The sequence below is a fragment of the Rhinatrema bivittatum genome, chromosome 4 (genome assembly GCF_901001135.1).
Source record: "Rhinatrema bivittatum chromosome 4, aRhiBiv1.1, whole genome shotgun sequence".
Classification (NCBI taxonomy): Eukaryota; Metazoa; Chordata; class Amphibia; order Gymnophiona; family Rhinatrematidae; genus Rhinatrema; species Rhinatrema bivittatum.
Window position 1 is genome coordinate 457,210,299 of NC_042618.1, and position 144,179 is coordinate 457,354,477.

The 144,179-nt window shown below is 43.8% G+C and overlaps 3 protein-coding genes across 5 annotated transcripts; 1 reads left to right on the top strand and 2 right to left on the bottom strand.

Annotated features, from left to right (window-relative positions):
* The first annotated feature begins 5,176 nt into the window (after window positions 1-5,176).
* Window positions 5,177-72,022, top strand: LOC115089126 (protein lin-7 homolog A). Of its 2 annotated transcripts, none has more exons than XM_029597113.1 (6): window positions 5,177-5,297; window positions 30,601-30,719; window positions 51,805-51,876; window positions 56,217-56,426; window positions 58,426-58,653; window positions 70,225-72,022. In XM_029597113.1, exons 1-5 carry the CDS (start codon window positions 5,261-5,263, stop codon window positions 58,651-58,653), a joined length of 666 nt encoding a protein of 221 aa, XP_029452973.1. In that variant the 5' UTR covers window positions 5,177-5,260; the 3' UTR covers window positions 70,225-72,022. The 2 variants fall into 2 exon arrangements, with proteins under 2 accessions (XP_029452973.1, XP_029452972.1); XM_029597112.1 differs by having other exon boundaries at window positions 58,426-58,649.
* A 45,159-nt stretch (window positions 72,023-117,181) lies between these two features.
* MYF5 (myogenic factor 5) lies at window positions 117,182-121,470 on the bottom strand. The gene is made up of 3 exons (XM_029597114.1): window positions 120,928-121,470; window positions 119,763-119,829; window positions 117,182-119,572 (listed from the first exon to the last, which is right to left on the bottom strand). The coding sequence occupies exons 1-3, from the start codon at window positions 121,429-121,431 to the stop codon at window positions 119,394-119,396; spliced, it is 750 nt and encodes a 249-aa protein (XP_029452974.1). The 5' UTR covers window positions 121,432-121,470; the 3' UTR covers window positions 117,182-119,393.
* A 9,269-nt stretch (window positions 121,471-130,739) lies between these two features.
* Window positions 130,740-132,666, bottom strand: MYF6 (myogenic factor 6). 2 transcript variants are annotated; one of them, XM_029597116.1, is made up of 3 exons: window positions 132,220-132,666; window positions 131,770-131,854; window positions 130,740-131,386 (listed from the first exon to the last, which is right to left on the bottom strand). In XM_029597116.1, the coding sequence occupies exons 1-3, from the start codon at window positions 132,616-132,618 to the stop codon at window positions 131,265-131,267; spliced, it is 606 nt and encodes a 201-aa protein (XP_029452976.1). In that variant the 5' UTR covers window positions 132,619-132,666; the 3' UTR covers window positions 130,740-131,264. The 2 variants fall into 2 exon arrangements, with proteins under 2 accessions (XP_029452976.1, XP_029452975.1); XM_029597115.1 differs by having other exon boundaries at window positions 132,082-132,663.
* Between the last annotated feature and the right edge of the window lie 11,513 nt (window positions 132,667-144,179).

Genomic DNA, 144,179 nt, shown 5'->3' on the forward strand with positions numbered 1-144,179 from the left:
TCTGTGACCTTTTGTAAATCACCTGAGCTCAGTTTATTCAACTGTAATTGCATGAAAGATGATTATTAGTCGTATTGATAACGTTTTGTATCTTCTGTGAAAGCTGACATACACTAGTTTAGTGAGTGCAAACACTAGACAGGTGAGTGCATTTCCTGCCTAGTTTGTAAAGAGGGTGGAATACATTTTAAGTGGCAGGAAATATAAAGCTGTTTATTATTATTATTATTATTATTATTATTATTATTATTAATCTAACAGCAGATGTTTCATGAGTGATTCTTCATTAACCTTGTGATTCTTTATTAACCCTGGAGAGCTTTCTCACAGAACACAGCATCAGATGGTTCTACATGCTGGTTCCCTACTGCAGTGGTTCTTAGCCTGGTCATCAAGTAAGGATGTGCGTTCATTTGAAATGAATTTGGAATCCAAACCAAAAATTTCGTTTTGGCTCATTTCAAATGAACCGAATCTCTACTTGATCTGAGAAAAACTGAACATTTTCAGGTTTTTCTCATTTTGGCAAGTATCATGTACTCTATTAGCCAAGAAACATTTTTTTTTAAAGCACATGCCTGCCAGCGCCTTGCCCCTTCCATAGTGGTGCTGAAAGATACAGGAGCATTCCCCAGACACTCCTGCTCTGCTGAGTTCTCTTTAAAAAGTATGCCTGCAGCTTTTTTAATGTCAAAATTGCATTATGTCCATAATATTTTATGGGGTCAATGCTATAAAAGCATGTAGAAAACGGGCGCTCACATAGGGGTACATTTTAAAAGAGAGTGCGCGCGTTATTTTATAAGATACGCACGTAGCCGCACGTATCTTATAAAATCTGGGGTTGGCGCGTGCAAGGGGGTGCACATTTGTGCAACTTGTGCGTACCGAGCCCTGCGCGCGCTGCCCGTTCCCTCCGAGGCCGCTCCGAAATCGGAAATCAGAGCGGCCTCGGAGGGATCTTTCCTTCCCCCCCCCCCCCCCCCCCCGCACCTTCCCCTCCCTTCTCCTACCTAACCCACCCTCCTGACCCTATCTAACCCTTCCCCCTACCTTTATCAGAAAAGTTACTACTGCCTCCGGGCAGTAGTAACTTACGCGCGCCGGCGCGGCAGGCCCCGACACAGGCCGTTGTGTTAGGGCACTCGGCCATGCCCCCGGACCGCCCACATGCCCCCAAAAACGCCCCCGATCGAAAACCGCACCCCTGGCCACGCCCCCGACCACCCCTTTTTGCAAGCCCCGGGACTTACACGCGTCCCGGGGCTTGCGCGCACCGCCAAGCCTATGCAAAATAGGCTCAGCGCACGCAGGGGTTTTTTTAAAAGGGTTACGCACGTAACCCTTTTAAAATCCGGCCCATAGAGCGCCCATTTTCCTAATGTGTGTCCATCTACCTTTCCTGGGCGCATGATGCAGTATGATAATGAGGGCCACACTAAAAAGGACGTGCTAGGGATCAATTGTGCATCCTTGGCATTGGATGCCCAGGAGACGTGTCAGGAAAATGGACGCTCAGTTTACAAGCTTGCTTTATCCTAAACTGCACACAGCCATGGGTTAGAAAAATGAATGCTCAATTTACGAGCATCCGTTTTGCTAACTGACCACCATCAAGACTTTTTTTTTCTCCTGATGCTGCTTTCTGTGGTTCCTCCTACTTAGCATCACAATGATATTAAGTAGGAGGAGCCACAGAAAAGCAGTTTATTTTGCTTTTTTGTGGAGGCTTGGGGAACGTTAGGCTGGCGTTAATTTTTACATGTTAAAATGTGCGCATCGGGTGCATGGCGGCTTTTTTGCATTGTGGGTAATAACTAATAGCCTCATCTACATGGTATTTACATGTGATGAGCGCTATTAACTGCGCACTGGTTTGGACGCGCTCATCCCATTATTGCATTGGAAGTTATCCTAGTGCATCTAAAATGCACATTTTAGACGCACATCCAACCGTGCATCAAGCTTGCGCGAGGCTGAGCACACTATATTGCATCGGCCACTAAGACTGCAAAATGGAATGGCACCTACTGGTACTATTTTTAAAGAGGACCTGATGGAGCAGGAGTGATTGGTATCACTCCTGCCCCTTTCAGCACCACTATCAGGTCGATACAGTAAAGTGTGCTCCGTCGGAGCGCACTGTCAGCCTGCTCTGGACGCGTGTTTTCCCTTACCCCTTATTCAGTAAGGGAGGAAAACACGCGGCCCACCCGCGGCACCTAATAGCACCCTCAACATGCAAATGCATGTTGATGGCCCTATTAGGTATGCGCGCGCGATTCAGTAAGTAAAATGTGCAGCCAAGCCGCACATTTTACTCTAAGAAATTAGCGCCGACCCAAAGGTCGGTGCTAATTTCTTCCGGCGCCAGGAAAGTGGCGATATTAAGTCGGAGGTCCCCAAAAGTAAAAAAAAGTAAAAAAAAAAAAAAAAAAAAATTTGAATTCGGCCCGCGGCTGTCAGGCCGAAAACCGGACACTCAATTTTGCCGGCGTCCGGTTTCCGAGCCCGTGGCTGTCAGCGGGCTCGAGAACCGACGCCGGCAAAATTGAGCATCGGCTGTCAAACCCGCTGACAGCCGCCGCTCCTGACAAAAAGGAGGCGTTAGGGACGCGCTAGTGTCCCTAGCGCCTCCTTTTCCCCATTTTTCCCGCGTCACCTCATTTAAATACTGAATCGCCCGCACCTGCGAGGGGCCGGTGCGCGCGCCGGGAGAGCGGGCGTTTGTCCGCTCTCCCGCGGTCTTACAGTATCGACCTGTTAGGAAGGAATAAGGAGGAGGCAGGAACTGCAGGGAAAGTGGGGATGTTTGTTTGCCTTGTTTTGTAATTTAGTGCTTTATTTCAGTTTGGCAAATGAGCTAAACTGAAATAAATATCAAGCAAACTAAATCCCAGGAAGAAAAAAAAACACCCCACTCTGAAACAAACAAACAAAACAACGGAAATGAAAATCTTACCCCTGGACATCACTATCATCAAATACTCCTAACTCTGGGGTAGCCAACTGTGATCCTTGAAGGCCACAGACCAGTTGGATTTTCAGGATCTATCCCTAACGATGAGGCATGAGGTAGATTTAAATACAAGTCTTTCCCGTACACAGTGATTTTGATTGAATATCCTGAAAACCCAATTGGACGGGGTTACTCAAGGACCAGGCTGGGAATTGCTACCCTATTGTGTTTAACATTATTATGCTCTTGTCATGAGGATATTGTTGCAGAAATGTCAAGTAAGGGTGAGCACAGACTTCTTATTTCATTTAATTTGTTTATTTGAAAAAAAATACAAGAAATGAAAAACAAAAAATTTGTCTGGTCCATGTCCCACTGAAAAAACCCCAAAAACAAACACTGCTTGGGCTCTTCCCCAATGCCCCTAGTCTCTCTTGGAGCCTCTTGTCTTGTGAAGTCTTTAAAAATCAGTCTAAATCTTCATGGCTAGCACCATTAATACTTTTATCTATACACAATGGTACCAGCCGGGCTCAGCCTGGTGCCACTTTGTATGGAACAGTGGTGCCAGCTTCAGACTGCTTATGCCATCTGAAATAGTGGCAGTGGGGGAGTAGGTGTGGCCAGAGATCATGCCTGCCCTATGAAAGATTGAAATAGATTTTAAAGACCTCATGGGGTAAGCGAGTCCTGGGAAGGGAAAACTTCAGCAGGGCAGGGGCAAGACAATTCTCTTTTAAAACAAAATGAAATTGTGTTTGCTTTTCTTTTCGTTAGTTTTAAAAATGAAACAAAAGGGCTCAGTTCTTTAAAATTTCCCTTTTTGTTTCAACAAAAGCCCATTCCCAGTTTTAAGGAGAGAAGATTTCAAGCCAGACCTGGATTGCTGACAAACCCCCATTCCCATGCATTCTGGTCCCCACAGAAGGAAGGAGGAACTACAACTCCCACAAGGCACGGGGTGGCATGTTTCTAAACAACTAGGACTGGTTCAAAATCACCATCCCTGAACTGGGTCATGTGATAACAAGGCCAGCCGACTTAAGACTCGAGCTTTATAATTATATCAATCTTGGTAGCTGGCATCTGTGTATGCTGCAGTCCCATGCCCTCAAAGATTTCCAAGGGCAATTTGATTAAAACACCCATCTAATCAATGATTCAAAAAATCTCCACTTCCCAGTTTGTTTGAAATACCTGTTGGAGAGGAACACAAACTCAAACAAAATGAAGAATTACTGCAGATAAGGATCAAGGGTGTCACTGCGTTTGCAGGGGAAGAGCTGGTCCCCTGTTGTGACCAAGGGAGACAGGTACCTTCTCAGGCAGGGATGGCCAACCTTGGTCCTCAAGAGCCAGAAACAGGATGTCCACAATGAATATGTATGAGGTAGATTTGCATGCACTGCCTCCAGCAGCCACAATGGCTTCAGGCCCTCCCTTCTATACTCAACTTCTGTATGAATTAGGGATGTGCATTCGTCCTCATTCAGCCACCCCGAAAAATGAAGTGGATTTTCCCAAAATTTCAGGAAAATGCGTTTTTTCGGGGTTAGTGCACACTAACCCCGAAATTCGAGGTGGCTGAAAAAAAATCGTCCCAAACCATGGGAAAATGAAATTTCCTGCGGTGGGCCGATAATGAAGGCCTTCCGCCGAATCACATCTCTAGTATGAATTCACTTAGGGGTGGTCAACTCCAGTCCTCAGAGCCACAAACAGGCCAGGTTTTCAGGATATCCGCAATGAATATAATAAGATAGATTTGCATACAAAAGAGACAGTGCATGCAAATGTGCCTCATGCATATGCATTGTGGATATCCTGGCTGTGTCCGTAGGACACTGCATTAAGTGATCCACTGAGGACTCCTCCCTATCCCCAAAGAATACAGGCAAAGACCCTGGCTTCAGTATGACCTTAAAATGATCCAGATTCTGTAGAGCGTTTTGTTGCAATGGTTGAGAAATTCCTGTTTGCCGCTTGTGTACCTTATTTTCTTAGCGTTTTGTGTTGGAATTCTTAATACTGTGGGGGCTTTCCAGGTTCACCCCCGGCCCCAACTTGGGTTGCCCGTCCTCTGGGGCAGCTGAACCCATGTTAAGGATCAGCAGCTTCTAATGCCCGAGAAGTGGGGCGCCCCCGACCCTTCCGCCACAGTAGCAACAAGAAAACCCACATCCACCTCCCCCCCCCCAGCAGCAGATGTGCCGCGGCTCCGGCGCGCAGCCCCTCCCCTCCCCCTCCCCGGGAAGCCGCCGAGCCCGAGCGGCCGCCGTCACTGCGCGTCCAGCCGCGGACATGGCGACGGTGCTGCAGCCGCTCACGCTGGACAGAGGTAGGAGCCGGACTCTCCCTGGGTAACCGCGGTATAGGGGGGGGGGACTCCAGCACTGTCCGTCCGTCTTGCTGGCAGTCTGTGACGGCGTCTGGGAGCAGGCTCGCCTCTCTCTCTCTCTCCCCGGGCTGCAGCTGCGGATTTTCTCTCGTGTCCCTGGGCTGGCATAGGAGGGACCGGGTCTGTCTGTCCATCCCGGGATTGAGGCTTGGGCTCTTGCCTCTGTCTGTCTGTCCGTCTTTATCCAGCCCTGATCTGGGTTGCAGGGGGTCCCTTCTCTCTCTCTCTCTCTCTCTCTCTCTCTCTCTCTCTGTCCCTGGGCTGGGGGGTGCTGACCTCCCCCTCCCGGTGGGGCAGAGCCGAGTTCTCCTTAGCTTTCCGGGGGCTCCGGTGCCTCCCTCAGGAAGCTCTCCCCGCTGCTCGTGCAGGGGGCAGATGTGGGGAGGGGGCAGCGATCCGCGGGGCACGGGGAGCCAGGCTCACCCCCCCCCCCCCCTCCTGGTGGAAGGAAGGGAGGGGCCCGAGAGGGGCAGAGTCCCCCGGGCCGGAGCCCTGGCTTCATTTCTCTGCCGGCTCTCGGTCTCCTGCCCCTTCCCTTATCGTCGCCAGCAATCCTTCCCCGCTTTTACCCCCCATCCCCATCCCTGCCTCGGGTTACAGAGGAGGAAGGGAAACCAGAATGGAGGGATGAAGCTCCAGACGAGCCCCCAATTCAACTTTTATGATGAAACATTCTTTATACAAATGGGTAACAGCCCTTCTTTCCCCCCATTGCTTTTTTTCCGTACCTAGGAAATGGTTAGCGTTGCTGACATTTGAAGAACCACATGCATTGGTGTTTTGCTTTCGGTATTTTTTTTCCGGTTTACAAGATTCAATTGCTTTCCCGTCTGGGTAAGGTGATGCCAGGTGCCCCGTGCTTTTCTGTCTTGGATGTAACCTGTGGGCACTGACCCGCGTTTGTAATTCCTCAGGATTTCATAATCCCGCTGTAGCTTGATTTCTTTTATTTTTAATTATTTTTTTAAGGATTTAAAGAGTATGAGACAGGCAGCTCACTGCAGTGTGAAATGTAAAGGCGGTCTGTGCTCTTTAACCCGGGGGGATTCCGAGCTCAGAAGGGCCCGGTTCTGTGTTAGATGGAAAGGCTGGCAGACTAAGCTCGTACCATTTCAGATTGATATTTCTCTGGCATACAGGTCAAACTGGATCCATTACCAATCAACCTAGCCATAAAAACGCGCATTAAATGTAAGTTTTATGTTAAGCAATAATAGTAATAAAAGGGAAAGGTAAAATGTAAGCCATATTTTAAATAATTAGAAAAATGCACTTAGAAATTAGGATGGGACGACGTCAAACATAAGCTTTCGAGTACTAGTATCCACCAAAAGTGTAAGCACCTGTCATATGCCAGTTCTTAAGTCTAAACCAAACTAATAATTTTATGCTATACTTTCCCAAAATGTGCAAAATCTCCCAAAAGCTTTTTTTTTTTTCGGGGGGGGGGGGGGGGTCAATTTTTTCCTAAAAGATTTTTGGTAATCCTAAACATTCTTTTTTTCCCCCTATTTTAATTGGTGCATTGATAGTTTGATTTTGATAATACGAAAACACTCCCAGATTTGAATATGTGGAATTTTTTAAATCCTTCTCAAATTAAAATGCCACCTTGAGTTGATACAATTAAAAAAGCAATGATGTTTGCTCTCCCACCCCATTCACCTAGCTTGGCAAGATGCAGGATTCAAATGAACTAGGAATACAGAGAGAGACCATGTCTGGAAAAAAGTTGTTTGTTTGTTTTTTTAATCATTATCAAGAGCTGATTGTATAATTTCACAAATTAATATATTTACTTGCCTCTCTACTTCACAAATCAGAGCAACAGGATATGTTTGTATCATGACCTTAATTTAGAAATTTAAAAAAAAATCAGCTAGAACACCAAAACATGTCTGAGATATTCTGACACTGATGAGTGTAAAAAATACAGCTTGTGGCTCAGTACAGCTTCTCAGTCTTCATTAATAAGTCCCTCCTGAGGGACAGGGGAATGAACATCGCACACCTCCCGAGGAGCAACAGCTAAAAACCGTGTTAGATTTGACTCACCAACATGCATTTTCAAGAGGTCAAAGATTTAATCTGAGACCTTGTGGTATTAAGGTTTGCGTTAGACCTCTGCTCCGGTGGCCATCCTAGGATGGAGGAAAGGTGTAGTAGTGAGTCAAGGGAGCAATGGATATCTAGCTAGAGAAAAGAAGACAGAGCAGTGGTCTTCAGGAAGATTCAGAAAACCCCGTGGCTTAATGTCTGCAGCCAGTGGCACAAACACAGTAATAGCACTCCTGCCTGCCCAGAAAAAGCAACGGCTATGTAATCATGTTAACTCATTATAGCCAAGGGAATGGAACCAGAGCATGCTTGCATGTGAAAACAATGACAGTGCTTACAGTTGCAGTAAACTGCCACTCATCTTGCCAATTGTGAGTGCATTTGCTGTTGGTGGAAAAAAGGCACACAAATGTCAGTAAAAAATGGCGTGAGAAACAGGCCTGGATGCCTCCAGTGCCATCGCATCAAGTTCTGCAAGGCTGCTATATCTTGGTGCATAAAACTTGGACTGCATCTCAGCATAGAAATTATAGCTGTGTGCAAAATGGCGATAGTGAAATGTCTCCCTAAAAAAATTAGGTTGCCAGTAAAACTCTGAAAGACTGTCAGTAAAATATTTTCATGCTTTGACAATGCTGATGGCCACTTGGCTTCTGGGACCCATTGCTAAAATCTCATGAAACTTCCATTGCATGTCTCTGAAAGTGGATGCATGGGGCTGTAGACTTTTATAATATCTAAAAATAAATAAATAAATAAGTGATGCACATGGTGATGGAGGACTGGCTAATGCCAAGCACATTATGGAAGAAGTCTGCCACCAGGAATTAAAGTGCTGTCATGACATCCATCTCTTTAGATAAGCTGCTGGGTTCTGGATGTGGCCAGAGCTGGTTTTAGGCAATGGTAAACCAGATTGTTTGGGAAAGCTGCTGATTCCAAACCAGCAAGAACTTTGAGATTGTCTCAAAGGGAACTGTTGAGGTTGCCTTCACCTAAGAACATTTTACTTGAAGGATCAAGACAATTAACTTTTCAATACTGAGCCTCTTTGGTATTGAATTCATTACCAATGGATATTCATAGAGAAAGTAACTTAACTGAATTTTGGCTCTTTGATAAAACCTTAGTTCAATATTAAGAAGTTTTTAATGAGAGAGAGAGAGAGACTGACTCTCTTTATAAGGTGCTCACATATGTCACCTATTTATACCAATGTAGGAGGGTCAACGACAACTAGTAACATGAGGTGAGATTTGTTTTGGGGGTGGGCAGTTTTACATGCACAATCAGAAGTACTAACAGCACAGTACACACATCAGTGAAGGTTTGATGTGATTTGGAGCGAGGAAAGGTACACCAAATGAGATTTGTTGATTGTACTCTCGAACAAGTTTGATGCGCTCTCTACCTAGCTGCTATCAAGCTAGGGCGAGAGTACATTGTGCAAATTTCATCTTGGTTTTCCTTTCCTCACTCTAAATCACATCAAATCTTCACGGAAGTGTACTGTGCTGTTCGTACGTCTGACTGTGCATGGAAAACTGGCCCCCAAACCCAAAACCTCACCTCAAGTTACTTGTTGACCCTCCTAAAGTGGTATAAATAGTTGACTAATATGTGTGCCACCCTAGAGGGACACTCCTACTCTACTATACACTCCCCCTTCCCTTAACCCTCTCCTGCCCAAAATGGGATTTGCAGTATTTAGCACAAATCCCAGTTCAGGCATATTACACAGCATAAACCACAAAAAAATGGTGTAGTTATTTCCAGCATTATAACATGCATTGTACTATCACACACACAACATTAAGCACCCCTCATTTTCATAAACTCCTCCCTTTTGACTAAATTTTAAAAATGTGCGTATGCATCTCATGATGCATTGTTTGTTGCATGCATTATGGTACTATCAGTCTATCACAAATGTTAGGGCCCTAACGCGATTTGATGAATGATCCCCTTAGTTTGCTGTTCTTTTATTTATGTTTTATGACTTAATGCTGCTGTTTTCTTTATACTTCTGTAATTGTAATGCTATGCATTATTTATACCATTTACACTGGTTTGAGATTTTGGTGCAAATCGGTGTACTAAAATAAAGATTAGCATTAATTACCTTGCAACTCTGAAAGGAGATGCCTGGTCAGTAGAAATATATTTAGGCTCACTCTCTGACCCCCTCAAGATCAAGGACCCTCTCTATTGCAACCACAGGACACTTGATGATACCTATATCTGGTTTCCAAGCTGATTTTGGGTCATAGAGGCCTGGGCCCTATGTTACAGTAAAGAATGCATCATTTTATGATGAACCAAGGTTTGATCATGTGCTATATAATGTACTCTTTGTACACTGGGATTAATTGGTTGGCTAATTCACTTAATGATTATTATTAATTAGGTAGCAAATTATAGTCCAAGCAGAAGTTTAAGATATGAAATTTAGGGTTACTTGCCTGATAGAACAATGAGCATAAAGTTTGAAGTGGTGCCCAAATCTTTTTAAAGTCAAAGAGATGGGAGGATGAGAATGGTGACAAAATTGTTTAACTTAAAGTAGCAGGAGCACATACTATCTGCTTCCACTCTATGTTGTCCCGGAGAATATCATGCAAGGAAAATACACACACATACAAAAAAACAAACAAACCCATTAATGTTATTGTGCGGGTATCTGACATCTGAAAACCGTCTCATCCCAATCTGAAAAGGTCCATGGGTTCATTGCTGGGCTTATAAATATTCAAAGAAAATGCAGGTCAAAGAGCTGGTTCTGCACAGAGGGATTCCTATCATCACAAGGAATTGAAGATGATGTCAAGTGAAAATAATAATTTAAAAAAAAAATCTCTAATTCACATTTATTTGCCTCCGTGAAGGAAACCAGATTTGAGATTTTCTGTCCTCCTCAGGTAATTTTAAGAACCTGAGGGTGCTTGACGCAAAGACGATTTGCTGAGATGTAGGCCTCGCCCTGGCTTGTTTCCTTATGTCAATCAAATCGGAATTGTAGGTGTTGCGTGCAGCTAACACCCTCCCGAATGCATTCTCTGGAAGCAGCAGACAAGAGTTTCTAACCCTGTCGCTCTTTCTCTCTCAAACACACATTTGTAAAGGCTCTCTAGGCTGCACCTGTAAGTTTGATGACGCAGAATGAAGACGGCTACAGAAGTCTGAGCCACCTTTATTCACGCTTGGCCTTTTTCCGTGCTCTAGGCCTTGTATTCTCCACAATCCAAATTGCATGAATCCTATTGAATCGGCTGAGACCCTGTCTTACCACAATATATATATATATATATATATATATATATATATATATCTTTTATTTTAATGAATATTCTAAGGCAGTATTGTGTGCAATATGTTCTTAGCAAAAATATTTATAGCACAACAGAAGGATGCTACTAACTTTACACTTAACCTACAAAAATGGTGCTTAACATAAGATTATGCTACAAAGAAAAAGTCTACCTTTCAATAGTAATAGATGTGAAAGGCTGAGGTTTTAATCCATATTTAAATAATAAGAAAAATACATTTAAAAATTAGTATGGAATGGCATCAAATGTAAGTTTTAGTATTAATAGCCACCAAAAGCTTAACCACCTGTCATCATATGCCAGTTCTTAAGTCCAAAACACAATTTTTATTTATCCTCAAAGCATTCAAAAGATAAGAAAACTTAATTCAGGCCCGCCGTCCTCTTAAGCCCAGACATCAGCCGACATAATCCATAACATATACAATATTAAAAAAATACTTATCTTCCTATCCGATGAAATGTATTGCGGAATACGGATGTATCATGACTCAGCGTGGCCTGAGTTAAGTTTCCTTATCACCTTTTGAACACTTTGAGAATAAACCTTTAGACTGAAATCCTAAACGCAGCACTCCATGTATGTTCAACAACTTTTTCCCTGGCTTGTGGAGTATTTGTAAAGATTGAAGAACGAAAGGTCACAAATGTAGAAGGTGTGATTACTGAAGGAATGCTTTCTCGAAGGAGTGTAAATAGTTCATACATGCATAGAAAATTAGATGTTATATCTTATAATCATTGCAGTGGTTGCTATGGTGAGTGCTTGTGTGCATTTTCTCCATCACGGGCTCGATAGTAATTCTCCACACAACCTTACTTGCAGGTAGAAATACTTCTATCTAGACAATGAAAGCGCATTCTCTGCAGGGAGTTCTGATGTTAAGCAGCTTAACATCCAAGTGCCACCTCTTATGAGTCACAGAAAATGTAACAAAGGAATTTAGGTACGGTAACAAAAAAAACAAAAGGATCTACTGTGATTTTCTACCATGCGGTTATGAACGTAAAATATCAGAGGACAAAGTTGACCAGTAGACTGGGTGGACCAGTTGCTCTTTATCTTCTGTCATCTGCTATGTTACTGTGGCACTGTGTTTAAGATATTTTTGGGACTGGCATGATATTTCCTGAAAGACTTGTCAATGAAGTTGTTTGCAAACCAGAGAGTGCATTTTGGCTCCCTTTAAAGGTCACAGTTCTGACAGAGTCTGCTTCTCATCCACTCACTTGGCATTTCTGTACATTTCTTTGGGATTCAGAGGGCAAGCAGACTTTCTGATTCATGGGAAGATTCTTGGGCTTGTGACAGATCAGCATATGAGAGGAATGGATTATTTTAGCACGTGCATTTCTCTTAGGTTAGGGTCTATATGCAACAATGCATCCTGAACATTTTATCCACATTAGTGGAAGATCTTTCTTTAAGTATGATCTAGGATAGTAGTTACTGTAGACCAGCAACCAAGCTCCCCCTCTAACACTGGCATTGCTGACTTCATAAAGGTAGTGCTCCACAAGCTAAACTCAGTACTCAGTAAGCCACAGTGCAGGCATTATACTACCACTTAGAAGAGTTCTGCCAGTTGTTAAGCTGCATATTTGGCTACAGCGGGCAAAGCTCAGTGTAACTTGACATTTCTTTCTTTCTTTCTCCCTTGGGTGGTGGGGAGACAGACTGGGAGTTTTCTCCTAATATTTTGGGCTTCCATCTCAATCAGAACCGGGATTCTGGGATCTGGCACCATGAGCCATTGCACAATGACTGGGACTCTCTCCTCCTAGGGGTTGTGAACACTGCCTCAGTGGTATCAGCAGCCCAAAATGGCCCACCTAGAAAAAGACTTGTCCTGGGAGTCCTACCTAAGTCTTCCACTGGGCCATTGGGCTGGCCCCCTTAATGTTTGTTAATAATTAAATTTTCTTCTAATAAATATTTATTGACAAATGCAGTATCCAGCAACAAATAAACTATTATACTTCCCAACTGGTATATATATGGAAAAATCTGTTATTTTGTTACTAATATCCATGTTAGGAATGTTTGGAGCAACATATTAGATTTTGGCAGCTGAAAAAGTTGGATAAAAGAGGACAGTTTATATATACGTTATTTTCTAAAAATGAATTTTGCCTAGTTCTCAGGCTCTGTGATTAAAAATAATTACGTGGAGCTCCAATACAAGCCCTGTCTTTCAGGACAAATAAGATGAACAATGAACCAACACCTGACCACACTTTTTAATACCATAGCCATCAGCAGTTAATATTTACTCATACGTTCAAGTCAAGCAGACCAGGGGACACTTTGCAATTTCTGGGCCCCCAATATAAGTGATATCTGTGGTGAGAAACTTGTCCATCCTAACTCATCAACCAGCTTAAATACCTGGTGGAAATCCTTCTGGAAATCCGTCATCTCTGGAAGGTTCTTGAATGTCAGATTCTAAAGAAGAGGAGTGTTGTATCTCTCTAAACTAGACTACAAACTGACTGGTTTTTATTGAACTATAATTAATTTTGGTTTGTGTTCAGTTGCTGTAATTCATTACATTTGTACTTCTGTGGTGCATCTGTCTTCAATCATGACAGATAGCATTGACCAATCGGAAATGGAGCTGGTTGAGATAGTGTCTGCTAAGAACTAATATGCTGAAAGTGCTATGGAAAAGACATCACATTAACATAGAGAAATAAATCTTCCCCCGCGATTGGGGTTTTTTGAAAACAAGCACTGTATTGTTGCATACTCAGCATTTCCATATTGATTTTTTTTCATGAGTAATTAGCAACATTCACTGCCTAGTAGAAAATCTTTGAATGCGGTGTATGCGTGATTCATTGCATCTCTGTCTGGCATGGCTTATCATAATTACAATTCACTAAAGAGGTGCATCTAGAGTTTCAGATTATTATGGATTTTATTTGAACCTCTTAGTTTGAAGTGTTTTCTGCAGCGACAGCATTTACATTCTATGAAAGAACTGACCAATCAGATTCAACTTTTTCCAGACATGTAAAGTTCCCTTGCTATGCAATATAGGTAGGACTTCTGATCTTAGGCGTTTATAAATTATAAATGTAGGTGGTTATTTTCCAGCTAATTAGGGATGCTTTGGTGATACCTAAAATTGGTGCAGGTATTATTGATGGGTAGCTTTTCTGGATGAATGAAATAAAAACATTTGTGCATCTGAGGAATCGTTAGTATGGAAAAAGCACAAAAACAAAGGAGAGGATCCAGGGTAGGAGGAGGGGTGAAAGAGTCCTAGAGGAAGTGGCATTTTTCCATGTTTATTAGATAAATACCTCTTTTATTTATTTTATTTTGCAGCAGGGGTGTTTTATTGGAGTTTATCAATTTAAAACCTAAAGTCAGAAGCCCTAAATATACAATAACTCTAAAGGTCTCAATGAAGCCCAATGGGACTTTATTCTCATCCTCTGGGCAAACTAGCAGGCTGTTTGGTGTAGGAATGCACGGGACAAAAAGGACTATAAAAGCAGATATTGGCCTGATATGACTTTGTTGGTGTAAGGGTGTCCCAAAAGTGTCCCTTGCTATTTCCATTAGTGCCTTCAGACACTGGGGTGATGTAGTCAGAGAGTAGGACTATAGTGGTATTCAGACATTCCCCAGGGGGACGTGGCTGACTAGGAGTGTGGTTTCTATAAAACTCTCGAGTCCACTTTGGCCCATATTGTTCTCCTCCTTCTGACTCTCTGTCTAAGGTTTTGCTGAGGCCCAAGGGTGGAGCTCTTGGGATCCCAAGGAAGGCTTTGGAGACCAAAAGGACCAGAGGAAAAGATTGGCGAAATGGGAATTAGTCTCAGTCCTTGGTTTCACTGAAGAATTCCCTTGAGTTTCCTAAGCAGTGGAGTTTCAGGCTGGAGTCAGAGGTTGGGCTGCCAGATTTAGAAACCTGGTCAAGAATCGCAGATTTCACGTTGAGTCAGCAGGGACTCATTTGAAATTGCTTAGGAGATTTTTTCAAGTTCCATCATCTGGACTACAGACATCTGTAAACGTAAAGCAGATTCCAACACAGGAAGGTCCCAGAGGGAGAGGAGAAGTATTTCTAATGAGGCCATTATAAAGGAATTTTGGAGGGAAGGATTCCCGAATGCAGTATATGTCAGTGCCGGCTGTAACTATTGACTATGTGCTGATTTTATTTTGATTTCTGTATGGATCTCACTGCGCTCAAATGTACTGCCTGCCAAATTATTCATCTGAATCCAGTATCCCAATAATGGGTTTTCTTTTAAAACAACCCCATCCTGGTCTAGAGTGTACTTGTTTTACTGGGACATGTCTGAAGATTTCCAAAAACCTAAGGGCTCTAAAAGAAGTTTTCCCCCTATCTGACCAATAAATGCAACAGGAGGAGTTACATTAGAGGGAATTTGAAGCAGGAATTCTCATTGCCAGACCTTGAGGGTCATAACCAGACCTGGTTTTTGCAGTGTCGACAATGACCATTCTAAATATGTAATTCTATACACTTTATCTAAGAACCAGTTTAAATCACATTCTTTGGTTACTTGAAAAACCAGACCTCTTTGTGGCCCTCAAGGCCTGGCCTGGTGTTTCTATACTACTACTTGTGTCCATTCTCCAATGTCCTATTTCTTCCCACTGATGAGTAGATTTCTTCACTCGTGAGTTCCCCTCAGCACTATCCTAAACTCTACAAGGACTATTTCCAGCAATGGGCAGACCAGAAAGTGTGGCATACTCTGCCTCTCACCACAATCACGATTCTCAGGTCTGGTGGTCTGTCCGCATTTCATGATGTCAGCTCTTGACCTCCCATCTTGGATACAGAGGCAATCGAAGGCCTTCTGCATAATCTTTCCTCCTCTGTCCCGGCAGGAAGCTGCTAAGATGCGCGGATACTGAAGTGCTAAGTCATTGTATGATAATGAGATGTTTTGAATTCCATGCACATACCTACTCCTTGGGGTGAATTTTCAAGAGTTACATGCATAAAAATGAGCATGTATGCACAATCTCTATTTAAAAAAAAATCAAAAGTATGTGCACACGTATGCACAAGGAAAGAGGCAAGGTAGGGGCTTTCTGGGGCGAGGACGACAGCTACAAGTGTAAATTGCTATTTTTAAAAATGATTATGCCTGCAGATTTCGCAACTTTCTAATGTAATTTTACGCCTGCTAATTATCTTGCATAATTGATATCAGGCTTCTTTATTGTGTATCATTGGCTGGGTGGGAAGTCTGGATGTATTGGGGGGAGTTCAGGCTGAATCACCAGGAGGGTCCCAATGACCTGGAGAAGGACTTGGCGAACTGGTGGAGGAATTGGTGATTCAATTCCGTGCGCACGTTTTAAAATATACCGACTTCTGCATGCAAATCGGGGTTTTACGTGAACAAATTCTCCTTTATTTTCATGCGTAAAATATGCGTGCATATATTTTCAAAATAAGTAGGAAAAGTACACTATCAGTGCATTAAAATACTCGCTCTCAGTGCATTGCATGTATTCACACATAAGCATACATGCCCACATATGTTGTGAAATAGAATTGTGCATATTATATAAAACCCTGGTATCTGATATGCGCAGGTAATAAAATACTATCGTAGATCTCTGCACTGCCATATGTGCATATAATATATGGGGCCACATATTCTCCATATGTACTCAGTTTTCTAGCTAGTTAAGTCTTAGTTGCTCTTTAGTGGAAATAAATTGTTAATCTGGAGTCCTGTGCTCACTGCTCCTTTGACGTGACTTGGAATTGTAGAGTGATGCCATGGGCAGGAATTACAGGGCCCGCTTCAGTCTGTTTTAAATGGAACTGGAAGTGGGAGGGTTAAAAAAAAAATGGTTCTGCCTGGAAAATGAGGCAGATGAGAGCGTGGCATTTTTCTTGAGTTACCTGGTTTCAGAGACTCCCAGAAACCTCTGAAGGAGCAGAGGCTAGTGCTTCACAAACCCCAGTGACTTATTTATTTATTTACAATAGTTGTTACCTGCCTATCGCCTATTCTAGGCATGTAACAAAGCAACCATTATAAAATAACTTACAAAACAAGCACAATGAATGATAATACTAACTGCACAGCAGTAAACCATCCTTTCTGGAACAGAAGCAAAAATTACAGTGATAATGCTGAAATGAGTATAACCAATAAAAGGAAAATTAAATACAGCCTAGTGTAAATTGAAAATTCCCTGGAATTTCATTCGACATAAAACCTCTGATGTTAAACTGCCCTCAATATAACAATCTCCGTAAATCCATAGTACATCCTACTATTTATTTTATTTAACGTTTTTTATATACCGACATTCGTTAGAAACACCGCATCGGTTTCCATAAAACAATAATGCAGCCAACAGGGCTTTACAGTGTAACTGATGTTAAATCTGGGGAAGGGGGGAAGGGAGTGGAGGGGGAATGGGAAAATTAGGGTATAGATAGTATTACAAATTCAAATTTATGTACAATTATTGAAGGAGGGGGAAGGGGAGTGGAGAGGGAATAGGGTATAGATAGTATTACAGAATTAAATTTATGTACAATCATTGGAGGAGCAAAACTATTATGTACAATTATTAAACGGCAATATGTACAATCAATAAGAAGACAAAAGTACAATAGAGGCAGAGATATATTAAGTGTAGTTAAACTAGGGGGCTAGTATGGGAAGGGAAACTGCAAAGGGGGTACCTTTGGAAGTAAAGTGACTAAGTGGCAGTTAAAGTTATTGCGGGATGAGAGTTGAAATGCTGAGAAAGGAGTAAGACAACTATTGAATTTGAAAAATGCCAGGGGGTAGGAGGGTGCCAGGTGTAGGCCTGAATGAACAGCCAGGTTTTAAGATTTTGTCTGAATTTTTTTGGACATGTTTCTTGGCGCAGGTTGGTGGGCATAGAGTTCCAAAGGGTAGGTCCTGCTAAGGATAGAGACCGTTCTTTGGTGGAAGTAAGAAGACTGAGTTTGGGGGAAGGGGTGTGTAAGGTTGTAAGTTGAGCGAAACTGTAAAGCGTCAGTAAACCAGAGCATATTTAGATTGTGGATGGCTTTGTGTATGAGTGTGAGTGCCTTAAAGCGAATCCTGGATGCTATAGGAAGCCAATGGAGTTGTTTGAGAATAGGAGTGATATGTTCCCTTCTGCGGGTGCCGGGCAGTATGCATGCTGTGGCATTTTGTAGCAGTTGCAAGGGGGCGATAGTGTTTTTAGGGAGATCTAGGAGTAGGGCATTTGAGTAGTCATTGAGGTGCAGGATTGGTTTTAGTTTTTTGAGAGTGTGCAGTTTAAAGTAGCATCCTTTAAGAGTGGAATTAATGAATTTTTGGAGGTTAAATTGAGTGTCTAGGGTGACACCTAGGTCTCTATGTTTTTTGAGAAGGCTGGGAGGGAAGGGAGTGTGTGTCGGATGTGGGAATGGGGTTGAGATGTTGGGGTGCAATGAGCATGAGTTCAGTTTTGTTAGTATTTAGTGCTAGGTTGAGTTGTGTGAGTAGAGTGTTGATGGAGGAGAGAGCACTTTCCCATTTTTTTAATGCATTGGATAGAGAGTCTGTGATAGTTTTGAGAATTTGCACATCGTCGGTGTATAAGAAATGAGGGAGTCCGAGATTAGCAAGGAGATGGCAGAGGGGCAAGAGGTAGATGTTAAAAAGTGTGGCGGAGAGGGAGGAGCCTTGTGGCACACCTCATGTTATGTTGATAAGGTTTGGATTTGTGATTTCCAATTTTGACTTTGAATTGTCTGTTACTGATGTATGATTTGAACCAGAGGAGTGGGATCCCAGAAATGCCAATTTCAGACAGCCTGTCAATTAAGTGTGGTGATTAATAGTGTCAAAGGCTGCGGAGATGTCTAGTAGAGCTAGGATGTACGTGTGGCCCTTGTGTGGCCCTTGTGTGGTCCATGCCTCTGAGGATGATGTCGGAAAGGGAGGTCAAGAGTGTTTTAGTGCTGAAATGCTTACGGAAGCCGTGTTGTGAAGGGAAGAGGAAGTGGTGCTGTTCTAGGTAATTTGTTAGTTGAGTGTTGATGGTTTTTTCAAGAACTTTAGCTAAAAAGGGTAAATTGGAAATGGGGCGATAATTAGTTAAATCTGATGGGTCAAGTTTTGGTTTCTTTAGTAAAGGCTTTACGATGGCTAGTTTGAGTTGGTTAGGTACATTTCCAGTGGTCATAGATTTATTAATGATGTCGGCTATGGGTTGGGCTATAGTGTTTGGAATGGATAAAAGGGCTTTGGTAGGGATAGTGTCTGAGGTGTGGGTGGAGGGTCTCATTTTCTTTAGTATTGAGATAATTTCTGTGGCGGAGGTGGTCTCAAAGGTGTTCATATTGGCGTGGGAGTTTTTTGGGAGTGTTTTGAGAGGGGCTGTGGAGTTAGGAAAGCGTTAGTGAGGTTAGTTATTTTATTGTGGAAGAATAGAGCAAGATCATCACATTTGGTTTCCGCTTCTTTGCAGTGAGTAGTCTTTAGTGAAGTTTTAGTTAGGTCTGATACGAACAAGAAAAGGGCTTTGGGGTTGAAATAAAGGTTGTGTATTCTAGTGGCATAGCAGTCTCGCTTGGTTTTGAGAGTGTTCAGTCGGTAGGCATGTAGTAGGGTTTTGTATTTTGCCAGTTGCGTTGGGGAGGGTTCTTTGCGCCAATTCTTTTCTTGAGTTCTAAGGTTGCATTTCAAGGTTTTTAGTTCTGGCGTATACCATGGTTGTTTTGTTTTTACTATGTTAAATATTTCTTTAGTTATTATTGATAAAACAGGAGGGTAGGTTGTCTAAAAAAGCCGTTTAGGCAATAATGTAGATTAGATACCACGGAATGTCCAAGTAAAATCTTTATTTGAGAGCAGATGTATATTTTGTACTTGTGCCCCACTTGTGGGCACAAGTACAAAATATACATCTGCTATACCGAAGTATACCGAAGGCAACCCGCTATACCGAAGTATAGCGGGTTGCCTTCACTCCGGTTTACAAGATAACAACTTAATACAATTTAGTTATTATTGGACATAATTTGTTGGCTGTGTCATTGGTGATGCTATTCCATGAGGAGAGGGCAGATTCAGGGTCCGTAAGGTCTAGTTTATTGAGGTTGTCAGAGAGGGCGTCTATTAGGTCATCTCTTGGACACGGTTTTCTGAATTGTATTGTTATTTTTGAGTTGGATCGCTTGATGGTGTTTTTTAAGGAGCAAATTGCTTTGATGAGGAAGTGGTCGGACCATGGTACTGGTGTATAAGTGGGGAGGTCTGGATGGAGCAGGGAATTTGTGAAGATTAGATTGAGGGAGTGGCCTGCTCTGTGGGTGGGGTTAGTTATGATCTGTTGGAGGTTAAGGACTGAGAGTTAATCAGGAGCATGGTGAGAGTTGTGATGACTAGGAGTTGTGTGAGAGGGGTGAGCATGATTGGAAGGAGTGACCTGGGTTGTGGGTGTGAAAATGGGTGGGGGAGGGTGAGTGGTGTCTGGAGTGGTTGTAGTTAATTTTGCTTATCGGGAATGTGGCCATGTTGCTAGAGTGAAGGGGGAGGGGTTCTATTTGAGGAGGTGAGTTTGTGGGAGTAGGTAGTGCAATGGAGTATTAACAAAGATGGGACGTGATTGTGAAAAGTATTGGGGTGGGTATGTCTGAAAGGAGGGGGTAGTGGAAGGTTGAGGAAAGGAATATAAAGGTGGGAAGGTTATAGGGTGTGGCAAACTGTGCCAATATTGCAGAAGTCTGGGTTGGTTTTGGATTTCTGGGGGGATGGTTACTATATCATTGGTTACTATATAACCAATGATATTCTATGACTCGTAGTCTCAAGAGCTTGAGTGAATAAAAGTGTTTTGAGATTTTCTCCTAAACAACTTCAGACATGGATCGGCTCTCAAGGGGAGTGTTAGCTCATGCCATAGAGCTGGTCCTGCAACCATCAGAGTTTGTTTTCTGGTTTCACAGAGATGAAATGTACAGAACAAAGGAGTCTTCAAATAATTATTCCCTGATAACCTTAAGGTGCATGCCGAAACCAGTGGCGTAGCCAGAATTGATTTTTCGGGTGGGCACAAGGTTAACATAGGTGGGCACAAGGCATGCAGGTCTACTAGTTGTTTTCTTTCTGATAAATAACGCCATATATACTGCACCCTAGAATGGCTTTCTAAGTAGTTTGCAACAGCCATTATGTGTCATGTATGAAACTTTAAAATAATTTACTTCAATTATTTCAAGTATAGAAAACAATCAAATCCAATCATATAATAAAACAAAAATTAATGTATTCTTTCATGAACCATCTTTGCAGAAACCCAGAAATCTTCATAAATACAATAAAATATAATTAATCATCAGAACAGGTGCAGCGCAGAGCTAGGGCAATTCACATTACAAGTAACATGAAAAAAAAAAATTCAAATTCTGGTGTAATCTCAGCAAAAAATAACCCTCCACTGCTATTTTGTGAAGTAACAAACTCTTGCAAAGAAAGAGGCATCTGGAACCTTGCCAAACAATCACAGCACTGACTCTCAGGATTCAAACAGCAACCTTATGAAAAAGCAGCAATGCAAATACTACACCAGGCCCTAGAACATTAATACATCACCTACGGGAATAACAGAACAGGCTGGACTACTACTACAGAGAAACTATATGCTAGAAATACTCATTTCTGTCACAAACAGGCAAAACTGAGACCGACCCTTACCTAATATAGAAATAAGAGACTATAAATTAGAAACAGAAACATGTAGATAAAGCCAAAATAGAAAGCCTGAGAAACTAAAATGTCTGAACAGCGGAATACTTAAGAAAGAGCAAAATTCAAAAATATAAGAATGCACATTCCCAAAGATGACATATTTAAATTGCTAACATCTCTCTCTCTCTATATATATATATATATATTTTTTTTTTTTTTACCTTTGTTGTCTGATCTTTGTATTTTTCTAATCAGTTGGTCCTGGTCCCCTCTTTCCCATTTTTTCCCTTGTCGCTCATTTCCTAATTCCTCTTCAGTGTCTTTTCTACTACTGTCTTCTTCCCTTCCACACACACACACATATATACATAAATGCTTTCTCTCACAGACTCCCTCACACACTCAGGCTCTCACTCTCATATGCTCTCCCCCCCCCCCCCCCCCCAAGCTCACATTCTCTGCAGACACACATACAAGCTCTCACTTTCTCACCCCTCCCCAGGCTTATATTCTTATGCACACACAGACGCACATCCAGGCACCCATTCTCATCCACACACACACAAACCCATTCTCCCATTCTCACCCACACATACACACATTTAAGGTCCCATTCTCACCCACACATACACACTTTCAAGCACCCATTCTTACCCACATATTCAAGCTTCCATTCTCACCCACACACACAAACCCAGGCTCCCATTCTCACCCATATATACACATTCAAGCTTCCATCCTCACCCACATATTCAAGCTTCCATTCTCACCCACATATTCAAGCTTCCATTCTCACCCACACACACAAACCCAGGCTCCCATTCTCACCCATATATACACACATTCAAGCTTCCAACCTCACCCACATATTCAAGCTTCCATCCTCACCCACACACATTCAAGACTCCATTCTCACTCCCATACACACCCAGGGTCCGATTTTCACCCACACACACACAAGGCTCCCATTCTCATCCTCACATACACATTCAAGCCTGTGCACAGTTTCCGCTTCCTCCCCCCAGAGCAGGAAGATCAGCTGGCCTCTCCTGCTGCCACTAGCCTCCTGCTATCTTCGGGCGTATGGCCGACCGATCTTCCTGTTTGGGGGGGGGGGGGCGGGGAGGAGAGCGGAAGCGCCGCGCACAGTTTCCTTCCTCCCCCCAGAGCAGGAAGATCAGCTGGCCTCTCCTGCTATCTTCAAGCCATACGGCCGACCGATCTTCCTGCTCTGGGGGGAGGAAGCGGAAACTGTGCGCGGAGCTTCCGCTCTTCTCCCCCCCCCCCCCCCCCAACAGGAAGATCGGTCGGCTGTACGCAGGAGGCCAGTGGCAGCAGGAGAGGCCAGCTGATCTTCCTGCTCTGGGGGGAGGAAGCGGAAACTGTGCGCGGCGCTTCCGCTCTCCTCCCCGCCCCCCCAAACAGGAAGATCGGTCGGCCATATGGTTGTAGGACCGCTTCCCCACGTGTGCCGTGATGGCGTGCCAAGCATGGGTTCTCCTCTTCACTGTCGCGGGGATGGGATCCCGCGACAGCCTTGCAGTTCTGGTGTCAGTTGGGTGGGCCTGGGTCTAAATTGGGTGGGCAGCTGCCCACCCAGGCCCACCCGTGGCTACGCCACTGGCCGAAACATACATTTTTAGCATCAAAGCAATACGCTATTAACTTTACATGCCAGGAGATGGGAAACCAATGTAAGAATAACCCAAGTGTAATGTGGTCATAACACCAGGCTCCTGTTAGAACTCTAGCTGCAGTGTTCTATACTGTCTGCAGTGCTGCTAAAGTGGATGCTGGAAACCCAATATATATACAGCATTATAAGAATCCAGGCCAGTAAGTATCATAGCTTGATGAACTGTGTGGAAATCATCTTGACACATAGGTTTCAATCTTCGTAGTAGTCTAAGTTTATAAAAGGAGCTGTTGGTATTGCTTTTATCTGAGGCTGGAAAGACAGAGAGGTGTCAAAAATAATATCAAGATTTCTGACTTGTTTCAAGATTGGAATAGCCCAATCACCAACACAAAACAAAGCTGGAACATCAATGTCAGAAGAACAAGACAGAATAATCATCTCTTTCTTTCCTATGTTTAACAGCAATCTAGTTCCGGTCATCCATTGCTTGACGGATGAGATACAGATCGTCACTTCGGCCAATGCATGATAAATTAAAGATGATGCAGGAATAAAAACTGAATATCATCAGTAAAAAGCTGGTACTAAACACCAAACCCTGCTAACAGTTTATAAATTTGTCTCAAATAAATAGTAAAGAGAATGGCTAACAATGCTGAGCCTTCATCTATCACCATCTTCAAAGAATACCAGGAAGTCTAAATGATCCATCCTGATTTCTTGTATCCTGTCAGTCAAATAAGATGTGAACATTTCTAGTACAGTATCCGTGATACCTATCTCAGCTAATCTGGGCAATAGAACAAAGTGATCAAGAGTATCAAATGCAGCAGAGATATCTAAAAAGGTCTATACATTACATGCGTTGCTATCAAAGACTTGATGAATAATGTCAAAGCATGACATGAGTAAAGCTTCCGTATTATGACCGGATCAGAAACCATATTGATGTTAGTTGAACATTTCAGTATATTCCTCAATATATTCTTTGAACTGGTTTAAGACCATACTCTTGGTATCTTTAGTCAGGAAGATAAAGAAGATATAGGGTGAAAATTTCACAACTTTGGCTCAAGTTAGGCTTCTTCAATAAAAGACAAACTGACATGTTTGGATTGTAAGAGTGCATATCACTCAGATGATAAATTAACCATCTTAACAAAGGACTCACTGATTTCATTACATAGAGCCTTCATGGTAGTCATTGACGAGATGTTTCAAGAGCTGGATGAAGTATTCATTGTATTTAAATATTTAATGATTTCTGAGCCAGAGATTTCATCAAATTTCTCCCAGCATCAAGAGATGTCGACATCTCTTAGTACACTCAAGTTGCATTAAAAGTGGAAAGTGAGCACAGATGTTGGTAATTATATCATTAGAAAGGCTGCAAATTGCTTACAAATAAAACTAGCATCAATTCCTGTCCTTCAGCTAACTTTGCACCAACTGTCTAATGGTCTGAAATAGCTTGATAGGCTTATTCCCTCTAGTTAGAATCTTTGTGTAGCAGTGTTTGGTGTAGAAACTGAACAACACATGTCATTGCAGGAAATTTGTATTTCTGGTAAGGCCTTTGTCTTTTTTTTTTTTTTTTTTTTTTTTAATGGATAGGTTTCAATCTCCTAGGTGGGCAGATGGCTGTTTTCAATCTAAGTAACTTTTTTGTGGTGTCCTCTAGGGATCAATCCTTTCTGCATTTTCTATTTAATATTAACTTTATGATCTGTTATTGATGTGATCTATTCCTTCAGTGTGGCATATCATCTGTTCACAGATAACATTCATCTCTGGGTTTAGGTAGAGACCAATCACGTGGCTGTGGTGTCCAATTTAACTTCTTGTCTGGATTCACTAGTCTTTTCTGTTTGAGAAATCCGAAGCTTTGTCTTAATTCTGCAAAATCTGAGTTGCTGTGAATGAGTCAGTAGAGTAGGCCCCTCTTAAATTTGCCATCAATGGGGGGGTTCTGCAATCAAAAGCTTCAGTTCGGAGTTTAGAGGTGCTTGTGGGTTTCTGGCCTCAAGATCAAGAACCACTTTGCCTTTGTAGTACAATATTCCCTTTTCTGATTGCGTTAGAGTAGGCAACTTGTGTCCTAGTTTACAGAAGAAAGACTTTGCTTTGCTCTGTGTCATGGCATGCCACTGGCCAACTTTAAACATGTGCAACTTCTGCAGAATTTTGCGGCATGTCTTTTGGTTGGGGCAAAGTTGTATGGTCATGTCACATCCACTGCACTGGTAACTGATTGTTTATAGAGTGTAATTTAAGATTCTTTGCTTGGTCTATACATTCCATATCCCTTCAATCCCTGCATATTTCATCAACATGCTACAGGAATACCATCTGGGCAGCATTTTGAGATCATCACAGCAAGCACTTTTGGCCACTCCTTCTCTGTCTGTGGCCAAATTGTTGGTGACTTGGCAGTGGGCTTTTAGTTGTATTGCCTGAGAGCTGTGAAATTCACTTCCGGCAGAAATACAACTGGAAAATACGATCAGGCTTTTGGAAAACACCTTAAAACATGGTTTTTCCATCAAGTTGTTGGCTAAACTAGGAGTCATTTCCTATTTTGCATATTTTACTCTTTTGAGATATAAGATCTTTATGTTTGGGATTTGGGAATGGTGGGCTGATCTGCTTGAGGGGAATTGCGGCAATGTCATTAGTCTTTTGATGTGTTGTGGAATCGGGGAGCAGGTGTTTTCTGAGCTCTGTTATATTGTGTTGTATAGGTGCTCATTTATTTTTGGGAGGATTGGGGGATGAGTGTTTCTGGGCTCTCTTTTATTGTATGGTTTTGGTTCTTTCTCTCCCCCCACCCACCACATTTACTATTATGTTTAGCTGAGGATGGAGTGGGATGATGGAGGGCTATTTTATTATTGTTTATTAGTGGGGATTTGGTTTTTAGCTTTGAATTTTTGGATTACAAGATAGATTATATATATACTATTTGATTGCTTAATTTTGCAATCTGCCTTAGACCTTTCCAGAAATTGCAGAATATCGTCTAATAAAAAAATAAACTTAGCCAAAGAGCTTAATAAAGCCACTCCTATAATTAGCGGATTGGCTTAGTCCTACATCAACATCAGATGGAACAGCACCTCCAAAGTTTAAAGAAGGAATGGAAGGCCTTGCTGGGTAAATACAAAACCGATGAGTCCAACAAGTGTAGCCAAAGCGAGTGCAGCTACTTTAAAACTATCTCGTTGTTCATAAGAAGCTGGGGAAACCTACGGGTCCTGCCGAGTAGCTGTATGAGACTCTTGTTGGAAGAGACCCATTCAAGGGCTGAAAGTGAACATGCTAAGTCTCAGAAACAGTTTTCCTGGTGGGATGGCATCCAAGGACAGATGTAGCGAGCCAGTTTTCCATTAGCACCAAGTGTTTAAAAGAAGTTTCAGTCAGTAATGAAAAGGAGAGCTGTATGTTTACTAAATAAAATCATTTCGGTTGCCTCTCTATTAAAAATGCTTCTGACAGTTTTTCCTTTCACGGGAAAAGTGGAGATGTGTTTGAAAACATAAATAATACATGAAATAACACTTTCTTAGGTGTTGGGTGATGGCATATTTGCAAGGAGAGGAAGCAGCAGCTGCAAGGAGAGACAGAAGGTTTTGCTTTGCTTTTTACATGGAAACGGCTCCTAGACTGACTGCTGCTTTGCATAGCGATATGGGATTACTGTGAAGGGGACTGCCAGAACTGGTGCCGAGCCTTGCTGGGGCGCAGCTATCAACCATCCAGAATAAGATCTGGAGCTCATGCAGGAGCAGCCCCTCTCCGTCTGAATCTGAAGCTAGAAACAAGTGGTTTCCTAGGGGAAAGGGTGCTCCTGTGCTTGCCTTCTCTTCTGCTCCTAGATTGTGCAGTCAGTGCTGCTAATGCACAAATGGCACAAGCGTTGTGCAAGAGACAGAAGAAATAAATGTTCAGTCTTCAGCTCTAAGTACAGCACATGTCAAAAGGATAATTTAGGTGCAGAATAGAAGATTGTGGTTTACTTGGTCACAACTAGCTGTCAATAATTTCCCATGGCAGTTTATAACAAGGTAGGTCAGAATTTCCCAGACCTGTCCTAGGAAGCCCACAGACAGTTGGGTTTTCAGGATATCTACAATACATATGCACGAGCTACATTTGCATGCATTGGAGACTCAATAAATATAAATTTATTTCATGCATATTCATTGCGGATATCCTGAAAACCCGGCTGGCTGTGAGTTCCCCAGGACAGGGTTGGGGAGTCCTGCAGCATATGTTGGCAGATAATCAGCAAGCATTGTGTCCACCCAGTCTGCCTGCTTTTCCTGCCTAATAATATATCCAATTCTTGCTTTAGATTCATTTTGGGGGTAATCTTGCCTTCTTTTCTTGGAAGCTAGATAGAACCTGTAATGCAATTCCGTATGTATCGGCTTTTGTCTTTTGCCCCCTTGTGGCCCTCTTGTTGTTTCATTTGATTTATCCTAAAGGTTTCTAAAACTATTCCAATGCTTAGGCCCAATTCTTCAACCTCTAACTCCCCTACCCAGTCATTACACAAGTACTCCACCCCTTGCTACAAAAGCAGGTTAGCAAGCATTTCCTGCATCCAGAAACTGAGTTTTCTGATGCAAATGTCTGGCCCTGAATGTTTTTCAATGGAGTGACGTGGAACTTTTATATGTAAGCACACCACATCCTTACCATTATAAAATGCCATGTTTTGTCCACCCTCTTTACATTACTGGCATTCCTGACGTGATGGAATCGGCGTGCAAACACGGAATATGAAGCTGCTATAGCACTAAGGAAAGCTGTTTCTGCAGTAGAAAACTTTCCTATACTTAATGTTATAGGAAATCCGAGTTATCTGTGGTCACCTTCACCAAAATATTCTATTTTCTGCCTGCTGTGTGGTTAATTCTACCCATAACACAGCTGGTTTAGTGCTTCCCAAGCATGGCCTCACTGTTGAAACTCAAAATCTTGTCTTTGTTTTCTCTGTGTCTTGTCTGTCCATCTTGACTAGATTGTACAGACGAACATAAGACATGCCATACTGGGTCAGACCAAGGGTCCATCAGCCCAGTATCCTATTTCCAACAGTGGCCAATCCAAGTCACAAGTACATTAGATAAATCTCAAGCTATTATTTCTTATTAATAGCAGTTTATGGATTTTTGCTCTAGGAACTTATCCAAAACTTTTTTAAACCCAGTTACGCTAACTGCTGTAACTTCATCCTCTGGCAATGAATTCCAGAGCTTAACTATGCGCTGAGTGAAAAAGAATTTTATTTGATTTGTTTTAAATGAGCTACTTGTTAACTTCATGGACTGCACCCTAGTGTTTCTGTTATCTGAGAGAGTAAATAACCAATTTACATTAACCTGTTCAAGTCCTTTCATGATTTTGTAAACATCTATCATATCCTCCCTCAGTTGTCTCTTCTCCAAACTAACAGGCCGATACAGTACAGTGCAGGTTAACAGTGCGCTCCGGTGGAGCGCACTGTTAACCTGCATTTGGACGCGTGTTTTCGACGTGCTAGCTTTACCCCTTATACAGTAAGGGGTAATAGCGCGTCGAAAACGCGCGTCCAACCCCCCCCCCCCCCAAAACTAATAGCACCTGCAACATGCAAATGCATGTTGATGGCCCTATTAGGTATTCCCTTGCGATTCAGTAAGTAAAATGTGCAGCCAAGCCGCACATTTTACTTTCAGAAATTAGCGCCTACCCAAAGGTAGGCGTTAATTTCTGCCGGCACCGGGAAAGTGTACAGAAAAGCAGTAAAAACTGCTTTTCTGTACACTCTGACTTCATATCATGGCGATATTAAGTTGGAGGTCCCAAAAGTAAACAATAATTTAAAATAAAAAAAAAAAATTTAAAATCAGCCCGCGGCTCGCGGGTTGAAAACTGGATGCTCAATTTTGCCGGCGCCCAGTTTCCGAACCCATGGCTGTCAGCGGTTTGAGAACCAACGCTGGCAAAATTGAGTGTCGGCTGTCAAACCCGCTGACAGCCGCCGCTCCTGTCAAAAAGGAGGCGCTAGGGACGTACTAGTGTCCCTAGTGCCTTCTTTTACCGTGGGCCCTAATTAGCATATTTTTCTTTTCTGGATCGCACGCCCAGGACACTGGCCTGTGCGCACGCCACATTTCTTTCTGTATCGGCCTGTAAGCAGCCCTAACTTCCTTAGCATTCCCTCATAGGACAGCCATTCCATGCCCCTGATTTGTAAGCTCTGAGGAGCAGGGACTGTGTCTCACGTGACTCCATAGAGCGCAGCATATGCTCGATGGAATGATACAAAGGACAATAATCATTCCTAAGGACCTGCTGCTTTCGAAAAAATTATCCATTAAAGCAGGTGTAGTGCCTTAGTTGCATTTGTTCCTCCTGGACACCCGAAGCCCACGTCCCCAGCCCTACCCCCAACAAAAAATACTTTGAGGCTGAACAACTCCCTGAAGAGGATGAGTTGCACATAAATCATATGATAACCTCCGTAAATGGAAAATTAGAGAAAAATACTGCAGACTTTCTTGTGCCCTCTTGAATGTCAGTGATGTAGATACATAAGTGCATTATAAGAGTGAAATAAATTTCATATAAACCTCCCCAGCATATCAGTCCTGTGAGAATTTTTCCTTTCTTTTTCTGACTCCAGAAACGACTGACAAAAAGAAAAGAAAAACACAAAAAGGAAGGGACAAGGTTTTTTCCCTCCCCCACCAGAAATAACAGCACCACAAAAAGTTGAAAATTAAAGCCTGCCCACCCCCTTCCCCCATCCCCTACCCTCCCCAGACTTGTCTTATCCTGTCGGTGGTTCTTAAAAAAAAAATCCAAATGGGGCAGGATGGATGCCTCTGCTGTCCAGGAGCCTCGTTCAGAATGGGGCCTCCATACAACATGATGGTGGCCTTGGGGCCACCTCCTACTCCATCTGGATTTCTTAAAACCTCATATGGGGTAAATTGGGTCCAGGGTGAGTGGGATGAGGGGGCAGGCAGGCCAGGGCTGGGGGTGGGGTGGAGAGGCCTTAATATTTAGCTTTTTGTAGTGCCAGTGTTAGTTTCTCTTTTAGCCGGGGAAGATCATCAGTGCTGATGACTGCTTTGGAAAATGAAATGAAACGAAACAGGAAATTTCATTGCAAATGAAATATCCTCCTACTAGGGAGGATATTTGGAATCATTTATTTGATCTATGTTTCAAAAGTAATAGATTTTCTTTTCCAAAAGAGAGGATGCTCATCTTGTGAGAGAAACTGCTTTTGAAATGCTTTCAATGTGAAAATCTAACCTGTAGCCTGATGTTTTTCAGCTGAGACATCTTAGTATTCACGTGTTTGGCAAATCCAGAATTGAAATCCTGGACGTTACCTGATTATGGAATTCACTAAAACCATCTTTGCTATTAACATGGCTTCACTTGTAATGTGTACGGTCATTTCCAGCAGCAGATGTTTATGGCTCTTCCGTCCTTGCCTGATGGCTCTTCCTGTTTTGTCTACTTAGATGTTGCAAGGGCGATTGAACTGCTGGAGAAGCTGCAGGAGTCTGGAGATGTCCCTGGCCACAAATTACAGTCGCTGAAAAAGGTCCTGCAGAGTGAATTCTGCACTGCAATCAGAGAGGTATGAGGCTAATACTGATGAGTAAGTCGCCCTGTGGCCATGTTCTGTAATAGAGAGGCCCTCTGATTGATCAGCAAGCTCTCCACTTTCAGAGAGAGAGAGGGCCTGCTGACTAATATAAGGTATATAGAGACTGAGGAGCAGCTTGCTTTTCCCTGGACATTATTATTGGCCTTTTATAGAATTGTTAAAATACCCCAAAGCTCTTCCCATTACATAGTGTACACTGTGAGTGTCTCTGGAGACTAAATGGACTCAGCTTCACCATTTGTTATCCATGAGAGTTGATGTAATTTTCAGGAATGAATCGGCTCTCTGTGTTGTAATACAGAAGCATATTGTGATCACACACTGCCTTTAGTGTTTTGCATTTGGATGGAGCCTTTATGCTTAATCATGGATATGTATTCAACTAGAGATGGCTTTTTTTTTTTTTTCATATATTTCCTTGAATTCAGGGGCTATGTTGTCAGGGCAGTGTTGAGAAATTAATGATTATGCTTTGTGACAAAATGTAGAGTCTCCCGGGCTATGGAGTAGTTAATGCCTGAACCATTCCCTCAGGCAGTTAGGCTTTCCGTCCCAGACATAAATACATGAAAATGAAATTTTAATGAAAAAATGTTGTTTAGGATTAAGTGTCTTCCTACTTGAGTGACGCCAATGGCAACGTCAAAGAAACACAAAGTCCAAAGAACTCTCGAGTGTTGATGGCGTTTGCACATTGCCGACATGGCTGAATTTACAACTCATGGCACCTCACAAGATCTTCCAGGCCTCCCGCTTCCCCGTCCTCCATCCCTGCTATTGGAAGGGAGAGGAAATAGGATCATGCCTGGGTGGGGGAGGATGGCACCAATGTGATGTGGAAGCCCAGGGTAGTCCACCCCCACCCCTCACCCCCCCAGATTTATTATGGAATGCATTTATTATTGTCAAACCGTTAACGTTATTTTAAAAATTATAATATTCCCGCTTTTAGCCTCCATATGTGCATGGCTACTGTGTCTAATGGGGAAAAAAAGGCCCTGATTGTAGACTCTGCCACATCTACTGCAGCAGCTAAGCGTAGCTCCAGTTAAATGTAGCTAAAGAAAGATCCTTGCTCTCATCCGCCATTTGGAAAAGATTTTATTTTGCGCAGCTTCTCAACAAGTTTTGTAAGTAGTAGCACGCTGCAACTGGCAAGGATGACTGACAAAGTCAAGAGCAGCACCTGTTGACATCACTGCTATATATCATTAATATGTAGTTTCCTACATCTGATTTACATAAAGTAGCCTCTGGAAAAGTCCCATAAGTATAATGTTAATTATAACAATAATGTTAATTATAGCTTAAGTGTGGATCCTTTTCTCCAACCAGATAATAGAAAATAACAGAAGTTATTCATAGTTATTGGTTTATCTCATAGCTTAAAATAATAAAACTTTAGGAGGCTATCTATCCAGTGCATTTTATATAGTAATCCCTATGTTCCAATTGCTTGAGCTCTGTTGCTGTACAGAATATAGGACTGTGCATTCGTTTGAAATGAAAGCATAAAGCACTACAAATGAGGCCATTTTCAGTTCATTCCAAATGAAATTAAATAAAAATACCCACTGAAGAAAATATCCAGCCCAAGACTGGGTTGTGACTCCCAGGCCTAATGCTGGGGTCTGGCCTGAGGGCAAGGCCTGATGCTGGCAGTCAGAGGCTTGGTATCATCCCTAATGCCCGGGCCATGTCCCGTTGTTGAGGCCTGGGCCCAGCCTGAGGCTGGGACCTATTGCTGAGGCCCAGACCTAGGGTAAGAACCAATGCCAGGGCCTAGCTTAAAGCCAAACCTGTCACTGAGGCTCAGGCCTAGGACTGGACCCAGTGCCAGGACCCAATCCAAGACCAGGTACAGTCACTAAGGACTTGGCCCAATGCCGGAGTCCAGCCTAAGCCTATGTTCCATCGCCAAGGTCCAGGCTTAAGCCCAGGACCAATGCTTAGACCTAGGCCTGGAGAGCAAGGACCAGGCACTCTGATGTCTTCTTTCTTCTTAGATTCCCAAAAAAATGATGCTGTCTGCTGAAAGGCTGTACCACAGTGATGCCAGTGCAGTGCCTTCCTCAATATTGATGTATGGCTATAGATTTCCACATCAATCAACAACGGATGCAGCTCCGATTTTGTTTGTATTTGTGGCTATAGATTTCAACAGCTGTCCACTTGGAAGGAAAGTGCCTCAGTAGCATCATTCTGGTGCATCTTTCCAGTGCATGACCTTATTTTTTGGCAATCCAAGAAGAAAGAAGATGTTGGAAGACATGATACTGAGTCACTAGATTTAGGCCTTGCTGATGGGACCTATCCTTGGGCCAGACCCCGGACCTGGCTTTATGTCTGGTCCTAGGCCTGGAACTTAGCAATGGGACTCAACATTAGGCCTGGATCTAGGTTTGGGCCTGGGTTGGGGCCTCTGTGACAGGACCTGGTCTTGGGCCAGGCCTCTGCATCTGTCTTGGCCTAGGCTTAGACCTCGGCAATGGGACCAGACCTCATGCCAGGCCCTGTGCTGGGCCTAGGCTTTGACAACAGGACCCAACCTTGACCCAAGCCCCAGCATCTGGCCCCAGGCCTGGGCCTCCATGACAGGACAGGCTCTGTGATGGGCCAAAGCTACAGGATCCGGTCTTGGGCCTGAGCATAGGCCCAGGCTTCTGCAATAGGATCTGTCGCCATCATGGGGGGGGGGGGGGGGTTTGTTTGTTTTTTGTTTTTTTACAATGAAGTCAATGGGGCTTAAAGATTGTTTTCCCCATTGATGTCAATGTAAAAGAAAAAACAAATAGAACTAAAAGTTAATTTTTTGTTTTTTGTTTTTTGAAACTAACCTAATGAATGACTGGCACCTATGAAACAAATGAACAAACCGAAACAAATTTTTTGACTCTGCACATCCCTAACAGAATACTCCAATCGGAAACCAGGCACTGTCGTGGCCACTGTACTTTTTCTTGATTAATCGTATTTAATACATTTATCTTCAGTTACAACGTAAATGCAATTTAATGAAAAATAATTACAACTGCCAGGTAACATTTACATGGCCAGGTTCAGGATTAAGAAATGGACCTATTTATTAAAAAGCATTAATGCCTTAATGCATGTTAAATGCCTGTATCATGTATTAAGTCACCATTAATGCCTTTGCATTAACAGTAACATGCTTGCTTTACTATTAATGCAAAAATGCCAACATGGTGAATATTTAAATGAGTGTGCCTCATGCAAATTTATACAAAAAGATCATGAATATTCAAATAGATTACTGAAAATCACGCTAATTTGTATTAGCCCACAAGCTAATGCAAAAACTTAACTTTAATATAGCTTGTAAGGTGTAGTTATTTGTTTAGCCCTCCACAGTTAATGCATGGTATAATGTGGGCCACTATCTTTAAGTGGCTCCCTGCCAAGCCAATCCCTCCAACTCTCTACCCTCGTGAATTCTCGTCACTCACTGGGCCATCCCCCACTCTCCGCCTTCACTCAGTTCTCAAGTGGTCTCCACAGGGTAAGCAGTCCCCACCAGATCAAACTACCCACCCACGCCCTGCTCACCGCTTTGGAGGTATTGGAAAGGGATACTGCAGCAGGAGGGAGTGCTCCTTTATTTGGATTTATTATCCACCTTTTTTGAATAAGTAGTCCTGCCCCACTGATGTGACTAAGAAAATAGTGCCCCATGATCTTATGCGCTCCTGTGTTCCACATTAAGGGGCTCAGAAGGGCCTTGTGAGGAGCTGAAGTGAGAGTGGAGGAGGGGCTGCTCCAAATGACTCGGGAGGGCCAGGGAGACCATGTCAGTGGATCAAGGGGGGCATTACCATCAGTTGCAAGGTATAACACATCCACGGTAATTCTGGTTTTAACAGAAGTTTTAGTAAAGGCTGAACTCCCTATAGTGAATCAGGTGTTAAAATCAACTGCAAAACATAACGGTACTCACTACTTCTTAGACAGGTGCCAAAGTGATGTAAATTCGGTGGCATCCTCCCTAGCAGATCCATTTTAAAAAGATGCACTGGGAGCAGGAGCAATGGAATTGTTCCTGTGCCTTTCTTGGAGAACCCCCAATGGAGGGGGGGTAAGTGGGGGCCAGCACATACTTCACTGGCTTTTAGAGCAGCTCGGCAAGGCCCAGCTGAGTAGGCCTGGGCCCCTAGCCCAGATTTGCAGGATGATGGGGACTGGAGGGTTCTCGACAGATTCTGTCTGGGATCAGCCTTTGTCTTGAATCTTTGTTGAGAGGTAGGAGGGGGTGGAAGGCCTCGAGGAGGCAATGTTTTTTTTTTTTCCATTTTTTGGGGGGGAACATAAGAACATAAGAAAATGCCATACTGGGTCAGACCAAGGGTCCATCAAGCCCAGCATCCTGTTTCCAACAGTGGCCAATCCAGGCCACAAGAACCTGGCAAGTACCCAAAAACTAAGTCCATTCCATGTAACCATTGCTAATGGTAGTGGCTATTCTCTAAGTGAACTTAATAGCAGGTAATGGACTTCTCCTCCAAGAACTTATCCAATCCTTTTTTAAACACAGCTATACTAACTGCACTAACCACATTCGCTGGCAACAAATCTCTCTTCATTTAAAGAACAGTTCCATTTCTATCAGATTGAAGAGCAAAAGATGCCTCGATGTGAATCTAGAAACTATACAGACTGATCAGTATCATGGTAGACTGGTGCAAGATCCAAATTATCCATAGCTGTCCAAGTATCTTGATTTCCTTCTCTTTCCACTCAAATGGAGGTATATTTTAAACTTTGAGAACTAGGGTTATAGCCTCTCTGAGAATACACAACACAGCAGAAATCCTTTTTCAGCATTTCCATTGGGGTTACTATAGATTCCTAATCCTGGTGGCATTCTCCAGAAACACCAGCTTGCTTTTGAGCGTAATATTCTCCTTAAAGCAACATCTGAGCTCTGGAGAGTATTTATTTATTTATTTAGAACTTTTCTATACCGTCGTATAGTAGAGCACCATCACAACGGTTTACAGTCAGGCACAAATGTGGTTTCTCAATTATCCATAGGGTGCCATTATTATACGGTTACATAGTTCAATCATATACTTTATATGGGGAATGGGTATGGTTACCATTTATGATTAGCTGTCTTTCTAATTTAATACTTAATTGTGAGAAAATAATAAAAATAAGCAATTCTGCCTTTTTCTCTTGTTGACTTCCTGCTTTGTGTATGTGTTGTTATTCCGCTACCTCACTGTGAAATGCTTTCTTGAAGAGCCATGTTTTTAAGCCTTTTTTAAAGAGTTTAAGTCCTTCATTAGTCTTAATTCCAGGGGTAATGTGTTCCATAATAATGGTCCTGCCAAAGATAGTGCTCTCTCTCTAACTTGGGTCAACTTTGCTGTTTTGACTGAGGGTAAGAACATAAGAACATAAGAAAATGCCATACTGGGTCAGACCAAGGGTCCATCAAGCCCAGCATCCTGTTTCCAACAGTGGCCAATCCAGGCCATAAGAACCTGGCAAGTACCCAAAAACTAAGTCCATTCCATGTAACCATTGCTAATGGTAGTGGCTATTCTCTAAGTGAACTTAAGGGCAGGTAATGGACTTCTCCTCCAAGAACTTATCCAATCCTTTTTTAAACACAGCTATACTAACTGCACTAACCACATTCGCTGGCAACAAATTCCAGAGTTTAATTGTGCGTTGAGTAAAAAAGAACTTTCTCCGATTAGTTTTAAATGTGCCCCATGCTAACTTCATGGAGTGCCCCCTAGTCTTTCTACTATCCGAAAGAGTAAATAACCGATTCACATCTACCCGTTCTAGACCTCTCATGATTTTAAACACCTCTATCATATCCCCCCTCAGTCGTCTCTTCTCCAAGCTGAAAAGTCCTAACCTCTTTAGTCTTTCCTCATAGGGGAGTTGTTCCATTCCCCTTATCATTTTGGTAGCCCTTCTCTGTACCTTCTCCATCGCAATTATATCTTTTTTGAGATGCGGCGACCAGAATTGTACACAGTATTCAAGGTGCGGTCTCACCATGGAGCGATACAGAGGCATTATGACATTTTCCGTTTTATTCACCATTCCCTTTCTAATAATTCCCAACATTCTGTTTGCTTTTTTGACTGCCGCAGCACACTGCACCGACGATTTCAATGTGTTGTCCACTATGACACCTAGATCTCTTTCTTGGGTTGTAGCACCTAATATGGAACCCAACATTGTGTAATTATAGCATGGGTTATTTTTCCCTATATGCATCACCTTGCATTTATCCACATTAAATTTCATCTGCCATTTGGATGCCCAATTTTCCAGTCTCACAAGGTCTTCCTGCAATTTATCACAATCTGCTTGTGATTTAACTACTCTGAACAATTTTGTGTCATCTGCAAATTTGATTATCTCACTCGTCGTATTTCTTTCCAGATCATTTATAAATATATTGAACAGTAAGGGTCCCAATACAGTAAGGGTCCCAATACAGAAGAGCACATAAACAAAAAATACCTGTAGCTCCCCCCTCAGGTAATACAGATACACTGCCTCCAAGGGAAGGGAGGCTGCTGCAGCAGAAGACTGAACTCCACCTGCGTCTGTGGGGAGAAGTTGGGGTTGGGGGTTGCAGGTTCGTTAACGACTCTAGGGTGGTTTAACTAGGGGCCGGCTTGTTCAGTTTCTCTTTGGTTTTTCCTCTTTTTCCCCCACAATGGTCCCCTTTCCCACCACAGCTTTCCTGGGAGCGGGGTACAACGAGGAGAAATCACCACAGCAAATGTAAATGTTCTTGTTCTTTTTACTAAAGCAATGAAACAACTTGAAGGAGCGGAAAGAAGAGGCGAGGGCAGCAATTATCAGAAAACACAGAATAAGTAGCACTTGTACTTTATGTAGAGGTCAATATGGTTTGCGGTTGAGAATTACTGGAATAGAATTGCAATAATACACAATTACCAAATTGCGGCTGAGACTTCTGTTTTGGGTACCCAAAAATAAATAAGCACTTCAATTACCATCCCTGAGCAGCAGAGAAACAGAAGTGATGAGGTCCAAAAATGGCAAAGGAAACAGCTCAGACACTTCCTCGGGTCAGCACCAGAAAGTATTATTTGTCCTGGAGAGGGTTTTATTTTTCCTTGGTTCAATCCAAAAGGAATGGCTGGAAAGTGACTTGCAGCCCTGTGCTACTGGGACCTTGCAGCTCCCGCAGGCCCACTTTAGTTTGCCTGCTTATATTGCAATCTGTAGAACAAACAAGTCTTGGGCTGCTTCTGGTGCCAGCCCCGTTTTATACTTATCTCTCTCCACCAACAGGGAAAGAGTCCTGGTGTGCTCATCCGCCATCCCCCCTGCTCCAATGTTCTCCGGAATATCCAAGGAAACTGGCTCCTCGCTCCCTTTTTGCTCCCCTATCAAAATGGCTCCCATGTCTCTCCAGCTTTCTCTCGCTCTCTAGCTCACTTCTGAGCCACTCCCCTAGCAAAGCCTGGGCAAGCAGCCTACATTTTTTTCCTCTTGCCATGCAGTCCCTGGGGGCAGGGGCGGAATCTTCCTGATTAGTTGGTAACAGTGGCGTAGCCACGGGTGGGCCTGGGTGGGCAGGTGCCCACCCAGCTTAGATCCAGGCCCACCCAACTGGCATCGGAACTGCAAGGCTGTCGCGGGATCCCCGCGACAGCGAACAAGAGAACCCACGCCTCGCGCGCCATCACGGCACACATGGGGAAGCGCTGCTGCGGCCATATGGCCAACCGGTCTTCCTGTTCGGGGCGGGGGGGGGAGCGGAAGCGCCGCGCACAGCTTCCGCTTTCTCCCCCAAAGCAGGAAGATCAGCTGCCTCTCCTGCTGCCACCGGACTCCTGCTATCTTCGGGCGTCGGGCCAAACGGCCCGCCGAACTTCCTGTTTGGGGGTGGGGGAGCGGAAGCGTCACGCACAGCTTCCGCTTTCTCCCCCAAAGCAGGAAGATCAGCTGCCTCTCCTGCTGCCACCGGACTCCTGCTATCTTCGGGCGTCGAGCCGTACTGCCCGCCGAACTTCCTGTCGGGGGGGGGGAGCGGAAGCGCAGCGCACAACGTCCGCTTCCTCCCTCCTCCCCCCCCCCAAGCAGGAAGATCGGTGGGCAGTACGGCCCGACGCCCGAAGATAGCAGGAGTCCGGTGGCAGCAGGAGAGGCAGCTGATCTTCCTGCTCTGGGGGAGAAAGCGGAAGCTGTGCACGTGCTTGAATGTGTATGTGTGGATGAGAATGGGAGTGTGTGTGGGTGAAAACTGGAGCCTGGGTGTGTATGTGGGTGAGAATGGATGCTTGAATATGTGGGTGAATGGGAGCTCGAATGTGTGTATGTGTGGTTGAGAATGGGAGCCTGGGTTTGTGGGTGGGTGAGAATGGAAGCTTGAATATGTGGATAAGAATGGGTGCTTGAATGTGTGTATGTGTGGGTGAGAATAGGACCTTAAATGTGTATATGTGTGGATAAGAATGGGTGCTTGAATGTGTGTATGTGTGGGTGAGAATAGGACCTTAAATGTGTATATGTATGGATGAGAATGGGAGCTTGAATATGTGTGGGTGAGACTGGAAGCATGGGTTTGTGGGTGAGAATGGGAGTTTGGGTTTATGTGTATGGGTGAGAATGGGAGCCTGGATGTGCGTCTGTGTGTGCATAAGAATATAAGCCTGGGGAGGGGTGAGAAAGTGAGAACTTGTATGTGTGTCTGCAGAGAATGTGAGCTGGGGGGGGGGGGGGAGAGCATATGAGAGTGACAGCTTGAGTGTGTGAGAGGGAGTCTGTGAGAGAAAGCGTGTGTGTGTGTGTGTGTGTGTGTGTGTGTGAAAGGGAAGAAGACAGTAATAGAAGAAAGACACTGAAAAGGAATTAGGAAATGAGCTATAAGGGAAAAAATGGGAAAAAGAGACCAGGACCAACTGAATAGAAAAATACAAAGATCAGACAACAAAGGTAAAAATATATATCTATATTTTGAGATGTTAGCAATTTAAATATAAGCAACACAACCGCTCTCTCAAAATTTATGGACAGGTAGGAGCCGTGTATAAAATCGTAATAAGAAGGCTAAAGTTCCACAAATCACCGTGAATTATGTTTGTATCATTAAGTAAACCTCATACTTAGGCGTAGATGTGAATGCTATGCTGCATAATTTGGCATTATTTATCAGTAAAAAAAACAACTAGTAGACCTGCATGCCTACAGCCCACCCATGTTAACCTTGTGCCCACCCAAAAAACCAATTCTGGCTACGCCACTGGTTGGTAAGCTCTGATTGGCTCAGAGAGTCAGGTGACCTCTTGCTTTTCACTGTGTTCAGCAGCTTTGGAGCAGTTTTGTTTTTTTTTCTTCTGAGCTGGTTAACCCTGCAGGTGCTGGTTTTGAAGAAGCACATGCTTGCTACAAGTGAAAACAAGTTTTTAGCACCACTCGCACAGTTCCTCTGACAAATGTGTTGGCAGCAGAGGGACTGCTAGCAGGCTGTTACTACCAGGCTCCCTGATACAGCCTGAGGTATGGTTTTGAGAAGCCAGACAAAGCATGTGTAACCCTTTTTCTTTGGAGGGGCATATCCTCCAAGGGCACAGAGAATTTCTTCCTTTAGGGACCTATCTTCCTCTGCCACTTCTCCCTTCCGATGTTGGTACGCGAGGGGTGAGTCCTTTCTGTGGTGGGAAAGCTATTGCTTGTGGCCCAGGTGCTGAGGTGAATCCCTTATCTGAGTGCAACTGTTTAGTGTCGCGTTGATGCTTGGCTGGGACAAAGGAAGCAGGATACAGGTCTGGGTGTTCAAATAATAAAAGTTTACTGATTTCTTCAAAAACAATCACTCTCCTTGTGAAATAAACAACTATACATATGCATGTCCTTTGTTCTCAGTGTGTGTGCTGGTGGCTCCGGTTCCTGGGTGATCTTAGCTCTCCTGAACAAAAAGTTTCAGAGTCCTAGACTCTGGGGAGATCTTACGCTGTAAGGGAATCCCAGTAGAGGTTTACATAGACCTACCTGAGTTCCCATAGCATTCAGACAGTTACCCAGCCTGCACCTGTGTCCCAAAGGGAAGAGCCTGTGAACGGTCTTCTGTTCTGCTCTTCTTTCTCCTTTCTTGCCTTATCAAACCTTTCAGAAGGAAAGGTCTTGACTGACAAAGATCAGGCACCCTACCCAATCTCCAAATGAGAGGAGGGGGTGACAAAAAGAGAATGCTTCACTAATATGTCCAAACCTTCTGGGTTATCACTGTTACTGCAGCTCCTCTCTGGCTCTGGAAGATCTGGCAGATCTTCAGTGACCTGGCCTCTGGATCTGGGGAATAGCCTTCTTCCTAAATTGAGGTGTATCGAACCTAGTAGGGAGTACACAGGAAGGCGTATCCTCCAAAAGTATACCGCGTGAGGGCTGTGGGCCTCACTAAAAAGAAACAACTCTAACAGAGCTCCTCTCACCTCAAAATCTCAGCTCAAATTCCATGCCTGTGCTAGCCCTAGTCCTTAGTTATAACAGATAGGTCCATCCACTTAGCTGCCTCTAGAGGAAGAACTGCAAAATGGTATTCCCTCTAACTGTTTAACATCTTTAGGGACCTAGTGACATCTAGTGGCCAACCTGCACCACACACGCTCCACCCTGTAAGCTTATGAAGGCAAGGACCCAAATTAGGGAACCTTACCACACATCCAAAAGGTTTCAGGTACTTTCATGCAAAGCCATTTTTGGTTCATTCCTTTCAGAGTGAACAAAAAGTGGCATTATTTGTCCCATTTTTTTTACTTTTGTTTTCAACAAATGCACATCCCTAAGAATTATACATGTGTGCCATGCTGTTTACAACCATCTTAGATTCTCTATTTCCATGCCTGCCTTACAAAATCATGCTGGTGTGATGCTGCAGCTCTCACCCTCTTTCTGTATCAGTAATGCATGTGGCTGCTTTGGGTCTACATTGCTCTGATCCTTTCCTTGCATAGCTTCCCATGGTCTGCATACTTCTCTTCTCTGCCTCCTCTCCCAGCCACAGAGCTGGATACTAGTAATGCCAAATGTTTGACTTAGGAAAGTTGTGCATTGTACCCAAGCATTTGATTCTCTTTTGACTAACTTTTCATTATGGTGGGCAGTCACGGGTACTCACTTCCTACTTTCTAAATATGATGCTATAATTGTATCACAGTCTAAAAAATACAGGGATTGCAAAAAACTGATTCTTACAACTTTTGGCCTATTGGGGATTAAGAAAAGATTCTTTAGACTAAACAGTCAAAGTTGTTCTCTGTTATGTGACTAAGATTTAACTGATTAATGGAGCTTCCTGATAAATCAGTCATTCAATTGCAGGGGTGACAACTCCGGGCCTCAAGAGCCACAAAAAGGTCTGGTTTTCAGGATATCCATCATGAATATGCAGGAAATGGATTTGCATGCATTACCTCCACTGTAGTCAAATATATCTCATGCATATTCATGATGGACATCCTGAAAAATGGGCTGCTTTGAGGCTCTTGAGGTCTGGTATTGGTCACCTCTGTTCTATAGTATTCTGCCATTACCCAATATATTCTTTACAATCCTAATCTTTAATGCAAAAGGAGGCTTTAAACCACTGCTTCTTCTGGAAGGATTTGGTAGTTACATGTTGCTATTGTGCAGTTGCTAAAACCTCTTCCCCACTTCCTCCTAAGCCCCGACTCCTCGTCTTTCATTTCCCATTGGAGCTGTCATCACTTCCTCCACAGCGCCACTCCTAGCTCCTGTCAAAGTCAAGGTCTGGGACTGGATCAGAGGAATGGCTTACAGATACTGTACGTGACTACGTGTTTTATTTGCATACAGTTCTCTGGTACCTGGCAAAAAGCATGTTTGATCAGGAAGATCCTGGAGCACAACATTGCTCAGTATCTCTATGAAGCTCCAAATATTCTAGATATTTGGATTTTAGATCTGATTATTTGCCTTTCCAAATCTAAGCGCAAGGCAAGTTACAAATTCAGCTACAGTAGATATTTCACCACTGCCCCAGAGGGTTAATATTCTAAGTTTGTACTTGAGATAGTAGAGGGTGAAGTGACTTCCCCAAGGCCATGGAGTGTCAGCAGTATTTGCCAACAAGAAAATGTCCCTTTTCTGCTCAAGGCTCACAAATGCATAGGATATGCAACCAGATTGAACTTTTGTTCCTGCTGTTGAAATCATGCTAAAGATTCCAGCGATGATGCCCTTGTCAGGGCGTAGGAAAACTAAAGGCTTTTCTCAAGGAAGGTGAGTGAGTTTAGCATTTAATTCTCCACCTACCATCCAGCATTGACTGACCTGAGAGAGCTGCGTTGCCCTTTTCCATCTGAGACTGCGCTGCTGAGCCTTTCCCTCTGCTGCTGAGGCCCTGTGTCATTTGACCCCACCCCCTCCAGGCCTCGGAACACGACTGCCCTGGTGACATCATCCGACAGGGACTTCTAAGGATGCCGAAGGTGGCGCACGCCAGAGCAGTGCGCGCTTTTGTTGCGTGCATCAAGGAGCAAGAGGAAGGTGCTTTCTCCTTTGCGCGCTTCTTCGTAGGCATTGAATGTGCAGGGAGCTTTGCTGCTAGTGAAATTTTTAGCTTAAGTACATCTTTTGGTCTTATTTTAATTCCTCCTTTTAAACCTGTTTTATTAATTAGCTCTACGTTATAGTAATGTATCTGGCTGATGTCTCCTTGTTAACCCCTAGAAACATCCTTGTCTTGCTTGGTCAGAGACATTATGCTGGGGTTTGTTCAAGTAGACAACACAAGGTTAAACGGACAAGATCTCTGATGATCTACTTGATCAATGCTAGATCCATCAGGAGTAGAATTGATGTCTAGCAAGATTTATTGGTGAACAACTCGATGTGTTCTGTATATCCAAATCTTGAATTCCAGACACTGATCAAGTTCTCTAATCTCATTTATGCCCTTCTAATTATTCTTTTATATCTAAGCCCTGGCTAGTTAGACGAGGTGGAGGGCTTTTAATTGCGACTAAGTATTCAATAGCTCAGTCTCTCTGTCCTCCAAGACTTTGTAACAAGCCATAGGGTATGGTTTTATTTTATTATCCTCCTGGTACTTTGACTGAAAACTACTCACCAGTGATTGAAGCTGTCATGGCGATAAAGTTTGAACTAAACAATATTATTGTTTTGGGGAACTGTAATATCCAAGTAAACAAAATTCATTTGTCTGCTACATGTGATGTTTTCTTGGCTGTGAGCAATTTTTTGTGAATCTACCCATCGTGTGGGTGTTCATAAGAAGTTCTCGCTTTCCTGCTCCCCCACCATTATATGTACTGAAGTTTATTAGAGTGACCACTATCTAATTAAGTTGCAAAAGAGTGAGCTAATTGTTCCAGCTCTGGAAAAAAAATCACGTTGTATGATACTTGAAAAGTGGTCATATTCATTTAGATTGTCTACGTGCCAATTAGTTGCCCCAAGTTGTCTCAATTACATTCATGAATGTGAAAGATATAGTTGACCATTGGCATCATTCTTTACTGCATGCAGTTGATGAGTTAGCTCTTTTAAAGTCTATTAAAATAAGGTGGAGGAGTAAAGCTGCTTGATTTTCACAAGAGATTAGAGAATTAAAAGCTAATTTGCAACGGTTGAATCATCTTTACTGGAAATTGTGAACAGATCATTCGCTTCTTGAGTATAATTCTGCCCTTAGAATGTACAAAGCAAGATCATGGCAGTCAAAGAAAAAAGGATGTTTCTGGTAAATCCATTCAGGAAGCTGGATGTAATTATTGCAAACTGTTTAAGACAATCTCTAGACTAACTAATTTCTCCAGCTGTATTCGAGGAAGGAATGATGCCTTATTCAACCAGATAACCCAGAGGTATTTGCAGTCTTTCTTTCAAAAAATTGCTGATTTGAGTGCAATGTTCATTTCAGTTCCTTCGAAGATATCATCACAGAATGAGGTAAGAGAATCAAGCTGGGATCAGTTTGACTTTGTTTCTCAGAGTGAAGTTTCCAGCATAGTTAAAACCATGAATCTGTTTAACTCACCACTTAATCTCTGTGATATCAGCATTCTGAAGCTGATATCAGATGGCATTTGTCCATTTTTGGCACACGTCAATGTCTCGTTTTCTGAGGAGCAGTTACCCTCACTATTAAAGAGAGCCTCTATTAGATCTTTACTAAAAAAAAAAAAAAAAAAAATCTTGATCAGTTCATTCTTGCAAATTTTCACCCAATCTCATCAATTTATTTTGTGGTCAAGATGATCAAATCTGCTGTTCTGAAGCAATATCATGAATTTTGGACCAGAATAACATCCTGGATGCTTAATTCAGTTTCTGCCCAAAATATCGTACAGAGACTTTAATGATTTCCAGCCTGGATGTTATCTAATGAGACTTCGATTGGGTACAGATTACATCTTGGTTCTGCTTGATGTTTCAGCAACATTTGACACCTTGTATCATGATATGATGGTATTGCGACTATCCGTTAATTGGCCTTGGGCGGGATTGTTTACGCCTGGTTCCAATCTGACCTCTCTGACCAGGTGCAGCAAGCCAGGTCAGCTCTCAACTTTCAAGGATCCCGCTTGTGACTGGAGCATGAGAAGGAACATATCTTTTGGTGACACTGTTTAACTTCTGTCTGAGTACGATCTGTAAATTGCTTGTGTACTTAGGTCTGCATTATAGGTTATAATAATCGGGGGTTTTCCCATTTTCATCAGATAATAAAACAACCTTGGGATTGCTTATGATCTATCATAACATGACTAAATGTTGGCTATTTGTCAATAAATTAGAAAAACTGAAATTAGATTCAGTAGACATTCAGTGTTCACTTTTCTCAGTACCTTTTCATTCAAGGGATGTGATATTACTATTTCCAATTAAACTCAAAATGCGGGAGTTATATTTCACACAGAGCTGTCTTTCAAATCACAAGTAAAGGCTGTGGTGCATAACTCTTTTTTTAAATCCTGTATGCTTAGGAAGATCAAACCGTATTTAGAACCAGGTGATTTTCAAAACGTACTGCAGGCTCTGGTCATTTCAGGTAATGATTACTGATTATTGATACTACTATAAGAAGATTGCTGGGCAGCCTGGATGTACCATTTGGTCCTTTTCTGCCGTCATTACTATGTTACTATGATTATTGTAATAGTATATATCTGGACCTTCCAGTTTCTACTATTAAGGCCCTACAAGTGATTCAGAACTTGGAGTATGATGATAGGATTTAGCCTGTTAAACAGTCTCATCCTACCCTGCTGCCTCCTGCTGTAACACTTCCTCACCAGCAGAGGACTCTTACGAACTCTGCTCTCGGCCATCAGAACCATGTCCTCAGAGACCAACCTGAATCAGCCTGTGATGCAGCCTTCTCTCCAATAGGAGTCCTCAGCAGGCTTGGCTTCCAGAACTTGCCAGGCTCCTCCTTCCTCCTGCACCACACTCAGCCCCAGCTCTATTTAGACTTACCTTGTAGAACCTCCTCACTGGTTCATTCAATTTCTCTTGACTCTTTGCCCTGGACTTTGTTCCTTGCTCTGCTCTGTGGTCTATGGGCCTTCCTACCTTGCCTTGTAGCCTAAAGCTCTTCCTTCTCTCAGCCTTGCCTTATGGCCTAAGGGCCTTCTTTCTGTCAGCCTTGCCTTGTGGCCTTAGAGCCTTCTTGTCTTCTTGCTCTCAGCCTTGTCTTGTGGTCTTGGGACCTTCTCTCAGCCTTGCCTTGAGGCCTAAGGTCTTCTCGCTATCTACCTTGCCTCGCTTTGCCTTGTGGCCTTCGGGCCTCCTGCCTGGCTGAGTGGCTTTTGGGCCTTCTGTGTTATCTGTCTTGTCCTAGCTTCATCCAGCCTTTGTATCCAGTCCTTGCCTGCAGCCCTGTATTACCTTGTATTTAGCCCTTGTCTCCAGTTTGTACTTGCTTCAGCCTCCAGTCCATCCTTGTCTCAACCTCCAGTCTGGCCTTGCCTGTTCCAGCTAAGTCCTACTGTCCCCCAGAATCCAAGGGCCCAACCTGTGGGGAAGGGGACTGGCCTGGCAGAAGACAGACCCAGCTCCTGCCTTGTGGTCCTGCCCTGCTCCTGGGAAGGTATCTCTAAACCCCATCAGCTACAACACATGAATTCTCATCGGCACTAGTTGCCATGATCATGTCTCTCCTATTCTGTTTGGATTGCACTGGCTTGACTAGCGAAGACCCACATTAGCAAAACATTGAAAATATAAAGGCCCCTTAGATCTTCTGTTCCCACAGATAATTCAGTAAGACCGGCTGAATCACGAGAGAGAGGCTTTGTGGTGGCTGGCTCCACTCTTTGGAACAAGTTGCCTGAAGCACTTTGTCAGAAGTAGTGTTATTAAGAAGGCTCTTAAAATGCTCTTCTTTGAGAAAGTGTTTGATGCATTTTTATAATTGCTGGATCCTTTTATCTCATAGTGGCCATTCATGATCTTGCATTAGGTATCAGCGAGCTCATTTAATGTTATGAGGTAATGCAATTGTGTGTTAAATGTGAATTTATTGATTTAGGGTTTATGACTGGTTTTTTTTCATAAGCTGCTTTGAACAGAGAGAGAATGCGGCATATAAATGTGATAAGTAAATAAAACATGCTCTCTCTTCCTATTAGTTCTGTAGAAGATTACAGACTCGCTGTTCCTTCCTCAGGTACAGCTTGTAACTTCAGTCACGGTCTTGGTTCTTTATGCTTAGCCAGGATTTCCTGCAAAGCCCACATTTAGAACAGAGGCTGCATATTTACTGTAGTTATGAACTCGCATGAGGCTGAGCTGTTCCTGGTCTCAGGAGGCAAGCAAACCAAACTTCTCCTCTTCCAGTACCCAGCCAGCTTCCCTACGGGACAACACCCAGGCTTCTCTCTCAAGCTTAAGTGGCTGGAGCTCCAGATCTGCCCTCTGCCTAGACTTTACTTTCCCAGAGACTCATTATCATATAGAGGCTGACCTCTGCCCGCAGAATCAGAGGCCAACCCCTTCCTGGGGCCGTCCTCCTAATGAAGAGTTATAAATCTCTCTGCAGGGTTTTTTTCACCCTGTCACAGTTCCTGTTAGCATAATAAAAAAAAAATTCAAAATGGGGAAAAAAGATATTATGCAAGATTACAGACAACATCTAATCAAGTCAATGTTCTTTAGTGTGGTTTTTTTTTAAGTTGGATTTTTGTCTTAATGAAAGCACTATTGTCTGCATAGAGAGTCAGTCATATTACATACCAAGCCATCCTGCAAAAATGCTGTAATTGCAATCAGCCATTATGCCCCCTTCGGATAATTGCTCTCATTCACATAAAATAGTGAGTAAGCCTTTTGCATGGAGAAAAGAGAATAGTGAATGATTGTCGTAATGAGATCCTCTTTAGTTTCCAACGCGTGCGCGCCGTTGCTCACTGGAAGGCCCCTTCTGCTAAACATCAAATGGCAGCAATAAGCAAGCTCCTCTATGAAACGGGTTTCTAAAATTTGACTTGAACTCTCCCCTTCTTTCCACTGCCAAAGGAGCATGCAAGAACATTAAAAAAAAAATAAAATCCTGAACAGCTCAAACTGCTAACGTTACCTGACGCAGCATTCCTTACAACCATGCCCACCCATCGCTGGCATGATAATGGGACGTGTGACATTAGAAACGAAACATATCCAAGGCTCTTCGGCCGAACCTAGAAGAAAAATCCCTCTTATGAATCGTTCCAATTAATAAAGAAAGCATGTGGCGAAAATATCCGCCTTAAGCAAGTCCGTCTAAGTGCTCCCCTTGGGCGTCCTGTCTACCAGGAACAGGGCTGTCGCAAAGGGAGGGGTGAGAAGGCTGACCGCCCCGGATGCCAAACCGGGGGAAGGGGGCACCACGCCGTCCTTTTGCATCAGTCTTTCAGTCCGTGGGCATACGAGCCTGAAAGGAAAGCGATGCACCCCAGGGTGCCGTGTTATCCAGTGACTGCCCTGCTCAGCTGGGTATGGCTCTTTCCGACAGTTCTCAACCACCGCTGTAAGTTTGTTTTCCTGTAAGCTTTTTAGGGGTTTGAAATCCTTTACCTATTGAATCTGTATCTACTGCTGAGATTTTATGTTTTTTTCCTAATTTTTAATACAGAGAGATATTGTAGCAATCTCATTGAAACGACGAGTCAAAACAGAGATTAATTTGAAAACTATATGATAAAGAAAAGAGAATCGCTAAACAGACACAGTCTTCCTTAGGTCCTCAAACGGGGGAGAACAGGATTCACTACTTTGGCTCTAATGATATTATCTAACCTAAAAATATTCAAATAAATGTAAAAGGGGCCAGAAGGGTTCAGCTGGATAAAGGTAGAGAGCTGATCAGGATGCCAAAATATGTAGATCTCATCCCTAAACTGAATGTGTCATTTAGCAGGCAGGGTCGGATTAACTTGGCATATACAGAAGTGTGGTGGTGAGTGGGGTGGGTTTCTTCCTCTAAGCATGGTCCGTGGTGAAAGGGGTAGGGATGTGTAATCATTTTTCCCGCAAACAGTGTAACATCCATTACACAATCCCAGCCAGCTCCACAGGAGACACAATCCAGCCCCTTCTGGAGCAACTCTGAAAGGGGGTGGGAAGTTGTACAAAATACGAGATTCTAGGCCACATTTAGGTTTCAGGAATAAAGAGAGTGAAGAAAGCTTGTGTGAACAATTCCGAACTTCTTTTGCCCAAGGGTGAATTTCCTGCAACTTGCAGAAAGGGAAAAAATAGTAGTCCACAGAAAAACAATATGCAAGCTGAAACTGCGGTGAGATTTAGTGCACTTCTTAAATTTAGCTCTTTAGGCCAACCTTTTTGCTTGGAGAAGTTGGTAGAACTAAATCCTTGAGCAATACCCTGCAAGCAAACTGATTTACAAATGCATTGCACTTGATTTATCTTTTATTTTTTGCCCTTCTTTTGCCCGAAACTTAAATTATTAGAAAGGGAATGGTGAATAAAATGGAAAATCTCATAATGCCTCTCTATCGCTCCATGGTGTGACCGCACCTTGAATACTGTGTACAATTCTGGTCAACGCATCTCCAAAAAAAATATAATTGCAATGGAGAAGATACAGAGAAGGGCGACCAAAATGATAAGGGGAATGGAACAACTCCCCTATGAGGAAAGACTAAAGAGGTTAGGACTTTTCAGCTTGGAGAAGAGACGGCTGAGGGGGGATATGATAGAGGTGTTTAAAATCATGAGAGGTCTAGAATGGGTAGATATGAATCGGTTTTTTACTCTTTCGGATAGTAGAAAGACTAGGGGGCACTCCATGAAGTTAGCATGAGGCACATTTAAAACTAATTGTAGAAAGTTCTTTTTTACTCAACGCACAATTGAACTCTGGAATTTGTTGCCAGAGGATGTGGTTAGTGCAGTTAGTATAGCTGTGTTTAAAAAAGGATTGGATAAGTTCTTAGAGGAGAAGTCCATTACCTGCTATTAAGTTCACTTAGAGAATAGCCACTGCCATTAGCAATGGTAACATGGAATAGACTTAGTTTTTGGGTACTTGCCAGGTTCTTATGGCCTGGATTGGCCACTGTTGGAAACAGGATGCTGGGCTTGATGGACCCTTGGTCTGACCCAGTATGGCATTTTCTTATGTTCTTATGTTCTTAAATCCTGCCTGATACTCTTATTGCCCAGAGAGTCCTATGGACAGTGTCAGCCAGAATTGTATACGTGAAGGCCTAGGTCAGACCTCCCCCATAGAAAATGAAAAAAAAACCCCAACCTCTCACCATGAGCCCAGGCCAGAAAATCCATCTCCGTTCTGGCTTTCATTATCAGACTCACACACGGTGAAAGTCACGTTGAAGGTCATTCTTCTTCACTGAAAATAAAGTGACATTCAGGAGTTCCTAAGATCTATGGCAGTGTTTCCCAAACTTTTCATGTCCAAGGCACACTGTCATTAACTAAAATGTGTGAATCACCACCCTCCACGGAGCAGGCCATACAGACAGGAAAGCAATAAAAGCTCCAGCAATAAAAGCTCCAGCTTCCAACTTCTGTGAAGAGACACACGAATCTTTCATGATGGACCAGCTATGCACAAGTGCAGGAGAAAGGAGAAGCTGGAGTGGTGCGGGCAACCAGCTCAGTTAGTTACCTTGGCATGCAGGATGACACGTTCTCAGAAAGGGGCTCCTGTATGTTTAAGAGCCGCTGCTGGTATCGCATGTTGCTGGGAGGTGCTGGATCTGACTTTTCCGTGGCACACCTGACCAGGTCGGAAGGCACACTGGTTCGGAAACGCTGCTCTGAGGAGTACAGTTTCTGCTAGGCTCCTTTCAGAAGCTGCCATACAGTGACCACCATGCAGTGAGAAAGCTGTCCCAGCGGCATGCTGGGATGTATCCTTGGCAGTGGGGATGGGGGTTGGTTGGACAGACTGGATGGGTCAGGGGTTCTTTCCTGCTATCATTTACTGTGCTACTATGTTACTATGCTGGATTTTTTATTTTTTTTTTATTTCTCCATTTTGAGCACATTAAGGAAAGATGAGTTATAAGAAATACATAAATACAAAAATATATAAAACATGTGAATTGGACTCTCAGCACCTGATAGGTGCTTCTTTCTCCCAGAATCCAGATGTTACTGAAGTCGAGCAAGGAAGCTGTGTGTGAATTTAAGCTAATGCTAAACACCCCGTTTCCCCCCCCCCCCCAAAAAAAAAAAACAAAACTGTAATGACAAATCCCTCATATGTGAGACAGTCCATGATAAGCCTGTAAGTGGGATTCCAACTGTGCTCTCTACATCTAGCTATGTTGCTCTCCTAAACAGCCCTTCTAGAATAGACGAGAACACTTGGACATCTGCAATGAATAAAATTAGGTGCATTTTAAAACAAAAAAGAATGAAGTGTAGTTTTTTTTTTTTTAATGGTGTGTTTTTTGGTGCTGCTGTTCAGTATACTGCCACGGGTGTAATACTGGGATGCAGGCCTAGAATGTTGACTACAAATGTACTTTTCTTCTCTTTATAATTCATTTTTTTTTTATCTTGATGGATATTATAGGTTTATCAGTATATGCATGAAACCATAACTGTTAACGGCTGTCCAGAATTCCGTGCCCGGGCTACCGCAAAGGTAAGCGGCAAGCAGCTTTGTAACGTGTGCTGCTCTCGGTGATCCAGTAATTGACTGTGTATGTGTGTGTTTCAGGTATTCTCGTGTACACACTGTCAGAAAATTTAGACACCCAAAGCAGCCCAGAGTCTAGAACCAGTGCTTCTCTTCAGGTAACCGTTTCAATCGAAGCAAAAACTGCAATCATGCTGCCTCTGTAGCTTAAGAAAAGAGAATGAATTAATCCAATTACATGATTGATTGAAACTCGATTCAGTAAATCTACTGGTTGTCACAGTGAGCACTGCATGAAATATGATTTCAGGGTTGATGTTAGGAAGTACAGAGATTAAAGTATGGTCTTTCTGTCCTCTTCTACAGCATGTGAATGTGTCGGGTACACTTTTCTGTATAATATACCTCAACAAAAATCATTATACTTTGATGTATTGGGAAGATAGGTTGTCAGCTACAGTGGAAAAGGGAATTTTTCCTTTCTGTTGTCTTACAAAAAGGGTCATATATTCCAGTATTTGATATACAATATGCATGACTACTTCCCAACACCAAAATGCCAAAGAAAGTCTGAAAAGAACTCTAGAAGAACACATCCAATTTATAGATTATGCCGGGACTACTAAGAGCCATCCATGGTGCTGGTTATTCCTTCATTTTTCTTGAGAGGTGTTGGGAGTATGATGGCACCATTTCTTCCTCTACTGGCCACAAAATGGATCCTTCCAACTGCTCAGGAATATCGGTGGGGCCTGCCACAAACAACATCAAACGCTGCCAACCCAACTCTGATCTAAATTATTCAGCTGTAACACTTGCCATTTGCACAAATAGTCAGCTACAGGCCTCAGAGTCACCACTGTACAAATGCCATCCATTCCATCTCATCCCACCACCCTTCATAGCAATCCTGTGACCCTCTGTGGCTAAAAGGACAGGAAGAAACTCCCTAAGCCAGTAACTCTTATTTCAGCCATAGGTGTCACCATCACGCTGCCCTGACACTCCCAGCCTTTCAGGGTATGTGGGGCATTGCTTCTGCAGTGTTCCCCACCTTGATCAGTCTTAAATACAAACATGTCCTCTCAGAAGTCCAGAGAGGCCTAGACTGCTTCCAGCTATAGAGGCCCTTAGCCATAATAAAAATGATATTGAGAATGACCAAAATTAACAAGTATCTAACTCTGAGTTCCTCCTTTGAGCTTGAGGCACGGGCCAGATGGGCCTCCTGGTCTCCCCCTCCCCCCCCCCCCATCTCATTGTCCCTGGATGCAGTAGGTCTCCCACACATTAGCGTGATAGACCTTGTTCTGACCCAGCATGTCACTTATGTTCTTAATTAGCTCTGAGCCATCAGTTTTACTGCTACAGTTAGATGTACAGTTTCAGCCATGTGTGGGTATTTTTAGAAATGTAGCTAATAAGAGTAAAATCTAAATAAATAATATGCAAAGTATATTTTATAAATGCACACTGTGTATGGCATATCCAAAGTCAGCTTATTTTTTGTTTCTGGGAGAAGGTCAAATAAATATCTGACTGTATACCTTTGGGACAGTGACTTATTTCCCTTTTATTAATTTAGTTTTCAATATGCATGCTTTTTTGCTCATTATTGTTCATTCACATCATGCACATGATAAAAGATTTTCTTTCTATTGTTCTCCATATCATCAAATAATTAAAATACAGATTAATATCTGTCCTATGGACAAAATGACATCTTGAATATGGATAACAGATTATTGAAAGATTAAAGAACAATAAAATAACCAATACAGTAAAAGCCCCAACATCTGTCGCTCAACTAACTGGCATCTAGCAGTGGATTTTGGCTTTCTTTTTACTGCATGGCTGCATGGGGTGGGGAGAGTACATGCACCTACTCCTTTGCAGCCCTGCAGCACCACACTGAGCACAGGATAAAGAATTGCCGGGACTGCTGCCAAAATGTTTTAAATGGAAAACAGAGAGAAGAGGAAAAGCACTCACAAATAACCGGCATATTTGATTAACTGGGAAGGACTTTACCCCATGTAACGGGCCTTTTGTTGTATTAAGCAGGTGTCAATGGATGTTAATTACTTTTTTCTTAAACAGTGTTCTGATCTAAAATGTACAGCTTTAATGTCACTGCTTCAGGGTCAAAGAAAAAATGGCACTTCATAACCCCTAGGGAAGGGATTCTTGCCCATTGCACAGTGGCGACACCTAGTGACCAAGCTCAGGATGCATGTGTACCAGGTTCTAGAAGGAGCCAAAGTCCATGGCCCCTGGTTGAGAAATGTCACTGTGATGGCATAGCTAGATGGGAAGGAGGGGTTATAAAGTGAAGAAAACCCCCAGTTTGTTGCAAATGAAGACTCATGGAGCTATAGCCCAGTAGAGGTTGGTTCTGATAAAGCTAGAATCAAGAGGAAACTATCGGGCCAAAAGAAATTTGTTGAGCATTCTTACATTACTGTCATCAATCCAGATCTAAGAGTTAACTGCTGTGATGTTACATGAACACATCCTCTTCAGGGTGTAAACATCAACTGACTGTGAGGCAGATACTGAAAGAACCAACAAATTTGTGAGGCTGATCAGGCCAAGTACTTCTGTCGTACCTCACCACCAAACTCAGGATTCAAAAGTTTGTGCATGAAACTTGATAACGTATGGAAGACTGAGTCATCTACATAATGTTTCCTACTATTCTCCTACTTAAATTTCCTGGGTACATTTATAGCCAAGGAACGGTTTGACAATCTTTAAAACTTTTCGCTAAGTTTAAGCTCATCTTAAAACATAATATAAAAACATAAGAATTGCCATACTGGGATAGATCAAGGATCCAACAAGCCCAGTATCTTGTGACCAATCCAGGTCACAAGTACCTGACAGGATCCCAAACAGTAGGTAGATTCCATGCTGCAAATGCCTAGTGATAAATAGTACATTTCCCAAGACTGTCTGGTTACTAACATTTTATGGACTTCTCCTCCAAGAACTTGTCTATACCTTTTTTTATACCCAGCTACGCTAGCTGCCTTTACCACATCCTCCAGCAATGAACTCCAGAGCAAAGAATTTTCTCCTGATTTGTTTTAAATGTGCTACTTATTTATTTTTTCACCTATACTTTCTTATTGAAATGTCAAATGAGCAATGTAAATTTATAAGGTATAATTCAACTTAAAAAAACAACAACCTCCTGGTTCTGCTAATCCATGAGATTAATATAAAGATGATAGCACCTGGTACACTTAAAACCCAAACAAAACCTAATAGCCTTTTCCCATTCTCATTTCTTATTCCTACAGATCAGCAGGCTTGTAGAGTAATGTTGCAGTAGTTCTATTTCCTGGTTATTTCTGGGCTGTCTCACTGCATCCCTCTCTTGCACCCATGTCCAACATTTATATGTACGCATGATGAGAATGTTTGCATGAGCAATTACTTGTATCCAAAAGCGGGCTGTTACGTTCACCTCTGCTCTAGTTTTATGTTGCAGAAAGCTTTAGCAACCATTCAATGCTTTGATAGTCAAACAACTCGAAATATTGCTTGCTGGTAGCTTTTGTGAATTATCGTGAGGAGTTCTGCGTGAAGGATAAGGAAAAAGACAGAAGGCTGAAATCGGTATTTGCTTCATACTTCTGTGATGTTTTCCTGAAGCTTGTAATTGAGGTTTAAATGTAGGACATGTTGTTAAAAGGCTTGGGTAAAATTGAGCCATCCGACTGGCTAAGCATTATGCCAAACTGAATGCTGAATGTGTGGGTCATAAATTATTGTGATTTTTGAAGAGAAAAGAAGAGGGAAGAACAATTTTATAAGACAATTGGAACTTGAGTGCAATTGGCGAGTGTCTCACGTTGGGTGTCAGTGTCCACAAAGAGTGGAAGTTTAAAAGAATAAATGCTAAGCAAAAATGTGGTTGACTAACATTAATTTTTTATTTAGATAATAAATGGAAAATTCCCTCAATAATAAGTGAACGACTGATAATTACGCTATGCCCATAGATGATGCCATTAGTCCACAAACGTATGAAAATTCATATAGGGTTTGATTCTGTAGAAGTTCTGAGCTCCATTTCATGTTTCATGAAAGCTAGAATCTTAGGCTGTGATACCTTTTCTTGGCCCGAAATAAGAATTATCCAAATATTGTTTTACAAGAGCTGTTGAGACCAGAGGGATACCTTCTTCAAATGTCCAAAAGTTATGGTCAAAGCAGGAAAAGACGGACAGGGTTCCTTTGCCTTATGTTGTTGGGAGAAGAATTAAAAAAAACCATATTTAAATGGTGCCTTTTAGGGAAAGACCAGTACCATGCAAAGTATCTCTGTTTTCTACCAGGCAACAGTTGCTGCCTTTGCAGCCAGCGAAGGTCATTCCCACCCTCGCGTGGTGGAGCTGCCCAAGACTGATGAAGGCCTGGGCTTTAACGTGATGGGCGGAAAAGAGCAAAACTCCCCAATTTACATTTCTCGCATCATTCCTGGAGGGGTAGCAGAGCGACAAGGAGGACTCAAGCGTGGGGACCAGCTGCTTTCCGTCAATGGTGTGGTAAGTGGGACAATGCATGTGGTCTTCTCTTCTGAATCTTAGCTTTATCATTCTTAATGTTTGTATCTCCCAGAGCCTTTTTCCCTGGGCAACAAACGCGTTCAAAATCAGTCACATAAGTAAATAACCGTGTGAATCAGGACACAAGTAAACCAAAGCAGAGAGAGAGATTTGGAGAGGAAGGACATGGAAATGGGAAATTATAACAAACAAGTGACGTATTAAGTGAGAGAGAGAGGCGAATTGCAAAGGGGCTGGTGGCCCAGTGATAGCTCTGCATGCCACAGTATGGGAAATATTGATCTGATTCCAAAAATTGATTTCTACTTGTTGGGCTGTCAAGGTCTAGGGTTGCTGTGGAGACCATGTTCACAGCCTCCAACCATTCCTCAACCATGTGGTGCAAGGTAAATGTGGTTTTGTTTGACCGTCTAATCGAGAATAACTGTAATGGATGGGTTTTAAAGAGAGAGAGAGAGAAAGAGGAGAATGAGGAAGCTCAGGTGTGGAGCAAGTTGAGCCAGATGAGAAGTTCCATATAGAACTAAAGAGGCCTACTTTCTGTGACTCATGCATACACAGTCCACATAAAAAAAGGAACTACCACGGTCAGAGTCCTCATGTCTTCCCTGATAAATGCTGAAAATTTGGCACGGAAAGGACACCAAATAAAAAAATTATTAAAGATACACACTCACGTCTTCTTTTCTTTTGAATATTAGGATAAAAGAAAAGGCCTTACTTTTCATAAAATTGATATATAGACCTCAAGGAATTTCATTTGTTTTAGAAGTGATAAGGCAGAGAGGCACAGCACTGTCAAAATATTCCTATGTAAGCATAAAAATCTCAGTAATTATTAAAAATACAAAGCTGTCACAGCTGTACAGTGAATTTTCTATGACAGTTAGAAGGCAAATATAAAAATGCCCAGTGATATTGTGAGTTACCCATTGGACTGATCAGCCATGTGGTTGTGATTTGAGCTATTGAGCATTCTTAGGGTATAATGAAGTTCTCTTAAATTTAATCAGCAAAGACCTCTTCAGGTTGCAGGATTCCCCCTGCAATGTGTTCTGTGTGCTTCTTTCACATCCTCTGGGTGGAGTAATTTTAATTCACATGTTTAGAAGGTTAGAGCTTCTCTTAGAATAATGTAGATATATCTGTATGTAGGTATAGTGAGAGAGTGGGAGATTGTTCCAGGCTCCCAGCTACAGTAAGGGGTTTGGAGGATTCTGGATGTGGCAGGAGGATTTGGGTTGAGTTTAGAGGGGGAGGAAGGGGAGCTTCTGGGGGGGGCCTTTTCTTATGGTAATATTTTGGCAATTTGGAATGGGGAGGCGTGAAGGAGTCTTTTTGGGCCTCTGGGCCTGCAATGTGTTTGAACTATTTTGGGGGTCTCTGGGGAGGGGTGATCAGCCACATAGGGCCAACATGTGTTTCACTAGGATGGACTGGGAGATGGCGGAAGGGGGGGGGGGAGAGATTGGGCCAGTAGATCAGTTTTTTTTTAATTTTTTTAAATTTCTATTGCTACTTAAAACCAGCTGAATTCTTTGAATATATCCAGTTAAGGTTAAAGCTACCCAGGCACATGTTCCTCTTGGCCACATCTTGAGTTAGCTGAATAACTTATTCAGTTAACTCCAAATTTTGGAGCTAGCCAGATATGCTTTTCAGCTAACTCAATTCAACCCTGGCATGCTGCCAAATAAATTTCACTTATCCATATAAGTGCTAATAATATTCAAAAGATGGCATTTATCTAGATAACTCAAAAGTTATTCATATAAATGCCTTTGAATATCAATCTTCCCGTCTATGTACTGTATATATGCGTACTGTAGAGTCAATAGGTATTTTTCTGTCTCGTGTCGTCACACTCTTTCTCTCTGTCATTGACCTTGCTCTGTGTCAAGGTGCGACTTCACCCCCCTGAACTAAAGCCCTTCACATAGTCGATCTTTCTGAAAACAGACCTGTTCCTCGCTTTCAGAGCGTGGAAGGGGAGCACCATGAAAAAGCTGTAGAGCTTCTGAAGGCTGCAAAGGACAGTGTGAAGCTCGTGGTGCGATACACTCCCAAAGTGCTGGAAGAGATGGAGGCTCGTTTTGAAAAGCTGCGGACCGCCCGACGCCGGCAGCAGCAGCAGCTCTTAATCCAGCAGCAGCAAGCACAGCAGCAGCAGCAGCAGCAAGCAGCGCAGCAGAATCATATGTCGTAGGTGAGAGATGTCATGCTGTCACTCCGTGAGAGAGGGCCCCATAGAGCCGCCACCGGAGCCAGGCCAAGGCTGGAAAGCTGAACCAGTTCTGGCTTTGCTCTATGGCATCAGCGAACTGGTACTATAAATTTCTCTAGGAAAGACAGACCTACAAGTCCTGTGAGTACAACAGAGTAAAGCCAGAACTGGATCAGCCTCTCTGGGTTGGTCTGGATCAGGTGATGGCCTTGGTATATTTATTATTCTCTATGGGCCTCAGTATTGCTTGGAACTGAACATGTCACTTATGTAAAGATGCCGACAGAGAAGTTGATTGCCTCATTATTAAATCTTTTAAAATGCTTTATTAAATATTTGTGCCAGATCCTTGGTGTAACAGTTTTCCTGTTCTCTTAATGCATTTTTGATGGGGGAGAGGGGGTTTCTAGCCTTTAGAGTCTAAAATGTGTGGACTGAAGGAAACATGAAAAGAGAGAATTCTTAAGGAAAAATATTTAAAATATATCTACTGCTTATTTTTGAGGATATGTATGTATAAACCATAATATTTTTCCCCCATCCCACCAAATATCTCTCATCAATAAGGGTTGATCATTTCCATCAACAACACTACGATAATTTACTTCCAGATCAATAATCGAGATAATAATTCATTAGCAATTTAAAAACAAACAAACAAACAACCGTTTAATCTGTATGTGCTATGAACCATAACAACTCGCGGGACAATTATCTAGCAATACGTCTGGCATTATTCGTCATCTTCCAAATGGTTCTGCCTCCATCACAAGCTCAAACAATATGAAAACTGAGGACAGTGAAAGAGAGATTTCTTTTCTAAGCACAAATGTTTTTGCTAATTTATAAGAAAATTCTGGAAGATGACAAGCCTCCCTTGTTGGAAAAAAATGTTTTGTTTTGTTCTGTTTTTTTAAATCTTTTGTGCCAACCTAATTTTATATCCATGGCAATAACTGCTGACAGATATTAAAGGCGCATTTCTCTGCCAGCCTTTGTCTGGTTTCAGAAAAGGCTCCTGGTAGGAGAGAGCAATAGGAATGCTCAAAAACGAAAGGCTAGTTTGAGGCTGGTTGTTAGAAAGTGAAGTTAGAGTAGCTGGGGTTGAAAAGGGTTTGGACAAATATTTGGAGGAAAAGTCCATTAAAGCATTATTAGCCATATAGAGTTGGAGAAGTCACTGTTTGTTATCGCTCTTATGTATAACCAGGGACTGGACCTGTTCTATGGGATTCTACCAGGTACTTGTGTCCTGGATTGGCCAGAGTCTGAGACAAGATGCTGGGCTTGATGGTCTGATCCAATAGGACATTCCTTATGTTCTTATGAATTTTAGGTTTGGGAGTGAGGACAACTGAGACAATGTGTGGAAACATGTACAGAGTTTTAGTTGAGCTGGGGAAGGGGTGGGGGTCTTTGTAAAAGGACTGTGCATTAAACAATTTTTCCAGATTACCAGATCATTTATTGCAAGTTACCAAGGCATGGGACAACATGTAAATTCATAAATACGGTCATGATTCAAAAACTTCATGTCCACATTCAAAATGAATACATTAATGCAGTAATCACATTAAAGTGCATGGATCCAGCAAGGGCCCCCAGTGTCCCACGTTTCCATGGTCAGAGGAGTTGTCCAGGTCCCACAGAATTGCCATAGGCTTCTGGGGCCCCAGACGAAAGGACTGTAGCAGCTGTTTTATTCGCTCCCCTCACCAATTCCCTGTCTCCCCTGCAGATCATGTGGCTGCTAAACTCCCCCCCCCCCCCCATCCTGCACTGTAGATGAAGGAAGAAAGCAGCCGCGGTGGCAGCACATCTGTCCCCATCTTCTTCTTTCCTGCTGCCCAGGCCAGCGGCTCAAAGCAGCAGCAATCCGGGCAGCAAAGGAAGAAGATGCAGCCTGACCTGCATCCGCTCTCCTCCTCGTAGGCATCGGAATGGTGCAGCCCACATCTGGGCTCAGCAAAGCAGCAGGAGCTCGGCTGCCAGGGATTCTGCTGAGTGCCGACCTCCCTCCAAGCTGCTACAACGTAAGAGTGGCAAGAAACAGACAAAGACCCCCTCACTGCTGCCTCCAATGCTGGATCTACCTGGAGGTAGGGAGGGGAAAACAGAGCAAGGGAGGGGGAGAGAGAGAGAGAGAGACTGGGTGGGAGGCGAAGAGATAAAGGAGAGAGAGGAAAAAGACTGGGGGGGGGGGGAGAGAATGGGAAAAGGCACAGCTTGATTGCCTTGCCCCCCCCCCTCAACCAAAAGGTGTGTTTGCTTCTGCTGCTCCTCCTCCTGTTGTTGGGTCTGCGGGGGACGGGGGAGAGGGGAAAAGGTGGAGCTGCACTAGAGAGAGAATAAGGGAGAAAGGAAGAGCGAGGGGATCTCGGGGGAGGTAGGAAGATGGAGACTGAGTGAGGGGTGCTGTGGGGAATTGGAGGGAAAGGAATTTGGAGGCAAGAGAAACTGCAGGGAAAGGGTTACGTAAATGAATGGTGCGGAGTAATGGAAGAGTGAGTGAGGGGATCGGAGGGGACGCAGGGATGTGAAAGTGAATTAGAGGGGCTGTGCTGTGTCTATGAGGAGACTGGTGGAGTGTGTTTGGAGAGACAGTGACTGAGGACGGGAGAGCGTGTGGGGTGTGTGTGTGTGTGTGTGTGTGTGTGTGAGGGCTGATGTCTGGGGGAGTGGTATGACTGGATTATTCCTTCCTTTTCTGACTCTGGATCCCCCTTCCCAGATCCCCTCTTTCTCCTCCCCATTCCCTGATCCGTCTTCCCTCCCTTTCTCTCCTCTCATTCCCATACCCTCTCATCTCTGATTCCCCTATCCTCTTCTCAAGTCTATGTCTCTCTCCTCCTCCATTCCTTATCTCTCCTGCCCAAGATCCCTTCTACATTTCCCTCTTCTGAGATCCCCTCTCTCCCCCATCTCCTTCCCCTCCAGCACCAATCAGTAAGATCCCTTTTCTTCTAATAAAGAACCACATCAATTAATTTGACACAGAAATGTAAAAAAAAAAAAGATTTTATAAAGAATTTAAAAAAAAAAATCAATATGCAAATAGATGCAAAATTATGCAAATTTGCCACAAAATTGCCACAGAATCTTGAAAAATCTGCTATAGGAAACTGGGGTTCTAGTTCAAACAAACAGAAGACTTTGTTAACCTTTCACATCTTACAGAGTTCAGTTGCTTGTGCTTATGAAGATTTCCATTGATTCCTGACTATCAACTAAGATAAATTGCCAATAGAGGTGAAGCCCATCAAAATCCTGCAGACAAGTGGTGGAAATCCATGGGCCTTCATGGCTGACCATGGTAAATATTTGCTGGTTCTTTTATTGTACATGGCTGACCCCAGCAAATCCGAGGACCACCTGAGGGACTCTACAGGTTTTTTATGCAACACAAAGGACAGTGCCCTCCTCACTCGGAGTGGGTGTAACAGAATTCTCATATAATACATACAAAATGTAACAACAAGCTAAACTAGCATGTCACAGCTTTGATAGGGTCTACTCAGCATAATCTGACAGTATTCAAAAGTACAGTTTGTTCAAAGTGTAATATTTAGAATTCTATCCTTAACCCAGATTTATATTAAAACCATCAAACAATGGCTTGCTCATAGTAGGCTTAAACTAAACGCCAAAAAAACTGATATAGTATTTCTTAGTGTCATTGATAACCCTACCAATAGTCCACCTTCCCATATTACTATAGGAGATGAAAGGATACCAATAAAGAAAGTAGCTTGAAATTTAGGAGTTCTTATAGATACTAATCTATCACTTATGCCCCATATCTCCAATATTGTAAAAAACTCATTTTATAAATTACATATTTTAAAACAATTAAAGCCATTGCTTTTTACATCTGATTTTCAAACACTATTGCAATCTCTGATTTTCAGGTCTGGACTACTGTAATGGTCTTTATCTGGGCCTTCCAGATTATACAATAAAGCCTTTGCAGCTGGTCTAAAACACGGCACAAATTACATTGACTCCCAATTAAACACAGAATAAAATACAAAATATTAACACTATTACATTCACTGATAAATAACCAAGATACTATTTGGTTGTGCACCTCTTTGCATTTTTATAAACCAACTAGAAATTTAAAATATATATAAATAAAAATCTGCTAGAGGTTCCAACTATACGAATTGCCAGATTGAATGTTACAAGAGAGAGGGCCTTTTCCATGGCAGGGCCTATATTGTGAAACTCTTTTCCAAATGCTTTAAGGCAAATCACTGATGTCAAAGAATTCAAAATATCAATAAAAATATATCTTTTTAAAGAAGCTTTTGCAACTATGAACTAATAATCTAATATCCTAACTGCACACTTACTTGACTACTATATTTAAGTTTTCGGCCTCTTTGTCCTTCTGGCTTTTCTGTTTTAGTAATTTAAGTATAAGGAACATAGTCATGGCATATTAAGTAATTAACTGGAAGTGTAGGGATTTAATATTACAAATTTTATTTTTTTCCTACTGATTTTTATTTATTTGATTTTGATTTAATTTATTATTTATTTTATTTTATTAGTTATGTAATTTTAAGTTTATATTTTATTATTTTTAGGAATTGATTTATTTTATTTTAATATTGTAAACCGTTTTGCTCAATTTGATATTATGAAAGACGGTATAGAAATGTCTTAAATAAATACATAAATATAGTTCTTCATGGTTGCTGTTATGACAGAAGTAAAATGTAAAAAACAAGCAGCTCTTAGTCCTATATTACTTGACCAATTTTTAGTCACGATACACTTTCAGCCTTGTTTTCTACAGGGAAACGGGCTTTATAAGATCACTGAGTATGTATGTCTGTCTCATCCCTCCGCTCTCCCCCAATAACTTTAGAACCAGTCATCCAATATCATTCACCTTTGTGCTACAGAGTTTAGCATGACTAGTGAACTTTGGCTAGCACGTTCCAAGTGCTTTTGGTGACCTGACACTTAGAATCCCCGTTTCCTTCAATTTCCTACAAAGAAATAGGACTGCATAATTCATTTAATTTGAAAACTCAGAGAGACAGTGCACAATATGATGTCATTACACATTTTGTAAGTTGCCTTGCCATTGGTTAGTAGGGATGCGAATCGTTTTTGAACGATTAAAATTATCGTCAGATAATTTTAAAATCGTTCTAAATCGTTAGAGTGCACGATACAATACAAATACCCCCGTTTTATCATCAGGGGCATTTGTATTGTATCATTAAATAGGGCACGGGAATTATTTGGGGGAGGGCAGGAAAACCGGCACACCAAAACAACCCCTAAACCCACCCCGATCCTTTAAAACCAGTTCCTTACCCTCCTCCACCCTCCCGAAACCCCCCAAAATGTTGTTACCTGGTGGTCCAGTGGGGGGGGGGGGTCCCGGTGCGATCTCCCGCTCTCGGGCCATCGGTGCCATTTTGGCTGCCACTAATTAAAATGGCGCCGATGGCCCGATTAAAAAAAAACCCACCCGACCCTTTAAATTGACCCTCCCGACCCTTTTTTTTTAGGGAGGCCCATGCCGCTAAAGAAAACAAACCCGACCCTTTAAATCGACCCCCTCCTCCCGACCCCCCCCCCCAAAAACCTTTTAAAATTACCTGGTGATCCAGGGGGGCCTCGGGGGGCCTCGGGGAGAGATCCAGGGGGGCCTCAGGGAAAGATTTCCCGTTCCCAGGCATCAGCTGTTCTAAAAAAAAAATGGCGCTAATGCCCCTTTGCCCTTACCATGCGACAGGGTATCCGTGACAGGGGCTGGCCTCCGGGAGGCGTAAATCCGTGGAGAAAGGTAGATAGGGCCGGGGGGGGTGGGTTAGGTAGAGGAAGGGAGGGGAAGGTGAGGGGAGGGCAAAAGCGAGTTCCCTCCGAGGCTGCTCCGATTTCGGAGCGGCCTTGGAGGGAACGGAGGCAGGCTGCGTGGCTCGGCGCGCACCAGCTGCCCAAAATCGGCAGCCTTGCGCGCGCCGATCCTGGATTTTAGCAGATACGTGCGGCTACGCGCGTATCTACTAAAATCCAGCGTACTTTTGTTTGCGACTGGTGCGCCAACAAAAGTACGCGAACGCGCATTTTTTGAAAATCTACCCCTAAGATTTGCCATACTGAGTCAGACCAAAAGTCCATCAAGCCCAGAATCCTGTTTCCAACAATGGCCAAGCCAGGTCACAAGTACCTGGCAGGATCCCAAGGGGGTAGATAGATTCCAAACTGCTTATCCCAAGAATAAGCAGTGGATTTCTGCAACTCCACCTTAATAATGGTTAAGCTGCGTTTAAAAAAGGTTTGGACAAGTTACTGGAGGAAAAGTCCAATAACCAAAATTAACCCAGAAATTCACATAACAAACGCTGCCCTAACCATGCACAAAAATGGAAATGAAATATCATGAAATGTTCACATGCCTCCTTGTTTACATTGATAATTAAAAAAACAAACAAACAGTGGAAATACCTCACAAGCCAATCATATATCAATTCATTTAACAAAAGACAGGCTGCTCTCAGTACAAACTAAGCAATGGCATCGGTGAGATCTATTTTAATTAAATACAATATGTGGCTGCCGGTGGTTTCATGCTGCTAACATAATACAGCAGAGCGTGGGTGCAAGCAAAATGTACATTAAGACTTCAAATCTTTGATCTTGGCTTTCATATTTCAAAGCCACTTTCACCCAGGAAAATGAAAGAAAGAGACTTGAAAAAGGGAAAGGGTTTTTTTTTCCCAGAAAAGACTCAGGTTCGTCTTCAGTCTTTACACAAAATCTACAGAAAAGAACGCCCACTTTGTGGTTCTCCGACAGGTGGAACAAGAAGAAATTAAAAGGGTTAACTGAGGGTGCGCAGGCGGTCCTGTATGGGTGTTTTAATCTAATTTTGGTTAAACCCCTCACTCTAGTAATAATGCTGCCTAAAAAAAGGAGTAAAAATGCCATAACAGGTTTTGATGGGGAGGGGGAAATGTTTCTCATCTCTTTCTTCACAGCCACCTCTTGATCTGCAAATTGGTTATGCCCCAGTCAATCTTAAGGTTTCTTTCCTGTGTTAACCATGGGATACACAAATTATGTTGTTGGGGTTCTCTGAAAATGGATGCTTACAATGTAATACTTGTTAAAGGCTGCCCATGATCAAACATAGAAACATAGAAATGACGGCAGAAAAGGACCAAAACGGTCCATCCAGTCTTCCCAGCAAGCTTATGCTAGTATCTGTCGCACCATGCAGGTTACCCACATACTTATCAGTTTCCCAGACCATCAAAGTCAGGGCCCTTGTTGATTGCTGTTTGAGTCCAATTCCCCATTATCTCTTGCCATTGAATTGCCTCTTGGCGCTGAATATCGGGCCTACTATCTCTTAGAGAAACAACAAAAGATAATATAGACATCGCTCAGGGGTTATAGGCATTGTGAAATACATGACTAACCATCAAGTGCCTTCAGCCACTCAAGGGATATCTGTATTGCACAATGATGTGCACTCTGTAGTACCTTATTGTTCATTTAATCAGTTCAGTTTGTATTTTTATAGTTTTATTTCTAAAAAAAAAAAAAAAAGCAATTAAATCTGTGGAAATGCAGTATATGTATGTTTCTACGTAGTGTAGATCATCAAAAGATGCATGTATCCAGAAAAGCCTTCCATGGCCACAACTTGGCATGTTGGGTTAAACAATCATTGTAAATAAAAACCTTCATCTCCAGTGCTCTTGCTATGATTCAGACAGACTCTGAAAGTGAGCTCAGTCTGCTGACTGCTGGCAGGTTGGCTCCATAAACAATAATAGTTGAAACAACTGAAGAATATATTAGAATAGTTTCACCAGCTAAGGCCATTCATTAAGCAATCAAAGGTGTAATTACTGGAAACTAGCTAGAAACCTGAGACCCAAACCATCAAACTAAATCCAAGGATTTTCTCTTGGTGGGATTTATCAAATCACGATCCTAGATCTTGATAATCTGCTGAAATTGGGGAGGAAATGGCAAAATCCTCAGTTGGAGTGCTGTAACCTCTTGTCTCTTCTGAAGTTTTACTTTAATGAATTAATAGATTTTTAATAAATTCTAGGCATTCTATTTCCATTTGCTGTTAGTTTATCCAAATAATTATAATTTCTACCAAAACATATTGTTGAGAATACTTTTTCTTTAATATTTTTAAATGAAACATTTCTTCATTGGAAGATAAATGAGCAGGTTATACAATTACAAAGATGCTCGCAATTGCTTACTCTGTACTCCCAGGATGCATAAGTTGGATAAAACATATGAAAGGGAGAGCTGGTCTAAGAATGGGTTCTTGTATGCTCATCTATCAAGAATGGGAGAGAACCAAAAAATTAAGAAAACAAACTTGACTTGGGTAAGCAGTCCTCGGGTACCTAACCAGATTTATTCAGCTCAAAACACACTGGGAGTTAGTCACTGAGTTACTTTCCATGGTAGGAACCCCAAAGTCCCATAACAGTGGACAGCATGGTTTAGGCAGCCTTTTAGTTTCTGGGAGCACTTCCCATTTCCCAGTTTGACCTCACAACGGCTCCCAAAGCCAATTTTTCAGGCAGTCAAGCCTATACAGCTGACATCTGGGCTTTACCCTTAACTACAGCAGTGTAGAAAGGAACAATCATGAACCAGAGTAGGCCCATTGGTCCTTATCTGTCGTCATGTATTATGTTATAATGTTTGATTAGCACTCAGACTATCCTTCTGTCTAGTTATGCATGTTTGTGATATGTATCTAGCCTAATCCATCTGCAACTCAATGTAACATTCAAAGGAGTAGTTAAATACAAGACTAAAGGCTGGGCCAGATCTGAGTAAGACCACAGAGCTGAGCTAGTCACCTTTCTGGTGGGGTCACTAGGATCAGATGAATCATGGAGGTGACACGCTCATTCCATTGTCCTATTGTCCCTTGCTGGTTGTAGAGCAGAAATAAGAATTGTCTTATAGGAGGAAATGTCCCTCAGAACTGATAACAATTCCTGGTGCTACCTGGACATGAGGCCTATAATATGAGGAAGATATTAAAAAGACTATTACTCCCCATTGCAGGGGGGCAAGATGGCGTCCTGAGTGAGACACGGAACCAGAGCAGGTCCTTACCTCATTAAAGAAAGCTATTTTTGAGCTTCCTGATGCCGCCAAAAAGAAAGGGGAAGGAGAGGGTGTTTCCCTCAATCCCTACTCAACTTTCAGAGCAAGCCCTGATAACCACCTTCCTGTCTCAGGAAGCTGAAAATTTCGGGGCGGTGTTCCCCGCTGCGAATGTGCCTGGAGGAGTGGCAGCTTTGCCTGGGGCGGAGGTTTCCCTCAGCCCCCCTGACATTCGACCGCTGGCAGCAAGAGGACTACCAATCCCAGACGCCCTGCAGGAGTCGCAGATCGATGAGGTCAGTGGCACGCGACTGCAGGAGGATTCAACAGAGGGGACGGTACAACCAGGAAGTGGAGAAGATGGTTTCAGGGTTCCAGCACCCTCCAAAATTAACCCTACATCATCGGGTGAGCATCCTTAGGTCCCGGCAAGGCCTGCAGTCGTAACCCTGGAGTCCCTGTGGGAGCTAACAGCTGGGCTTACCGTGGCTGTGAAACAATGCATTAGTAAGATGGATTTACTTACTTCTCAAGTTAATCAAAACATTCAAGCTCAAGAAAATTCTCTATCATTGGTTCAGACGTCTGTTGCTAAAGTAGAATCCGATATACTTCAAATTAAGAACGTTAATGCGGCAACAATCAAAGATAGAGTGGCCCTATCTCGACGTTTAGAAATGCTGGAAAATTGGAATCGTCGCCTGAACTTGAGATTGATAAATTTTCCACGAATAATGGGAGAACTGCCGATAGTTACCTTTAAAAGATATCTTACTGAGGTGTTACAATTATCTGAATCACAGTTTCCTTTGATTAATAAGGTTAATTTTCTGCCTGTAAATAGCCCCCAAAATCATTTAAATGATGCAGGAGTTCCACCACTTGACTTTCAGAACCTAACTACATTTCTTGAATCTTCAGCTATTGAAATAATTGAATGTTCTACTTTGTTGGTATCGCTCATATCAGAACAAGACATCAGCAAATTAATGTCTTGCTATTTCAAACATTTAAATTCCTTGCTTCATGGTAGTAAGGGTCCGCATGTTTCCTGACATTTCAAAGGTTACTCAGGAAAGGCGAAAAGCTTTCTTAAATATGAGACAGGAAGCAATGTCTTTGGGTGCCACATTTTTATTGTGATATCCATGCAAGTGTATCATAAAGAAAGAATGATTCCTACATATTTTTCACCCTGGAACAGCTGAGAGTTTACTAAGACTCGTTATCTATTCATGCTGTAACATAAGTAATGGTAAGATAATGGTAAGATAAGAACAGCTCTGTTATCAGTTAAATGCTTTTTCCTTTACATTTTCTTAAATACTCCTTAAAATATATGCCCCCTCGCTAAGGTTGTATTAAGATTTGGTATAATCCACTAGAATTGAATTTCTTGAATATTTTTTTTTCTAATATGTAATAATTCTGGTTTCTGAGTGTATTTGAACATTCATAAATAAAGAATTAAAAAAAACCAAAGACTATTACTTATCTTTTCATGGGACATGAGTTGCAATAATGTTATTTCCTGGCTTGTTCACTAAACCATGTTAGAACCATGCACTGATACACTTTTTTTTTAACATGCTCACTTCTTCACTGGGCGGTTCGGTAAACCAGTGGTTCTCACCCCAGTGCGCAAGAAACAGCTCAGCAGTCTGGATTTTAGGATATCCATAATGAATATGCATGAGATCAATTTGAATGCACTGCCTCTATTGTATGTTAATCTTTCTCATGCATATTCACTATGGCTATCCTTCAATTCAGACTGACTGGGTGTCTCCCGAGGACTGGGTTGAGAACAACTACACTGAACTGCAGTAGGAAAATACTGTAGATTAATGAATACTTCAGTAAAGTATGCACGCTAAAATGTCAACGTACACATTATAGAAAAAGTGTTTAACTACACTTCCAGATTTGTGCATGAAAATAGTTTGTGCTATGTTGAAATCAGCAGAGTTTCCTGATTGTGCATACCAGTGAGCTCATGAAAATGATTACACATACGTGCACACCGGTTCTCTGCATTACTGCTAGCACAAATTAGATTACCCGCATACCGCTTTTTAGCGCTCACTAATGTGGTATTAAATGCTTATTAACAAATTACTATGGTTTAGGAAGTTGGCCTCTTAATTTGCTTTAAATTTACTTTTCAGTTGTTAAAAAAAAAATGACATAGCTTTTGTTAATGGACTTCTGCTGCTCGTGGTTTCTGTTGTCCTCCAGTGGTTTTTCTCTCTGGCTCTGGCCAGAGGCCACTTAGCTGGAAGCAAAGCTTCTGTGGGGACCACTGCTTCAGTAAGCCATGTCCCCATTAAAGTGGTAGGGCCACATGGCTTTAAACCTCCTTATATTCTTTGCAACTGTTGTTAGTTGAAAAGTTCTTTTGCTCTCAGATTGTGCTTCTTCCCATTCCAGGTTCTTCCTGAGGAAGAAACACTAAACAAACATGGATTTCCAGTATCAAGAAATCACGGCCTCTTGCCGGCATTGCACAATATTTATAAAGCTGCCCTCGTCAAGAACCTGTGAACACGTGAGTGACAAAGGCAACTCCAGGTGCTCAGCCTTCCCAGAAAGGCTACACGGTATGGGGCAGTGCCATTGCCAGCCCTAAAGTATCCTGTGCCGCTACAGGAAAGGAAGCAGATCTGTTACTTTTCAATCAAGAAAATCTTTTTTTACCGAAGGTTTGGAGCAGTTGTACTCAGCGAGGAAAAGCCCAGTGATTGCAAAAGTCTCTGACCAATTAAAACTAGAACAAACAAACAAAAAAAAATCCATGCATTATTTTTCGTAATAATCTCTTGCACTACATATTGTAGAGTTGTTTCTATATGACTTCCAGTTTGTAATAAAGGTAACCTTTTATCTTCTCTAGAAATAGTAAAAGTCACTATATTTATACTGTTTTCATCCTGTTGGTACAACTGACTTTTTACTGTGTTGGTTTTCATATTTTTTTATTCAATATCACTTAGATAATTGGATGAAGTAAACCATATTTTGCCTACTTTAATTTGTCTGACAAAACTAGAAATCTTTCGCACTATATCTTTAAATATGAGTGTTATTTGTTTTAAACCAATATATACTATCCCCACATACTATATAGTGTGCGTGTGTGTGCACGCGTGTGTATGTGTATGTGTGTGTGTATATATATATATATACACACACACATACTTTCTGTACTACATGTATATGTACAGTATATATAAATATGTCCTTTATATATGCACACACTAGATATATATAAGTATACATATATATTGTATACATATATATCTATAGCGACTGTACTTGTTAATCAAATAGGATCTTTGCTTATCACGTTTTTATAGTAAGAGGTTTGGTAAGAGCTGCTGTATTGGCAGATGTTAGTATAATAGATATAAGCCAATATTTAGCAATTTCCCAGTTAGTAACTGTTGGCGCACTTTCTGACAGTATTATTTGTTTTATTAGTGCTGTCATACTGCTGTACTAATCTGTCTGATATTTTCTGTCTGTTATTTATGCCAAACCTACAATGGAAACCATAAACCCAACATTCCTATAAAGGTTTGCAGGTCTACAGTATGTCATAGAATATTATTTAGATTATATTTTTTACTGAAAGGCCATCATGAAATTGAGATATATTTAATAACTCTAAAAGAAATATAACATAGCAGACATTGGCTGATTAGGATCATTTAGCCTAGTCAGGTTTCTCAGTTACTCCAACCCAAGCTGCTCTATCTGAAGTTCTCTCTTGCTGTCAGCCATGCAAGCTTGACTGCCAATACCGTTCTAGCTGAAGCTATCACCCTTCCTTACCCTGATCCTCTTAACTCCACTCACTGCACTAAGTATATTTCCCAGCTGTCAGCCATACAAGCTTGACCACCTGCAAGGTGTTTCTTCTCCCTAGCTGGGTAGTATAGCCAAGTCAACATTCTTGCCATGCTCCCCCCTGATAATATCTGAGAATGTGCCAAGGTCTTGATCTTTCGTGTCTGTTGACCTTGCCTCCTTTTTTTGGGCTTATTAATACAATATGTACATAAAGATACATTTCTCAATTAAAACTGTTTGTAATGCTTTTCTTCCTTTCTCATGGATTGTGAAATGTGAATATTGCAAAAGCTAAGCATTGTTTGTATATTTATTTGACCATTATGTTTAAATCAGTTTTGTGTTATCGCTCAATAAATACGTCCTGCTGCTACAATGACAGTTTCAGTCTCTTTCCCAAAAATTGAATATGCAAAGTGATTGAGATTTTGACTGATAGTTGCTGCTCCAAGGATTTGCACCGGTTATCTTCTTGGGGGTCAAAAAAGGTTTTACAGATGCCATCAGCTGAAATGTCACAGCATTAATTGTTTTCAGAGATCTGGTAACCATATTGGTACAAGAAAGAACAAGATGGACTACAGGAGATTATGTCATGCAGCTCTGTGCTAGAAGAGGAATAGACATCACTGGAGACTTGAGGGACAAGTTTTAGGCAAAGGGATTCTCTGCTATTTCAAAATAGTGCCAGGTTAAATTGATTTTCAGTGAGGTTTGCACTTTTTACATCCTTCATTTTGCCCACAACTTAAATTTGGCCCTGATCATTTTGGTGTTGAAATAAAAAAACAACAGTTGAAGTCTTGGAAACAGATAAATATGGAGATGAAAGAAATCTGCACATCTGAGAAACCCTGGAATATTATAAAGCCTTTTCCCTTGGAACTGCTATCAGCGATGGAAATGAATGCCTTTGTGCACTGTGGAATAAAGGAACAAAGCCTTGTTACATCAGTAAACTGCTTTCAGCTTGCCCTGGATAGGTGGCACACATATAGAATAAATCACAATAAATAAAGAAAAGGGAAATGGAGTCGGGGGGAAATTTAGAGGATGATCAAAGTGCAGCAGCAGAAGTATACACTTTAGAGATGCTACCCAAAGTGTTTCAACTCAAAGAAAAAGAAAATGAGCACACCCTTTCCTTTACAATTTTCTCTGTTTGTCTCAGAGGGCAGAACCAGGATCTTACAGCTTTAAGAAGTACCTGGAATTTGAACTTTGCAATTTATAATATCAAGAACAAACTAGTTCTGATCAATGTCAGAAAAAGAGTAGTTCAGGGGAGCTAATTGTGGTTGTTTCTAAGACATTTCAAAGATACTGGACAGTTTTTTTTATTAAAGCCAGAATGCTCCAAAAGAGAAATGGTAGGAGCTGTTTTAATATCTCCTTCCACAAAACACCATTTAGATATGACATCACAGTATACACTGGTTTTCCATGTAATGTAGCATACGGGGTGTTGGTGTGAAACAACTGGAAAATCGTTTGCAATGGAATGAATCCAGTAGAAATTTGTGTTAAACAAATAAACATCTATTGCACATTCAGTCCATTAAGATCTTTCGCCATGTACGTTTAACATAGAAACATAGAAATGACGGCAGAAGAAGACCAAACGGCCCATCCAGTCTGCCCAGCAAGCTTTCACACTTATTTTTCTCATACTTATCTGTTACTCTGTCCGCTGAGGTCAGGGCCCTTATTGTTAACTTTTTGGTTCTCATTTCCTTCCACCCTCGCCATTGATGTAGAGAGCTGGAGCTGCATCAAAGTGAAGTATCAAGCCTAATTGGTTAGGGGTAGTAACCGCCACAATAAGCAAGCTACGCCCACCCTTATTTGTTTACCCAGCCTGTGCCATTCAGTCCTTGTTGGTTGTTGTCTGAGTAGATCCTTCTCTCTGTCTGTCCCAAAGTTGTAGAATGATCTCCCATTAAATCTAAGGGAAGAAAAAGATTTTGGATTTCTGAAACTGTTGCTTAATGGGATATGTCTTCTGACGACCGAATTGGTTACTTTTAGGGGTAGATTTTAAAACGAGTGCGTGCAGCGTACATGTGCGCACGCTACCCGGCGCGTGCACATGTACCCCGATTCTATAACATGCGTGCGCAGGCACGCACATGTTATAAAATTGGGGGTCGGCACGCGCAAGGGGTGCACAATTGTGTACCTTGTTCGCGCCGAGCCTGCTCCGAGCCGCGCTGCTTTCCCTCCCTCCCAGGTCGCTCCGAAATCGGAGCGACCTCAGAGGGAACTTTACTACCCCCCACCCCATCTTTTCTTTCCTTCCCCTACCTCCCCCGCCCTTTCCCCCCTACCTTTTCCTTTTCTTTACTTTTGTTTCAAAACTTACTTCAGCCCTGGGGCTGAAGTAAAGTTGCACGCGCCGGCCGACTGCCGGCGCGCAATCCCCGGCACAGCAACAAATATGGCCACTGTGCCGGGAGCCTGACCCCGCCCCGCCCCCTTTTTGCAATCCCTCTGGATTTACGCGCGTTACCTTTTGAAAATCCAGCCCTAATTGTATTAACTTGGGGAGATTTTTTTTTTTGGGGGGGGGGGAAAGGTAATTTAAGAGGATTTGACTGGACATTGTTTGTAATATTTATTTATTTATACATTTTTATATACCGACATTAGATCAGTGATGTCACATCAGTTTACAGTGATGTCACATCGGTTTACAGTGATGTCACATCGGTTTACAATTAATGTTGCACATTGCTTAGGCAATTAACAATAATAAATAGATAAATAAATTTGATCTTATTGTTTGCTTTCGAGGAAAAGAGCTTCTACAACTAACTCATGGCACAACTGCTGCTGTTGTGAGTTACTGAGACTCCTCTCCTCACTCGTTGTTTAAATTGATGCACAAAGTCCTAAATTTGAAAAGTGCTACCCAACTAGGGGAAACAACTGGGGCCATAGAGTCCTTCCAACTTGCTACTGAGCAGGACAGTGTTCAAAGCCAGTAACCCAGGTAAATACGCCCTGAAAATTGCACTCCCCCCCCAGAGAGCTAAAAGGTACCCATACACATAACCTTAGCCACACTAAAAAGAGATGTTCCTTTTGGTCATGTTTAAGTCCGGGAAATGTGGCAACCCCATCAGGATCTCCATTAGATGGCCCTAGCCTAGGACATGGGGTGAGGAGCAAACCATTTCCTAACAGCACCCCCAGTGGGGCAGCGTGAATGGTGAGCTCCCATCTGCACAAAAGCAGGTAGGCAAGGGGGTTGATGGGGCGTTTTTCTTTGCTAGGTTTAGAAGGTGAAGGCATGATTTCTGTTGGTTTCCCTATTCCTGGTAGATTTGGGCCTCACAGCCATAGTGCCCGGGTAAGATAGGGGCAGCTTATATTTTTCTTTTCCCTATCCTGGTGGGAGAGGTTTGTCGCTAAGATTTTGACATTTGTTTCAAGGAATTTTTTGATTTTCTCTTCTTGAGTCTTGGACCTTGGGTAGGATAGGGAAAGAGGAGCTGCTGATTCCTTCTCACCCCTAGTGCTTGGACAGCGGTGACTCTTGAGTTGTGTAAACAACTAACTTGGTGTTAAGATTTTTTTTTTACCATTTTTGTTTGGAAGGAAGTTCTTACTCTTCCTGCACAAGAGCGGAGAGGAGAGGAGAACTGAGTGCAAAGGCTTTTCATCTGAGAGCCCTTGCTGGAAAGAGAGAGAGGATTTTGGAGTGGTGATGATGGAATACATCTCAGAACCCAGGTATTGTGGGAAACAAGGATCCTGAAAAGATAAGAAAGGCCCCCCTGCTCTGGAAGGTGAGACCAAGGCAGGACCCCAATTCTGAGAAACATGGTCACAGAGGAAGAGAGAGACAACTGGAAATAACTTTGTGTAGGAAACCTTTGTTTTCCCTCAGTAACAGAAGTGTACTATCTGTATGGGGAGGCTTACAATAGAACTAGGCAGAGAGGGTTAGATTTTTGCTCCCTCATATGGGAGTTGCAGATGGTGTGTTCTAGCTGTTCATCATCCTCAAGCACCATTCATCCTCAAGGATGTTTAGTAGGGATGTGAATCGTTTTTCAACGATTAAAATTATCGTCCGATAATGTTTATATCGTCTTAAATCGTTATAGAACACGATACAATAGAAATTCTAACGATTTATCGTTAAAAATCGTTAAATCGTGTTAGTGCGCACTAACTCGAGTTAGTGCGCACTAACTCCCCGTTAGTGCGCACTAACTCGATTTAGTGCGCACTAACTGAAAATGATACAAATAAACACTTTCCAGGTCACTGAAGGTCAGTTAGGAATGAATATGTATGTATGTATTCCTATTGGCTGGCTGTGCTCTTATCTATTGATGTTACCAATATGGTTGGGGGGATGTGAAATGGAAACAGTTGGAAGCTTGACAAAAAAAGTAATGTAATGATCAGCACTCATGTGACTCGATTTAGTGCGCACTAACTGAAAATGATACAAATAAACACTTTCCAGGTCACTGAAGGTCAGTTAGGAATGAATATGTGTTCCTATTGGCTGGCTGCCCTCTTATCTATTGATGTTACCAAGGTTACCACTGAGGTGATGGTTGGGGGGATGGGAAATGGAACTGGAAACTAACGAACACCAACAGAAAATGAAACAAAGTGTTCACACTTCCCAGGTCAGTAAAGGTCACTTAGGAATGAATATGTATGTATGTATTCCTATTGGCTGGCTGTGCTCTTATCTATTGATGTTACCAATATGGTTGGGGGGATGTGAAATGGAAACAGTTGGAAGCTTGACAAAAAAAGTAATGTAATGATCAGCACTCACGTGACTAGAACTTGTTTGTTTATTATTTTTGTTAGCAGGCACCTGAAATGCTAGTGCATGTTGAATTTGCCAATCACTGTGCATTTTAGAAAGGTGGTCCTGGCTGGAACTGTACACAGTTCAAATATATGTAATTGATTGTTGGTAAGTGTATTTTTTAAGTAGCCACACTGGCACCAGTATGTTTACTTTTCCTCCTACTTAACTCACTAGCTCAGCTTTGTAAGAAGGGCTTCTCTGCTTGTGTGTTGTTTTTGTTTGGTGTGAGGAGAGCAGAAACATCAGATCTTTATTCAATCTACTACAGTCATCTCTTACAGTGCCCTATCCCTATTAATACCAGGAGTGTTGTGATCTTCCTGCACACAGTGCCCTAACCCTGATACCAGTCTGAGACAGCTCCCTCCCTGCATTACTAGTGAGAGGCTGGCTTCACAGACAGGGGGGAGCTGCCTGACCCTCACTTCTGACTTCCCCCATGTCCCAGCTAGTGAATGGTGTGTGGGTGAGGGGGGGGGGAGGATGGTGAAGTCTGAGACAGCTCCCTCCCTGCATTACTAGTGAGAGGCTGGCTTCACAGACAGGGGGGAGCTGCCTGACCCTCACTCCTGACTTCCCCCATGTCCCAGCTAGTGAATGGTGTGTGGGTGAGGGGGGGGGGGGGGAGGATGGTGAAGTCTGAGACAGCTCCCTCCCTGCATTACTAGTGAGAGGCTGGCTTCACAGACAGGGGGGAGCTGCCTGACCCTCACTCCTGACTTCCCCCATGTCCCAGCTAGTGAATGGTGTGTGGGTGAGGGGGGGGGAGGATGGTGAAGTCTGAGACAGCTCCCTCCCTGCATTACTAGTGAGAGGCTGGCTTCACAGACAGGGGGGAGCTGCCTGACCCTCACTCCTGACTTCCCCCATGTCCCAGCTAGTGAATGGTGTGTGGGTGAGGGGGGGGGGGGGTGGATGGTGAAGTCTGAGACAGCTCCCTCCCTGCATTACTAGTGAGAGGCTGGCTTCACAGACAGGGGGGGAGCTGCCTGACCCTCACTCCTGACTTCCCCCATGTCCCAGCTAGTGAATGGTGTGTGGGGTGAGGGGGGGGGGAGGATGGTGAAGTCTGAGACAGCTCCCTCCCTGCATTACTAGTGAGAGGCTGGCTTCACAGACAGGGGGGAGCTACCTGACCCTCACTCCTGACTTCCCCCATGTCCCAGCTAGTGAATGGTGTGTGGGTGAGGGGGGGGGAGGATGGTGAAGTCTGAGACAGCTCCCTCCCTGCATTACTAGTGAGAGGCTGGCTTCACAGACAGGGGGGAGCTGCCTGACCCTCACTCCTGACTTCCCCCATGTCCCAGCTAGTGAATGGTGTGTGGGTGAGGGGGGGGGGGGGGGAGGATGGTGGAGTCTGAGACAGCTCCCTCCCTGCATTACTAGTGAGAGGCTGGCTTCACAGACAGGGGGGAGCTGCCTGACCCTCACTCCTGACTTCCCCATGTCCCAGCTAGTGAATGGTGTGTGGGTGAGGGGGGGGGGAGGATGGTGAAGTCTGAGACAGCTCCCTCCCTGCATTACTAGTGAGAGGCTGGCTTCGCAGACAGGGGGGGAGCTGCCTGACCCTCACTCCTGACTTCCCCCATGTCCCAGCTAGTGAATGGTGTGTGGGTGAGGGGGGGGGGGAGGATGGTGAAGTCTGAGACAGCTCCCTCCCTGCATTACTAGTGAGAGGCTGGCTTCACAGACAGGGGGGAGCTGCCTGACCCTCACTCCTGACTTCCCCCATGTCCCAGCTAGTGAATGGTGTGTGGGTGAGGGGGGGGGGGGAGGATGGTGAAGTCTGAGACAGCTCCCTCCCTGCATTACTAGTGAGAGGCTGGCTTCACAGACAGGGGGGAGCTGCCTGACCTCACTCCTGACTTCCCCCATGTCCCAGCTAGTGAATGGTGTGTGGGTGGGGGGGGGGGGGGGAGGATGGTGAAGTCTGAGACAGCTCCCTCCCTGCATTACTAGTGAGAGGCTGGCTTCACAGACAGGGGGGAGCTGCCTGTCCCTCACTCCTGACTTCCCCCATGTCCCAGCTAGTGAATGGTGTGTGGGTGAGGGGGGGGGGGGTGGATGGTGAAGTCTGAGACAGCTCCCTCCCTGCATTACTAGTGAGAGGCTGGCTTCACAGACAGGGGGGAGCTGCCTGTCCCTCACTCCTGACTTCCCCCATGTCCCAGCTAGTGACTGGTGTGTGGGTGAGGGGGGGGGGGGTGGATGGTGAAGTCTGAGACAGCTCCCTCCCTGCATTACTAGTGAGAGGCTGGCTTCACAGACAGGGGGGAGCTGCCTGACCCTCACTCCTGACTTCCCCCATGTCCCAGCTAGTGAATGGTGTGTGGGTAAGGGGGGGGGGAGGATGTTGAAGTCTGAGACAGCTCCCTCCCTGCATTACTAGTGAGAGGCTGGCTTCACAGACAGGGGGGAGCTGCCTGACCCTCACTCCTCCGGGGTATTGTGATCTTCCTGCACACAGTGCCCTATCCCTGATACCAGGGGTGTTGTGATCTTCCTGCATGCAGTGCCCTATCCCTATTAATACCAGGAGTTTTGTGATCTTCCTGCATGCAGTGCCCTATCCCTATTAATACCAGGAGTGTTGTGATCTTCCTGCATGCAGTGCCCTATCCCTGATATCGGGATGTGTGCAAGAAGATCACAACACCCCCGGTATCAGGAATAGGGCACTGTGTGCAGGAAGATCACAACACCCCCAGTATCAGGAATAGGGCACTGTGTGCAGGAAGATCACAACACCCCTGGTATTAGGGATAGGGCACTGTGTGCAGGAAGATCACAACACTCCTGGTATTAATAGGGATAGGGCACTGTGTGCAGGAAGATCACAATACCCCTGGTATCAGGGTTAGGGCACAAGTTCTAGTCACATTGACTGATCACATTACTTGTTTTGTCAAGCTACCAACTGTTTCCATTTCCCATCCCCATATACTGTCAGTAGGAAACTTGGTAACATGAATAAATAAGAGGGCAGCCAATAGGAATACATATTCATTCCTAAACTGACCTTAACTGACCTGAAAAGTGTCAAATTGTATCATTTTCAGTTAGTGCGCACTAACTCCCAGTTAGTGCGCACTAACTCCCAGTTAGTGCGCACTAACTCCCGTTAGTGCGCACTAACTCGAGTTAGTGCGCACTAATCGGAAAAAACGATTTTTAACGATTTTTTAACTAAAAAATCGTGCCTAAGACGATTTTCTTGCCCTGCCACACGATTTCTATCGTTAAGACGATATGGAAAACGATTCACATCCCTAATGTTTAGTTGGATTTTCCTGTGGACGGGAGCTTTCAATCTCCTGCCCCTTATTATTGAAGGGAGGAGAGTCTGGTTTTCCCTTAAGGGTCTGCCTGCCAGTTTGACCCAGTTTAGTGGTGGTTTACTCTCTTAAGACAATTTTTGAGAACTCTATTGTGAGACCTTTGGTTCCCCTTTTTTTGCAGTGGATTGCAGTGTCCCTGTTTGAGGCTGCATCAAGGGGTAGGGAAAATCTGCAGTTTGCTGTCTCACCTTCAGAGGATGGACTTGACAGTGACCTGATGCAGAGGAGTTTCAACTGTATTTGGACTATTTCCTCATTTGTAAGCAAGGATGTTTTTTCACCCTTCCCCCAGTTTGGAGTTAAATACTATTTTTGTTTTGCTTTTTTTTTTTTTTTTGAACTGAGCACCCTTGGTGAATCCGTTTCCATTACAATTGGAGAGTGATGTCTTTCATTCTTGAGGAATCTGAAGATTGAAGGAATCTTCATAGATGGGAGTTCTGCCCATTGCAGAAAACAAAGGGGCTGAAGGTATTAAGAACCATATGATGTGAACTCAAAGTGAGATGTAATTGGGAGGAGAGTGCCCATCAGGTACTGACTTAGTACCCGATACACTAACAGCCAAATTGTAAATCCCCTGTGCACCGCGCACATCTTCAAAGTGACCCAGCCATACACATAACCCCTGTTATGGGCCAGGCCCAGATAAAGGGGTGGTCTGGGGGGCAGAGAGGGGCAGTCCAGGGGGCAGGGAGAGGCAGGGCTGGAGGTGGCCAGTACAGCGGCCATTTGCTGCTGTGTCGGGCTGATGCGCGCAAGTTACTACTGCTCCAGAGAGGCAGCAACTTCAAAAATTAAAAAAAGAAAAAAGAGGGGAGATTTAGGGGGTGGGGAGGAGAGGGGATGGGATGGGAAAGGAAGGTTAGGCAGGGGGTTAGGGAAGTTCCCTCCCAGTCCACTCCTTAATTGGAGCGGATTGGGAGGGAACTGGGAAAGTGCCGACTGTGTCGCCTCGCAGACTTGCAAATGTACAACCCCCTTGCGTGCGCTGGCGTGAACATGTTATAAAATTGGCACATACCTTTAAAAATCTACCCCTAAGGGTTTTTCCCATAGACACAAAATAAAGCTGATCCTAAGAGAGCCAAAGTATTACAGAAGACTTCAGGAAAGGAATGGAACTGGGACGTCTTCTAATAAAGATTTTGGGAAGAAGCTGGGAATTAAAATGGGAGTTGGAAGAGGACTGAACCATCTTCAGTCTTATAAATCTGAGGAATGTGAGTAACTGAGAAAATGTTACGTGTGCTTCCAACGAAGGCATGAGACTTTGCTGACAGAGTGAGCTCACAAGTTTATTAATCTTTCTGCTGTCCCATTATTTATTGACTTTATCTAAATAAAAAATGAAACCAACTATTCTTCGCTCATCAAAAGCAACCACCAGTAAACGGAGCTGGAAACCACTTTACTGTATGTGCGACGTTTCCAGCAAGAGACTTGGGGAAATTATGAGCGTGAGGTACTGAGGACGAAAAATGGCTTGTAGAGGGACACGGACACTGCAAAAGGGGCTTGGAATTTTTATCCCCCCTCCCTCCCCCCACTGCGAGCCCTGGATATCAGATTGTGTTTTCTCTCCATGGAGAGAATGAGAGAGAGGTGTGCAGAAAGGGTCCATATCCCTTACCTATGTACCCTGGGTGTCAGCTAAAGGATCTGTCCCGCCCTGGGATTACATTTGTGCAAGGAGCCCTTGGTTTCCTTACCAGAAGGGCCAAACCAAAATTCTGGGGAAGTACAGAGAGTAGGTGGAAGCAGAGGTTCGGGTGTGGCTCCCCCATGTAGGAGACATGGATGATGTGCTCCCAACCTTTATAAAACCCTGCCAGAGTGGATTTCAGTTTGGAGTGCTGGAAGCTTATGTTAACCTTTTATGAGCAGCATATTTTATGCTGCATCACGTTGATTATTTTCCGGGTTAGGCCTCTGGGATCTCTCTATATAGAGACTTGGGACAAGAAAGAAGACAGAGTGCCCTATCCCTGTAGTGTTTTGTCCATGTTTTTAGTTGCCACCAGGAGGAAGCTATTTTTCCACCCTTCCTGCCTCTCTTGGGTTGCTTTTGTGAGTAATATTTTGTGTTTGCATATTAGGGATGTGAATCTTTTTTCTAATGAATTGAAATATCGTATGATATTTCTAAATTTGTTATATATCGGATATAAAAAGAAATGATCACTTTCCCCCCCGAATTTTCATAAAAATCGTTTTTTGGGTTAGTGCACACTAAATCTCAGAAAAATGAGATTTTCCCGCGGGCAGACGAACCCGAAAGTGGGAACGAGTGGGCACCCGATTCACATCCCTATTGCAAATTACCGAGTACTCCAGGGCCCAGTCGTTGCTGGTTAGAGGAAAGGTGCCTTTCTTTTTGAAAGGACTGGAAAAGAAGATGTGTCTTATTCATCTCCAAAGAGAAGAAGTTGAGATATGCTGCAAGAATATAAATTATATAAATAAATATGAACTCCGTGATAAACATCAGAGAAGAGTGTGTGATAAAGTGCCCATCAGGTGCTACAAAGTGGAGAGTGAGGACTATGGGACTTTGTTCTGATTTTGAGAAGTAACTTGGGATAAACTTCTTTTTCATTTCTATGGCAGGATCTGGTGAGATAATTACAAAGTAAAGAGAAGTAAAGAGTCAGATTATTCAATGAATTGGCTGAGGAAAATGGTGTTGAATATGGAGGCATAGAACACACTTGAGGCAGCTTTCATCGCAGGCAGCAAAAGAAGGGGTGAGCCCTCACGAGGCTCTTCCTTTTATTGTACATTCATACAAAGGCAGATGATGTATCATTACATGATTGGCTACTTTCCCCATAGCAACAGACGAGTCCCTACACTATTGGCTTTGGCTCAGGGGGTGTGCACGGATCATCTCATTGGCTGCTGAAATCTATACCTCCTGACTTTGTCCTGCCTCTGACTAGGGAACACCCAGCCCCTCTTTCAGGCTAACAGGATTAATTATAAGCCAGAGAAATACATGACAGTCAGGTATCCTTTCCTAGGCAGAGACTTAAGCACAAGTGATGCTTTTATTCAGGCAAAGGTCAGGGAAGTTAGTGTTTAAACCCCATATTGGCCTGCTGGCAAAGCTTATATTTCCCACATCTCACCCTTTCTGTTTTTGTTTAGGCAGCTCAATAAAGCTTTAGACCCTTACTGAAATCTGTTATGTCTTGGTATGGGCTGGAAATAGGGGAAGGGGGATTATGGAGAGAAGAAAGCTGATTCGACGTGGTGTGCCAGCTGCCGATGAGCTCCTGAATCTCCATATCACCCAGAGCTGGTGCAGGTGGTGTGCCAACGCTGCAGGGCTCAGGATTCCCTATTAGGCATCTTACAAGACATCTTTGTATCTGGGCTGAGAGCAAGGTTTCAGTATGGATATGAGGTTGGGTATGCACTGAATACAGCATCACAGGCAGATAATTAAGACAATTATGGTCATTATAATAGAAATCACCCTTTTGAGACCAGAAATATCAGGGAGTCAGGACCATAGCCAATCCCATGGAGAAGCTGGTATTCTGTCTGAAAGTGGTGCATCAGCAACCATGGTTTCTATCTGCTCTATGGTATGTGTGAGGTTTGCTTTATAGTCTGATATGTACACACAGCAATGAGATCCAATTAATGCACAAACACCACCCTTTAAAGCTAAAATTGTGTCTAAGGTATAGCTGTTCTATAATGCTACTTCTCTAATCTGAGAAACTTCTGTTGTGAGTAGTTTTAATGCATGGACTGTCTGATTAAATATGGCAGCCGTCCAGTTAGCTAGGACGTGTAAATCTCTGTAATTCATAGCTGTCCCCATTGGGGGAAACAGGCTTCTAGCTATCTGAGTTTCTGTATACTTTCCTATGGGATTATTTATCGCCTCCCTTTTGTTACGGAGCCTTGCTTTGGGTAAATTTTTGACTGCATAGTATGAGGGGAGGATGTAGCCTAAAGTGCATCTGTCTTTCCATCTTGGGGAAATGTACATATATGCTCTACGCCCACATAACATCCATATGTTTCCTAACAGATTAGTGGACATGTCATTGGTTATCATTTGGGCTATATAACTACAAAAGGTAAATCCTTCATCCCCTCTATACTTTCTGTACTTGCTTGGGTCTCCCACTGCACATCCTGAAATCTGCCAATTGCATACATATATGTGGTATAATTATGTAAGTGTTCAGTGATTAATACAAAGGTTCGGTTACAATATGGATATTTCCCACCTGAATCCCCTTTCCATCCCCTGTATCATAGTCCCAACAAAGAGCGGCAGTCTCTTGAATACGGCTGCCGATGTGTAGTATGGTATTATTAACTGGAGAGTTAATAAAAACTTCTCTGTAAAGGATAATTAGTCCATACTGTAAGGTTAAATGGTACAGCATGCATCAGTCGTTCTCCGCAGGCATGGGTTGGCACGTGTGTGCAGATTGAATTCGCCATAGCTGGAGAAATAAGGCAGAGAATGAGGATGTAGAACACAATTGTTAATGAGTTGGCATTCAGGCAAGAAAAAACGGCTAATAAGTTCTCTGGAGTTTTCTCAAGGCCTTGCTGTTCCAAGAGTTGTGCAGATTGGTTGGATAGGGCCTTGATCTGTCCCCAGGTCATGTGGTGCTGCTTTTTGCAAGGAATCCGGTTTCTGTCCTTCTGAGGGCTGTGGAGGCTCAGGGAGAAGTTGGGGATCGGGTCCTGTAGACCTGGACACCTTTCCATCTTTCCCCGGCTTGATATACCTGTGGAAGCAAGCAGAGAAACATATCCTCGTTCCCCATTTTAAGGGAACGGGACCATACCAGACATTAAATATTCTATACAAAACTGATGGCTGTGGGTGACTAACCCTAGTCCCATAATGATTACTCATGGCTGTGGTCTTATGTGAACCTGATATGTTTAGATGATTTAAAGTAAACAATACTTTGTTCTTGTTCAGCCAGTCCTTCTTAGGGGGAAATCCAGGGGCAATCCCTCCTTTTTCTTTTTGTTTGGTCCAGAGCTCTTAAGCGTATGATTGGCTCTCTCCACAATGGCTTGCCCTGTGGTGTTGTAGGGGATGCCAAATAAGTATTTAATGTTCAATTATTGACGAAATTCATGTAAAGGAATGGCTGCAGTAAGCAGAGCCATTATTAGTTTTCAGAACAGAGGGTAACCCCATTATCAAGAGAGTTTTTATGCAGTGATCAATTTTCATTCAGTAAAATAGCAATAAGTGTAAATTAATCATTTAAAGGAAAAGTCATTTGCAGTAAGCAGAATCAAATGACAAGTAAATTAGACATTACATTAAACATATGTTACACAAGACTGACATATATTCATTCATCCTGCAAATATTCATTTACACAAAACTGACACATATTCATATTCATTCTGCAAATATTCATTCATAGTCTTCTTGGCATCAAGACAGACAACAGATAACACATAATATGAGCTAAAAATCTTATCAAAAAGTTATCAAAAACAAAATTAGATCAAGGGTCAAAAGTCAAAAGGCATTAGAAAAATGTTAAAATAAACTGCAAAGTGTTCACCTTCACATCTCCTCATGGCAGGAAGGCTGTAAATCTGGAAAATATTAAAAACTGGCATACAGCAAAAAATTTATTAAGGTAAGGATTAGTGAAATTCTTACTTTTTTAACCTTGGAGAATCAATTCTATCATTCAATTTAATAAAATCAATTTGGATTTGCAAGAAAAGGCTTGGGAGGGATTGCTTTAGATGTAGCAACCTCTATCAGTAAAACATTTAAGGTTCAGAATTCTGTATAAATTTTGTGAAAAAGAAAATAAAACTGAAGTTTCTTTAATACAGAAGGTCTGTAGGCCTGAAAAATAAAAACTATTATACAACAGAATTATTAAAACAATAATATAATATAACTTGTAGAATAGCATAGCGCCTCCTAGTGGAGACCCCATCATTACTTTATAGATTGCAACTATTGTTCCAGGTTGCAATCAATAATACTCTGAGCTTACTTTCAATGTGGAATATCAGAATAGAATTTCTTCATATAATTATTAGAATAGGAAATTAAACACGCTGTTCAGTAATTTCAGTTCAGTATTAACGAAGTTTGAAAGTATTAAAAGATTAACAGAAAGAGAGTGAGACGAGGAACGGCTAGTACAGGAATGCTGAGTTATAACATATAGAAACTAGAGAGAGAAATTGCAGTACTGAGTTATAGCATATAGAAACTAGAGAGAGAAACTGCAGTACTAAGTCCAGTTTTTTTTCTTTTCAAAAGTTCTCCCTCCCTCCCCCATGAGTGGCAAGCAAGAGTTAACAGAAAGACAGTAAAGGGGGGGAGGAGCAGTGTTTCTCAAAAGAAAAGAACTGCACCCAAGGAGTTAATCCTTCAGTCAATAGGAACTTAAAGATAGCATTGTTTAACAATAGATAACATCAACCACAGACAATGGCTTGGCAAGGATTTGCTGATTCCTTGCAGACAGATACTATTTTAATTTACTTTTGTCCTGAAAGGGAGAATCACAGTAAAAATATAAGTTCTGTACGCTAGCAATTCAAACTATTGCTATAAACTTAAATCTCAGAGAAATGGAGTCATTTTAAATGAGCCAAATTAATTTTGCAAAAAGTGAACATTTCACAGGAAAGTCACACAGCAATTGTTCAAATTTCAGTACAGTTTTAACATAAGGCTGTGCATACACTTTGTGGGGGAAAATACTCTCAAAGTATGCAGATTTTTTGTAACTGAATTCAAATAGAAACTACTCCTTAAGCATGCAGTCCCTCTGCAACTGAACATCGAAGACCAAGAGAAACCATTTTTTCCAAATTTGTACTGTCTGCACAGTTACTTTGCCGCCTAATCTGGTCTGCAATAGGTCATTGAAGTGTATAATTAAATCATTTTTTTCATAGTGATTTTTTCTTTTCTTGTAACGCAGGAGTCTAATTAAATCCTTTTTTTCATATTGATATTTTCTTTGCTTGTAACACAGGAGTGCAGCTGCCTGGCCCAAGGTCTTATACGCTGATTTCTTTGAAGACCTGTGGGCATAGCCACTGCTCATGGCACTCCGGGCACTCAACTCTATTGCTGCCACACCCAGCTCTTTAATCCATTTTGTAATAGGAGAGGCTTGAATCCCTTTCAATAATTCCTCTCTTGTGAGATTTCCATGTTCTAGGTGAAATCCCATGCTGACCGCGGCACATAAATTGTTACCGGGAGCAGTGGTTTGAGATGGTAATTTACCTGGACAAATTGATGATGCAGAATTAATGACTGTCTCAGGCAATGGCAAATGGGGGTACAGGGAGTGGTTGGTGGGGGAAGGGGGTTGCAGGCAAGATGGAGGAAGGCTAGTTTTTCTGACCTCAGTGTTTTCAGTTTCCTGGGGCCTTTTCTCTGAGGTGGACGCAGAGGAAGCCACAGGAGCCATGTGAGTGTGTGTCCCCAGATGTTCTATTTCATTTTCTGTCCCCCTTTGTTCATGGTTCTTTTCTGTGATGGGGAAGGCTTGAAGTCCTTCTAATAATTCTTCTCCTGTAAAGTTTTCTTTCTGCTGTTTCTGCTGACATTCAATGCTAATCGCCCCACCCAGGCCAGGTTGTGGCTCAATTGTTCTCAAGGACTGCTTTTCTAAAGAAGTGGGGAAGGTGTGAATGGGCTTGGGTGTGGGTATGGAGAGCTGATACAAAGAATTTGCTGTCTCTGAGGGAGACTGAGCATAAGATGGGGGAAGGGTATTCTGATTGAGTCTGCCTGCTTCTAAAAGCACATGGTTTGGAACTGCTGTCTTTAAACTTTTTTTTTCTATGTGTTCGATGGCCTCTGTACATTTTTGCCAGATTAATCTTTGCTTTATGGGAGCTCTGAGAGCCGTATGAAGACAATTGCCGATTAAAATCCAGTCCTGGGTATTTAGAGTTCCAGCCTGTGAATACCAAGGGCAACGGCAAGCTATTTCACTTATTAATTTTTCTAAGTCCCCCAGGCTGATTTGCGCTATTTTTCTTCTGGTGATGAAATAATGATTATTGATTATTTTCTTCAGCTCTCTGACATGTAACCTCTGCTGTACAGTCAAATCATTGCCCATGCTCACGAATGTGGGGAACAAACTTGCTGAGAAATACTTTAAAATTTACTAAGAAGTACTTTTTTAAAAATATTACGATTGCAAATCTGTTGAAGGGTACGTACCTTAAGCTATGACCAGCCGAAATGAGCATGGAGTTTATCATCACGTCGCGGGGATCACCAGATGTTGAATATGGAGGCATAGAACACACTTGAGGCAGCTTTCATCGCAGGCAGCAAGAGAAGGGGTGAGCCCTCACGAGGCTCTTCCTTTTATTGTACATTCATACAAAGGCAGATGATGTATCATTACATGATTGGCTACTTTCCCCATAGCAACAGACGAGTCCCTACACTATTGGCTTTGGCTCAGGGGGTGTGCGCGGATCATCTCATTGGCTGCTGAAATCTATACCTCCTGACTTTGTCCTGCCTCTGACTAGGGAACACCCAGCCCCTCTTTCAGGCTAACAGGATTAATTATAAGCCAGAGAAATACATGACAGTCAGGTATCCTTTCCTAGGCAGAGACTTAAGCACAAGTGATGCTTTTATTCAGGCAAAGGTCAGGGAAGTTAGTGTTTAAACCCCATATTGGCCTGCTGGCAAAGCTTATATTTCCCACAAAATGGAGAGTTGGTTGCTGGAAAAAGTATGGTCACAAATTTATTACGTTTTGGGTTTTTTTTTGTAATTTAAATTTGTGAAGATTAATTTGACAGTTTTCAGTTTGATTTGTTAAAAAAAAACCCTATTCATTCACTTTTCCAATCTATCAGTAAAATTGAGTTGGACCCCATCCAGTCTCCAGCATGTTTATTGTTGCTGTCTAGGTTGGGAGATCATCAGTGCGTTTACAAGTTGTGGAACAAGAGAGTTATAGGAAGGGTGGAGTTAAATGTAGCTGATCCCTCGTTTGGGCAATGAGCTGCAACCAGGAGTGCTGAGAGTCTGGGTTGAAGTCTAGATGAGACAGTAAGCTATCTTTGTGGGCTCTGGCATGGTCAGTCTCATCTACAGTATATGGATCACACTCTGGTTTGGTGATCACCGCCAGATGCAAGAGTGTCCAATATAAGAGAACAAAGAAACCAAAAGTATCAAACTGGGTAAAAAGAAATACTCACCCAGTGTCCATGCATTCAACCAGTGTACTAGGACAACAGAGTAAAAAACCTTGCACGAGTCCAATGGGGTTTTCAAAATAATCCACTTACTGCAGCTTAAATAATAGTATCCAGGGCAAAATCACAAAAATCAAAAAGATTATTAGTATTAAAAAATGGTTTGCTTGTCTATTTTAGGTCTTCTCAACAGTCTCCCTTCTCTTGCACCTTCATCCATAGCAAAAACACCCTCCTCTTGAAGGACAGGATAACTAAAGTGTAGCTGCAGCATAGGCTGGTCAAAGTGGAAAAACTTTAGAGAACATCCCAAACTGGGTCAAAACTACTAAACTGTAACCCAACTGCAAAAATCTTCAAATCTTCGGGGTTCTTCTCTCAAAAACCTCAACACTTCTCTTCGCCTATGCTGTTCACTGATCACCAGGAAAAAAGGTCTTTTGATTCAACGCTTTGGAAATACTTTCCCTCTGGACTATCCAATCTTCTTTAAAAAGTCTTCCCAAAAGCAGTAGGTACTCCCCGGGCTAGACCAAGACTCTCCAGAGCTCTTTCTCCAATCTCCTTCCACTCACTCTCTCCCACTGAACAGTGGGCATGATCATGGGGATATTTACAGAATATGCACAAAGCCTTTCCCCAAAAAGGTGGCGTTAGGGCAAGGGGAATAATCCTAAATATCAAAAAACCTCTCCTACTACCCATAGCTGGAAAAACACTATATTAGTGACTGGCAAAGCCCCAACACAAAGGGCCTTAAAGTTTAGCTTCCCCCCCCCCCCCCAGGGATCCTGGACTCCCAGAAAGGTGTTTATGTGGCAAGAACAGTGCAATTAGGGTCTACACTTTGAGATGTGAGCCTCTGAGTACAAAAGCAGGGATTTTTCACCCACGGTTACATCTGGAACAGGGATCTTACCAGATTCATGTGTGTATGGTGCCTTCCAGTTAACCACCTTATAAGATCTACAGTAAAGTTTAATTTTGGAACATTCATGCAGAGTGTCCCATCTGTTTTCCTGGCAAGTGCACCCATCAGCAGGCCTGGATAATATAGGAATAGGCAACATGCACAATTACCTCAGGCACCAAATATGCAGACTAAGGCTTTAGGGCCATGTGCTAGCACAGATTCAAAAGGGGTGCTGCCAGGGCACTCTGCCTAAGAGCAACAAAATCTGAAATCCAGCCCTGCTGGTCCCCCACCTAGTGAGAATGCGCTCATAGCAAGAGCCACCATCTACTCTTTGGGCCCTGGAGGTCTATCCTGCCCCCACCCCACCCCCATTCGGAGAATACGCAACCAGGGATTGTGGGGCTTTGGGAGGACTAAGTGGAGGACTGATTCCTAGACTTCCCAGACTGTTCAGAAGAAGGGGCTTCAGAAGTAAAACAGCCGATGGGCACTCCTAGCATGTGCACTTTATGCTTGCTAAATTTCAAAGGGCAACTGCCCAAATGATTCCTCTTTGAAAACTACGGTAGTCTTGAACTCCACATGATAAAAGTGTTTATGCATTTTGCAGTACATGGGTTACTCAAAATTGCCCCCTTAAGGTCTGCCAGACAGCGTCTTCTGGTTTTTCCTCAGCAGTCCTCCCACTTAGCCCTTTCCCGGTCCAGTTACTGAGGCGATCCCCAGGGACAGACGACTGGGATAGTCAACATTCCCCAGCTGACGGCAAGACAATCGTTATGGGTCGATTGTCTTTGGCTACTTTTCTTTAGACCCTTCGGTCATTAACCTACATCGTCAGTAGATGTTTTTCAACAAATGAGTCAGTGAGAATACAATTTTTACCCAGTGGGTAATCACTAGGTAGCATCTCTTCTTTACATTTCTAAGCAGATTGTGATTTTGTGTCTGCGTGTTTGTATGAAGTTGAACCTTTCAGCATCAAAGGGCAATTCTGTACTTAGTTTCTCTCTGAGAATGAGTTCCAACCTGCGATGACTTTGCACCTGCAGATTGCTGAGTGTGTGTGGCGGGGTGGGAAGAGGGAAGGGAAGGGGACAACAAACTAGCACACAGGCTTTTGAAAATACCAAGTAGGCATTTACTTCCCTGACTTAAACAGTCCCCCTCCCTCCTTTTTTTAACTCAGCTATTGGAACCCACACAGGAGGGGGCAATATTGGACCTGGTACTTACCAATGGTACTTACCAATATTAAGGTATAAGACACAAATCTTCATTGAAAAGTAAAGGTCTCAGACTTTAGGAAACCTAATTTTCTTAAAATGGGGGAGAATCTCAGGGTCAGTAGCTGGATGGGAAAATCTAGGGGACTTGGAAGGGCAGCGGGAAACATTAAAAGGAGGTATAAGAGTAACTAATCTTTTTGTTAGGAAAGGAAATAAAGGAAAGAGGGACAAGAGGCTGCTATGGTTTTCTAAAGAAGTACCTGAAAAGGTAAGGGAGAAAAAGGTCAGTGTTCATAAACCAGAAGACAGGTGACACTATTTGGAAAAGTAGTGAGGAATTCCAAACTTCAAATAGATGAAAAAATAGCAAATAGAGTAAAACAGGGAGGTTAAGAGGAAAAAGCAAAATTACAGCAAATGTTTCTGTTCGGGGTTCACTGTGGAAGGTCCTGGAGCAGGACCACATAAAAGGAACACAAATAAGATTGGAATTGATTTTCAGATCAGTTTGTGAGGGGCTAACTATGGGATACATTCAAGGGTACTACGGGATGTCCTGGCAGCTCCCCTGGCCGACCTTTTCAGTGCTTCTTTAGAATCAGGAGTAGTTCTGGAGGACTGGAGATGGGCAGATGTGGGTTTTACACATAAAAGTGGAAGTGAGGAAGAGCCAAACTAAAGACTGGTTAGTCTGTGGTGAGCAAATGAATGGAATTGCTGCTGAAACAGAGGATAGTGTAGTGCACTGCAGTTTTGGAATCCAATGGATTGCAAGATCTGAAGCAGCAAGGTTTTACCCAATCACTCAGTATTGGAGGTGAAATTCTTCTAAGCATAAAAGAAGAGCAGGATCTGGGGGTGATTGCATCTGTTGATCTTAAGGTGGCCAAACAGGTAGATAAAGCAATGGCAAAAGGCAGAGGAGAGGAATGGTCAGCAGCAAAGGGAGATAATTATTGCCCCTGAATAGGAATACTATGTGCAATTTTGGATATTTATTTATTTATTTAGAATTTTTCTATACCGACATTCTTGAACAAAATATCAAATCATATCGGTTTCCATAGAACAGAACAGTAGCGGCTATGGCGTTACATAGGCCATCTTACCCAGGTAAATGGCTTTTTACCTGTGTCAATGGCTTTGAAAATTGCCCTCCCCAGTCGCCGGTTAGACCAGGAAAAACGGAAGTCATGCTAATGACCACCTACGAGGTTTCCAAGAGTAAAAGCAAAGAGCGGCTTGTCACAAGATGTAAAAAGTACTGTTGTACTTAAGACTGCACACAAGGGGGTTGACTACGTTAAGTGCTTTGTTTATGTTGCTGTTCATGCTTCATTAGCAGCAGTGAAGGAAAGTTCTGTGGTCGTGACAGTGCGCTCAAACCGGCAATTGTGGGATGAAAAGGTAGAATTTGGGATCCGCATACACGCTCATTACTGGAAACCAGGGAACACAGAAGAGAAGTTGTCACTGTTTCGCCGGGCTTGCGTTCGGTTTGCCTATGACAAACCAACAGCTTGCTTTGCATAATAATATTGAGAAGAGTTCTGTAAAGACTGTATTCAATAATTAAGATATTAATGGGTCAGGGATTGATTCAGCCATATTTGGGACTAAAAGAATTTACAGCCAAAATATGGAAAGAAGACGTCAGTACTTTCACCCATACAGACAAGCTATAAGGATGGCTTACATGGGAGCCCAGGTGTCCATGGCACATCTCATACAGTTGGGAATAAGATGTCTGGTCAGGTGGAACCAGGCTCTCTCAGTCAGCGGTACCAGATCCAATGTGGGCCAAAATATTTGCATCCAAGAAACTCAATGTTGCCTGTTCTGTGCTGTACAATGTTGCTTAAATAGGAGCACCAACAGCAAAGCCATGGTGGTAGAGCTCATTTTGTTTTGGTGAATCAATATTTATGGGCTTGCCTGTAGGTAAAGCAGAGGATGTTAAGCGCAGCATCTCATATTGTCCAGTACTGTAACTAAATTGTGTATACATATCTTTAAAAAAATTTTGTTTGTTTTTAAATAGGACTGCATCCAGCACTATATGAACCAACCCTTAAGATGAACTGAAAATAAACAATACTACAAATGGAATAGTAATGTCTCAGAGTCACTATCAGGAAAGGGCTGTCAGATGGTAGTGAAGAGGTTAATATTTTAATGAAAGATACCTCCATTAATCAAAGGAAGCCCTGCTCTGTGGGAGCCATTTCAATGTAAAGTTCCAATTTTCCCAGTACGGCATATACAAGGATGAATAACAGACCCCAAGCTGAATAAAATATTGAGCAAGATAGCTATCATAGCAAGATGTATCCAGCACTAAGCATCATAAGACATTCAAGTTGACCTCTATTACAATGCTTGAATTAAATGTTTTCCCATTCACTTCAATAAGTAAATTAGGAGAGACATCTAGTGTTAAAAATAAGTATAGCATGAAAGGCTAGGAAGTCTGCCGTAACTATTTAATGTACATAAAAACACAGACTATAAAGGCTTATATGGACCATCTAGTTAATTCCTGTTGCAATGCCATATATACACTACTTAATCTCTAGCTTTTCCTTCACAACTAAGGATCTTGTTTGCTTCTCCCATGACTTCTTGAATTCTGCTACTGTTTTTGTTTCCACCACTTCTGCTGGCAGGAGCAGGTGACCCAATAGGCGGAGTAGGTAAGTGTGTAAGGGCAGCCTCCCTGGTGTGCAAGTCACTTATTTTACACGCATCCGCTGCATCGCCGTGCCATCTTCTGGGGTAGGGGAGAGGGGGGATGCAACCGAGGATGCAGGGCCCAGCTCTGGGGCAATGGTGCCCTGGGCAGAAATCATGCTTCCTCCCCCCCCCCCCCCCCCAAGGGAGGAGGAGTAACCTAGTGGTTAGAGCAGTGGGCTATGAACCAGAAGACCAGAGTTCAATTCCTGCTGTCGCTCCTTGTGACCTCGGGCAAGTCAATTTACCCTCCGGTGCAAAACTTAGATTATAAGCCCTCTGGGGATAGGGAAATACCTGCAGTACCTGAACGTAAACTGATGTGATATCTCAGATCGAATGTCAGTATATAAAAAAAATAAATAAGTAAAATAACTGATCAGGCCTCTTTTCAGCTGTGGTTTAGACAGGATCTTCCACAGGACTGGTGAGGCCCAGAACACTGCTCAGCTCAGGATGCCCTGGGCGACTGCACAGCACGCACTACGCAAACGCCGGCTCTGGGGGGATGGAAATCTGCCACTGGCCACAGGGAAACTGTTCAATGAAGACACCACCTTTTCAGTGAAAAAACGTTTTGTAATATTACTCCTCAGTCTAAACCCTGGTTAATATCTTATCATGACCCCTTGTCACAGAAATTCATTCACAATCAAAAATATTAGCTTCTTGTTCATTATTTAATATTTATACCTTTGAGATTGAATGTCCAACTCTGTCACAGTGGTTCTCAATCATTACATTGGCTGCACATTGAATTTTGTCTGCTATTTAATATGCGAAAGGATTTACACGCTTAAAACTGGGTTTTACACTTGTAAATGCACTTTACATATGTAAATCGGCTTTTGAAAATTGCCTACAATAAATGCCATTGAATTGATACGTTTTTACACATGTAAGTGTACTTTAATCTAAAAATTGGCTTTTGAAAATTGCTACGATAGTATGTTACATTTACACGTATTAGTCCTTTGAAATTATCTCCTAACAGGTGAATTTTCAAAGGAGTTACTTATGTAAATGTAACATATTATCGTAGCAATTTTCAAAAGCCACTTACCCACATTAAGAGCACTTACGCTGGCAAAAACCTATTAACGATTCAAAAACGTATATTGTAGCAATTTTCAAAAGCCCACTTACACAAAGTCCATTACAAGTGTAAAACCAAGTTTTTTTTTTTTTTGTTTTTTTTATTTATAATTTTAAGCAGGTAAACATACAATGTCATCACAGCAGCGATGTACATCTTTTGTAACAACAAATTAATAAACATGTAGTAGCTCAACAACCAAATGTGCAATACAATATGTAATATAAAATTGTAAAAAACCGTGCTTGAGTTTTCATTTTCCCCCCCCTACCCCCTCCCACCTAAGTTTTAAGCGTGTAAATGCTTTTGAAAATCAAACCCTAAGTTTCTAAATCTATTCAGGATCTGAAAGACAGTTATTCGAGGATTAATCTTATCAAGTACATTCCTGGTCAAATACATTACACTACAACTGCCTTCAGGCCGATGCAATAAGGTGTGTGCAGCAGAACACAGTTTTACTCTTAGTTATGTGAGCATTTTGTGCACATAAACCTTACTGCTGTTGCAGTAAGGAGTTTTACATGCATTTAAAACTATATGTATAGGATAGCATATGCACGTGTAACCCCAATGTTAATGAGGTCATTAGCCATTACTCTCCTATGCAGGGAAATGCGTATGGAGACCATTACCTCTATGGGAGGATCTCCGTTGTGGCTGAGTGTGATATTGTTGTTTATAGTCGTCTCTTCTACAGTGGCGGGTCCTTCAGTGTTATCCCACAGAGCAAACAGTCCAATGCCCTCTTCCCACATAGGTTAACCAAGGGGATTGGACACACAACCCACCAGGCACTGTCTCCTAAGCACACCTGGGAACTCTCAGGATTTCACCCTGAGACTCAGGCAATTTGCTTCAATTGCAGGGTCTCAGGGGAAACATTAGAAATCTCAGGGCCTCTCTGTATACAGCTCAGCCACTCCCCTTCCTCAGTAAGACTGCAGAGAACAGGAGAAGTGGGAGGAGCTGGAGCAGGCAGCATGTGGGGAGAAACTGGAGAGAGGCTGCAATACACACAAAACCTCAGTCTGCAGCTGTGATTCCAGGAACTTGGGACTCACTCAGCTAAGGGTACAGTGAGGATGCATAAGTCACTGAGCTGAGACATAGGGGGAGGGAGCAAAGAGAGTGCTGGGGTGAAAGGAGAGATGAAGGGGAAATATGCTGGATCATTTTGGGAGGGGGGACAGGTGATGTGATGGGTGAGAGAAAAAGAAAGTGTGGATTAGTTGGGGAGGGGCCAGTGGAAAAGAGAAAGCTGATACGTATTATTCCATTCCTTCGGCCTCCTCCCCCCACCCTCTGCTATTCAATAGCAATCTCAGGGTGACCACAATTCAAAGGTTCACAGGTATGCTCCTAGGGAATGCAGGGAGGCAAGGAAAGGATAATAGAAGAGACTCTCCTTTTGTTGCGGACGTGGACCCTTGAACCGAGGTGGAGTTGGCGCAACCTGCAGATTGGAGCCCTGCAAGTCTCCATCGTTGGCTGGCAGACCTGGGAGATGCAAAGGGCCAACTGGAGCTTCAGCTATACCAACCCTTGTTCCACTTAGGTTAAGCCCTTAGGTACGGGCTTCTGATGACGAACTGGAGATCTATAGAAATGGTGTTACAGCCCAGGGTCCGGTCAGGCGGCAATCAAACGGAGCGAGAAAGCAGGCAGTGGTCAGTGGCAGGCGGATCAAGCAGATTCCAAGGCAAGTTGACCGGAGATCCATCCAAGGGAAAAAGGGACAAATAGGCAGGCAGGGAGACGAGGAAAAGCACAGACGGATAGACGAGGCAACAGATGACACTGAACAGCTGGAGACTGACCACAAGACGAACACCATACGAAGAACTGATACTGACCACAATGAAGGCAATGACCAGGAACTGAAGAGACAAAGACCGGGAACTGATAGAGACGAAGGCCAGGAATGCAGGCAGGGAGCCTGAGGCAACTCGCTCTACTCACAGTAATGGACCTATTGCCAAGGTGTCTTGCTGCAGGAGAACTGCCCTTAAATAGGACAGCTTTAATGACATCATCCATGGGGGCCACAGAGATTTTCTTGCCGCAGTATCTTTAAATCTAGCAGGATCTGGCGTGCGCTTAGGAGTAGACAGCGTGCGAAGGCCGACATTGCTGGAGGCAGAAACAGGCTGAACGTGGCGGCCCGCTGCATGTTCTATCAGGGGCCTTCCCCAGAGTCGGCTTTTTCCCCACCGGGCTCAGGGCTGGTAGTAAGTATTAGGGAATGTGAATCGTGTGATCGATTGTCTTAACGATCGATTTTGGCTGGGGGGGGAGGGAAATCTGATCGTCATGTTTTGTTTTGTTTTTTAAAATCGTAAAAAATCGTAAATCGGGGAGGGCGGGAAAACCAGCACACCAAACAACCCTAAAACCCACCCCCGACCCTTTAAAACAAATCCCCCACCCTCCCGAACCCCCCCAAAAATGTTTTAAATTACCTGGGGTCCAGTGGGGGGTCCCGGCGCGATCTCCCGCGATCTCCCGCTCTCGGGCCACGGCTGCGTTAATAGAAATGGCACCGGTGGCCCTTTGCCCTTACCATATGACAGGGCAAAGGTAGCGCCGGCGCCATTTGAATATTGGCAATATGGCGCGAGTGCAGGAGGTCGCTCCCGGACCCCCCGCTGGACTTTTGGCAAGTCTTGTGGGGGTCAGGAGGCACCCCCAAGCTGGCCAAAAGTCCCTGGGGTCCAGCGGGGGTCCGGGAGCGATCTCCTGCACTCGTGACGTCGGGTGACAGGAACCAAAATGGCGCCGGCGCTACCTTTGCCCTGTCATATGGTAAGGGCAAAGGGCCACCGGCGCCATTTCTATTAACGCAGCCGTGGCCCGAGAGCGAGAGATCGTGGGAGATCGCGCCGGGACCACCCACTGGACCCCAGGTAATTTAAAACATTTTGGGGGAGTTCGGGAGAGTGGGGGATTTGTTTTAAAGGGTCGGGGTGAGTTTTAGGGTTGTTTTTGGTGTGCCGGTTTTTCCCGCCCTCCCCCTCCCCCGATTTACGATTTTTTGACGATAAATCGGGGGAATTGTTATTGTATCGCGGCTCTAATGATTTTTGACGATTTAAAATATATCTGACGATGTTTTAAATCGTCAAAAACGATTCATATCCCTATAATGCACTACCAGACTGCTACAAACCCCTACAGAGAAACTACCTGCTAGCCAAAATGACTGCATCTCTGTCACACATGCGCAAAACAAACAGACTGTTACCTAATACAGAATAAGGGACTATAAATTAGAAACAGAAACATGCAGACAAAACTGAAATAGAAAGCCTGAGAAACCAGACTCTGTGAACTCTGGAATACTGAAGAAAAGCAAATACAAATATACAAGAAATGCACATTCCCAAAGATAACATATTCCAATCACTGAAAGGCAAAATAATTATTTTTACCTTTGTTGTTTGATCTTAATTGGTTGGTCCTAGTTTTTTCCCCTTGCCTGTCTTTTCCTTATTCCTTTCTCAGGGTACTCATTAATTCCTCTTTCCTCCTGTCTTCTTTCCTTCCTCCATCATACACACATACAGGCTCTCTCTCACATGTGCTTTCGCACATACACGCTTTCTTTCACACAGAATCCCACTCTTCCATGCTCTCTCTCTCATATACACACAGGCTCCCACCCCCCCCCACCCCCCTTACATAGGTTCTCATTCTCACATGCTTTTACACGTGCTCCCATTCCCCCTACAGACACACACTGGCTCTCACTCTTACATGCTCTCTCAGACAAAACACACAGGCTCTCACATGCTTTCTCACACATGCAGGCTCCCACACTCATACATACATACACACAAAGGCTTGCACTCTCACATACTCACACAGGACAGGCTCTCACAAGCTGCCTATGATTCCTCCTTCACAAACACACACAGGCTCTCACTTTTACATGCTCTCTCACATTCATATTCCCACACAACCTACACAGGGCCAGTGCAAGGGGCTTAAGCGCCCTAGGCACCTTCTGCTTGTGCCCATCCCCCTCCCCCTTCACCCCCCCCCCACCCCCAGTCGAAGTACCGACTCTTATCGCTCAGTTTTCTGGGCCACAAGCAGTGTAGGGCCCGCTGAATCTCCACTCCTCTTTGCTGCCGCCATTCACAGCCCCATATGGCTCGGCGCCCCCTAATGATCAGCGCTCTAGGTCCAGGCCTAGCTCACCTAGTGCTTCCACCAGCCCTGAAACACCAAGGCTCTCACATAAGTTCTCTCACATGTAGGCTTCTGCTCCCATTTCCGTACATACATACACACACAGGCTTCCACTCTTACATGCTCTCTCTCACACGCGGGGCTTCCACTCTCACACACCCATACACCTCCCTCATGCATGCACAAGTTCTCTAATACACATCCTAGGTAAGGCTCCCATTCACAATCTGCCCAAGCAGGCTCCCATTCACACACACACACACACACACACAAGCTACCATTCAAACGCACTCTCAGGAAGGCTTCTGTTCACACACACACATACAACCACAAACACACACCCAGGCAGGCTACCATTCACATACAGTCCCACCCCAGCAGTCTACCATGCTCATACTCACATCACACACACACACACACACACACATACACTCACACACACACACACACAGACACACATATACACACTCACAACACACACAGACAAACCCAAATACAGGCAGGCTCCCCATCAGGAGCAGAAAGGGAACCTGTTCTGCTGCTGGCTGCTGCTCCTCCTCGTGTGCCTGCTCTCGGTATTCAAAACTCACAGGGCTAGCATGTCCTCTATGCTGATCTTGCAATGCACAAAATCAATATAGAGCACTTACTGGCCACACATGTTTTGAATGCCACAGGGATAGTACATGTGAAGAAGCAGGAGAATGGCTCCGTCCAGTGAGGATTTTTTTTTCTTTGACTGCCAGCCTCTCGGTTCTATTCCTCTTCTTTAGCCACAGGTGGGATATTATCCACCAGCGGCCTCATGGGTATCTCCTCCTCTGTTGGCCGCCAGTGGGATGAGATACCCACGGCCTTGCGGGCCTGCTCACTTCTCAGCCACCAGACCTCCTCCTCGTCTCGGCTGCCGGTGGGATTGGGTCTACCAGTGGCCTCCCAGACCTGCCTCCTAATCTCAGCCACCACTCCTCTGGATGTGCACAGCAGGTGTTTCCACTATGGCCCTGTGATAGGGCCTCTTTTATTGGGCTGCTGGGCAACGCTGATTGGGTAGGGGCTGGCCCAAAATGGGTGTGCCACGGTCACAGGTTGCCACTCTCATTTGCTATCTCTGGGGCACTTGTGGTGCTGCCACAAGCTCCACTCACTTTGAAACCTGTCAACGCTGATGCTAGTTCCTACGAGTCAGCTGAATTTTACAATTATCTTTTTCTTATTCTCACCTGCCTTGGCCAGATTCCTAATTCTAATTTATTCTATTACATTCACACACTCACTCATACTCTATCCCCATACTATCCTTTTCAGTTATTAATGTTTTTGTAAACATTTTGGTCTCAGGGAAAAGCAACAGTGAAGAGCTCCTGCTCTGACCAAAATTCTCTGGATTACTGGCACAAATTCTAAACTGTCACTTGTCTTCAAGAGATCTAACATTACTTCTCTCGTTGTTGTCATAATGACAATAGTTCTTAAGGTTAGATGTGTTACCTATTAAATGATGTCCTATGTGGTTTTTTTCTGTTGGGGTTTGTGTCATGCATGTTAGAGAATGTTTGGTGGCTTTAACATTTCCCAACTCTGTCTCTGTTTTTTCTGTAATTTCCAGCGCTTTCACCATAAGGTTTTTTTTACACTAGCCCTTTTCTCTGGTAACCAGGGAAACTGTCATCATGTAGCCTTGGTTGCAGCTTTAGAATTTTACCTGGTTACCATGGCAGTCCTAGTTTTCTAGGGATGCTTTGGCTGTTCCATTGGAATTAGGGGTGGACAAAGCCACCATTACGCATATTTCATTGACTTTTTGGCACCTCTGGACCACCATCCTGAACCCATTTTTTTAAAGCTTTGGGTACTCCGCTTACACGTACAAAGTCAAAACCTAACACATGGTTCTTTAAACACTGAGAATTTAACTCCAATTCAGAGGTGAAGTAATGTTTACTTACAATCTAGCAGTTACACTGGTGAAGGATTCTTTGACATTTCTCATACAAGATGGTGTTTCCATGTTTCTTTATTCTACTCATCTATCTCTTGCATGTATAAGCAAGAATAAGGAGAGATAGAGAAGATAGAAAAAGAGAATATAGAAGAACCACAGACAAAATGAACAATGGCGAGAGAAGGAATGAGGAACATGTGGTCCAGGCTAAAGCCATAATCCGAAGACCCTACAGGCAGCCTTTATTTTGACCACAAACAACACTCTTTAGATTGCCAGAGACGTATGTGGTATGAAGGTATTGTTTGAGCTCAAGGGTAATTTTGTCTCTTTAAGAGGCCCTTCATAGTGATATTGACCCCCTCACTGCTTGTGGCCATGCTATACCTGGGTTGGAGAAACTCTTCAGTTCTTTACATTTTCTGACCCAGTGGAAGTTTCCAAAATATGGTTGACATAGTGGGAGAATGGAGCAGTGTCTCATTTTCCAGACACTTTGGCCAAGTAGTAGGGGCAATGATGAAACGCATGAAGGACCATATCAAGTATCTGAGCAGCAAACACAACTGCATGGGATAAGGTGTGGGTTTTATGGTATCACTGGAATGCAGAATGTGATCGGTATGATAGATTGCATCCATGTTGCTCTCACCCCTCCATCCTAGCATAAGATGGCACTCCAGAGCAGAAAGTGTACCATTTGGCCAGTCGCTGGTGCTTTTGCAACCAACCTTACTCACCCGACACCACCAAACACTGCTCCTGGATGCTGCCATACTTCCATTCCTTCCATCACAATGTGCACCTATTCTTAAAGAGTTGGGGTGGAAAGCTCCACGGTGTCCTTGGATGACATCATCAACTCCTGCCTACTTAAAGCCCAGTCAGACTGCCAGCAATTGCCTCAGCAACAGGTCCTCCTACTCTACAATGCATGTTGCTCTTTGTCTCTTGCCTTTTGCCTTGCCTTGCCTCTGTTACCTTGCCATGCCTACCCTGACTGTATCTTGGTCCCCTGAGTTGTATCTTGTCCATTCATCTCTGCCTTGCCCCTGGTTCTGCCCTCTGCTATGGACATTAACTACTCTTCTAAATGTTGCCTGGACCCGGATACTGATTGCTTATTGCCTGTCCTGACCTTGGCCTGGACTCAGATACTATTGCTCGCTGCCAGCCCTGACCTCTGCCCAAGATTTGATTTCGCTTGACCGCTCCTTACAGGGACTCTTGCCTAAGCCCTGCTGGCCCCTGGATCCCAAGGTTCAATCTGCTGGGAACGGAGCTTGGTATAGGTGAAGCCCCAGCTCCAGTCCCAGTAAGAGTGACTCCACCAGATGTCGACGTGGGCCTAGCAGATTTGCTTGCTAGGCTGCATCGATCATGCCACAGCCCAAGGGCACACATCTGTGACAGAAAGGACTTCTACTCCTTGAATTTCCAGCTCATGTGCAATATGTATCTAAAGGTTCTGAATTATGGTTTCAAGATTTCCAAGCAGCTACCACAATTCTTACATTTGCTCCCAGTCTGCGCTTGAATGCAATGTTGCCAATGAACAATATGGTGACAGCGAGTTACTGGGTAAATCCTTAGCTTGGGCAACAACTCTCAGCTCTTCTGGATAACACTTATTACTGCTGAAAGGATAAGGAGGGCTAGTTATTCACTGCTATGTAGAGGCAAGCTCATGGGGGGTGGGGAGTGAGGTTTACGTGGTAGTGGGGACAGGAAACAGTGCCAACCCAAGTTACATTGGTGCCCTGGTGCTATGTGCACACAAGCATTGGTCAGTTCATTGGTGTGGGGGGGGGGGGGGTAAATATATGCAATGGAAAAAAAAGATGGATTTCAATTTTGCATGTTTGCAACATGGAAGGCGTCAGGAGTGGTACCAGTGGCTTGATTGTTATTATTTAGCAGCCTGCTCTATAGCTCAAGGGGGAAAAGGTAAAAAAAAAAACAGCAAAATAGTTGATGCTGGTGTAACTTGTACATTTGTGCTTATTTGTGATGGAATATTTCTTTTCTCTTTTCTAACCCCTACTCTTTTGATGTAAGACAGTGACCCTCCTACTACAGTGGCTGAGGTGCAATGATGGAAATGGGGTTTCAGATGTTATCAGAGGGGTTGCCCGATGAAGAAAACCAAGAAGGGGAGAGCAGAAAAGTTTATTTATTTACAAGTCTTTTTATTCACAGCTTCCTAATATCAGTCTAGCACGGATTACGGAGAAACAATCATAAAACATCACAAAACAACATAAAAATACAATATAATAACAACAACACAGATAAACTAAAACATTGCAGCCTCATCCAAATGCTGTTCAAAAAACATTGCCTTAAAATCTTTTGCTTCCTACTGAGTCTCTTCTGAAAATTGAAAAATGGGGTCTGCAACCCACCCAGCATGTCCCCCATGGGTAGAGAGGGAAGGCAGACCCCAAAGCACAAAAAGCAAACTTTAATGTAAACAGATGAAATCACTTGGAACACTCAAGACACTTCATCAGTGGTAAATGTTTATTTTCAAGCAGAATTATCGATGTTAAGAGTTGCAATGAATGATATTAAAAAAAACACCAGGATAACAGATGCTCATATAAATGTTAAATAATAAGAGCTCTTGTCTTATTTTTCTTATTTCAAGGAACTAGCAGAACTAGTTCTGAATGTAATCAAGATAAATATCAGACAAGTACTCTAATAGTCCTCTTCTTTAGCTCTGGACAATTAAATGTGATGATTTACAATCAATAGTTGTTAAAGAATCTGAATCTTTGAGTAACTTCCTTTTCCAGATGATGTTACAGGAACCAGCTGAGGAATTGGTCCTATGGAAAAGATTACCATGAGACTTCTCAGGTAAGTATGTTTTATTAACTATTTGTGTCTCTTTCTCCTTCTGTCTCTTTTGCTTTTTCTGTCACTATCTGATTTTGTTTCTTTATTTTCCTTCTTTTCTTTCTCTCTCTCTATGTTTGTTGTTTTCACTGCTGTCTTTTCTTTTCTTTATTCTCTGCAGGTATGACTGGTTGTTGATCTAGCTAGACTTTCCTATAGCTGTGGTGTCAGTGTACATTTATCTGACTTTATTTGGTGAACAGTTGAGTGTGATGCGGTGGCATTAGAGTGCACTGGTGCTTTGTCCTCTCATCGTGTCTGGGGGTGGATGAAAGGGGGCGCTGATTGAGTCTACTGCTTGAGTAGCTGAGAGGCAATGCTTTTGATACGGTCCCGCATAGGAGATTAGTGAACAAAATGAGAAGCTTGGAGTGGGTGCCAAGATAGTGTGCATGGATTTCAAACTGGGTTGACTGACAGGGGACAGACAGCATGTAATGGTAAATGGAACCTACTCTGAAGAAAAATGGTGTTAAGTGGAGTGCCACAGGGATCGGTTTTGGGACGGGTTCTGTTCAATATGTTTGTGAGCGACATTGCGGAAGGGACAGAAGGTAAAATTTGTCTATTTACGGATGATACTAAAATCTACAACAGAATGGACATGCTTGAAGGAGTAGAGAGAATGAAAAATGATTTTAAAATGCTTGAAAAACTGGTTGAGGATTTGACAGCTGGTATTCAGTGCTAAGAAGTGCAGAGTTATGCATCTGGGGTGTGATAATCCAAAGAGCTGTATGTAATGGGGGATGAAAGACTAATGTGCATGGACTGGGAGAGGGACATTGATGTGATAGTGTCTGATGATCTGAAGGTGGCGAGGCAAAGTGACAAGACGATAGCTAAAGCCAGAAGAATGCTGGTGTACATCGAGAAAGGAATAACTAGTAAGAAAAAAGAGGGTAGTGACGCTCTTGTACAGGTTCTTGGTGAGGCCTCACCTGGAGTACTGTGTTCAGTACTGGAGTCCAAATCTCAAAAGGGAAAAGATAGTATGGAGGCAGTTCAAAGAAGGGCAACCAAAATGGTTGTAGGGTCTGTATCAGAAGACTTATGAGGAGAGGCTGAAGGATCTGATTATGTACACCCTGGAAGAGAGGAGATACGGGAGGTATATGATACAGACATTCAGATACCTGAAGGGATTTAATGATGCACAAATTTTGAACCTTTTCCATTGGAAAGGAAACAGTAGAACTAGGGGTCATGAAATGAAAATCCAGGGGAAAGACTCAGAACCAATACGGAGAGGGAGGTGGATGCCTGGAATGCCCTTCTAGAAGAGGTGGTGAGGACAAAAACAGTAAACGAATTGAAAGGGCATAGGTATGAACACTGTGGATCCCTAAAGGCTTGAGGATGATAATGAAGAAAAGGGTGCATGGGATAACCTGCACGCAGGGCCAGCGGAAGCACTAGGCAAACTAGGCAGTAGCCTAGGGCGCGAGGGTCTCAGGGACAGCAGCCGCGATGACCAACGAGTGACTCGTCCGTCCTCACCTGACCCGACTTGAGGGGGGGGGGGGGGGAGCACCAGGTTACCGCATGGCTGGCTGTCAGTGCCTGCACTGCGAGGGAGAGAGAAGCTCTAGCCAGTGCCCAGGGAGGAGAGGGAGGAAGTGCACACTCATCTCTTGCAGTTATCATTCAGCCGGTGGTAGTGGCAGCTCAGCAGCTGAGGCTCCTCCCTCTGTACCTCATGCTGGATCTCATGGCTTCTGCTCATTGCTTCTCTCCCCCCCCCCCCCCCCCCCCAACAGAGCGCAATTGCTGGAGCACTTCCCGCCTTAGTGGCATGAACAGAGGAAAGCCCGTGCTTCCTTGGAAATAATCACCCCACCCACCACCAGTAGCCTACCCTTCCATTGGCCACACTAATAAACGCATTCCGCCCAGCATGTGTGACCATTGGATAACTTGAGCATCTATCTGTTAAGCTCCACTCTGACTGGACTATAGCGCCTCCTATCAAACAGTTTGCTCACTCTGCCTGGAGATAGCTCATGCCTGAGGCCTGAGCTTTCTCATTGGCCCTGCAAAGTATAGCATGCTACGATTCTGCTCAAGTATCCTGAGTCCCTTCCACATTCCAAGTCATCGTCTGGGTCCCTCCAAGTCTCTCAAAAGCAGACTTGAGGAGGGGGTCTTTGAGGAGGGGTGCTGTTTCGATTCTTCTTGTGGGCCTAGCAGTGAGCAGCCTCTTACTTCCAGCCTGCTTGCTCCCTGCCTGCATGCTCCCTACCAGCGCCATCTGCCTGCCTGCCTCATCGCTGCTCTTTGCACGGCTGGAGCCGCTGTTGCATTCTCCTTGCGGCCAGGAGGCTGCCGATGCTGCTTTCACGCAGGAGGAGCTGCCACCACCGCTGCCGACCATCTTCTTCAAGTGGCCTGGCAGGCTGCTGACCCCAACATCTTCTCTCCTTCACGGCAGGAGCCCCCGATGCTGTCTCCTTGTGGCTGGAGCTGCCCTCGGTCTCCCTTCGCTGGATCCTAAGTCCTTGTCTTCAGATGTCTTTGTCGTCGGACCCTCCTGATGTCTTCACCTTCAGATCTTCCTGAAGGCCTCATCTTCTGATGTCCTGTCCTTCCTGAAGTCCGTTGTTGGGTCTCTACTGATGTGTCAGGTTCGGCGGAGGTGCGAAGTCCCTGGTCTTCTGCCTATCTGCCTATGCTGGGATACGTCTCACCTACCCTCGGCGCTTCTAAGGAGTTCCTCTCTGCAGTCACATCGTGGTCCAAGGGCACACCACTCTCCCCAAAAGTGGGATCGCTCCTTAGCGCTCCTGCAACAGATTGCAAAGGCCATGTGTTCGGTGAACATGTTCCTGTGATGGGCTCATGCTTTGGACTTTCACGAATTTTTGTTTCCAGGGAAAAAAAATTTTTTTCCGGCTCGACATTTGTTCCAGGATCCCAGTATCTTGCCTACGACCTGCAGGAGGCACCTGCCATCTTTGTTCTTCCCACTGTGATGTTGGTTCCTCGTTCTGGGATCCATTCGACCTGCAGGAGGCGCCTGCGCCCAGGTTTCCACATCCAGTGCCAAGTATCTCCAAGTTTCACTTTGGGACTGAGTTCTTCTGAAGTGGCTAGAGTTTTCTTCCAGTCAGGATCCTCCTTTGAGCACTGCCTGGATTCCTCCTTCGTCCTGAGTCTCAGACCTGCGCATGTCCCGCTCTCTGCGTGGTCCGCGCCTAGCCTCTTCAGGTTGTGTAGGGCGCTCAGTGAGACAGGATGGTCCGTAACCAGCCCACGTTGGCTGTGTAGGGACACCCTGAGGGCAGTGCCCAACTAAGTCTTCGAGTATCCTGAGTCCTTCCAAGTTCCAAGTCATCGTCTGTGTCCCTCCAAGTCTCTCAAAAGCAGACTTGGGGAGGGGGATTTTGAGGAGGGGTGCTGTTACGATTCTGCTCGCGGGCCTAGCCGAAAGCAGCCTCTTACCCTCCAGCCTGCTTGCTCCCCACTGTCTGCCTGCTTGCCTCGCCGCTGTCGCCTATCCTTGTGACTAGGAGGCCGCCGATGCTGCTTTCACACAGCAGGGAGCTGCCGCCGCCGATGACCATCTTCTTCATGAGGCCTGGAGGCTGCTAACCCTGATGTCCTCTCTCTCTTTCGCTGCAGGAGCTGCCTAAGTTGTCTTCATGTGGCTGGAGCCACTGCCTTCTTCTCCTTCGTGGCCAGGGGGCCGCCGACACGTCTCCTCGTGGCTGGAGCCACCCTTAGTCTACCTTCCTGCGGCAGGAAGCTGCCTTTGACGCCGGGCCTTGCTTCACGGCCTAGTGCAGCTTCAGTTCCTTCTCCACAGCATGGCTGCTGTCCCTGGTCCTGCCTCCTTAGGCGCGGGGCCGCGCCTCTTCTCAAGATTTTAAAGGGCCAGTCCTCCTGGCTCCTCCTCGTGATGTCATCAAGGTGGTTCCTCTTCAGCCCTACAAAAGGGCTCAGCCTTCAGTTCCTCTTTGCCTTCGCAAGGAGTCAGTTCTGGAGTTGGATCATCCGTTTCAGCTCTTCAGTCCAGGAGTCTCCAACGATGTCCTCCTCCACTTCTTCAAGGCACTTTGTTCTTCATGGGAATTCCTTTCTCTTCCTTTGTGGTTCCTGATCCTTCATCTCATCTTCGTTCCATTTTGGTCTCTTGCTGGATCCTAAGTCCTTGTCTTCAGATGTCTTCATCATCCAACCCTCCTGATGTCTTCACCTTCAGATCTTCCTGAAGTCCTCATCTTCTGATGTACTGTCCTTCCTGAAGTCTGTCATCCTGTTGTTCTGCCTCTCAGAGCCTCCTCACTGCTCTTGGTTCGGTGGCCTGGGGGTCCGAGGTCCAGATGTCCAGATGTCTCAGATGTCTCATTCTCCAGTTCACTTGACCACCGCCTTGATGCTCTTGACTAAGTGTCCTGGGGGTTGAAGTCCAGATGTCCTGACATGCCAGACATCTTCGTGTCAAGTTGTCTTCGTCTTCAGAATCCTTTTGACGTCCTCATCTTCATTCCTTTTAACTGTCAAGCATTCAGACCCTTTTGGCTCCTTCATCAAGGAGCCTTCAGACTCTTTGCCACCCTCGTCAGGGTAGTCTTCCTCTCGGATATCTGGTTCCGGATTTTACCATCCTAGTGGGCTGTCCTCAATTCAACTTCGGATGACCTTCGAATGCGTCTTGCACGCCGGGTCGGAAGTTTCGTCTTCCTTCAACTGACCTGTCAGGTGTGTCGATCACGCCTGGTCCCAGAAACTCTGTCCAGGATGGATGCTGCTACGAGTCATGGCCGGATACCTTCATACTGAGTTTTAACTCTTCTGTCATCTTTCCACTCAGCAAGTGTCTTCATCAATGTCCTTGATGTTCTTCTCTACCACCTTGCCTCCACTTTATCCAGTATCATCTGACCTTGTCTTCAAGTCCTCGTCTGATCCTCATCTTCAAGTATCATCTGATCCTCTTCAGTCTTCAAGTCTTGTCTTGTTCCAGTTCCATCATTTGCCCTCGACCTCTGTCCATCCTGGCGTATTTGCCTTTCCTGTACAGCAGGTCCGAAAGGGCTATCGAGTGACCGGAGGGCTACCCCAGAGACCAGCATTGTGTTGTTGGGTCTCTACTGATGCGTCAGGTTCAGCGGAGGTGCGAAGTCCCTGGTCTTCTGCCTGTCCGCCTATACTGGGATACAACTCATCTGCCTCGGCGCTTCTAAGGAGCTCCTCTTTGCAGTCACGTTGTTGGTCCAAGGGCACACCAACTCTCCCCAAAAGTGGGATCACTCCCTAGCGCTCCCGCAACAATGCACCTGCACCAAATCTGCCTTGGGGATCCTCCTACTCTGATAGTTTGCGCTGGTGGCCAATGGCTGTGAGCGCAGCACAAGCTCCTCCTTAGAGCTAGATGATGAGGGTGCATTAGCTTCAGCCTGAGTGGTTTGCAGGCGTTATCCAAATAATGCACAAAATGGGAACAAATGCGCAACATAGTAATGCAGCCCACAGGCATGTGCTCCAGCTCTCGCTCGCTGTTGCACATTGCCCCTGCTCAGACTTAATTTCTGGTGGTGGCAGGATCCCGCAAGATTTTGCTGCTGTTTCTCCTTGTATCCCAGAGCTTTTCCAGGATCCTGCCGGAAGCTGCTGAGCTGCCACTACTGCTGGCTGAATGACAACTGTGAGAGGTAAGTGCATGCATGTCCCCCCCTTCCCCCTCTGGGCACCGGCCAGCCATGCAGTAACCTGGTCCTCCCCCTCTCTCACCTCACCTCACCTGCGGCAGCTCCCTCAGGCCAGAACCTGGCTCATGGCAGGGCGACATGAAGTGGGGGGGAGGGGGGAGGCACAAGCCAGAAAGTTTGGCCTAGGGTGTCTAATACCCTTGCACCGGCCCTGCCTGCATGAAGTGGCAATTAGCATCTTTTCCCAGCAGGCATGGGGGATTACTACTCGTATCCAATTAGCTTCGATGATTTTGACACAACTGCAACATTGCTCTCTGCTTTGATGGCGGGTAGGGGGGGAAAAGGTATTGGATTCTGAAGACAGCCAACACTGGACCCCAACTTTTACGGTCTGGGGTACTGATACACTGAGACTGGGGATAAAGCTTCTACGGCCAAGTCCAAAAGCAAAGAAGGTTCAAACAGCATTGTCAGAATTATCAGAAAGGCTGCTCCCCACATAAAATGCTGCAGTAATTTTGTTATGGGTTTAACAGTTTCTTGGTTTTGCTTGTAAGTATTACTAACCTTAACAGGCATATGGGGGTAACCTGCATAGAGCAGCATTTAATGCCCTTGGCGGTCCCTTGGGGTAACCACCTGCACGGAGTGGCATTTACTGCCATAGGAAGCTTGCTGGGCAGACTGGGTGGACCATTCAGCAATCATTAGATCAAAGTCACTGAGTGAGAAGAGAGGTAGATCCCTTTGGTATTCTGAGGAGTTAGCAGTTTTAAAGAGAGGTTGCAGCCATTTGGAAAAGCAATGGAAAACATCTGGTGCACAGAAGAGCGAGATCTTTGGTGTAAAGCAAATACAGACTATTTTAACAAATGTACTGTTTAAAAAGGCAATATTATTCTGGCTTCATTGCAGTGTCAAATAATCATCCTACAGTTTTATTTAACACTGGTTTAATCCCTTTTCAGGAACCAGTAAAAACGATCATTTGATTTTTGATGATCTTCCTAATAGTGGACAATTTGCTAGCTTTTTTCAAAATAAGGATGCTTTGCTTCAGGAGAATGGTAGGGAAAGGTTTGGAGGGGAAGTGGCAATTGAGGGGAATTCAGATAGGATGTCACTGAAGGAAAGCAATTGCGAGTCTTGATTCTTTCGAAAAGATCATTATAGGGTAGGGTATGGATACTTCTGATGAATTTTCCTATCTGAGTTGAAATTGCTAAGTAAAATGAAAACATCTAATTGTTTGTTAGATCCTTGACCAGCTAGGTTTTTCAAAGGTCTTCCTGGAAAGGCTTTAGAGGGGTTACTGATTTTTATTAATGTCTCTCTAAATTCAAGCAAAGTACCGTCTCTTGAAGACTGGTTGTCTGATCTCCTAAACTAACATGGACCAGCTAGCTAGTAGAGTTGATGGAGACTCCTGAAGAGTGATGGAGGAGGAGTTCCCTTCTATGGCTGAAGATCATGGGGATCCCCTCCATAGCTAGTGAGGGGGGGAGCACACAATGCTCCCCCCTTCAAATGTCCTCTCCCAATTTCACCCTAGCCAACCCCTAATGTTTTAAATTACAAGAATTTTTAAAAAAGGAGCTTTCCTTCCTTCACCCAGATTAGGGTGAGAAATAAATTAAGAACATAAGAAAATGCCATACTGGGTCAGACCAAGGGTCCATCAAGCCCAGCATCCTGCTTCCAACAGTGGCCAATCCAGGCCACAAGAACCTGGCAAGTACCCAAAAACTAAGTCTATTCAATGTTACCAATGCTAATGGCAGTGGCTATTCTCTAGGTAAACTTAATAGCAGGTAATGGACTTCTCCTCCAAGAACTTATCCAATCCTTTTTTAAACACAGCTATACTAACTGCACTAACCACATCCTCTGGCAACAAATTCCAGAGTTTAATTGTGCGTTGAGTAAAAAAGAACTTTCTTCGATTAGTTTTAAATGTGCCCCATGCTAACTTCATGGAGTGCCCCCTAGTCTTTCTACTATCCGAAAGAGTAAATAACCGATTCACATCTACCCGTTCTAGACCTCTCATGATTTTAAACATCTCTATCATATCCCCCCTCAGTCGTCTCTTCTCCAAGCTGAAAAGTCCTAACCTCTTTAGTCTTTCCTCATAGGGGAGTTTGTTCCATTCCCCTTATCATTTGGTAGCCCTTTTCTGTACCTTCTCCATCGCAATTATATCTTTTTTGAGATGTGGCGACCAGAATTGCACACAGTATTCAAGGTGCGGTCTCACCATGGAGCGATACAGAGGCATTATGACATTTTCCATTTTATTCACCATTCCCTTTCTAATAATTCCCAACATTCTGTTTGCTTTTTTGATTGCCGCAGCACGCTGAACCGACGATTTCAATGTGTTATCCACTATGACACCTAGATCTCTTTCTTGGGTTGTAGCACCTAATATGGAACCCAACATTGTGTAATTATAGCATGGGTTATTTTTCCCTATATGCATCACCTTGCACTTATCCACATTAAATTTCATCTGCCATTTGGATGCCCAATTTTCCAGTCTCACAAGGTCTTCCTGCAATTTATCACAATCTGCTTGTGATTTAACTACTCTGAACAATTTTGTGTCATCTGCAAATTTGATTATCTCACTCGTCGTATTTCTTTCCAGATCATTTATAAATATATTGAAAAGTAAGGGTCCCAATACAGATCCCTGAGGCACTCCACTGTCCACTCCCTTCCACTGAGAAATTGTCTCCTTATTCCAGAAAATGATGTAGCTAGGGGTTAAAAATACTTAAACTGGTAGCAGTAGGGGTAGATGCTGCCCCTTTAAGGGGCCTGGTGCTTCTGGAAACCTTTGTGGATTTGTTTTCATTTACAGAGCTGGAGTAGGGACAGTCTGAGGCTCAATCTGGGTTAATGTTTAGTCAGCTTTTCAATGCCGGCACTCTGTCCCTGCACCAGGAAGCAGCAGCAGGGTGCAGTGCTGGTGGGCCTGAAGTGACTTAATGGTTTAAGGTAGTATAGAATGTCTCCCTGGCAGCTACAGGTGAGTTGGTGGGAGTTGGTACCTGTGTGGTTGTAGAGTACAGTTTCAGAATGATTCTACCTTCCTCTTCCCATGACTACCACTGTGTCAGTCAAAAATGCTGTCATGGACTGCTGATGGTCCACAGACCAGTGGTTGAAAAACAATGATCTAAAGTCTATCAGCTAAAATGTTACGCTAAAACGATGCAGGGTCGTGCATATGTACTGCAAAACCCCAAGGGAACAGTTCAGTACAGGGGGTGAAGTTCTTCTTTGCACAAAATAGGAGCAGGATCTGGGAGCGATCCTATCTGATGATCTTAAAGTGGTCAAACAGGCAACAGCAAAAGCCAGAAAGATGCTTGGTTACACAAGGCGAAGAATAGTCAGCAGCAAAGGAAAGGTGGTATTGCCTTTATATAAATCTTTGGTAAGCCAACACATTGAAAAGGGTGGAAGCCAAACACAGTTGATTAGACAGATACCAGAAGACAGCAACTAAAATGGTCAACAATCTTCATCATACAGTATATGGCGACAAGATGAAAGATCTAAACATGTCTACCCTGGAGGAAAGGAGGGGAAGAGATATGATAGGGATATTTAAATACCTAGAGGAATAAATGTACAGGATGCAGGCCTCTTTCAATGGAAAAGAGACTTTGAAACAAGGGGTCATGGAATGAAGGAGAAATGGTAGTGGATGCGCTGAACAGCCTCCTTGTGGAAGTAGTGGAGACAAGGACAATAACAGATTTCTAGATAGCATGAGACAAGCACAGGGGATCTTGAGGGAGAGAAAGGGGCCATGAACTGAACAGGAGCTATGGATAAATGGTCTTTATCTTCCATCATGTCTATGTTTCTATTCTCAGTAAGGCAGCTGAGTGGCAATTGGAGTCTGAGCTACTGGCCAGCTGCCAGTCGTGGTTCCTAATCAGGCACTGAGCCTGCATTTTCATGGTGTGCCTAGCACGACCACTAGGATGGTTCATGACCTGGATTTAAAGGGCCCCAGTCTGTTGGTGCTGCCTAGGGACAAGTGAGAGGCCCCCTGTGTTCTTTGCTTTTTCTAAACAGCAGGCTTTAGAGAAGGAGCAAGAAGGAGTGGCAAAGGTCATCTTCTGACCTTCAGATGTGTCCATTTGTTTGCATATAGTATGGATACATCCATGAATACTGACACACATCCATGTTCAGACCAGTGAAAGTAAGAGGCATGCAGGGCTTTCTAGCCAAAAAAGCACTATATCAGTATGAAGGTTGTGCTGTAGCAGATAACAGGGTGGATGAAGGCAGAACCCCTCTAGCATGGCGTGACTGCTAGAGATGCAAAAGTGATATAATGATGGAGCCCTTGTACAGATGTGTCAGATACTAGTGCCCTTACCCTTGCTGGCCAGTTTGAAAGTGGGTTGAGTGAGTGTGAAACCATGACAGCAATGCAAGGGTTGAGGATTGTATGGCCTGGAAGAGAAATGCATGTGGCTACTGTCTTGTGAATGCTGGCCCTTCATGGAGAGGGCATCTTTGAATGAAATATATATTTATTTTCTTACATTTATGAATCACCTTGCTTTAGAATAAAGAATGTGTAGATGAGAAAATGTATTTTTTTTTTATTTATGAAAATTTCACATACAATAAATCAAGACAATACTTGAAAAAAGTATACATGGTAAACAAAATATAAAAAACTAAACACTTCAAAAGCTTAAAAACTCCAATGCAACTCCAGTCCACTATACTGGAGGTGGGGGTGAGGGGAAGGAGCATTAAAATGCCAAGGAAATATATGAAAAATAAACTCAGGATATTAGCAAACACAATACTTTAGACACTACTCTCCTTGGTGTGTGAAACTTATCCAGCTAAGTATCAACATCGGTATTCAGCCGGATATGATATCCGGCTAAGTTGCACTGCCCCCGCTCCAACCATCGCCCACACACTTTATCTACAGCTAAAAGATAGCCAGATACGTTTTATCTGGCTCTCCTAGCAGCCACTGAGTTTACCCAGATATTCAGCGGCTGCTAGGTATCCGGATAAGTAGTACTTATCCGACTATCTACCATTTGAATATTGGGCTCTTTAAGCTTAGCATGGCATACTCTCAAATGTTGTCTAGGAAAAGGAAAATTAATGGCAACAACTGGCGAGACTAATGATACAGAGGAAGGAGGTGACAATTTTTACTCCTATAAAGTAAGAGTGAAAATATTAAATTTATTAAACTCACAAAATGATGTGTATCCTATGTTGCTTTTGTTCAGTGAGGGAGAGGAAGTGCAACATCTGTTGTGTTCAGGGACATTAGCTTTATTTGCTTTACTGTAATAACTAAATAGATAAATGATTAAAAATGCAACTTTGTATTCTATTATTGTCAGGAAATCTGCTAATAAAACATGGGTGCATTCTCATTTATCTGTGCCTGATAGTGTACCTTTTCCAGTAGATTATACCCCGATTTCATCAGATACTTTGGAAGCATGGTAACATTTTAAGTTCTTAAACAATAAAAAATACAGTTTTAATAGGAAATGTCTATCGGATTCTAGCAGTAAGTTAACAAAGTAGAAGATATTCCAGAGAAATAAGATGACAAAAATTATATCAGTTAAACTGGACAAGCATAGTGAAGATTGTTCAGAAATGTCATTCCCATTCAACTTCCTATAAAGTGGCATATAATAAATTCTTGAGATAGGAGGAATTAAATTTTCTGGAACATTAAGAAATTCTAGCAGATGTTTAAGCATGTCAATCGCAGAAACCAAACTGTTTTTAAAAATTTCTAAACCTAAGAATTTTTATGCCTTAAGGTATTTTTTCATTGCTTTCAGTTTATTCTGCATGAGTGAATATCCTTATACTAAGGAATTATCCAAATCCTGAGCAGCTGAAAATTTTGTTTCCAAAATGGCCACCTTCGACATCAGTAAAAAAAAAAAAAAGTTCCTTTTCATTACTTCGAACTTCCACAGTTAAAGAGTGAAGCTGAAGAAAAACTGTGCTATTTGATTAGATAATATCTCTATCGCTTCCCATATTCCTTCTAACATGACTTCATCAGGCCGACAGTCAAAAGTATTGTCTTACTGATACTGTACTCAAACCATCCCCAGCTGACATCAAGAAATCCAAAACATACTGAGGAATGACAGGATTTCCAACTGACACCTGAAACAAGCCAGAGGGTTGTGCTCCCGCTATCACTTGGTCCATTGACTTAGACTCCAACCCCTCCTCACAGTAGATGATTTTATCAGCCCATGTTGAGACACCGACCATCTCCAACTGCTGACCTTGCAAACACCTGGGCTGTAGAGGAGGTTCATGGGGCCACAGTGAGAAAGAAATATTGTCATCTGGGGAAACAGCAAAAGAGTTCTCCATTCCTGTTGCTTCCAACACCACACCATAGGGATCTGCTATTGGTGTCTGCATTCCCACTCAATGGACAAAGTCATCCATAGATAGGAGCTGACTTGAAGCCATCAAAGAGTAGACTCAAGTCTTCCCCTTTCTTTGCCCCATTGTGGGCAAACAAGAGATAAAAGAAAAGATGAAAGGAACAGAGTTCAGCAGGGATCCATCATCTTAGCTCCCATACAGGGGCAGATCTTAAAACATACGCGCGGGTGTAGATTTGTTCACGCAACCCGGTGCGAACAAATCTACACCCAATTTTATAACATGCGCGCGGCAGCGTGCGCATGTTATAAAATCCAGGGTCGGTGAGCACAGGGGGGGGGTGCACAATTGTGCAACCTGGGCGTGCCGAGCCGAGCCGCCTGCCTCCGTTCCCTCCGAGGCCGCTCCAAAATCAGAGTGGCCTCCGAAGGAACTTTTTTTCCAGCGCCCCTCCACCTTCCCCTCCCTTCCCCTATCTAAACCACCCCAGCCCTAACTAAATCCCCCCCCCCCTACCTTTGTTGAGAAAGTTACACCTGCCTGAGGCAGGCATAACTTGCATGTGCTGGCTGGCCAGGCCCCGACACAGGCCGCTGTGTTGGGGCACTCTGCCATGCCCCTGGACCACCCCCAGACTGCAGCTACGCCCCGGACATGCCCCTGGACCGCCCATTTTTCAAAGCCCCAGGATATACGCTAGTCCCGGGGCTTGCGCGCGCTGCCGAGCCTATGCAAGATAGGCTCGGCGTGTGCAGGGAAAGGCAGGGGTAGGTTTTCGGGGGTTGCGCACGTATCTTACAAGCGCAACCCTTTGAAAATCTACCCGTATATGCGGGGGCAGGACCGTGGGCGGGGCCGCGGTCTGGGGCATGGTCCAGTGCCCTGACACAGCAGCCTGTGTCGGGGCCTGGCCAGCCAGCGTGCACAAGTTACGCCTGCCTCAGGCGACCTCGAAGGGAACGGAGGCAGGCTGCTCGGCTCGGCGCGCGCAGGTTGCACAATTGTGCACCCCCCTGCGCGTGCCAACCCTGGATTTTATAACATGCGCGCGGCAGCTGGGTTGCGCGAACAAATCTACGCCCGCGCGTAGTTTTAAGATCTGCCCCATAGTACCCTTGTATTCCAGTAGTTCCTCATGTACTGCAAATTGCTAAGGCATTGCTAGTTTGTTTTCTGCCTATAAGCATAATTTTTTTCTGTGTGTAAGAATGCTGGGGTTTCCCCCTGATTTCCTTGAAACTAGGGTGAATTAGTGTTTCAAAGAGCAGGCAAATGACTTGAGACAGTATGGAACTTTTGGCTTCTTACTATTGTATTGCATGGACATCATGGCTTGAGCGATGCCACCTATGTGACTTACATGTCCAAAAAAGATGATGCTGATGCCTAGGGAAATTAGGCAGCTAACATTTCTGTGGCTGGAAGTGGTCCTTAAATGCCTCAGTAAACATCCACTTTCACCCTGTTCACCTTCTGCTCCTGCTATGAATAGCAAGAAGCAAATATTCTCCATCTTGACTGAATTTGCCTCAGTCTCCTCTTTGACCACAAAATGGATATCTTTAACCTAAATATAAAATGTATATACTGTTTCAAATCTGAGATTTCACTATGCTTACTGTACCCTAGTTTTAATCTTTAAAAAGATATGCGACTATTATAATAAAACTGTGAATTTCATGGTCTTGTTATTGTGCATTGGTTTTCTGCCTATGCATTATTACCCAGTGTAACTGCAGTTTCTACACTTGCCTGATGAAGAAAGAACAGCTCTCCAAAGCTCCTCACAGATGCATTAACTTAGTCCAATAAAATGGTATCACCTACAGATTAGTTGTTGAGCCTTAATTCCACATATCCAAGAGGACTAACAGTGACAACAATTCTTTGCTCCAGATATATTTCCAGATTTATTTTTCTCTGAGGAATCATGGATTAGTTGATGGTGGTATACACATAATACAGTTTTACCTAGAACTAAAAAATTGTCAGCAATATAATTAGAGGAAAAGCATAACAATTGTCAAAGTCTTTTAGCCAGGTCATTAGCAATGTAACTGGGTAAAAATGGCTTGGATGAAGAATGATCTCCTCTAACCAGCTAAAATTCTGTGCGGGTTTACTTTCTGTAGCATTCAGCTGGGATAAAGAGGTGTTCCCAGGGTGCACTGAGGTTAGGTGAATAAACTAGCATGTGTACATTCCATTTTCAAAATGTACACTTCCTGTTCATCCCCACCTTGCCCAACAGTACGTGTAGCAGGTGCAGAGTACATCATGCACACTTTGTGCTGGATAATTTTCAAAGTGATGCAATGTGCCTGGTTTCCTGTCCAAACCAGACAACACAAATATAACGTGGCCTCTTCAAAATTACCCTCCCCACCCCTAGAAGATTTAGAGTTCACAGAAACAGATAGCATACACTTACAAAATTGCCTTGTGTTATGAAACAAGGCTATTGCCAAGAGATATAAAATTTCAGTTGTGTTTACATATCCTGACCAAATGGAATTGTCTAGAAGCTTCGGGTTTGTTTTTTGTTTTTTTCAAGAGTGAACCACACAACCATGTACTTACTGATGTAGCATCCCAGTTTATTTATGATAGGTTTTCTAATGCATGATTGTTTTAATAAGTCTATTCACTTTTAATTTAACTATATCAGAATACTGGTGTGTTTGTAATAGAGAGAGAGATGCTTCTCACAACATTCTGGGCTATTTTATTCTATGTATAATGAAACAAGAAGGGCCTTGTGTGGTCTCAAAAGCTCATCATCTCTGAATAATTCATATGCCATTCCAACAAATTGGTATCAACCTGAACAGATGCCAGTAGGAAATAAATAGATTGGAGAATACCTATATGAAAAATACTTTTAAAACCACCAAGGGAAGGATGTTTCTGTCATTCAATTGTAAGGACCACCAGGTAGAAATATGAATTAAAAAAAAATTATGGAAGCAGCATATTACTTAAGAAACATTGCGGTAAGCTAATTGTGATTACATTATATTCAGTGGAGCTATTGCTTATAATTGGCATAATACACTTTATAATATAAAACGCCATGTTTTCAGTTAAATACAATCCCTTATAAAGAGGACAATATTATGTACATATGTGGAAATAAAACGTCCTTTCCTTTATACATACATTACATACAGATGGGGAGTGCATGGCACTCAGATGCATCGGCCCTGGCATTTCACCACCGAGCTGGTGGCGGGGGGGGGTTTCAGAGGGCTTGGTAGACGGGCTGCGGCTCGGGGGTCTCCAGCCGGGAGGAGTCGGTGCTGCTGGGCGGAGAGGGGCAGGGCAGCGCGGGCTGCGAGGCCGTGCAGATGCGGTCCACGATGCTGGACAAGCAGTCCAGGCTGGACAGGGCGGCGGCGGGGCTCTTCTCTGCCGAGCAGACTGGAGGGGGGCAACAGAGAAGGAGGTCAATAGCGCTCCCTAGGGAGGGAGGGGGCAAAGGCATGCGGTGGGCTTCTCTTGCACTTCGGGGGGGGCAGTAGCCGCGGAGAAACGCGGAAGGAGTTAATAATAATAATAATAATAATAATAATAATACAGCAAGGGAAACCCTTTGGCCGCCGATACTCACGGTCAGAACAGTAAACGTTGACGCAGTTGCTGTTTTTCCTGGACCAGACGGGGCTGTTACATTCAGGCTAGAAAGAAAGAAAAGAAGAAACGGGTGGATATTAATGTTTTTGTTTCCCCCCCCCCCCCCCCCAACCCTAACCAGCTCTATCTCAAGTGCCAACAAATTGCACATAAGGCCGCTGAGAGTTATTGACACTCCCCCAGCCCTATAGCCCGGGCCCCCTCCCGGTCTCCCCTGCAGGGAGAGGAGCCCCCGCGCAAAGCGCGGATTCGGTTACAGCGTGCAAAAGGCATGAAAAATGGATTAAAGCCGGGGGGAAAGCACAGCAGCCCTTTCCCAGAGCCACTGCAGATGGAAAGCTGGCGGGGTCATGGGGAGAACCTTCCAGCTCAGGCTGGCTTGGCCCCAACAGCACCCACCCAGACCTTTCCATTCGCCCCCTCGCCAAGTATTTCCTGTGCCCCGGCTGGGTGAGGTCCATCTTTTCGTTTGCCCTCCCACCACTGCAATAAAAATAAAACTAAACCCAAACTAAAACACACCCCCCCCCCAACACACACACACACACCCAGACACACACACACCCAGACACACACACACACACACACCCCCACACACACACACACCCAGACACACACACACCCAGACACACACACACACACACCCAGACACACACACACCCAGACACACACACACACACCCAGACACACACACACACCCCCCCCCCCACACACACACACACACCCAGACACACACACACACACACCCAGACACACACACATTGTGAGTTCTCAAATTACTCGCATATTTGACGATGCTGGAACCAAGCTGCACTGGATTTGAACGACTTTTCTCTGCCAATTGAAAAACAAACCAAAAACCCCCAAACGTCAAAGTTCCTTGCATGTGCCAGAGCGTGCAAAACCCGTGCAAAACCTGGCCTTGCAGACCTGCCAGCCTGCCCGCTTCCTCTGCTATTGCGATCCTCGGTGTCCTGCTCTGGCCAACGCCACGGAAAGCGGACAGGGGGCCGGTGAAGTGATCTGAACGGACAGTAATGAGGGGGGGGGGAGGGGGAAATAAAACGTTCAGCTCCTGCCATCCGCAGGGGGGGGGCAGCGATCAAAAGGCGTCGGGGGGTGGGGGGGGGTCTTACTCTTACCAGGCTGTCCGAGCAGCTGGAGCCGGGGCTGCCGGGCGGGCAGCCCCGCCGCCCGGGCAGGCTGTAAAAGTGGGCCACCTGCTCCCGCAGCAGCTCCTGCAGGCTCTCGATGTAGCCGATGGCGTTGCGCAGGATCTCCACCTTGGGCAGCCGCTGGCCGGGGTTGACCGCCGTGCAGCGCTTCAGCGCCTCGAAGGCCTGGTTGACCTTCTTCAGCCGCCGCCGCTCGCGCAGCGTGGCCGCCTTCCTCCTGTCCATGGTGCTGGACTTCCTCTTGCAGGCCTTGCAGGCCCACAGCAGGCAGCGGCCGGCCTGGTGGTGCCCGCTGGGGGCCCTCACGTGCTGCTCCTCCTCCTCCTCCTCCTCCTCGTCGTCGTCGTCGTCCGACTCCGGGGCGGCCCCGTAGCCCGGCCTTGCCACCGGCGGGAAATCGTCCTCGAACGCGTCCTCGGGCGAAGGCAGGCAGGAGCTGTCGTAGAAAAACGCGGAGGCGGCGAACTCCATCCTCCCTGGGGCAGCTTAGGGACCTCCTGGGCAATTGAAATTCCTCGGTGGTTAAAGAGCCTGTTCAGCGCTGCGGCGGGAGCTTTTATATGCCCCCCTTTTTCTCCTGGAGGGCTGGCCCTCGGTGGTCACGTTTGATTAGCTCCTACAGATCACCCACCCATCCTCTCCAGACGACTTCCTTCTCTCTCTCTCTCTCTCTCTCTCTCTCTCTCTCTCTCTTTTTATTTATTTTTTTAAACAGCCGGATGGTATACTTTTCATTTTATATAGATATTTCCAAAACAGTACTAGCTGCAGTCACTTAAGGTTTTATACGTCATGGCTTTGTTTAAAAAAAAAATAAAACAAACGAAAACACGTGCAGTTTTCTTTATTTTTTTTGTTTTATCCTATCGCATGTATGTATCATAAACATTTTCTCTCGCCATAATTTGTATATATATATATATATATTTATATTTTTTTTTTCTGAAACTCGTATCAGTCCAAAAGCCTTATCATTTTTGTAAGTAGCTGAAGGACTCGCGAATCCGTCACCGCTTCTGGTGATTCGTAAGATAAAAATCGCAGGTCCGCTGTAGTCCTCCGAAAAAAGCCGTTCAGTCTCATTTTAGAAAGCATTAGATTTCTTTTAAACCGTCTTAGCATTGCAAATGCAAACTGCTTAACGTGCCAGCCGCAGTGCTCCGGTCTCAGATCTTGGTGACTTCACGTGTATGAAGGTCCTTTGGCTACTTTCAATAATAATAATAATAATGCGGCTTTGGACTGATTCAAGTTTCAAAAAACAAAACTCTTTACATAATTGGGGGGAGGGAGGGGGGTGATGCGTTTGTGGGGCATTTAAGTGTGAGCCGTTATTTTTCCCCTGTGGTGTCAGTGGCGTTTGTGAACGGGAAACACAAGCACTGGGATGTTTTGGGTCCCCTGATGGCGGGTTTTATTGCCTACCATATCAATAAACACATTTTTTTAAAATTCGGCCTAGGTCAATCACTACTGCAAAATGCAAATATCGAACTTTAAATTGTGGATCTATCGAGCGCTGCACCGTTTGAGTCTAACTTGCAAGCTTGTCTCATCGCATCCTGCAATTTTGTTCTCCAAGCAGTAAAATAATTAGAAAATAACAAAAAAAAGACGGGGGTCCTTGCTAACAACTTTAAAAAAAAAACGCGCTTTCACATTTCTAGAGAAATGGCTCTCTGCCCTCTTCTCTTGCTCCAGTCCTGGGACGTGATGTGTCCGAAGACAAAATAAGAGGCAGGGGCCTTGGAGTTTGCTGACTTTCTGGTTTCCCTCGCACCGTTACAGATGTGTCCCAGCTGGCAGCGCAATCCCCCCTGAAAGTGTAAAATTTCTATCCCTCCAGCTCCCGAGTAACTTTACACAGGTCGGTGACAAAAGTCTTCCAGAACCTCGCAGCTGATCATTAAAGTTGTTAAGGGGCCCATTAAAGTGGTAATGAAGCCATTAGCAGCCGCTTGCGGGACAAACCAGCCCTTTGACCACATTCAGATGGTCTTTTATTTTGTGGAAAATAAGCGATAAAAAGTGGTTTTTAAGACCTTGTTTTCAAAGTGTTTCTGTGTCTAAAAGTCACTAAATTGGGCTCTAACAATAAAATACAATTTAGAATTGCAAAAGTGTTTTTTAAAAAAGTACTCTTCATAATCAGTGTGAATTATGGACAGAAGAACTGAAAACCCACTGCATCGAAATCCGTGTTGTTTTTATTCTAATATCCCAATTTTTCAGGGTATATGCTTCTTTATTTTATTTTTTCCCTGTTTAGCTGGGTTCTCTTTGAGAAATTATGTATAGTATGTCACTTAATATTGAACATCTAACATCATATCAACAAGTTCAGAAAAATAATGCATTTATTTCACGATACAACCAAAACTCTGCTTCCTAAAGATTCTCTCAAATATAAAAAGTGCGGTTGCCAGATTAGTCCATCTGTAAACTGGAAATTAAGGTGAACAAACAAATTGCAGATATCTTTTTTTATTGTACTAATTTATTATGTTTGAGACTAGTTCTGGAAATCTATCTTTACCGTTAACAAATTTGATATTAGAACTTAAGTTAAGCAGACATTCTGTAATTTATTTTGCTTTCCAACCATCTTTCTTGTGCACATTAAATGCACTTTCTAAATCAAATTTTGGAATTATTCGGATATATATATATATATATATAAACACGATTTTTGTCCAGGGATGTTTTATGAGCGATTTTCGCTTATGACCGAAAATCAGAAGCCCTAACTATGATAAAACTCAGAAAATAGTTTTAATGTACCCCACTCTTACAAAATGTGTTTGAATGTGTGAATTTTCCTTGGCTAGGCTGGGCGACTGTCCAAAGACCGGATTACCTTTCCCACACCAGCCACAAAAACAAAAAACGCTCTAAACAGTGAACTGTCCGAAAGAGCTGCTGTAACTCGGGAGGAACTGCGCTCTTTGGTAAAGTGATCGCCAAACAAAATGTGTTGGGGTGGGGGGAATGGAGGTGGAAACAAGTGGACCTAAAGCAGCCACAGTCAGACAGCAGAAACTGCAGGCTCCTTAACCTTTTAGATCCTGCTCACTGAAGGAATTATTTCCTGATGCCCCTTTTTACATATCTTAGTTAACTAGACCCAAATATGGTATAAACAATTTGCAAGTAATTAAAAGTATATTAAAAAATGTTCCACTTGTGGAAGGTTGGTACCTATGGGGCTGTGAGGAGGGAGGAGGCCTTAGCTGCTGGGGGGAGCAGGGAATTGAAGTGGTGAAAACGAGAGTGCCCCCAAAAGAAAACAGGCAAAGTGCTGGAAGAAAGTGGAGGGAGGGGAAGAAAAAAATACAGGAAAGCTTCAAAGCCTGAGAGAAACCCGCAGTTTCAAAGACGACCTAATTGTCCTTGTCTGTTAACAAGTTCAAATTGTTTTCTGCTGGGAATACTTGAGTAGACCTTTAAAGACGTGTGTTTTCGCTCCATTGTCTTAATTTAAAATACATTGAATTCAGCATTAGCTCAAACAATGTATCGTTTCAGTTGTTATCCTTGCTGAAATCACCGAGTAGTGCTTTTATAAATTCAACCTTGAACGTGGTGTGACAATTAAACATTGATCTGAAAACTGAAGACGGAGAATAGAATTGATTTTCAAAAACTAAAAAGAAAAAAAAGGACGAAAATGATTCTCTTCGTAGAAGCGAATCATAACGATTTTCTGTAATGGTGAATTTATGCCCAAATGTTATGCTTATAAAGCTCGGATAATAAGTTGGTTGTTATAAAATTGTATTACAAAATTTCTAGTACGACTCAAAAGGCCGGTGTTAACGAGTTAGGGTTTTGTTTTGTTGTTGTTGTTGTTTGTTGTTGTTGTTGTTGTTGTTGTTGTTGCTGTTGTTGTTTTGATCCCCAGAAAGTGACACATGCATTTTACACACAGGTTTCTAATCGAGAAAACACTTTTACAAAGAATGTGGCAAATCGCAGCGAAAGCCGCTGCTGCCTGTGATTGGAGCATTTTGTTCTCTTTCTTTACTGTTTGGATGCTTCTTGATTTAATTTGATTTGAACTCTATTTTACTATACCTGGTTTTAGTACACGATACATTACTATCTTTAAATCAAGCTTCAAAACGGATCACTTGAAATAGTCTAGTCACAGTGTCAAGTTCTGTGTAGACAAATTATTATTATTATTAACAATAATAGCCAGCATTATTATTAACAATAATAGCATTAATAATAACAATAATAATAATAATAATGCTGGCTTCACTTTATAAAGCAAACGTCACAATTTAAAATTTCAAGAAGCAGAATTGTTTTTCCCCGTAGGATGGATTCCTTTTAATTTTCTTCAGTAATCTGCGGTCTATACCTAACCCAAGTCAGTTTTATTCCGAATGGACTTTCTTGTCCTAGGTTTAGCAGTTAAGCGCTGAGGCAGAGCATAAGACTGCTTGTCATTTCCAAGTGTACTCTTCTAAAAATAATAAGCCACTTGCCAGCGGAGACGCTGGGAAGGACCACACCGGGTTGTGTACGCTTTCTTCCTCCCGGGCTTCTCTGATGTGCCCAGGGCTTGCTTACTTTCGGCTCTGGGAACGGAGCCCACCTAAGCAAACACGTTGGTAGTACCTGCCAGGGCTGCTGGAAAAGTCTGCACGGAGCACAGCTGAAGAAGACATCGGCTACTGCTTGCATACCGAGACTCCCAGGAGAGATCAAACACTGGGAGGACACTCAGGCCGCCTTGAGAAATGAGCAAAGTGGCTGGCTTCCGCGGCAAAGCACATGGTGCTGTTATTATTAATGGCTCAGCCTCCAGCACAAAACTGGGGGCAAGCAGGTCTGGACCAAGCACAATTTAGGCTGAACATCAGGAGAATTAGGGGCCCGGGAAAAGCAGGAGCGGGATATGCATGCAGAACAGAGGCAATCGGAAAGGAAAGAGGTCTACTCTCCAGGCCTGAGGTGGGAGCTTGATGAGTGCCAGAAAGAAGACTGGGTCCATGCACAGAGAGAGAGAGAGATGGAGGGAAAGTGGGTTGGAGAAAAACCAGGGCTGCGTGAGCAGCAGGCAGGAGGTGGGAGAACGCAGTGAAAGGCAGAAACAGAGACCCTGACCACAGATAAAGAAGACCACCGGGCCCATCTCCACTGCACCTCATCCTGTTGCAATACCACACAGAGTCGACTTATGTATGGTCCCTGAATTGTTCTAATAATGCTATAAGCTGCCTCCAGCATCGTTTGGAAAGGCGAACTATAAATCTTAAGAAATAAAATAAAAAAAATCACTTGTTCTCTGGTTTTAACTTTATTGTCGCTCAGACAGGGCTCTTTCTGCTTATCCCAGGCTTTTCTTTTAAATATTTTTGCTTCCACCAGCGTGGCTGGGAACAGATATAAATCCAGGTCAGGACTCCTCTTCCACCCCAGTCATGGCTAGGGATGCTGCCGAGGTGGGGGAAGGGAGTCCCGGTGCCCCAGTGGCAGCACCACCTAGGGCCCATGATTGCTGAATTCGGGAGCTAAGTGAGGGGGGGGGGGGGGGAGTGCCCGAGTTGAGCTGGAAGACCTTGGCACCATCGTTTTCGTACGGAAAATGGCGCCGGCAGGAGATCGACTGCAGGAGGTCATTCAGCGGGGGTTCCGGACCGCCGCTGAACGACCTCCTGCACTCGATCTCCTGCCTGCGCCATTTTCCGTACGAAAACGATTCGCGGCGAGAAATCGCTCCCGGAACCCCGCTGGACTCCCAGGAAACTTTTGGCCAGCTTGGGGGGGCCTCCTGACCCCCACAAGACTTGCCAAAAGTCCAGCGGGGGTCCGGAACGACCTCCTCCGTCGAATCGTTTTTGTCTATGGCCGCCGCCATTTTGCGGCGGCCATTTTGAAAAATGGTGCCGGCTGAAGACAACACGATTCTATTGAGGGGGCCGTTCCGGACCGCCGCCGTTCTGGACCACCGCCGGATCCCCAGGTAATTTAAAGCATTGGGGGGGGGGGGGTTCGGGGGGGGGGGGGGATTTAATTTAAAGGGTCGGGGGTGGGTTTTAGGGGGGTTTAGTGTGCCGGTTTTCCTGCCCTCCCCCTTCCCCCGATTTACGATTTTTTAACGATAAATCGGGGGAATTGGTATTGTATCGTGGCCCTAACGATTTTTTGATGATTTAAAATATATCGGACGATATTTTAAATCGTCAAAAAGCGATTCACATCCCTAGTGCATAATAGCTGAAAAAGCCGAGTCTTGTGCAGGACAATCGGGTGGCAGTCAGCAGAGGAGAGGAAAGAGCCTTTTCAGAGGAGCCAAGTTCCCTTGAGGATGTGTAAGGGAAGAGAAGTTGAGAGAGGTATATATTCAGGGACCGGTTTATCCAAACGTTTGAAGACAAAGCAGAGAGTTTTAAATTGTATCCTACTTTCTACTGGGAGCCAGAGTGCAATAGGGTCACTAGAACTGTGGAATTAGGAGACGAAAGGCTGAGAGACTGGGGGGAGGAAAAACTGCAGGAGGGATCATAGAGCAGAGCGGGAAGAAGAGGAGTCTGCTTGGAAGAGATAATAAAGAATAGTACAGGGTGAAGGCAGGCAAGAGAAAAAGCTCCTTATGGAGGGGGGGAAAGGGGGCTGTAGTGACATAAGGTGTGAAAGAAGACAGAAGTGGAGAAAGGAAGCAATAAAAAGCAAAAAAAAGGACCCGTGAAAACTGATATGAGGAAGACAATGAAGACAAATTATATATATATATATATATATTGTAAAACTAATTGTATGATGCAAAATAGGTTTACACGTTGAATAGTGGAAATGTGCATATTCATGCAATTTTTTTGTCAGGGAATTTAATTCTTGCAACAGAATTTAGCCCTCAGGAAACTGGGGGCTCTGCTTATAATACGTCTTACTCTCTGATTCCGCACTTTGTCCACTATCATCCCTTCAACCGCTGTTCTTCAGTACAAATCCATATTTATCTACATACCTAGACAGTTTTTGCAAGATATAGCAAACTCCATACCTACAATACGATTGCTATCGTCCTAGATAGAAGAACTTAATTATTTGGTGGTTGTGCTTTGCATTTTACAATTATACTCTATCTGACCCATAACATTTTTCCTGCCAAGCAAAATAAATCTAGGATTTTCCGGGAGTCTGGCAGGAAAAAATGAATTTTAGGGATCACATTCCATTAACATTTGGTCAACATTTAACAAAACTTACTCTGAAATCTGTTATTAGTTTAGACCTGATAACTTTCGTCTATAACACCCTCTGGAAAGAAACTAGATTAGGGCACAATACCTCTTATCTGTACCAGCTTATTGCCTTTTGATTTTGGGCTTCTGTCGGGAGTGTTTGCTTTGGCTTTAGACATAGTAAAAGATTATGATTTCTTAATATCAAACAACAACATTTTAATTGCAAACACACCGAGGACTTTTTCATGGGAATCCCTACTCTCAGCTTCACCCACCAAGGGCACATGAACAGGAAATATTTTCTTTATTTAATGCAAAGCCTTTCAAAAATCTTACTCTAAACAATTTCTCCTATTACTCTGCTGGAAGTGATGTGGAATTTAGTTCCAAAAGATATGGAGTGCACAGGTGAACAAATACATTTTTTGAGTAAAATCGATGTATTTCATACTTGTATTCATGGTGCAAGCTGATGAAATATGATTGTAAGGTTTTTTTCCTTATGACTCAACATATCTTATATTAAAGAACTGCCATTATCTCATACAGGCCACAGGGAAACAGAATTATTTTGGCCTTGAAGAAAACTTCCACCTTAACCTAGGTCCTAAATTTTCTAAATGTTTCTGAAAGCTAACCTTAACCTGTTTTTAAAATGTCCCTCCTTCCATTAAAAAGGACCAAATGATCCATCCACCCAGTCTGCCCAGCAAGCTTCTGCCAGTACCTGCTGCACTGTGCAGGTTACCCCCATGCTTATCAGTTTCCCAGACCTCGGATGCTGTTTGAATCCAATTTCCCTTAACCCTTGCCGGGAAGCTGTCATGTGTCACAGATTGCGTCATGCACGTTGACGTCTTGATTGGTCTCTTCACAGTTTATGATGTCACATTTGCGTTGCATGGATTTTTCCAATAGCGGTGCAGATTCCTGTTCTCCAAAGACCACTTTTACAGGAAAGCCGTAGCGCCCTCAGAATTTAAATCAATCCTATCCTATTTTATTGATTGGGTTTCTCCGCCTTTTCGGTTAACTTGTTAATGAAAAGAGATGGGGCTGGGGAGAGGAGGAAAAGCACCATGAGAAAAAAAAATGTCTTTTCTTGGTATAGCTCGTCCCTATTTGTTCCTGATGAATGAATTAAATGCACCCTATCAAAACACAGAAGGAATATTGCAAAATCCTCTTCTAGGTAAACAAAATGCTCAAATAGATTAGAGGCGATCTGACTGAATAAAGGCCAATGAATTTTCTAAAAATGACCTCTTAGGCTGATTCAGCTTTCACAATGTTCATTTCAACTGCTCATTAAAAATATGTATAGTTATGTCATTGAAAACCAGAAAACCTTCAATGAGTGGGATTTGGCACTACCTTAGAAATCAAAATGGTTTAATCCTTTAAACCGGCCCACAGGTAGAGCGAACCAAAAGTTAGTCTGATCTATGTTCAGGAGAGAGGTGGTAAAATTAACTGATAGCAATATGCAATTGTTTTATTAATCCTAACAGGAAAGATATTTCATTTTAGACAGAATGTCCCATTAGAAATTGTAAGCTGTTCTCTTGTTGTTGTTTTTTAAACGAAGCTAGCTCGTTCTAAATTATCATTTAACTAAAGCCGATCAGGAAAAGAGGGGGGAAACTGAACGCAAAATATCTAGGAGAAAGGGGCGGGATGACACTGTAGTCATTTTGGAGGGGACGCTTTGAGTTTTCCAAAAGAACGGTGATGATTATCTTCATGTGAAATTGGAATACGAGTTCGGATTCTGGGAGAGAGAGAGACAACGAAATCGGACTAGGAAGAAGAAAAAAAAATACGTGAAGGGGGGGACAAAAGCCACCCCGTGACCCCGTTCCTGCGATTATAAACACACCTGGGACGAGACCTCACTCCGAGCAAGTCTTGTTTTGTTTTTTTTTCATCATTTCTAAGTATCATTTTGTTTTCTTACGACATTTAGAAGAGTCTCTCTCTCTCTTTTTTTTTTTTTTTTTTTTTAAAGAAAAAAGCCCACTCAACCCCTTCATCCCCGGCTGGCTGCCTTGGAAGAAACGGGAGCGAGGGTTCAAACCCGCTGCAGCAGCGGCAGCCACGTCCCCCCCCCTCCCTCCCCAGGGGGGAGCGCGCTGCAGCCGGCCAGAGGATAGGAGTGGAGGGGCTGAGGAGGTCCCGCCACCTGGCCTATCTCCCACCTCCCCCGAGGAGGGCGAATGCTGCTCAGCCCGGAAAGTCAAGCTCCCGAAACCCGGGAAATATTATTACTTTAGCATGCTAGACCCGGGACAAGACTCCCTCTCACACACCCTGAAGGGACAGGGCTCGCCGCATGCTAAGCTAACGGCCTCGTTCATGCACAACAGACCGAGAGAAAATCTGTGGAAAACAGGGTATTCAAAAGTGAAATCTAATAATACAGCAACCACCAACATTATAAATCCAAACCTGCCAAATATAAAGTGTTAAACGAGTGTCAAGCTGAAAAGTACAGGTCTATGTGTTATATTTAACGTTTAACTACCCCAGCACACGCTCAAATAACATGTCGTGAGTTTAAATAATAATCAACTTGCTGAATTAGAGAATAACGTTTATTATTAATAATAATACCCAATGGAAAAAAAACAGTTTGCGAGCTTAAATTATGATAAAAATAACTTTATAACACAAACCTTTATTTTGATAAGGCAATAAACAACCTTGCAGTTCATATATACAGTATTGCATGCTATATTTCATATTTCATAGTGTTCATAACACTATCATTATTTACATAAACCCCCAACCAGTTCTTTGAATAGGACTAATATTAATGCAAAAAAAAAAAAAAGAAAAAACAATATTTTATTTTTATTTCGCTTTAGACAGGAATGAATTTTTTTTGTGTGATAGTTTAAAACAAACGCTTAATTAAATTAAAAAAAAAGAAGAAGAAGAAGGTGAGAATTGGAAGAAAGAGGCTTGGTAGGTTCCGAAATAAATCCTCTGCGGGGCTCCAGTCCTTGCGGGGCAGCTCTTTGGTTTTTCTTTCCTTGTGCCCGTTTCTCCCGGTTTCCTGGTCGGGACTTGGGAATTCAGCTGCACGGGGGGGCAGGCGGAGATCTACTTCCCCCCCAGCTCCTCGGCCCTGCCGGGCAGTCTGGGCTCCTCCGGGGAAATGCTGTTTACTATGGAGGAGAGACGGCGGAGGCTGCTGGAGGCCGAGGAGTCCAGGACGGAGCCTCCTGAGGAAAACAAACAACGGAACATTTGCAACCAGAGGGCCAGATGTACGGGGGGGGGGGGGGGGGTCCCCTTTTGGGGATGTGGGGGGGACGGGACGCTTCCTGCTGCATTTGGTCCAGAGGCAGACAGCAGCTGTCAAAGAGGCTGAAGCTGGGTCATCGGGGATCAAAAAACCCCCAAACAAACCAAAACCAAATTCCCCTCCCCCGGGAGAGGGCGCTCTCCCACGCGGGCACTCCGCCACTTCCTCCCCACGTGCTGCTCGGTTTGTTTGTTTTTTTCTTCTTCTTAAATCGGTGGCAGCAGGTCCTGCAATGACTCTCATGCATGCATCCTTCCTAGATTATTGCAATGCACCTTTTTTATTTTTGTATTTATTTACCTTCTCGGGGACCGACGATCGCTGGCGTTTTGGAATGATCCGAGACATTTGGCCACTCGGCGCTCAAGAAATCGGAGCCGGCGACCTGCAGTGGAGAGAAAAGGGACACAGGTTGGGCCGGCCGCGGTCCCTGGGGGGGGGGGGGGGGGGGTGCCGTGCCGTCCCGATCCCCTCTCTTTAAAAAAAAAAAGGATCTCGGACGTCAGCATCCTAAAGCGGGCGGCCTGCGCGGAGTAGGCGGGGGGAGGGGAGGCAGCGTGCGCGGAATAGGAGAGGGTGGGGGAGGGGGCAGCGCGCCCGGCTGCTCCTTACGTGCGCCGGCTTGGGGCTGCAGGGGGCAGGCCCGTCCGCCCCCCGGCACCGCGGCGCCGTCTCCTCCTGCTCGTCCAGCCGGCGCAGCAGCTCCTGCAGCCGCTCGATGTAGCCGATGGCGCTGCGCAGGATCTCCACCTTGGGCAGCCGCTGGCTGGGGTTGGCCACCGTGCGCCGCTTCAGCGCCTCGAAGGCCTCGTTGATCTTCTTCAGGCGCCGCCGCTCGCGCAGCGTGGCCGCCTTCCGCCGGTCGGTGGGGGCCGAGCGCCGCTTGCAGGTCTTGCAGGCCCAGATCAGGCACTGGCCCGGGCAGTGGGGCTGGAGGCCCGGGGGGGCCAGCACGTGCTCCTCCTCCTCCTCCCCCTCCCCGCTGCTGCCGCTGCCCGCCTCCGGGGCCCCCGGGTCCTGGCAAGGGGACAAGGTGCCCTCGCTGCCCGGGTAGAAGGGGGAGCCCTCCGGCAGGTCCAGCGGCTGGAGCGCCCCGTTCTCCCCGTCCAGGTAGAAAAAGTAGGAGCTGGTTTCAAAAAGGTCCATCATCCTGCTTTCCTCTTGGCCTCTGTGACTATCCGAGCTGGGTGATGGCTCAAAAATACTAGCGGACCCCCAGAAGGAATTTAATTAGTTCAGTGACATAAGTCATTCTGCTTTATATATAGTCGCTGCTGAAACTCTATCCAACTTTTAGCTGTCGCCGTGTATCACCCTCCGAAGCTGATTTCAACTTCTCTTCTGGGTACTGTGCTCAGCGTTAGGAAAACCAGCCCTTTATTATCATTATTAGGGAAGAATAAATATTCAGCAGGGAGAGAACAACACCAACAAAGTTTCAGTGAGGTGTATTAAATACATTATTGTGGAGACACAAAGCACTGTCTTCAAAAGTGATTTGGATACATTTCCAACACCAGTGGTGGCTATGAGAGAACAGAAAAGCAGCAGAGCTTACAGTACAGATCTCTCTCTCTCTCACACACACACACACACTCTTCCCCCCCCCCCCCCCCTGACTGCACACACACACACACACATACACTTTCCAGTTCTCTTTAAAGAACATTTCTGCAAAACAATATTTCAAAGGAATGACTTTTATCCTGTCCTATCACCTTTAAAAACAAGTTCCATCTTTGACCAGGACCAACAGTGTATTCATAGATTTTAGGACCTAAAGCATACATCCCTCCTGGGAAGACTGGCAGTGCAGGTTTCAGAGACCACTTACAAGGCAACCTGGCACTTTTATATTCCATGTTTGGCATTTCCTAAAAGAAAAGGCCAACGAATATAGTAGCTAAGGCTGCTTACTTGTTTTCCACCTTCTAATTCCGGAGCTAATCTTTAGTAAACTAAACACGTGAGGCCCTTCTTTCCCTGCCATTTTGGTTACCAGACTGGGCCGTGTGAATGTAATCTGTGGATCATATGATGGGGAGATGGTATCCCAAGTGCTATAACATGGACAAATCGCCTTGTGTCTGAAGCAGAGCTGTCAACCATGCACTGGTTCCGCTGGTGGATGTGATGAAAACGCATTAACAAATATCATATATTCATTTTTAATTTGAGGTTTTATTATTGTTTGTGTATTGTTAATTTTATTATTATGTTTATTTATTGTTACATAAGTTTTATTTGCAATCCGTCCTGAACAAATTGGAAACGACGGAATATAAATTGGTGAAATAAATGCATTGGATGTGCAAGGCTAGAGACCCTTCTGGCTTGGGGTTCTGATGCTATCTAATTTTTATAAATGACTGAGTGTAAAGTTTATGATATTAGAAGATAGTAAAATATACTGTATATTCAGGACTTGAGTATATTCACATTTTATCCTCAAAAATTTAATTATACAGCATATTTTTTATTTTTTTTTTTTTTGAAGAGGAGAAGGCCCAGCCATTTCCTTTCAGGTGATCCAGAACTGGGATTCGGCACCAGGAAGCTTCCTTATAACTATTCAGGGATTATTTCCCCATAGTTTATATATTACCCCCCATCCCCTAATCCAATCATGGCAGCCATGGTTCTCAGCCGGTTCTAAATCCAGTCACTTTTAATGGCATACTTTTAATAGCAATTATATATAATCGACTCAACAAAGTCAGAATGAAAAGAGAAAAGCAAACAATGTTAAATCTAGAACCACAACTGTAAACCTATTGACCTATTTAGATGTTTTTTTTCCATAGAAAAACAAATTGCAGATCACAAAATAGGGTCCCAGTTCAGTCAGGTAGAGTTATAGATTATTGCTTCAAGGCCGGCTGATCCATTGCTGCGCTCTCCCCCCCCCCCCCCCCCCTCTCAGGTGTATGCATGGGGATAAAATGCTGGCCTTCCTCAGAATATCTGAAGTATAGACCCATAGATACCACGCGGCTAAACCAGGACTGGACTGGTCTGTCCTGAAGGAGACGGAGCTGCATGGAAAACCCCCAGAGGCAGGCAAACAAGTGCAAAGAACTGATTCCTGACATCTGTTTGGTTGCACAGCACTTCAAGGAGCACATTTATTACCCACAGGTGCCTTTTTTTTTTTTTTTTTGCAGCATGTGCTTCTGAGTTGTTAGAAAATAGCAATTTCTATTTCCAAATTTAACACTGCATTAATAACTATTTATTTATTTATTTATTTCGAGGCTTTTTTATACCGAAGTATAGCGGGATGCCTTCACTCCGGTTTACAGGATAAACAACTTATACATAGTGGTGACCAATTGGTAACTTATACAAATATGAATATAACATCTTATATAACTTAAATAACTTGGTAAACAGGTTGGTGACAACAGTCACTGGGGCACTCTAGCAGGGAGCTGAGATAGGGTGGGGGGGGGGCTAGGGGGAATCAGCTGAGGCGGGCTGGATAGAGGGCTGTGTAGCAAAATTGAAGAACAAGAGACAAGGAGGAGAGGGCGGGAGGGGGGGTGAAGGAGGATGGGATGCCATAGGGGTGGTAGGGGGAGGGGAGGGGTGGGAGGTCAGGGAGGGGTTGGGGGAGGGTAGGACGGGGGAAGAAGGTGGAGGTGTTTGGGTATTAGTTAGGGAGGGGGGTGGTAGAAGGAAAGGAGGGGGGAAGAGGTGGGGAGAGGGATGTGGATGGCTTAGCCGACTCCGTCGCGGAAGGTTAGGTTGAAATACCAGGTTTTGAGTTCTTTTTTGAACGATTTGCTGTCATTGAGTGATCTTAAGTAATGGGGAAGGGTGTTCCATAATTTGGGTCCTGCGACGGAGAATGCTCTGTTCCTCGTGGCTGTTAGTTTGGCTATGCTGGGGGAAGGTATGTCTAGGGTCATTTTGCCTTCTGTTCTGGTGGTCCGTTGTGCTTTGTGAAGGTGAATCATGTCAATTAGGGCGGGGTTGGCTGCATTGTAGATTGAGTTGTGGACAGTTGTTAGCGTTTTAAATTCAATCCTTTGAGCTATGGGAAGCCAGTGTAGGCTTTTCAGGGCGGGAGTGATATGATCTGATTTTTTCTTGCCAGTTAGAATTCTTGCAGCGGCGTTTTGCAGCATTTGGAGTGGCTTTATGGTGGATTTTGGGAGGCCGATCATCAGGGAGTTGCAATAGTCAAGGCTGTTGAAGATTAGAGATTGCAGAACTGTGCGGAAATCTTGCTGGTGGATAAGTGGTTTCAAGTGTTTCAGGAGGTGGAGTTTCAGAAAGCCTTCTTTCGTTTTCATGGCGATGTTCTATACTGAATTAAAAGGCCTTTGTGTGTATAATTCAGAGGTGTGCAGAAAATTATGCACAGTTCTAGATTAAACTGACCTGCCGAGCCATCTTTCAAATGGTCCGTGCTCTTTCCATTAAGAATCTGTGGACACCTTGTTAACCGAGGCCACCCCCCGTGTTTCTAATTATGGCTCTTTCTCCTTTGATTTGACCTGGAATTTGCTGGTAAGATCGATTACAAGCCCGGCTTTTTGCCTGCTGTCGGTGCCACCTTGCTAGCTAAACAGAGCTCGTCGGCACAGGCTGGCAAAATGAGGATTTCATTACAGCTCTCCGGTTTCTCTGCTGGGGGGGGGGGGCTTGTGACATGCAGTCCTAAACGGCAGAGGCTGTAATGTCCGTGTCAGGGGTCTGCGATGACAAATGGCCAGCCCTGCACAAACACACTTATTCTTCCCATAGGGGTGGGTGGGGGTGGTCTCCCCAGGCCGCTGCCACCAAGCGCAGCAGACAGACACCCCAGACTGAGCGATAGGTGAGAGCAAAGGGGTTTCATCTAAGACAATCCTCATTCTGCCTGCACTTGCTTGCAGATGGCGTTTATTTCCTTTTTTTTTTTTACGATTTTATGTGTTTGGAAATTTCAGCAAAAAATAAAATAGAAACTTTATTACACGATATTTCCCCCAATTAATATTCACCAATGCCTGTCTCGCCTTGGTGGGAAAAAAAAAATAAACAGCGTAAGCCGCAGGTGCATGGGCTGAGAGCCCCCATGCTACCCTCACTTTTCCCCATGACTCTGGGCAAGTCCCTTTATCTCCTGTTGCCTCCTGTGCTTACTTAGGGGGCCGATGCAGCATTTGTGCGCAGAAAACGGGTGCTCGGTGTTGAGCGCCTGCTTTCCTAACACGCGCCCTGCCACCCCTCCTGTGTGTGCGATGCAATATTTAAATTAGGGGTTGTGCAAAAAAAGGAGGCGCTAGAGAAAATTTGTGCATCCCTGGCGCCTGCTCGGCATTAGGCGCACAGGACAGGTGGCTGTCAAGCGGGTTGGGAAAACAGACGCTCAATCTACGAGCATCCGTTTTCTCCCGCTACTGGCATATACACGCACAGGATAACGGCCTGGACCGTGTAGCTTGTGTGTGTCTATTGGGCGTCCAGAATTCTTTTTTCAAAAACTTTTTTTTTTTTTAACTAAATTTGCTTTATTTGGTTCCTCCTATTTAGTATCTTTATAGGCCACTGCTATTAATTGCATCAGTAGCATGGGTTCTTCTTAGTGTTTGGGTAATTGCCAGGTTCTTGTGGCCTGGTTTTTGGCCTCTGTTGGAAACAGGATGCTGGGCTTGATGGACCCTTGGTCTGTCCCAGCATGGCAATTCCTTATGTTCTTATGTTCTTAAAAAGCAGGATTTTTCTTTTTTTTCAATGTGCCCTTGAGCCGGGCATACCTTTATATCATCCGCGGTTTGCAATGGGCGCATTGGTTGCGCAGGAAATATTTTGCATTGTGAGGATTAGCTAATAGCCTCATCTACACGAATTTCCATGTGATGAGCACTGTTAGCTATGCGGTGTTATGGATGCACGTTTTGGATGCACCAACCCCCGTATTGGATCAGGGGTTATAGACACAGGTCCAAAACATGCGTCCAATTGTGTGTTAAACCGTGCAGCAACTGCCCCTTAGCTTGTGAGCTTTTCAGGACAGGGACTTATTGTACCTGAATTAGTAATAATGCTGAAAGCCACCATGAGCATTATCTGGAAAGGCTGGCTAAGAATCATTTTTATTATTATTGTGCTTTTTACTGGACAAATATAAGAATTTAGCCAGAAATGTTGCTGTACGTGAGCTGTTGAGATGGTCCCTTGCTCATAGTACTCTTTACTAATCAAAAAAAAAAGAAACATTTTTACTGTTTCTCACGCAATTAGGGGTAGATTTTATAAATCTACCCTGCGCGCGCTGCCCGTTCCCTCCGAAGCCGCTCCGAAATCAGAGCAGCCTCGGAGGGAACTTTCCTTCGGCCTCCTCCCACCTTCCCCTCCTTTCCCCTACCTAACCCACCCCCCCAGCCCTACCTACACCCCCCTACCTTTATCGTGAAAGTTACGCCTGCTCCAGGCAGGCGTAACTCACGCGTGCCATCGGCCGCCGCCGCGCAATTTCCCGGTCCGGGAGCGATTTTGGAGGCCTCGGCCATGCCCCCGAAACGCCCCCGGGCCGGCACCATGCCCCCGACATGCCCCCCCCCGGAACGCCCCGAACGTCGCACCACCCCCGACACGCCCCTTAGCAAAGCCCCGGGACTTACGTGCGTCCTGGGGCTTGCGCGCGCCGCCGAGCCTATGCAAAATAGGCTCGGCGCACGCGGGGGGGGGGGGGGTGTTTAAAGGGTTACACGCATAACTTATGCGCGTAACCCTTTTAAAATCTACCTCTTAGTATTTATCTTTGATTTTCTTTTCAGTCAACAACTCGAACCAGGGGGTAGGAATAGAAATGAACGCATCCCTTGCCTTAAAAAGCTTCCCCCAATCTGAAGGCCTTTAAAAAATACATTAGAAGTGTCCTCTATTTAGAAACAAACAACAAAAAGATCCTTTTCTAAAATGTGTTTTCTTTTACTGGGTTGATTTGCTTTTCTGCTCAGACTCAGAGTCTGGAGCAGATCTCAAGTCATGTATGCATAACACTAAGTAGGGGAAAGTGAGATGAAATCTATCCGCCCTTCGGGTGACAATAGAGGGCCACTGAAAAGTGCATTGCAGGCCGCGCTGGATGGATTCCTGTGCAATGGTGCTTTGCCCAGACTTAGTGGAAATGTGTGTTCTTGTAAAGGGAGCAGTAACTTGGAATTTGTGTTGGGACATGCCACGTAGCCTTAAAAACACGCTCGGTATTTGGTGACAGCTTTTGAGAGAGGATTCAGTGCTCCTGTGTAGTTTTCTTTCCTTATGTATCAAATGCAGAATTCCTCAACATGGCTCCTTAGTGGTGATCCGGGATGTTAATGACAGAAGGTGTTAGTGTGAAGAATATGCGGCTAAGGAATCACAATTCAAGGCGTTATTAGAGCTCTTTCTGCTATGTTTACAAGCTCCCCACAGGTACACTGTAAGTGTACCTCAAAGAAGACCGTAACTTTTTAAGAAAAATAATTACATTTTTCCGTAATTTTCATTGAGGCACATAAGGGGAACAGTAAGTCTCTTCTTGGTGTTTGGGTACTTGCCAGGTTCTTGTGGCCTGGTTTGGCCTCTGTTGGAAACAGGATGCTGGGCTTGATGGACCCTTGGTCTGACCCAGCGTGGCAATTTCGTATGTTCTTATGTCCCAAGCAATAATACCTAATGTCATTAGCCACAATGCTGCTGCATCAAGCTGTGGAAATGCTTTAATGAGATGTCACCTTCTCAAAGGAAGAACGTGTTAAATTTAGAAAGGACAGAGGATACCCTGGCATTTCTGAGAGCACCAAGTTGAAGGCAAACATCCTTCTGAAAGCAAAAAGGTGAAAAGCAAATGGCCAAAACAGTGAGGAGAAAACAGCCTGTGGCAAGTACAATTCCCACTGATAGCAGTAACCTCTAAGCATTATGGTAAGCTTCCATATTTGAGGGTTAAATTAATCAACCTACTATATTATACATTTCCCATTCTCACCTTCAGGGTTCTCCTCTTCATGTGTGTACTGTGTTCAAGATAACGAACAGTTCACATGAGAAAAGAAAGCAAAGCAATCAATTAGAGGGGTAAGCACTGACAACTACCCAACAGGAAAGGGACTTAACTGATGACCTGAGGATTTCCATTGTGATAAAGCAAAAAAAAAAAAAAGCTAAATGTATGCTGCATCATTGATAGGAACATAGTGGAAATATTACCCTTGTCGTGATCACTGGCGAGACTCCACCTGGAGTGCTGTGTTCAGTTCTTCTAAAGGCTTTTATAATGACACTAAGGGGCAGATTTTCAAAGACCTATGCGCGCCAGGCCTATTTTCAAAAGGCCCAGCGGTGCGCGTAAAGGGGCAGATTTTCAAAGATCTACGAGCGTAAATCAGGAGGATAGGCTTGAGTTACCTTTCTCTTTTTTTTTTTTTCTAAATTTTCTCCAGATTTTCGCGCGTAACCTTTTGAAAATCTGGCCCTAACTGCCTTAACCACATCCTCTGGCAATGGATTCCAGACTGAAAATTCAACCAGTTTTATGAGATGCAAGACAGGTCACCTGTGCTTCTATTCTGCAAATGCATAGAAAATCTGTGTGTGTGTGGGGGGGGGGGGGGGGGGGGGGGGGGGGGAATCATTACAGAATAGAGCTGAATATACCCTGAGCTGACTCAGGTATCTATTTTTTTTTTGTAGGATAATAAAGAGGGCTGAATATCTCCAGATATTTGTCTTTTTGTGGGGTCAGAATTTTTGAAAAAAACAGGTCATAGATTTCTTTTCAAAAACAGTATTTATAGCTACAGTGGTACCTACCTACCCATCACAATTTGTAAAGGATCCACACAACTCCTAGACCCTGTACAGCCACAATAGTAAAAACAATCTATGGCAACTTCTCTTCTATTTTCAGTTCAATTCAAATTGAATCATGAAAGCTGACTGAATGGAAGAAATTGTTCTTTACTCTTATTGAGTGCTATTACAGTTGATCTTCAGATAATACAGTGCCTCTCTGTTTGGTTTGAGAAGAGGAGAACAGGTCTTACTCTGCTGGATATCTGCACAACAAGGTATCTGTGTGTTGCATTAACGAGCCATTCTGTTCTGGTAAATACCTTAATAGAGCCTGTGACAAGCAGAACGTCTGTGATGGATTTTTGTAAAGTATGAAGGTCTTTTCCAGTAGGCTGTGGTTCTACTAACATGGCTTCTAGACGTGTGTTTCTAACTTCCAAATCCTCCTGGATTTGACACCAACTGCCTATTTTGACACTTGCTCATTGTTCTTTCCTGAATGAGACTATTCTCCTGCTCTCAGCTGTTGTAGTACATTTTTTTTTCTTTATAAATTCTCATCTTAAGATTCTTTGTTAAAGTCTTTCAGTGTTTAGAGAACTCTTTAGCATAAGAGCCCTTAACTATTTTATAGATTTGATGTAGCACTATGTCACTGCACAATGTCATAAAGAGAAACTACTGTTTAACTACTACAAAAATGAAAAAGCAAACTCAATTAGTTCTGTAGATTAAGAGCCTAAGGGCCCTATGAAATAAACCTTAGCATGCATGGTAAGGCCGTTCAGACACATGCTAAAAATAGTGCACTATGCAATAATGGCTTGGCTTGCACACTAACTTGGGTGTCAGAAGACATTAGCATGAATGGCTAAAATTAGCATGGCCATGCATGTAAATGAAGGGACATTGCATGTAATGGAGCCTTTATGCATGGGATATAGTGTGCTATTTTCTCCTTCACATGATGTTTATCATACACATACAAACGCAAAAAATGTAGCACCTGCCTGCTCAGACCAGTTGCTAAATTTTACTGTACACACTAAGACCTAAAAGTGCCTAGCCATATCCAAATTGCTTTTGCTAATTAGCCCAACTTTCAGCAGAATGGATCTTTCTATTCTAAAATGAAAAATAAATTGGTTTTTATCTTTTCTGTTTTTGACACCAAAAATAAATGTGTACGGTGGCCGCTCTGTTAAATTTGAAAAATGAACAATGGACAGCCAGTGATAAAGGTTGCTCAGACTAGGAGAGTTTTTAAAGTTTGAGGAGGGTTCTTCATGAATGATACACACTCTGTCTTGCATATATGTCTAGCAATAACTTTGAACCAAAGGAAAAGAAAATGTAGGAGCAAGACCAAACCAAAGGAAGCACCGGACCTTAGGAAGTAGTCAAGTTGATTCTATAACAATTTATTAGAATGTCCCATTGCTTTCTAAAGGAATATCCAGAACAAAGTGAGCCCCCCAAAATATGTGAAAGCAAAGCATTTGTGATTCCTGTGATCAGTGCTCCCATGAATCAAACTTCCATGTGTTCCTTTTCTAGGTAGTTCTTTGCTACTTTGCTAATGATTCAGGAAAGGCTAATGCTGTAGGAGAACTTCCATTTTTAAAGATGGCGCCGGCCATCCAGTGCTCCCTCCGTGTGACAGGGGCTGGCCAATGGCACAGATACCCTGTCACATGGTAAGGGCAAAGGCCATCAGCGCCATTTTTATTAGTGGCAGCCGACGGCCCGAGAGCGGGAGATCGCTCCCGGGACCCCCACTGGACCACCAGCTATCTGTAAAATGTTTTTGGGGGGGTCGGGAAGGTGGAGGAAGCTAAGGGATTAGTTTTAAAGGGTCAGGGTGGGTTTTTTGTTTATCGGCTCGGGCGCAGCCGATAAAACTGCGATCGGGCTGGATGAAAAAAAACCACACGATGTGAATCGGAACCGGAATCCGAACCGATTCCGGTTCTGATTCACATCTCTAATAGATATAGTAGGCCTGATTGACAAACTGAAGAGTACTAAATCACCTGGATTGGATGGTATACACCCCAGGGTTCAGAAAGAACTAAAACATGAATTTTCAGACTTATTTCAATTAATTTGTAACCTATCATGTAACCCCTATATTTATTTATTTATTTTATTTATTTATTTAACAGTTTTATATACCGACCTTCATAGTAAATAACCATATCGGATCGGTTTACATTTAATAAGGGGTATAACTGGAGTAACAATTCAATTGAACGAAGATAACCATAAGTGGGAATAAGTCAAAGTTACAATCAACAGGGGGAGGAGAACTTGGAAGCTTGCAACAAGCTGGAAGGAAGATAAGGCAGGAAGAAAAGGGATCCAGGGGTGATCCGGGAAAGCATAGACCGGTGAGCCTGACTTCAGTGCTGGGAAAAATCATGGAAACTGTTATAAAGAATAAAATCACAAAACATTTAGATAGACATGTTTGATGGGACACAGCCAACATGGATTTACCCAAGGGAAGTCTTGCCTCACAAATCTACATTTTTTTGAAGGGGTTAATAAACATGTGGACAAAGGTGAACCAGTAGATGTGGTGTATTTGGATTTTCAGAAGGAGTTCAACAAAGTCCCACATGAGGGGCTTCTAAGAAAATTAGAAAGTCATGGGATAGGAGGCGATGTCCTTTTGTGGATCACAGGTTGGTTAAAAGACAGGCAGCAGAGAGTAGGATTAAATGGTCAGTTTTCACAGTGGAAAAAGGTAAACAGTGGAGTGGCTCAGGAATCTGTACTCGGACTGGTGCTTTTTAATATATTTATTGTTGTATTTGAAACATTGAGTTGTGGACCCCTGGTCACTACAAGAGATGACTCCTCCCACAGGGCAGAGCCCTGTGGGGACTTGTAGTGATAGGCTGGTTCTTAGCAGTAATACACACAGTGGGGCGATAGACTTTATTATAAAGCAATGTAGTTGGTGGCCCGGGGAACGGGCTGTGAACCCAGCCAGAAGAGAAGAGTCTCTGATGGCGTAGTCCAGTCTGTACTCTCCAGCATAGGAAAGAGTCTCACCAGGTCTTGAGAGGATGATGGGGTCCGGTAGTGGTCCACAGAGTGGGGTAGGCTGAGAACCCAGGTACAGATGATATGCAAGAGAGGGTAGATCCAGTAGTGGTCTGCGATGCGGGGTAGGCTGAGGATCTACAATAGTGGATGTGAGACAAGGCAGAGATAGACCAAGAGCTGAGGTACTCACTCTGAGGCTGGAAGCTGCTGTAGAGAGGAATCCCCGAGGGCGGAGGTCTGGGATGGGGCAAGGTCCCCGAGGAGCAGGTACCTTAGGCATCCCTGAAGAAGCTGGTATCCCCGAAGGGAAGGTGGGAGCGAGGCAAGGCCCCCGAGGAGCAGGTACCTAAGTCATTCCGGAGCAATGGTACACAGAGCGAAGGCATCTGGTAGCAGGCAGAGATCAGCAGGGAGATTCCTTGCTAACTCGTAGCTGGAATGGAGAACGGAGGCTAAATACCTGGAGGTAGTGATGTCATGCGGTGGGGACGCCCCCGAGGTTCCCGCCATGACGTATTCAAAAGGAGGGCCGACGTGCACGCGTACCCTAGGTGACCTCAGAGGGAAAATGGCGAACGCAATCACCCATGCCGGACCAGGGACGCTGGAGAGGTCGGCGAGGAGATGCGGAGGCAGCCATCTTGCCCAATGGCACAGAGAAAGAGGAAAGAGGGGTGAGGCAGAGAGGGCGCAGCCATCTGCGACCGGACGCAACATTTATAAATGATCTGGAAAGGGGTATGATGAGTGAGGTGATCAAAGTGGATTGTGATGAATTGCAGGAGGACCTTGCGAGACTGGAAGATTGGGCTTCCAAATGGCAGATGGAATTTAACATGGACAAGTGTAAAGTGATGCATATAGGGAAAAATAACCCTTGCTGT

What these genes read in the sequence shown, in the direction of transcription:
- MYF5 (XM_029597114.1), bottom strand. Translation starts at nt 121,431, where the DNA reads ATGGAGTTCGCCGCCTCCGCGTTTTTCTACGACAGCTCCTGCCTGCCT. An exon ending in CCAGCTGCTCGGACAGCCTG is followed by an intron (nt 119,830 to 120,927) that starts GTAAGAGTAAGA and finishes CTTTCTTTCTAG; the next exon opens with CCTGAATGTAACAGCCCCGT. An exon ending in CAACGTTTACTGTTCTGACC is followed by an intron (nt 119,573 to 119,762) that starts GTGAGTATCGGC and finishes GCCCCCCTCCAG; the next exon opens with TCTGCTCGGCAGAGAAGAGC.
- LOC115089126 (XM_029597112.1), top strand. Translation starts at nt 5,261, where the DNA reads ATGGCGACGGTGCTGCAGCCGCTCACGCTGGACAGAG. An exon ending in GTGCCCGGGCTACCGCAAAG is followed by an intron (nt 51,877 to 56,216) that starts GTAAGCGGCAAG and finishes GTTTTCTACCAG; the next exon opens with GCAACAGTTGCTGCCTTTGC. An exon ending in GCGCAGCAGAATCATATGTC is followed by an intron (nt 58,650 to 70,224) that starts GTAGGTGAGAGA and finishes TTCCCATTCCAG; the next exon opens with GTTCTTCCTGAGGAAGAAAC.
- MYF6 (XM_029597115.1), bottom strand. Translation starts at nt 132,618, where the DNA reads ATGATGGACCTTTTTGAAACCAGCTCCTACTTTTTCTACCTGGACGGG. An exon ending in GCAGCCCCAAGCCGGCGCAC is followed by an intron (nt 131,855 to 132,081) that starts GTAAGGAGCAGC and finishes TCTCCACTGCAG; the next exon opens with GTCGCCGGCTCCGATTTCTT. An exon ending in GATCGTCGGTCCCCGAGAAG is followed by an intron (nt 131,387 to 131,769) that starts GTAAATAAATAC and finishes TGTTTTCCTCAG; the next exon opens with GAGGCTCCGTCCTGGACTCC.